Source organism: Petromyzon marinus, chromosome 25 (assembly GCF_048934315.1).
Source record: "Petromyzon marinus isolate PM22_M1 ecotype Great Lakes invasive population chromosome 25, UKy_Petmar_22M1.pri1.0, whole genome shotgun sequence".
Lineage (NCBI taxonomy): Eukaryota > Metazoa > Chordata > Hyperoartia > Petromyzontiformes > Petromyzontidae > Petromyzon > Petromyzon marinus.
The window spans coordinates 8457680-8567510 of NC_133691.1; the positions used below are offsets into that span (position 1 = coordinate 8457680).

At 45.7% G+C, this 109831-nt stretch overlaps 2 protein-coding genes across 8 annotated transcripts; one reads left to right on the forward strand and one right to left on the reverse strand.

Annotated features, from left to right (window-relative positions):
* Positions 1 to 8208: 8208 nt before the first annotated feature.
* On the forward strand, positions 8209 to 64550 carry LOC116945775 (engulfment and cell motility protein 1-like). 3 transcript variants are annotated; one of them, XM_076069677.1, is made up of 20 exons: positions 8209 to 8658; positions 12710 to 12750; positions 13900 to 13972; positions 14744 to 14794; positions 15833 to 16005; positions 19225 to 19327; positions 21220 to 21371; positions 26019 to 26097; positions 32451 to 32498; positions 33232 to 33354; positions 35279 to 35410; positions 36661 to 36765; positions 38691 to 38799; positions 41839 to 41975; positions 51299 to 51468; positions 52144 to 52256; positions 53186 to 53293; positions 53882 to 53955; positions 54677 to 54754; positions 55538 to 64550. In XM_076069677.1, the coding sequence occupies exons 1-20, from the start codon at positions 8581 to 8583 to the stop codon at positions 55736 to 55738; spliced, it is 2148 nt and encodes a 715-aa protein (XP_075925792.1). In that variant the 5' UTR covers positions 8209 to 8580; the 3' UTR covers positions 55739 to 64550. The 3 variants fall into 3 exon arrangements, with proteins under 3 accessions (XP_075925792.1, XP_075925793.1, XP_075925794.1); XM_076069678.1 differs by having other exon boundaries at positions 53189 to 53293; XM_076069679.1 differs by lacking the exon at positions 55538 to 64550 and adding an exon at positions 55336 to 55486.
* Positions 64551 to 65832: 1282 nt separating this feature from the next.
* On the reverse strand, positions 65833 to 85880 carry LOC116945756 (uncharacterized). 5 transcript variants are annotated; one of them, XM_076069674.1, is made up of 10 exons: positions 85654 to 85880; positions 81680 to 81781; positions 79882 to 80019; positions 79049 to 79406; positions 78272 to 78501; positions 77225 to 77593; positions 75905 to 76126; positions 74651 to 74854; positions 73008 to 73225; positions 65833 to 71781 (listed from the first exon to the last, which is right to left on the reverse strand). In XM_076069674.1, exons 1-10 carry the CDS (start codon positions 85825 to 85827, stop codon positions 71613 to 71615), a joined length of 2184 nt encoding a protein of 727 aa, XP_075925789.1. In that variant the 5' UTR covers positions 85828 to 85880; the 3' UTR covers positions 65833 to 71612. The 5 variants fall into 5 exon arrangements, 4 of the variants coding, with proteins under 4 accessions (XP_075925789.1, XP_075925788.1, XP_032816169.2 ...); XM_076069673.1 differs by having other exon boundaries at positions 79882 to 80022; positions 85654 to 85878; XM_032960278.2 differs by having other exon boundaries at positions 79882 to 80022; positions 85133 to 85757.
* Between the last annotated feature and the right edge of the window lie 23951 nt (positions 85881 to 109831).

Below are 109831 nucleotides of genomic sequence, written 5' to 3' on the forward strand. Positions count from 1 at the left end.
AAAATATAAAACAATACAATTATCACGTTTTGACTGCAACACAAGCAATCATCATCTGGTGATGATAGCTTGTGTTGCAGTCGAAACGTCGTGAGAATTTTATTGTTTTATATTTTTTATTATTTTATTGTTTCGCTTCTACGTGGTGACTTTACCGAAAAAGCCAAGAATATGAATCCCTGCAGTCACGAAAGCTTTAAATAAAAAACGATCACACTTGTTGACTCAAGAAAGCCTGCCTCACTGAGTCTCGTGTCTCTTATTCAGGAGGGTCCTGCCAAGTGGTTGTCCTACAGACATATACTCACCCCTCTCATAGAAATGTGGAATTTTCACCACTGGCTCAGGGCTCTAAACAGACGATGGAGCACCACCTCTAATGCTCATTTGAGCAGGAAGTCACTTTGCCGTGATGTTTGGCTCGTTCATTAGTACTGTACTCTCAGGATAATTGCGTTTTTATATGCGGTTGTTTTACTGGTCATGCATTGCTCATTAAGGAAAATGTGCTTAGTTCGTGGATGCAATGCTTTGTTTGAAATGCCTACGTTAAAGGTATTGTGTGCCATTGCTTTCGGTGTGCCACTGAATATTTGCTTTGAGCAGGCTTTGTATGATAGTGCTGTCGCCAAAACAACGTAAGAAGTCTACTTCTCTCGAATGGCTGACGTAGATGCAGAGCAACAACTGCAGTTTCTCATTCAGGTGGTTAAGCCAGCAGATAACCGCGTGAGGAGCAGCGGGGTGTATGGCTCTGGAGTCTCCTTCGTATTTGCGGATCGGAGCATTGTTGAACGGTCTGTTTTGGCTGACCACAGTCCTGCACACTGGAGAGTTTTTAATATTCCATTTGTGCATCGGGTGTCCGCATCTGCCATGGTTTGTGCAGTGGAATGCAGTTTCGGGTGGACCATGTTTTGGGATTTTCTGCGTTAGGTCTTTCACAATGAGAAGTTAAAATAAGGAAGCATCATGAAAAATGAACAAGCATGACTAGATTGTAAAATAAACTGCACCAGATCCACTCCAATTTATGTGAATTTCTGGTTTGGTGGTGGGTGAGCGCAGTAAGTGTGCACATGTGAATCGACACTTCAAGTTCTGTTGATTCTGGTATGGTTCTTCGAACACGACAGCAACACGTGTACCATCTATAAATACGAGCCTTAGGACATTGGTTCTATGCGAAAGTTATGTGTAGACCGTAATGTTAGGTTATGCAGTGTTTCATATTCTTGGTTCTTTCGGTAAAGTCACGTAGAAGGGAAACAATAAAATAATAAAAATATAAAACAATAAAATTCTCACGACGTTTCGACTGCAACACAAGCAATCATTATCATCACACCTGATGATGTGTTGCAGTTGAAACGTCGTGAGAATTTTATTGTTTTATATTTTTATTATTTTATTGTTTCGTTTCTATGTGACTTTACCGAAAGAACCAAGAATATGAATCCCTGCAGTCACGAAAGCTTTAAACCAAAATTATGCAGTGTTGTCAAACGCTACTACTGTGTGCTTCTATACTCTGTTCAGTTTCGGTTTATTTTGAAGTACCCTGTGAGCCAAGAAGCTCTTAAATCAGGTTTCATCAACAACAACAACACCACCGCTTCTCTGACACTCAATAAGTCACAGTCAAATAATTCAATAATAAACAATAACAGATGAGAGAAATAAAAAAATAGCTAGCAAATCATAATCCCAATATAAACAAATATGTAAAAGGAAAAATTAAGTTAAATATAGATTATCATCGGGAGGTCATTGGCTAGAGCGGTGACGGTGGTCAATGTTTGTTGTGAATTTTCATTGCGTGCCGGGCTCGCATTGCCCACTTGCTGACAACTGTACGCTGCTTCTCTGACTCGGCAAAGGATTTCCTGAATATGAAAACAAGGTGTCAGCATTACTGGAATATGCACTCCGCTGTGTTGAAAGGAATGCCTTCGGAGCCATTATGTGTCGGGCCCGTACGTGTTTGGGAGGTCTCGGCAGGCCATTTCATTGCCCGGCAACAAGTTTAACAACCCTGGGTTTGGGCTGAAACTTGTTTTTAATCGTGATGCTCAGACTGCATTTTCACAAGGGAACTACACACAACCTTTGCCATTTCATACTGTATTATCTGGCTTAACTTAGGGCCACGAATAAGGAAGCATCATGAAAAGCAAATGTCACTCTTTTGGGGGTGAATATACCGTGCTGCACATCGTAGAAACGTCTCTTTATTCACAGCTAGTATAGGTGTTTATCGTGTTTTCTACAGGAACTCCAAGTTGGTCGATAAATAGTTCAATAACATTTTTTTGTAAATTAAGGCCGAAGTTACTCATTGATGCATGAGTCAGAGACTTCCATCATATCTTATTCAAATGTAACACTCTTCATGCATTATGTCCAAGACATTACTTTATACTTTTGGTAGTGTTTTACCTATGTGGCATTTAATATGCTGGGTTTAGCAGCACATTTAGGAGCTGGCAGTATGAGCAATTGAGTTGATGACCAGCTTGTCTGGATTTTGTAGTTATCCTCTTGTATGCGTGGGTTTTCCCGAGGAACTTTAGTTTTTACCCACTTGCAACATACTGAGCACACTGTTGAAAAGGTCATATGTAGTAATGTTTTCTGATAAAAAAATAGAAGTACTATATTGTATACAATATGAATGATTTAATATTGCTCACTGCTTTAAACATAACCGAAGCAATGTGTCTGTGTTGACCCCCTATTGACATGAACAAATGTCAACTCCCCCCTGAGAAATGAATAATAATGCACATGCACGGGTACAAAGAAAAACAAAGATCCCCGTATCGCCTTAACAGGCTGTTGGGGCAAGTGCTGTTAGCGAGCACCTATGAAGGCCAGAACGGCACACGTGGGGGTTGGTGGCCAACACCACGCCCGGCCGCCTTTGTCTCCCTAGTGGCAATGTTTACACATCGCACCAGGTACTCATTTGAGGCTGAGTCGACCTAGGGGAGGCCCAGGACCGATTCAGATAATCGTCACTGGTGTTGGCCGTGAGCGGGAATCGAACCCGGGTCGCCAGGTTTGCAGCACAGCGCGCTAACCGCTACACTATCGCTCTCATACAAAACAAAGATCCCCCATATAGCCTTAACAGACTGTAGGGGCAAGTGCTGTTAGCGAGCACCTATGAAGGCCGGAACGGCACACGTGGGGGTTGGTGGCCAACACCACGCCCGGCCGCCTTTGTCTCCCTAGTGGCGATGTTTACACATCGCACCAGGTACTCATTTGAGGCTGAGTCGACCTAGGGGAGGCCCGGGACCGGTTCACATAATCGTCACTGGTGTCGGCCGTGAGCGGGAATCGAACCCGGGTCGCCAGGTTCATAGCGCAGCGCGCTTACCGCTACACTATCGCTCCCCTCTCGTACACACACTCGTAGACATACACACAGGCACACTTATACACAATGTATGATGAACTTTCACACCGTATGTAGCCAACCGCGCTCATCGGATGCAAGCACACACATGCAGAAACATGCAGAAAGACGCATACATTAAACATAAACGCACACATATTATTGGTTCTTTCGGTAAAGTCACATAGAAGGGAAACAATCAAATAAAAATATAAAACAATAAAATTCTCACGACGTTTAAACTGAAACACAAGCAATCATCATCAGGTTTTCACACCTGATGATGATTGCTTGTGTTGCAGTTGAAACATCATCAGGTTTTCACACCTGATGATGATTGCTTGTGTTGCAGTCGAAACGTCTTGAGAATTTTATTGTTTTATATTTTTATTATTTTATTGTCTCACTTCTACGTGACTTTACCGAAAGAACCAAGAATATGAATCCCTGCAGTCACGAAAGCTTTAAATAAAAAAAATAAACGCACACGTTTAAAAACAAACCCCACATTCGTGCACACACCCACAACAACACACGAACATAGACCCCCCTACACGATTATACCCATAAACATAAGGAGACATGGTGAGACGCAGAGATAAATATTTGGGGAGAAAGATATATGGGGAAAGATACACTGAGAGATAAACTTATTGAGAGTCACAAGGAGAAGGGGGACTTGGAGACAGACTATGGGGAGAGATATGGGCAGAGAGTTATGTCGAGAGTGACATGCAGAGAGGGCAATAGACATTGGGAGAGAAATATGGAGAGCCACGAGGAAGGATGTGGAAGCGGTGCAATGTGAAATGAGGTCTCGAAAGGTCAGCATCTCAATGCAATTTAGCAAGTCACAAGAATCATTGGTGCAGGTTCGTGGGGCAGTGCAGATTTTTTTTTACGGAATAAGTTCGTGATGGAAAATAATATACCATTAATAATATGCCCCCCCCCCCTCTTCCTGGATTGCCAGAAACATTGGAACTTTTTTTCTAAGAAACACTGATGGTGCAACTGTAAGCGTTTTGTTCTAAATAAATATTACTTCGGCCTGTTAAATTCTGCCTACACCTAACACTTTGCGGAATGCATCCACTCTTGTCCAATCTCGGAAACCAAGCAGGCTTGTGCTTGGATAGTTATTGGATGCATGCCAGGCTGTTAAATAGGCAGCTTATTGGGGTCGTGCTACATTGTGGCCAGCATGGGGCTTTGCTTGTGCTTGTGGAATTTGATTAATCTCTAATTTATGTAGATTTTTGCTAAATTATTTTCTGCATGGGTTTTATTTTAACGTCCGTTTTTCACTTCAGTAGTTTTCCTTCCACGTATGTCTTCATGCCGAAGCAAAAATTAGAAACGCTCAAGTAACAAAGCTATTTTTTTTGGAACCTCTCTGCAGACTTTGAAATAAAACACGCGACGGCGGGGGTTGTTCCACATGAAATGAGCACCACCTCTGCCATGACCCTCTGTGAATTTAATTTAATTTGGGAAGGATTTAAGCCGAGGCGGGGAAATCCTTTAACTCAAAACGACATCTGTTGTGGTCAGTTATTTTGTGTAGTGCAACAGCGAATTGAACGAAGGTTAAAACATAGGCACTTTTCATGAAATAGCCGTAATGTATTATCCTGCAACAACTGACCTAATTCACTTTTAGAGAGTTGATCCTGCTGTAATTCATAAGCCTTGGTAATTGTACATTTAAATTATGTTAGACCGGTGGTTACAAGTTACGTGAGACGTAAGGTTTTTACATTGCTCGGGATCAGAACTCAGGTGGCTCGCGTGAGACTGAGACATTGTTGAGATGGAGAGACGCAGATAGATGTGGGGGGGGGGGGAGATGTGTGTGGGCGACATACAGGTGAGGTGGTGAGATACAGGTGGTTGGGGAGAGGTGCAGGTAAAATAAGGCGGTGGTGAGGGTACGTTGAGTTCGCCTCACAATAATTTATAATCCGCGGCCGACATACTGCGTTATAATAGTAACAAGAGTGCAGTGTGTTGAATTCGGGACAATAGTGTTATCTTTCGTTATTTTGCTTTCTGATATATGTAGTTTGTATTTTATGGCTATATATCACCAGCGTTTAATGCAAAGCAGACATTTGGTGCATCCTAGGCAAGTATACGTTATAGTCTCTGTATATTTCCTATAGCCCTGAGTGTTACTTAACAGATTTTGAGGATGGCCATCTTTTTTTTTTACCATTTTACCATCGGCATGTTCCATTGTAAGGGGACATGCATGTACCTATGTTTAACTTCTTTCTTGGTTTAAATGTGCATCTGGCCTGTGGCGGCTGCGCTTGCCAGACAACTCGTGGTGTACTTTTGAGTACACTTCACTGTGAGCAAGGTCGGGATGTAGTTTTTTGTATGGCGATGTGTCCCTGAGGAGTACAGTGTTAGCCTTTCCTGTGCACTTGTCAAAGTACAGCCATGAAAGGGAAGGAAATTATGCTCAGCCAAGAGTGGTTGAATTGCTTCCTTTTCAACCATTTTGACAAATCGTCATTTTAATTTGCCGCAATTGCATTTATAGTTGTATTTGAGCGAAGTGGTCTGTGCTGCACTAAATAAATACGTATAATTAGCGGTAATTTTAAGGATTAAATCAGCTCTTGGAGATAAATCTGCATGGGCTGAGATGAAATACTCGGGCCAGTGCAGTGTCTCAGACATAGTAATTGGCCTTCATGCACCTATCATTCAAAATGTCTTTAATGCTCTGCTTATGGTTGCATACCAAACCTTTCCTTACCATCAGACGAGCATTGACAAAAGGTGAAGAAATCAAAGTGGACAGAAAGGACAAACGTTGATGACCACATCATTGACATTCCTGAACTCCGGTGTTTCTACGCTCGATCCACAAAGGTTTTGAATTGTAGGAGAAAACGTGAATGTGAAAACAAACATGTTTTTATTTCTCATTCTGTCTCATGCAGACTCGCTTGCCCCATTGTTCTCAACTCAACATTTGCATATGTTTTCATAATAATAGCATTCATTGTACCGTACATCGTTGCTTTCGGCGTATTAAAATTTTAAATAGGTTTTACCCTTTCTGGCAATAAAACAGGCGTTAAATGTTCAAACACCAAATAGATCACTTTTTGCAAGGAATCAAGTCTGCGTGAACCACACGTAATTGTGGTGAACGTGCAAACAAAACATGCTCTGATGATATGTATTGTATATTAAACTGATTGGACTACACTAGGAGACAGCTTTCTTTATGGCCTTGTCTCACCAGTGTCAGACCAGAGAACACCAAAAGGCGAACATTACAAAAGCCAATGCACGTATCAGAGCGTTTATAGCTTGTGGCGCTATTTGCATTTACAATTTTACAACTGTGTGAGCGGTGGCACATTGGTTAACACACTTCGCCTGTGCGCTCCCCCATCTGCGTTCACAGCAAAAAGGACTTGGGTTCGATTTCGGAATTGGGTGCGTTTCTGTATGGCGTTTGTATGTACGCAAACAGTTCTGCGTCTTCTGCCCCCTTGCAAAAATAACACACAATATTACTGGTATTGGCCAAACATCCCAATGCTGAAAATGACCTAAAAATACTCATATTGGTATGGCATGTGGCAACGTTGCCCCCAACTGCAAAAACTTAGCAGGACCCGCCTAATAACGACATGGGACTCAATTTGGCTTTTATGGGTAAACAAGGATGATAATAATATCAACAAACAGGGACTCCTCTACTTACGAACGAGTTAGGTTCCAGAGGTCCGTTCATAAGTCGATTTGTTCGTAAGTCCAACTTTACTCCTGTCGATTCCAAACACGTTGTACGGCATATGCACTGAACACGGGGAATGGCTTTAGAAGTTATATAATCTCTTATAGATGTATATGCCACTGGTTCTTCATGTTCTGCAGATGTAGATGCCACCACCTTGACGGAAAGTTGGGGGGCTGAGAAGTAATGAGGCATCATTGCATTGGGAAGACAAAGGGGGGATGGCGAGGGGCTGGAGCCAGGAGATCGATCGAATCCCCCGCACCACCGACGACTTCCGAAACGTCCATGCAGTGTAGCAGCGGAGTCCCAGCCGGGTCCGTGACAAAGAAGAACGCGCTGCCTCGGCCCCGCTCACTTGCCTAACTTGTCCAGACAAGTCCATGAACGTGGGGGTAGATTACACTTGTAATTGTAAACTTTTTGTGGCCAACTTTATGCTCGTGGACTGCTTTATTATAAAACTCAAACGACTGAGATTGAGTGAGTGCACAAATGTATCGTTTATTTAAAAAAAAAGCCTGTTTCCTCTAAGTTTAAATGCCAAATGCACGGGTTGCATTTTGCATTTGCATAATGGACATTTCTGTTCGGGATTCTCAAACCGAGCAGTACACTACACCACTTGTGTCAGGGATGGCCTCAAAACAATTACATAAAAGAACTACGTACAAAGTCACTGCAATAGGCCTCTTTGAGATGAGACGGCATGTGCTTTCATGTGCCGACGAACAGTGTTCCTCACATGGCAATAAAACCAATATACGTAACCCTTAGACCTGGAACCTGAAAAAATAAGGAACAATGCAAATGTAATCCGATTTTTTCATTTTTTGTACAGTAATTGGTTACCAGGCTGATGCTGTAACCTAACCTACACTTGAGATCCCAGCGTAAGAATGTGTGGCTGTCTGGATTCAATGCCAAATTCGTCTGCAATGGTATCAGCTTCCTGAGGCCACCCGTTCACCTCTGAAATGCAAGGTTTCTTCATTCGCTTCGCGTCTTTCTCTGTTACTAACCTTCCCCCCCCTCCTCCACCCCACTCGTTTCTCTCTTTGCAGTGTGAAAAGGACCATCTGGCTCAAAAAATTGCCTGAGAGCATAAACTTTTTTTGGCAAGACAACCATTCCCTATTTCAGCCAGCTCGTGGAGGGAGAGAAACGGGGAGGGAAAGGAAGGCGGGGGTGGGGGGGGTGTGCGGGGAAAGAAAAGCAAGGGGCAGAGTGAGGCGGGACACACAGACGCAGCTGGCCATTCAAACAAAGCTCGGAATTTTGATGGTGTGTGCGAAGACAAGGAGGGGAGAGAAAGGGCAGTCTCAGCAGAGGCATCCTTGGGGGTGCAGCACAACGCCGAGGCGAGTCGGTGGCTTGGGAGAGAGCGTGGGGAGAGGCCCGGGGAACGACGATGCCGCCTCCTCAAGACATCGTAAAGGTGGCCATTGAGAGGCCGGGTGCCTTTGCGCAGCTCATTGAGTTGGACCAGGTGAGCGCTCCCTCACTCTCCCTTTTGGGAACCCACGTCTTTTGCGCACCCGCCACAGCTTTTTCTTGCAGGATGTTCGTGGAATGATTATCAATGGTGCGGTGCGTACGAGCCTGCTGGTGTTTTTGTGAGCGCATGCATTGCCCCCCCCCCCCCCCCCCCCACATGTATACTTTGAGAAGTTTTTGTGTTCATGCGTGACAATGTTTGTGAGTGTCGGGAGTGAGTGCACTTGTGCACGCTTTGGCCAGTAACCCCCGCCTTCCCCTGTGCATGCTGAGACCAGTGCACCTGTGTGCAAGCCTCGAGAGAAGTGTAATTTTGGCGTTATACTGAGATTGTGTGGCTGAATGCTGTTGGCCTGTGGTTCGTCGCCTGTTGTCGGTTACTGCCAAAGAAAAGGACGGCTGATTACACATCCACAAATACAGGACTGTTCATTTATGTTCTCCCACAGTAAAACAAATTAAATACGTGTCATTGAATAAAAAGCAGCAATGGGGAAAAATGAACTGCTTTTAAAATATTGATAACAGATGAACAAACAGCAATGGAATGGAAACCAAGGGATGGATAAACGTATTGAAGAAACAGCCAAAGGGGATTTGAACGAGTAAAGCCAGGACACATGCAAGCATGAGATGTGAAGTGGTGGTACTGTGGCTAGCACGCTTGTACTGTGATGACTTGAGTTTGATTCCTAGCCATGGCCACCGTAAGTAGTGAATGATATATTAGCTGGGCGGTGGTGGTGCATGCTCATAGTCCAGCATAGTGGAGGTGAGAATTGATGGATCACACAAATGTTGTGAAACTACCTTTCAATAGACGTAGAAGTGCCATCCCCTGGCTTTCCAGGAGAAGGCAGTACAAAGTGTGGACTAATCTCCATCTGTCCTATCTATAAGGGACGGAGCGATGTCTCACACTCATATGTTGTTTTCTGGATGCCCTGGTTTCCTTCTGCGTGTAAACACTCAACAACTGGCTGAAAGCATCTTAATATATAGAGGACCATAGAGCTTGGGCATTTGTTGGCGCCAGCTCACTGCGTGGCTGCATTTCTCGCTTGTCTCTGGTTCCTTATCACATCTCTAAGTCGTTATCTCGTTTGAAGAGCGAGAAAACACTGTGCAGCACGTTACAAGGTAAAACAAATGTTATATTAGAATGAGTCCTGTCCTGTCCCCCCCTACTATTCACCAACATGGACTGACCAACGTGGTATGGTTAAAATGGTTAAAGAAAACCCACACTCATGTGGCATTGCCTTTATCCAATGGTGGATTACATTTTTTATTACACAATATTCCTATTTCGATTTAAAGCTTTCGTGACTGCAGGGATTAATTTTCTTGGTTCTTTCGGTAAAGTCACGTAGAATGGAAATAAAATAATAAAAATAAAACATAATAAAATAAAATTATAACGACGTTTCGGCCACAACAAAAGTAGCCTTCTTCAGGTGAAGGAACAGAACTGTCGGGACGACAGCGCTTCAATGAACGCTGCTAAGATTCGCAGCGTCGTTTAAGCTAGGCGGGAGAAGTAAAGCGCCTTGACAAAGTAGTTTACATATCAAACAGGAGAATTTAGCATTGAAATAGCTATGTTAAAGTGTTGGATCAGCAGGGTGTTAAAGTCAGAAATTAGCATGTAACTGGGAGATTAGCATGATGTTAATGTGAGGGATTAGCATGTGACTGGTCACGGAAATAGCTATGTTAAAGTCAGAGTTTACATATCAACAGAGACATTTAGTATATGGACTCTTAAGGACTGCAACTACCCAACTATCATACAATAAACCGATGTGAAAAAAACTATGTATAAACTACATCAATATAATAAATGTACTCAATATATTCTTCAATAAGTTGAGCTATTAACATAAAGTAACTGGGTATACACTACACTATATAATGACTGCCATATAGTAAACTAATAAAAAAACTAAAATATAAACTACATCAATGTTATCAATAAACTCTATATACTCTGCAATCAGCTGAGCTACTAGCAATAAGTCGTTATACATTACAATGCCATATGGCGAAAAAATGGGTGGTGTTTTTTTTTCAACATTAGCACCACGGAAAGCGACGAGCTTTGTTCAGACGGACGAGTCCATCGATGCTCGGAACGGAGGAGGGAGGTGAAACAGCCACGATGCGCTGCTCTGTCCTGTGTTGCGTTACAACTATATTATAAACTAGACTGCTATACATTGCAATGTTTTACCTTCCAATCTAAACTACATTGTATAATATCGTATACGATATTATACAACGTAGTTTTATGGTATTCATTATATTGTTTAGTGTATACCCAGTTACTTTATGTTAATAGCTCAACTTATTGAAGAATATATTGTGTACATTTATTATATTGATGTAGTTTATACTTCGTTTTTTCACATCGGTTTATTGTATGATAGTTGGGTAGTTGCAGTCCTTAAGCGTCCATATACTAAATGTCTCTGTTGATATGTAAACTTTGACTTTAACATAGCTATTTCCGTGACCAGTCACATGCTAATCCCTCACATTAACATCATGCTAATCTCCCAGTTACATGCTAATTTCTGACTTTAACACCCTGCTGATCTAACACTTTAACACAGCTATTTCAATGCTAAATTCTCCTGTTTGATATGTAAACTCCTTTGTCTAGGTGCTTTACTTCTCCCACCTAGCTTAAAAGACGCTGCGAATCTTAGCAGCGTTCATTGAAGCGCTGTCGTCCCGACAGTTCTGTTCCTTCACCTGCAGAAGGCTACTTGTGTTGTGGCCGAAACGTCGTGAGAATTGTATTTTATTATGTTTTATTTTTATTATTTTATTTCCATTTTACGTGACTTTACCAAAAGAACCAAGAAGAAGAATATTCCTATTGGTAATGGATCCTCCATTACCAATGACAGCCATAGTTTACCCCTATATCATCCTATTTACAGAATGGCCTTTTAGGACATTTAGACAGTGCTAATGGGAAACATTACAGCCCACAAATTGGGTGAAAACCCTCCATCTGTGTTGTATAAATGTAGCTGCGTTTGAAACTTTGAAGCATCTGGGTCCATCATGAAACTGACATATCAGCTGTTGCTTGTTTCCGAAGCATCATTGAAGGATTCGTTCATATCACATTTCATAATTGTCAAATTTGTCATGCTCTCACCCCTGAGCGAAAGTGATGCACGTCACTCCTTGTCTTGTTGCATGTGCTGTTCCTCTGGTGTATCGTAGCAGTCTATACCTTTGTATAGATTTGCTGTAGAGAATAGCAAGGAGAGGGAGTTGCGCAACCTCTCGCTGTGAAATGTTTCAATGGTGTTGCCAAACAAATGGAAATCATTCCATTGAAAGCAATAATACTACTAATCAGTGGTTCAATATGCCTGTTTTCTATAGATACTCAATAGCCCACATTTTCAGTGATTTCCTTAAATAATTTATATTGATTCACATAAGACACGTGTTTTCACAGGAGTTTTAATTATGGCCTCATAAAATTCGAACGGTACTTTTTTAAGTGTCTGCATTCAAATGCATCTGGAGATTCTGTTTAAGAGTAGCAAATACAAATTAGGAAGAGAGCTAATGGATGGGTGAGAGGAGCTAATGGGCATTGGTACAATAGAGAGGCAGTCGGTCATCAACGGAGGAAAAAAAGAGGTAGACTTGAGCCAGGCCTTGAAGGAGGTACACAGGGATAGTTTCGTGACGGCAGACGAGAATAAGCAATAAATATAGAATTGAAGCTTTTGTGACTGCATAAATTGCTATACTCATTGGTGACTTTACCGAAAAAACCAATGAGAATAAGCAATGTTTAATTGAGTGTCGGATAACTGGGATTTGATAGGGATGCCTTCGTTGATGGGAGTGAACATGAATAGATCTGAATGAGATGGTGGAGGTCAGTGAGTAATGCCATGTAATAACGTTTTGCTGGTGATTTTCCACCATTGTGTAACTCCAACAACAGCTTCTGGTGTTTACTGCTGGCATATGTTCATTTCTTAATTTGTGGTGTTTACTTCTTGCAGAAAAAGCCTCTTTCTGCAGTGATCAAGGACATCTGCTATGGGTAAGCAGTTCTGACATTTGAAAAATGATGCTGATTGTGTCGTCATGTTTGATATATATATTTGCCTTCTAAAATATATTTGCAGACTTAGTGGATCCCTGTGGAGTTGCACTGTTCAGAGGGTGCTCTGCATTCTACGCGAAATGGCAAAGTGTCAGCATAGTTTTTTTTCGTTAAAAGCTTTTCCAGAATAAGAAATGTCACTTGGTTTAATATGAATTGTGTAAAGTATAAAAACCCCATGCTGGCACAATTGGATAGCTCAGAAGAAGAATTTTTCTATACCCACGTCAAAGTTAATGGTTTGGAATTCTGCATTAGCTGGATTACTTGGTTTTGAGCACAGTTACTAATGACTTAACTTATAGTAGTATGGCATTGTATTATATTACACGGTTCTTAAGAAATTAAATTGGATTTGTTAATACTGGCAACCCACATTTCCTTTGGACATGTTCGTCCATCTGCCGTTACCAGCCAGCCAACAAAACTTGTAATCTTTTATAGTGCGCCGTCCCTCCCCACCTTTCTCTTGCCTTCAAGCATGCCTGGAAGACGGTGTTTAGGCTCACTGAGGCTTTCCTGGATAAATAAAAGATGATTATTGTTTTAAGTTAGCGTGACCGATCTTAAATAATTTGCCGACAGAAAGGCACTTCCGCTGTGTTGTTGCGTTGGAGTTCAGAGGCATTTTCCACCATGTTCACGCCCAATGACGTAACAGCTGGACAGGTGGAGACGTGTTCTCTGGGTAAATATGCATGTGGCTGTGGAAAAAAACAGAACAGTGCGTGTCAGGGATATGTTCTCAATATTCAGATGCATATGAAAAATATGGCCTTGATAAAAACGTTAGGACGATAACTTTTTTTTACACTGATAGAATGTTTAATACTGTACATCACGTCCGTGCTTTTCGTTGTGTTACGTGGCATCGGGTAACGTCACCTTTGTTAGCATGAAGACACACATAATTATCACGTGATGTAAATGTTCTGAAAATCCACTTTTTTTAAGAAACAACTCATTCTTTGCATCACGTGCATGACTATAAGGGTGCCCGATACAGCATTCTTGCTCTCGGCTAATGCTCCATTGCAGGGTTATCTGTCACGAGTTATCGCATTGCGATCTTATTATTTCACGCAGATGGAATATAAGCGACTCCGAAAACTACGCTCTGCATTATACAGATGGGAACCAGATGTACATTACTGAAAAGGTAACGCCGGTGATCCTGGCCCATGCATTAAATGGGCTCTAGTGGCTCCCTATAGGCCTCTTCGTCTCTGGAGCCACTGTGCACTGGGTTCACTTGTCTGACCTTCCGGTCCCTTCTTTCATGGCTAGGGCTGCTTCCTGTAGAAGGCACTGCGGCCAGCTGTTTTCCATTTTACAGAACAAATATTGAGAAAGTTATTAAATAAATAACCGTTGCCCGCATCGCCAACGCGCCACTCCGCAACCCCATATTTTCCTGGTGTTCATAAGTTGTACAAGTAATGCTTGCACTGTATTAGGCTTGTGTAGAGTAGCTTGTACTGTATCCTGCCCTGTGTTACTCTTCAGCAAAGATTAGATTATACCTTACAATGCACTCCTATCAGCGCAATGATATTTTGGTAGCAATATGATGAGGGAATACAATTAAAGTACTTTACTGCTTAATATAGCTTCCATTTATCTCTACTATTCATGCTAATGCAACTGCAGAACTGAGTAATGAAACAAAGATGGACAGATGAATATGCGGGCAAACTTGAAATAGCAACGAGATGAGGGAGCATTTGTGACTTTTTTTAGAAAAAGATCAAGAGATCACACAGCGTAGATTGTTTGTAAGATTGATGTTAATTGTGTGTGCTGGCTGGCTGCGGGATGTGAAGCATTGCAGATTTCAACTCTTTACATTTCAGTGCATAAAATAACGATCTTTGAAGAGCCACGTTTTCTGGAAGTGATTTATTATTATCTGTTTTGTGATTTGGTGCAGAATCGAAACGAAATAAAGAATGGAGCCATCTTGAAGTTGACAGACTCGGCAGTAAGTTTGATTATTTTGTGATTAGAATAATTAATCTGCAATTAGGTATGTTGTTTACTTGGAACATATCTAAGATGTATTTGTTTTTACTTAGTTATATATTTTTCTGTGAACATTTTAAAATGCTTTGATAATTTGGGGCGAAGATTTTTGCGCGCAGTGCGAGGTAAATGTATGTGCAGTTGCGCATGCAAATGTTCCGATAGCTACCAATGGTGCACGTTTATAATATTGGCAGATCGCGCATGGTGGGGTAAAGTGTGGGTACTCCCACCTCTTCAAAGACATCTGCCCAGAATGGCAGCATAAGCTGAATACCGTTTCAGAATCAGAATATTATATACTGGAGGAATCTGATGAGCTAAGCTGTTTTTCGCAGATTTTTAGAAAGTGGCGAGAGCAAGTAATTGCAGGGCTTTACCTCTGTCATTGGTGCGTCTTATGCTTTGACCCATGTACAAAGTACTTTTGTAATCAAAGACGGCACTGGCTTCTGCCCAGGCTTTTGGATTCTTTATTGTGGCCACCCAGGCAGGCTCAGTGGGATTGTTGGGCTCGTAATCCAGTTAATTCCTTACATTTACTTGCAGAGCTTGCATGTACTGCACTCAGTACATTTACGCAGACCCACACACACACACACACAACTCCTTTACAATCTCTTAATGGGCACAGAACCAAATGGACATGTACCTTCTGTGTTGCTCATACAAATGCATTTCCTGCAGGTGCCATATGCTGTTTGATGTGTCCGCGGCTGTATGTTTATACCTTAATTGTACGCGTACCTCTAAGCACATGTATTTTATTGCGTTCCTGGTGATTCGTCTTTTATCCTACGTGTGCGTTTACCTTGTCATTCTTGAGCTCACTCGTGTGCCTACCGACGTGATTAGCTCGTGTGTGTGTTGTGTGTGTTGTGTGTTGTGTGCGCGCTGGCGTTTGTCTACAATTCCTGCTTAACGTTTCTCGCCAACTTTCGCGGCGCCTGCCGGTGCGCGCCTGTCTCACGGTGCGTTTGTGCGCTCGCCCGTGCAGTCTAAAACCGCTCAGCTGCTGGTGGAACGGATCCGATCAACCCGGCCGGACGACCGACTGGACGCACTTAAGACGTTGGCCCGCCTCTCTGTGGACGTCACCTTTGCCTCCGAGTTCATCAAGCTGGACGGGATCGGACTGTTGACGCGCAGCGTGGAAACTGGCACCACCGAGTAAGCCGCGACCCCAAACCCTTCTCTGCGCTGCTTCGCGGAACCATTTTGGTCGTCTTTGTGCAAGCAAACCGTTCTCAGTCCTGCCAAGGAGGTTTGGTAGTTGTGCCAAGGACCCACGGGTTAGATTTAGCAAATTTGTTTTGTGGCTTTAACTGCGACTTTTGAACTTGACACGTAGGTCGTCACAGCCATGGGTTAGGCCACGTAATGATCAAATGTGTGATTAAGTTGCCCCCGCCACCTGTCCATAGCCAAACAAATTAATTGTATGCACCAATTAGTATATTTTCTGTTCACTGGAAAGTTCAAGAACAATCCTCGCAACCAAACTGACTGATGGTTGCTGATTGATTGTTCCTATTAATGTTTAAGTAGGCAGCAGTAAGGCCTGGTTCATTAATCTCGGATGTCCTGTGTTACTATATTAGCTTAATTTCTGAGAAAATTTGTTCCCAGTAACAATGTCATGTCCTTCTCTTAAAAAATGGCCTTGCAGAAATGTATAAACAAGGAAGTGGGTGTTGAGACAAGATACTGTGCTTAAAATATAACGTTTGCCTTGATAACAAATATATATTTCCGAGTTATCAAGGTCAAGATGTACTTTTAAGCAAATTACCTTGGTGAAATGAGAGAGTGAAACACCTCCAACACATACAAGTCATGTGTTTCCAGCTTTCCTTCCGATGCATACGTCTCTATCGCGTGTACTGCCGAGCATTTCTGAGTGTGCAGTTGACGCAAAGGGAAGTGAAAGGAAAGGCCGTATTCCCCATGTTGTTGTTCCTTGTGGTCAGCAGGATCACCCAATTAGTCATTTCCAGTAAACCTTTATCGAGTGTAATTTCTAAATATGTAGGCTGTAAAATTTTGACTTAACTTTCGTGACTGCAGGAATTCATATTCTTTGTTTATTTCGGTAAAATCACGTAGATAGAAAAATAATCACAAAAAAGAAAGTGAATACAAATGATAAAAAACACACTTATGTAGACTGTAGCCTGGTTCTTAATCTGAGTGTACTGGCAGTCTATAATGTAGACTGTAGCCTGGTTTTGATATAAAGCTTTCGTGACTGCAGGGATTCATATTCTTGGTTCTTTCGGTAAAGTCACGTAGAAGGGAAACAATAATAAAAAATAAATATATATAAATATATAAAATTTACTTATTTATTTTTATTTTATTGTTTCCCTTCTACGTGCGTTTACCGAAAGAACCAAGAATATGTAGCCTGGTTATTACATTTGGTGAGTACTGGCAATCTATAATGTAGACTGTAGCAATGGTTATTAAGCTGGGTGAGCATACTGGCAGTCTATAATGTAGACTGTAGCCTGATTTAAAGCTTTCGTGACTACAGGGATTCATATTCTTGGTTCTTTCGGTAAAGTCACGTAGAAGGGAAACAATAAAATACAATAAAAAAATAAATATATATTGCATATTCATTTTTTATTATTTTATTGTTTCCCTTACCGAAAGAACCAAGAATATGTAGCCTGGTTATTACGTTTGGTGAGTGTACTGGCAGTCTATAATGTAGACTGTAGCAATGGTTATTAAGCTGGGTGAGCGTATTGGCAGTCTATAATGTAGACTGTAGCCTGGTTCTTAACCTGAGTGAGCGTACTGGCAGTCTATAATGTAGACTTATTCTTGGTATCTTTCGGAAATAAAAAAACAAACCACGACGTTTCGATCACAAGTGATCGTCTTCAGGAGGAAAGAGGGGGAAGGTCACCGAAGGCAACAGTTTTTAAAGGTTTCAAATAATGGTCGTGGCACAAGCGCTCCGACGGGGCAACGAAGTGGGCGGGGTATATGTGCCCCAGGGCTTGTGCCACGCCCATTTTTGAAACCTTTATAAACGGTTGAATTCCCCCTCTTTCCTCCAGAAGACGATCGCTTGTGATCGAAACGTCGTGGTTTTTTTTATTACCGAAAGAACCAAGAATAAGTCTACATTATAGACTGCCAGTATGCTCACTCAGGTTAAGAACCAGGCTACAGTCTACATTATAGACTGCCAATACGCTCACCAAAATTAAGAACCAGGCTACAGTCTACATTATAGTTTGCCAGTACACTCACCGAGGTTAAGCACTAGGCTATAGTCTACATTATAGACTGCCAGTACGCTCACCGAGGTTAAGAACCAGGCTACAGTCTACATTATAGACTGCCAGTACACTCACCGAGGTTAAAAAACAGGCTACAGTCTACATTATAGACTGCCAGTACACTCACCGAGGTTAAGAACTAGGCTATAGTCTACATTATAGACTGCCAGTACGCTCACCGAGGTTAAGAACCAGGCTACAGTCTACATTATAGACTACCAGTAGACTCACTCCGATAAAGAACCAGGCTACAGTCTACATTCGTGTTTTTCTAGTTTTTGAATTATTTTTTATTTATTTTATTTGTCAAATTTGTATTTTTCTATCTACGTGATTTTACCGAAAGAACCAAAGAATATATATATGGGTATATATTAAATTAAATCTCATCACCAAACTTTGTGAACATTTGCACCTAATTCGATTTAAATTTGTGAACAAGGCTTAAGACCCCAATGGGGCTCTGGTAGATTAAAAGTACAATATGTGCAATGTGGATTTACAAAGCATCTAAATGTAACATTTGAAGACGCTGTACAGAAAGATTGTAAGTATGTACTTTAGAGGGAGCAGTCAGTTATAGCCAGAGGGATAAAGGGAGGCCTTGAGCCTGGACTTGTACAAGGGCAGCCCGGACACCTTTCTGACAATAAAATAACAAGATTCATAATTAACCTCGCCATGTATTCAAAGACAATGGTCTTTCATCATACATGGAGAGTGGATTCTTATGGTTGGAGGTCATACTTTTTTTTATACTGCACTACCATGACATTGTTGAAGACGGTTGACGTTTTACTTTTAAGTTGTTTTCATTGATGCATATCGAGTATCATGCACATCCTTAAACAGTCAAAGTTGGATGTATAAATTGGTTTAAATAATATATCCATGCTCCTTGCGAGCCACGTTCGATGCAGTACTCGGCCTGCTGTACATTTCCCGCACCTCCGATGAGCAGGGTTGGCTACGTACGGTGCGAAAGCAGTTCATCTATACGTAAATACTTCAGTGGATTACCAGGCCATTATTATTGAGGAAAGAATGGTGGTTCTTGCATTAACAAAATCTTAATGCTTGTTTCTGACTGCAGTATTGGGGAGAACCTGGCCTATACCCTGACTGCATTTGTGGAATTGATGGATCACAGCATTATGTCCTGGGAATCCTTCACCCAGGGACCATTTGTTAAAAAGGTAAGGTATCTTTGGTCAATATTTCGACCACTATAAATATGTTGCGGGTGTTTATAACAAAACTGAGTCTTTGGGGTATTTTTTTTAGCATTGAGTAAATGCACCTTTTTTAGAAGGCTTTTGATTGTTAATGCAGTCCTAGTGAATTGTATTTTACACAATTGTGTTTAAAAAAAAAACTATAATTATAAACATTACTCGGACACAAATACTGCTCAAATGTCAAGAGGCCCTTTAGAAATTGATTGACCCATGTGATGAACAAGACGCATGAGCGCGTTTGCTTTTTCTCCCATTTATATTTAAATTTTGCTGTCATTTGCATTCGGAGCTAGCAGTGAACAGGGTCTCTTTCACCTTGTGTCTGGCAAGTACCCCAGAAGACGATGTCATGGAACTACCCCATAAGTCCGTGATATAAAAATGTATATCCACACAAGGTTGATTAAGACCATCTTTGTATGCTCCGCAAAAAAAAGTGCCGCACTGCAATCAACAGACTGCGTTTTTTAAACCTGATTTTATATCGAAATACTAATATACAAATATGTACGTAATGCAAAAAACTGAACGCATTCATGAATACCACTGCCTTTAAGGAGTATATAGTAGTTGATCTTTTCGACCTTGGACCTTCTTCATAGCACATAAAGAAGGGCCATTGCCAGAAGAAACAATGTTACCCAAAACATTACCTAATATATACCTTTCCTTTTAAGGCAGTGTTGTTGATGAATGCTGTTGAGTTTTTTTGTTATTTGTGCTTGTGCACTGCTGCCAAAAAAGTATCACCAAATATGTCCATATATATAAACCAGGCTTGCGGTAGGTTGTGGATGGAATCATTTTGAAGTTCCTACCTTCTGGTGGCGCACTGTACTCTTGTGTTGATTCAGCTGTTGGAGGCGCAATGATGTGCCGCGTGTTTGGCCGCGGGAAATTGGTTGGACGTGCGTGGCTGTGTGAAAGAAAGCGAGATGTGCTCAGCTGTCAAATAACGCCACTGTGTTTGTAGGAAATCTGTGAGCCTTGCGAGTCTCTCGTGAGGTGTTTTAGTGTGGCTTCGAAAATGATGGACCGTTTGTTCAGCTGCAGATAGACGACACATTTTTGGTCTCAATGGGAAGCAATGTGGAATTCTGGCTTACTATTACATTGTATAACAATAATATCCTTAGAAAGGAATGCTTTAACTCCTTTCATAAGAGTGCTGCTCTGCGAATGTTTGAACTATTACTTTTTTAAGAAAAGTAACGCCGAGAGAGAAACCCAACACATAAGAGCGGGAAACACTCATACGCTATACAAATTGAGCAGCCGTCTTAACTACTATTCTGCCTATTGCGTCCCTCTTGTAGCCCAGAGGGTAAGGCACATCATTCACATTATGGTACCTGCTCGATGGACAAACCCCTATGTCACTAGCTGTGGTTTACAGGTGTGCACCACAGTGCCCAGCTGGGAACAACTTTGAGAGGTGACGTATCTCATTTTAACGGGTGCTCACGAAGGGGTTCACAAATACAGTTATAGCGGAGAATTAGACTTACACGGCTGCCGTGGTGTAACGGTGAGCATTCTGGACTTAAATTCCCGCCTCCATCTCTCCAGCAGTGTAAACAAATTAATGTTCTGCAGTCTATCGGTAGGCCGTGTGTGGTGGGGTAAAGTGTGGGTATTCCCATCACTTCTACGATACACATCACCAGAAAATGGGAGCGTAAACAATCCCGGTCCTTGAGATCTACTCAGTTTCTCTGGCCATGGCACTAGCCAAAATGTATGCCGTTCAGTTTCATTGTGCTCCCTTGCTTTGCAGCACTTTGTCCCTGTGGTCTGTTAGGCTAAACAGACCCGTGTGTCCTCGCATGCTTTTCGTGATGCCACGCCAGGTGGTGTGCTTTGCTACCCGGTCGACAGCGGACGCCACCGTGCTGCAACGCTCGCTCGCGATCCTGGAGAGCATGATTCAGAGTGGGAACGCGCTGTCCCTGCACGTGGCCTCCGAGATCTCCATCCAGCAGCTGCAGCCACATCTCTCCGTGTGCGTACGCGTCCAAGCACGCACCCCCCCCCCCCACCACCCTCCAATCCCTTCACATCTCGTCTCCTCTACTTTGTGATGCATGCTATCAAGTAATGCATGTGGAGAAGCTGGAATTTTTTTTTGTATGACATTGGTTACTTTACAGGGAGCACAATTACACGGAGTCTAGGATTGCAGTTGCAAATGGACTGCACCAAATTGCTACTGTAACGAGAACACTGGAGTGGTTTTTTTTTTCCCGCACTGGCCCAATGCTGTTTTACCTCCCAATATCTCAGTTGAATCGCTGGCGTGTGTGGGGTACTGGTCGTTGCTTAATTGCTCGTCCTTTACTTAATTTCTCGAGAAAATCGACGTTATTCGTGCTGAACGTGGAGTGTTGAAGATGCACTGATGCAACCTTAGAGTGATTTCAAGCATCCGAGCACCAAACCTTGCCTCGAACAGGTGCAGAAGAATCGCTGAACAAAGCATTTCCTCCATGATGTAATTCGATTAGCTTTTGCAGATACAGAATTGGATTCTCAGCTCCTCAAAAATACATGCGAACAATGTTCAGGTAAACAATTATTATTATTATTATTGAAACATAGTCATATTCTACTTTCATATGTAACTTAATGCACTGTATTTAATCTTTATATGTTTTAGCAACGGTTTAGTGGGTACAAATTATATGAGGTCAGGGGTCAGCTCGCCTCACCCTCTCTCCAGGGACAAAAAAAAATCAGTTGTGTTTTGTGGAAAGTGACCGGTGAATTTCCTATGGAGAGAATGCCTGACTGCCCTCCCCGTGCGCGATGTGGAATGTCCACTGCTGCCAAACAGAGATTAGCACAACACAATACTCCGTTCTCTGTACGGTAAGTCCTCGCTTTAAAGCGCGTTACTACGCATTTTCGCTCCAACTCTGTTCTTCTGTGGGGGATCACTTTTCGCGCAATGCGGAACGCGCGCCCATATAACGTGGTTTCTGAGCGGCCCGATCACATTACGAGGCATGATAAAGTACGTGGCGGTGTACCCTCATCTCAGTTCTCCATCCCACAATGGGATGACTGGAGGCTGACCTTAGTGCAAATGAGATTCAAATTATCATTGTTTTTTTTGTTACTTATGCACTGTAATGTATACAGTAATTATTTGCTTAACGCGCCACTTTTTAGTAAGACGTGTACCGTGTTACATGAGGAATTACTGCACTTAAATGTAAAGCTTTCATCTGTATGGGTTAACGATTACGATTTTACCCATACTAAGCAGCGAGGTGGAGAATGTGGGTAACAAAGTTTAATTGTTTAACGGTACAGGTCAAAATACAGCTGTCAGTTAATCATCATCACAGGCCATGCTCAATTGTTGATTGCAATCTCTTCTTACATGATCTATTATCCTCTACATTAATTTTATTCATGTTATGATTAAACCATTAAATGATCAAAACCTATTCTAACGCTTAAAATACATGCATACGTTTCTGTGCCTGAGAGTATTTTTCTTCTTATATATTTCATGTAATTGGGTTGGGTCAACCTTAAAGCCACCTAATTATTCTACACTCACTCCAGAATTATAATTGTGTTGCATAAAATATCGACCTTGAGCTTGACAATTAATGATCACATCACATCGAGGGGTGAATATTTACAGCCAACACTCACTCCTCCTTCTCTGGTCTGTTCGCATGCCTCTTTTACACACTCTCTCCTTTGCGCCTACCATTGCATTAACAGTTTATAAGTCTTGTTCATTGGGCATTACGTTGAGTACGTAAAGGATAACATACCAGCACTGTTATTTACTGAACCCCCCTGGGCTGGTGTATGGTGCAGTGAGTTGGGGTTATAGAGCTGCCTGTAGCAGGTTTACACCACAGCCTTGGTGACCTTATCTTATATTGTGCCTTTGTCCAAGGCGCTTTGCAAGAGTCATGAGTGGTACAATTAGGCTAGCTATAAGTGATACTGTAAATATGGATGGGGTATGGGGGAGTGGGATTTTAGTGGGTACGGGAATTACGGGGCTACCTAGGGATGGAGGGACAGATGGGTCAGGGAGAAGAGGTGGGTCTTGAGAGAGGAGCTGAAACTAGACAGGGAGGAGGGTGCTTCTCGCTTAATGTGGAGGGGAAGTTTGTTCCAGTACAAGGGGGCAAGTAGGGAAAAGGAGCAGAAACAGGATTGTGCACAAGGAGAGGGGGGAAATCATTCGGTGTAGGAGAGATTGAGAGTGGAACGGGCGGGAGGGTCCATGATACGAGACAAGGGAAGCGAGGTACCGTCGGGCAAGGCCATAAAGAGACCTGGGACTTGTTGGCTGTAGATTACTCGCAGAGAATGACTCCTTCCTCCCCGCGCGTTTCCACCTCCCCTAAGCTGTCGCTGAGCTCTGTGATTTAATATGAGAGGGCATAAGCAAACTATGCTGAGCTCACATGAATTATAAGTTTCCCCTTAAGCCAGCGATGGGGTGGTCTGTTATAAATTATGTACGGTAGTTATAAATTGTGCAGTGAAATTCAAAAGTAATGCGTAAAGAAGCTCATCGAAACGTTTAATGGTTTTGGGTTTTATTTGTGGATAATGAGTAAGTGTGAAGTAGGGTGTATAATCGGAAGGGGGTTTTTTTTCTCAAAATACAGTGGTGCTGTAGTTATTAATACTGTCGTTCACAACACTGCATTATGCCTGATAGGATGGATGAATTGTCAGCATTTTTATAATGTTTTTTCTTGCGATGGAGATCAGTTTATAGAAGCGTGGTTGGTCACGTCTATATTTGTCTGGGTAATTAATTATTACGAAAAAGACAAATATCGATTTTCGTGATGTGTGACTTTTGCAGACTATAAAAAGCCATTTGGTTCAATGGAAACATACCACCCAAGCACACGAAAACTAAGGCCTTGACAAAAATCTATAGAAGTGATAAAAACCATTGATGAAGATGGAACAGCTGCACGAATTTCATAAATAAAGACACAAAATACAAATGGGACGATTAGTCGAGCGAGGAGATACGCTCTCACCAAGCCTATTCACAGCAACGTAAGGGAGGGATTTTCTAAAAATTGGATCGGAGATATGAAAGCAATAAAGTTCAGCGGTAAATGAGTATCCATCTCTGGTTGCTGTTGACGCGAGTCCTTGGGAAATTATTCCAGAATTTCACGAATAAAAAAGGCTGCGGAGTGGGTAAAGATAAACATGAGCAAAACATGTGTTTGTGTACACGCAAAATAATTGTTGGAGGGACGCAACTGGGAAACACAACAGATTGTACATATATATGTCTTTGGGACAATTACAGGAGGACCGGGATCATAATGACTAAATAAAGAGGTGAGATAGAGCTGGGTTGGCCACTTTTGAAAAAAATATATATTTTTAATGAAAGTAAGCGTACTAATGTGCCTAAAGAAGGCAATTTAATGCCAGTGCAATATCAAAACTGTTCCCAAGTTAAAAACAAAATACGTCTAATCTCCTGAATGCAGACACTGAATGTTAACTTCACGACAATTTGCTAAATCCTGGGTAAATAAAGCTTGAATGCATTGAAGTGGCTTTCCCATGAGAAAAATTACGTCAACATTGCTACGTTTTATCTTTTTGCGGAATGTAATTTTAGAGAAATACGTTGATATAAATATTTCAACATTTTTGGCTTCTCTCTGACACTTTTGTTCAAATCTGCTCTCAGTTATTTTTTATTAATGTTTCCTTTATGTTCACGCAATTTCCTGAGAGTGCTCTAACTCACATACAACACCGTCTTTGCTCATCCTTTGTAACTCTCCTAACATTGCCATTGCTGCCACTTGAGGTTTTATCACACAGAAGTGGTTATTGGTCTCCCTTGCAGCACTTTATTGAAAACTAAAAGAGGCAGGCTGGCTGGCTGGCTCGGGGAGCTTACCCCGTTGTCAGAGCTGAGCCAGTGTACAGCTGATATCCAGGGTTCGAAACCAGGCAGCCATACACATTAAAACCAGGTTTGCCAATATAGCGAGTTGGTACTCTCAGCCTAGATGTCAATGGCTGCACAACAACGTCATTGCATTCGTTTTTTTTCCACTCACTGTTGGTTTGATTGACACGTTTTGGACGCCCGTTGTAAGTTAAAAGTTCTCGAGCGTGGATAGAGAGGCTTATTTCACTAAGTTCAGAAGTAAATATAAAACGTTTTCTCCGAGGGCAGTCGAAGCCCCACCTGTCGTCCACCAGGCCACCAGCCCCCTCAAAAGCAAAACATTTGTGCGTAAGCGAATTTGCGGTCACGGTAAATGTATGTAAAGCTGAAAATGCTCACTTTCAGTACGCGTACAATTTGAGTTTTTTTGAAGGGTTTGTCTCTTTCTACGCCAGTATCGCTATCCCTTGCATGAGTTCCGATTACCAGTCAAGGCTAACATTGGCAAGTGATATCTGATGAACCGATCGTGTTTCCCTGCCTTCACTAGCCTGCACTGACCAGCAGGGTGAAGTATAATCAACCCCCGTGACAGAGACTGCACGGGGGGGGGAAGTCTTCATCCATCCGTGGATTGACAAAGAAGTACATCGTTTTAATCATTATAAATTATTAAAACTACGTGCAAATTATAATTTGTTGTAAATCTTTCCATTTATTTGTGTGTTGCAGGTCTAATCAGGAAATTCAGATATACACAATCGCTGTCATCAATGCCCTGTTCATGAAGGCGACTGCGGAGAAGAAAGTGGTAAGTGAAATAAATATGACTTATCAAAGTGTAATTTGTAGGATTATGTTGTGGCAGTAGCCAGTGAACGCACGTTCGGACGACAGATTGAGCCCAACCTTTCAGGGACGTTCAAGATTGCACCATGTTGTTCACAATAGTTTGCCATTGTGTGCCAGCGACTTGTGTGAAATTAGACTCCTGCTTTGACAGTCGAGCACCCTGAAGAGTAGATAGCCAGCTGATCTTAAGCCTCTGCCCTCTAGCCTCATTGCCACACAAATGCCCTTTTGTGTCAAAAGCCCAAGCTCTTGCCTGCGAGGTGCACTCGAGTGCATGGGCCTGTGCAGAGATGTGCCCCCACGGCCTCCCAAGCCTCCGCATGTCTCTGATATCTGCCGATGAGTAATGCACCGGGCTGCTTTGAAAGCGCGTGGCACAATGCGAAATGTGTGCTGAGCACAAGGGGCGGTCGTGTTGAGCTGGTCAGATGTTGCACACTCGCTGCCTTTGTTCCAGCAAGTCTGTGTCGCGGCGGCTGGCTATGGCCAGCGTTAAAATCAGAGCCGAGCGTGTGGGGCGGGCTCTTTTTACATTTCCCTCCCAAGGTAAACTTTTAAGCGCTTGATTGATGTGCAAGTGGCAAGACAATTTTTTGTCAATATTTGGCAAGAGAGAGAGAGAAGGCCAAATCACAGGAAATTGCCTTACCGCCAGCACACGCATCAGGGACTTGGGTTCGGTAATTTTGTGTTGTCAAATAGGCCTGAATAAGCGTGAACCTATTCCGTGACTGGCCTCCATTACCCTCGGTAGCCCTGCCGGTGGGGGTATCGCACAAGGCGATCTCACGCGTGGATCCTTCCAATCGCATTTGCAAGTCACTAAAAATAGAGGCTTGCACCATAAAGTACAGACAACAAGGAATAGGATTGTAAGCCTCGGTTATTTGAATATGCCTTACCTTATTATACAGTAGATCACCGATTATCCGGCAGCTTCGGGTGCCGGATTGTTTTTTTTAAATGCCAGATAATCACATCTTTATTTAAAATAGCTTATTTATGCACATTCCTGCAAAAATAACATTTTAGCTGTTGCGTGTATAGTTTTTTAAAATGTTTTAAATGTATTTACTGTATGAAATTGGCATTAATAAACATACAAAGAGACGCAAATATATATCCTAGTGTAAAAAGTTACTGTATTTACTGTACCATACTTAGCACTCTAATCTCGAAGACTTATGCATGGGGTGATGTACGTTGTACTCCGCTCTTGTTTCAACATGATTGAGTTTGACAATCACCAGACTGGTTACATCCTTTGAAACGGTTTTAGCGGTTTCGCCGGATCGGCCTGGGACTGTTGGAAGCAGCCGGATAATTGCGCGCTGGATAATCTATGACCAACTGTATATTTAAGTACATGACAACATTTTCAAGTTTCAACTGCAGTGAACTTATTTTGTCGAATAGCTTCTTGCTGTCTCTATTGTTTTGTCAATACACAAATTACCCCCTGATCCAGAGATTAATTACAAACTTCCAAATAATGAGAGTTATGGTGACAGTTTAGTTTTTAGTGTTAAAACACGAAACAGTGCTGGGGATCACGTATAACAGATAAGATTAGTTATTTTACTGCAAATAATGTCAGAAAAACTCTTCTTATCAGCAGTTTTTTTTCTCATTTGTAATGTAGTTTCTTGATTTCGACACGATAAGAAGAGCTAGAAATCATGTTGTCTATGAGATATTTACACTTTTCTGCATATTCGATGTGGCCCAAGGGGAAAAAAAACGCATAAAAGCCATTCAGGATTACCACCTACAAAATAGCCCTGCACATTAAGCAAACGTATAATAGACTTAACCAACATTACATGATAATTGTTTTCATTTTACCAGTAATCTTGACTTGTGCATAACCAATACATTTGCATTGTCAGTGGTGTAATATTTCACGCTTTTAAGGCCCAATTCCCCATTGGATGTAATCTTCAGTGGCTTCGAATGAGGCACGTGAACGGAGAAGTGCACTCATCACTGCAGTGGGAATTGCTCTGTTGAGCGAACCTAGCAGCACGTAGTAGCCCGTCAGCCTAACCTTGGAGGAACACTTCAGCTGTATTGAGGGGCATGTTGTACCCTTGGCACGCGGTATTAACTGCCCCCCCTCCCCCCCCCCACAGAATCTCCAGGAATGCACCGTTGTTTTGAGTGTTCTCCTTGGCTTGCTACACTGAGTGCATTTTGACCAATGTCATCACCATTTTGAACCCAGGAGACATGCCGACTGCCTTTCAAAACAAACCACCTCATTGTGCTAGTTTATATTGCTGGTGTGTCTGACTTTTTCCCATGCTGGGCATTCCCATGGGAAAAGAAACCTCAGCTTCTTTGGCCCAGCTGCGAAACATGACCAGTAGAGTGGGAGTTATGGGAAATGTCCCAGTGAAGAGGCGGTATGAATTTTTTCACCACTGTTATATGTTCCTCTGCTGCCTTCCTGTAAGTGGCTCAGAGTTACTACAAATACTTAACTTGCTGTGAATACCGAATAAGTAAAGAAAGGTTAACGTTCATATAAATGTGTTTCAATGATGTTTTTATTTCTACGGCAGTAACAATATCTTTTTTGTTACCGCCACACAAACGTTTTTTTGGAGGATTGGACGTTTTCCCGGGACTGAAAATGCCCTTGAGAAATGTCATCGTATTTAGGGTATATTCATCGACAACCTTATTGATATTGGAAGAGAGTATTTGTTGACTGACCTCATTTTAATAGTTTACCTTGTCTGCCAGCAATACACTCCGTATTTGCTGCGGATGAGTGGAATTGATCAAGAATCAGGCAGCGCATTTGAACTTTTGCGTTTTGTTACGAGTACCAAACCTAAGGAAAATAATTTTTAAGATCCAAAGCGAAAATCTATCTCTTTTTTTTCTTGCCAACAGAAAATATATTAAATAGTGTGTAGGTAATCTTGGGCTGTTAATATACATGGTGCACGACATTTGTATGTTTTTATGTACATTTAGTTACATAAATTATAAGCCTGTAACAATTCACCCTTGCAGAGATGCAATTAATTTTCGTGATTCGGTCAATATTTGATTTGAGGACCCATTAATTTTTCATCTCGTTTTTACCATCTCGTTTGTATTGTTCCTGATTTTTTTTATCAGTTTCGTTTTGTGTACATTTGTGTTCTCTTTTATGATAAATGTGAGTTTCACATGATATGCATAGATGGTAAATAACAATTTCTCTCACGCACACATCCTGCAGTTTAAATTTCGATTTAAAGCTTTCGTGACTGCAGGGCTTCATATTATTGGTTCTTTCGGTAAAGTCACGTAGAAGGGAAACAATATTATAAAAAAACAAAACATATGATGTAAAATTTTAAATAAAACATATGTTTCATTTTTTATTATTTCCCTTCTACGTGACTTTACCGAAAGAACCAAGAATATGAATCCTGCAGTCTGTGATGCAGCACAGCATATAGACTAGAGGTATGCAGTGCGCATACAGGCACTGAAATGTGACCAAGCACGTTCGTGCCAGATTCCTCCAGTTATAAGTAAATATTCCAACTTCTTTGGTTCTTTCGGTAAAGTCACGTAGAATGAGAATAAAATAATAAATTGATAAAATAAAATAACACAATAATATTCTCACGACGTTTCGGCCACAACACAAGCGGCCTTCATCAGGTGAAGGGAGCGAGACTGTCTGGTAGGACAGCGCTGTCCTAGGACAGCGCTGTCCTTATCAATTTATTATTTTATTCTCATTCTACGTGACTTTACCGAAAGAACCAAAGAAGATGAATCATTGCAGTCACGAAAGCTTTAAATCGAAATTTAAATATTCCAATTCTGGATCCCACGCGCTGCGAGCGCATGTAAAGTCAATGCGATGAGCTGGAGAGGTGCGCGCATTGACCCAGGTGGGAAACGGCTTTCCCAAGATAGCGGGGCCATTCCTTGCACTTTGGTTGCACACCGGCTCTGGAATGTGCAGTTCTTATACGTGAGCTGTCACGGCCCAAGCAACGCTGCTCTTGAATAAACGCGAAGACTAATAGGTATTTGTGTCTACAATAAACTGTGAAGTGAGATGGTTTACTTAAAACAGCTGGTCGCTATTTACTGAAAGCCGTTAGTGTTAAATAGCCTGACTAATGCGTCTTGGGTAAATCGGCAACTTTATTGCCATCAGGATTTATGCTTGAATTTGCTGTGCAAAGAAAATGATGTGAACAGAAATATATGAAAATGCTCAATAAAAATTGATCTGCACAATAGATGCAAGCGTTTATATCCACCCCTGTTCATTGTAGTGCATGTGAGATAATTGGGCTAATACAAAGCATAGTCGAATATTTTTGTTGTCATATAAAAACACTTATTTCAAGTTCAATTTTGCTCTAAAACTACACGGAGCTGTGCATTGGTGTTGGTAAAGTGGAGTGGTAGGTTTTGTAGCGGCTTGTGTAGGATTTTTTTTTATATTTCCTGGAAACACGTGAAGTGTCCTTGAATGGGCACATGGTTGGATGCACGGACATATTTCCCAAGGGCCAGTAATTGGTACCTATGGGCTTCTTTAAAAACACGCCAGCCTGAAGTAGGAGCTGCATGAATGCTTGCACCTAGAGCCACTTTCTGCAGATGGGATGTGAACGATATCCGAGTTAGATGGCACTGTGATAGTTATAAATGAACAGAGAACAGTGGCCATGGATATGTCAGTGTAGTTATAGTTGTGATGTTTAAGGGGCTGAAAGGAAGCTGCCAATGTCTCATCATCAAAATTTTATCTTTCATTGACCCGGTAGTTAGAAAAAAATACAGTAAGGATATTCAAGTGGCAACTTGACGTGGAGACTTGTGTTCAACATGTAACTGGGACATCGTAGAATACTATACCTGGTGAGTTGTGAATTAGGCTATGACACTACCCATGCCTGCGTGTGTGTTATGGGTAGCCTAATGACCACTTAAATTGCCCTGCACGTTCTCGCGAGGATAATTTGTTTTCCCAAGGTCTGTAGAGGAAGACAACACTTGGAAGATATCCTACAGCGGTTAACCAAATTGGGATTCTCATGAAGTAACAGCACAATGCAAGCGACCGGTCTTGCTGTTATAATGCAGAAGTTAGCAAAGTTGTACATCCGGCTCTATTTACATGGAGCAATGGGCCACCCATGGGGATTCAGCTGTCGTGTTAACTTGGGGTTGGTTAGGGCACAATCCATGACTACACACCATTGCTTTTCTTGCCCGAGAGACCCAGCGTCTACCCCGTGCTAGGAGAGAGGGGTTGTCTGCAGAATTCCCAGCAGAGCTGATAAGCTGCGGGCATGAGCAAAACTAAGATGTAGTCTCTGCCTCGGACTTAACAAATCCGAGGAAGCACTCCAGAGAGGAAATGCGCAGTCCTCATCATCGGTCAAATTTGTTATCTTTTTGGAACGTGAGATTGCACAGGGCACCGCAGAGGTCATGGGAAGCACCCCAAATGCAGGAAGGGTTTCCTCAGTTTGTTGTCAACATTAGGGGATGTGGGCAGTGTTTACCAAGAATTTACATCCATCTGCAATGCATGACAATCGCGCATCCAAGCACTGTTCAGGCCCAAGCTGCTTTAGCTTCCAGGTCTGGTGAGATCGGGCGCATTGCAAATCCTCAGCAAAATGTAATTCCCACTTGCACGTTTGACCGTCGCTGTTGCTTTAAAATATTGACGCTAAAGTTCCCGTGCGCCCGACGTTGTCTCCCTGCTCAAACGTGCGCTGGGCGGTGCTCACTTCCAATGGCAGCTATGAGCCGGTGGTGAACTTCCACATTCCCCGCACGGGAGCCAGTCTCTCCGAAGAGGCAACCTCTGTTTTGACCACTCACAGAGAGCGGTGCTTGTGTTAGGCCGCACGGAGGAGAGGATGGTGGGCTTTTCCCCAGCTTTGTTGGTTGACTTTGGTGCGAACGCCACGTGTCTATGAATCTGACCAGTCTCACTTTAAAACAACGAGTGCTGCAATCCCACAAAATAGTTTGCGTGTTGCAATTCCGGAGGGAATAAGATTCAACTAAACCCTCGCAACGATTTGAGGTTTCGACCTTAAAACGGAGCCTACCGCCATTTCCGTGAACTATCGTGGCTTTTAAAGATACTTGCCTTCGTAAAGATAAACCAAAGTTTGTTTATTGAATTGTAAATGTCACAAATACAATTGTTTTACATAATGCTAAACCTACATTGGGTGGGTGATTTGAAAGTATGGCATTGTCTTGAACAAATTGTGTATGAACTACCAATATGCTGGTAACACCGATGTTTTTTTCCATTCGCAGCAAATATTTAATTATTTTCAGAAGACTCTGAGACCCACGATTCTCAATGTAAGTAGACACGTTCAACTCCTGTTTTTATATAAAATCCTGGTTTTGTGATCTTCAAGCCTCGTTGTATGTGAATGTGGTCGTTAAGATCTCTAGCGGGGACCGGCGTAACGAGTTCGATTCCCACTCACGGCCAACACCAGTGACGATTATCTGAACTGGTCCTGGGCCTCCCATAGGTCGACTTAGTTACCTGGTGCGGTGTGTATGTATGTTGATCTTCTTTCGCACCGTATGTAGCCAACCGTGCTAATTGGAGGTGCAGGAACATTGAATCAGCATTGCCACTGGGGAGATAAAGGCAGCCAGGTGTGGTGTTGGCCACCCACCCCCTCGTGTGCCATGCCGGCTTTCATAGGTTCTCGCTAACTGTGCTTGCCCCAAAATTCTGTTAAGGCTATAAGGGGGATCTTTTGTCTTTTTTTGTCTAAGATGTCATGTGAGCCACATAACAACGCTTGTTGACCAATAGTGCTTGGGGGGGGGGGGGGGGGAAATAACACGCTGCCGCAGCAGTTTAAAGAAGGTTGTTGCTCCAAGACACAAATGCCATCACTTCCTTGTATTTTTGGCAGGGAGCGTGCGCTGATCTCCCTTTAAAAGTGCCGAGTGGCACGCACGTTGAAAGCATTCTTCTTGGCACGTGCATTAAGCTTTCATGAAACGCACGGTAAGTGCAGCGTTTGTTGGCTGCGAGCATCGATCACATGGTGTGTTTATGTGCGGAACGCAGACCGTGATCCGCAGCAACCGGTCCATCGGCACGGATATGGCGCACCAGCTGTACGTGCTGCAGACACTCTCACTAAACCTGTTGGAGGATCGCATGATGACCAAGCTGGACCCGCAGGACCAGGTCTCGCCCCGCCAGCCACCCCCCCCGCTCCAGCTGACCGACGCGCACCCCTTCGCACACGGCTCCCTGCATCCCTGCATCTCCCCCCCCCCCCCTACACACACACACACACACTCTCGCCGTGGTGCTGAACAAACCAGTCAGAGTCGAGTGCACACGTAAAGCAGAGCTCCGTTCTGTGGCTCCACGTGTAAATTATTCGATGAAAAATTAGTGCAGAGAGCTACTGGTTTTTCGGACCAATGTCCAGCGTCAGTTTTGGCCGTCTGGGTCTCGTCAGCAAAATCAGGCTTATTAAACAAATGCTGTTGGATCACCAGATGTTATTGGCAAGAGCACTCCACTGGGCTTGTAACGCCATCTTGCCCCACATCACCCGATTGGTTGAAGTCACTGGAATTGATTTCTGGTGGATCAGCAGTCTGCTCCAAATCTAGTCGGTGCGGACAGCCTTAGCATAAATCGTCAAATTCATATCGTCTGTGTATTTATTTGCTAGGGATCCACTGAAAGATATAACTTCATCAAATAGCTTTTGAATCTTGCTTTGTTATCAAACTATGCGATGTACGCAATGAATAACTTAATAGTATTGACAAATAATGCATAATCTTGTGACGGATGCATGAAGGTTGAACAGTGTAATAGACTCCCTGTGTGGAGTCTTTGGGTTCAGCCGAAGCGCCCAAAGGGCTCAAGATTGCCAAGCTGACGATGCAACCGTTCACATTCTGAGAGCAGCGAAAGTTCTTGAGTCCCTAATGCACAGACGGCGTGTTGATAGCCACATAGAGCAAAATTGTTCCCCCTTAATTACAAGTGGTAATGGTTACCCTTCTTAGGTAAGCGCTGAATGTAATACCTCTTGTCTATTCAACGTTCCCTTTCCAACAGCAGTTGAAACTCATGAAATGTTGGCAGGACTGTAGATGGAACTTGCAGCGATGAGGACCCCTAGTGGCCTTCACTATAATTTCAATGTTGATATAAACCACATTGAGACGGGTACATTGGCTAATACAGCCAGCACTCTTTTATGAAATGACATTGCTTTTCAGTTAAATTGTACCATTCTTTCACAAAAGAAACAGGAATGTGAATGTCCTATTGTGTGGAAATATTTTGCTTGAAATAAACCGAGCTCGGTGAATACACACCCATAACAAGGTCTTTACGAGCAGGGCAGTACCAAATTACACTGAAGGTCGATTTCAGAGAGTATCTGGGTTACGAAAATAAATTGAAAGCAGGTCTAACACAACGGTGCAACTGCAAAGCACAAAGGTATGAATTGCCGTAAATAATTGTAGATTTTTTTTTTTACTCTTTAAAGTGAAGCAATGTTAACACAGTTGAACGACGTTACAAACAAGTGAAAGTAAAAAAAAATAGTTATAAAAAATTATTTAAATAATTTTGCATTTAGATTGCCCAAACGATGAATCCCATATGAAAACATTGAGAGTTTAGGTTTCTACCAAATACGATCGAGATGCTTGATTGTTCGAACCTCGTGACGCACGACGGGTGAATGTGCATCTCAGAATTTCGTATTAACTCTCGGTACATGACCTAGGAATCTTGTGGAGTGTTGTTAAGTTGTGAGTGTGAATCTATATGTTTGTTAAAGATGATGCTGATTCCTTAGGAAACACTTTTAAGGATACACCTAGGCCAATGTATGTCTCTCCTTACTGATAGTGGAAGGTAGCCAGTTTTAATAAAACGGTAATAATGAACAATATATATACCTATTTTTACTTTGATCTATCATGTGTAAATTACAAAACCGATTACGCGCCAGGAAAGGTAGTTGGTTTTGTCCGTGTCTTGGTTTGCGCAGTGTTAACGGTTACTTGAAAGAAAATGGGCCATTACCTAACTCCACAAGGAGACGACTCATGTTGCCGTTTTATTTGTCCAGGTCCAACGGGATCTGCTGATGGAGCTGCGCAAGATCGCCTTCGACAGCGATGTGGATCAGACGAACAACAGTGGCTCCATCGACAAGAGGAAGTCCATGTTCACGCAGGATTACAAGAAGCTGGGCTTCTTGGTAAGTGCCGCTTATAGCCACGAGTCGCAAGCCGGCGTTCCTCCGTGCTCGAACGAGCAACGAGGTGACCCATGTCTCCCGTGATGCGCTGAGCCAGTGGTAGAGATTCAACACTAATCGATGACAGCTGTGGGAAAGTAGACATGCTCTCTGTGCCAGCACTTCCTTGTAAACCACAATAATAACTACTCGCACAGTCATTTACGAATCGCCACAATGACTGCTCACAGACTCCTTCATAAAACTTCACAAGTAATACAGAAAGACTCAGATATTAGCCACCACAGTTCGTACAGAAACAAGCTACTTTATAAACCTGCGCACTCCACTCCACAAACACACTGCATTTTAAAGGACCACAATAACATTAGCAGCAGGAACCATTATAAATACAATGGGATGGCTTCAGCCTCCTCCGCTTGTCTGGATAATTATCATAAGCTGGCATTATTAGCATATGAGTTATTTGCATTTGGTAATGGGAAATTGATTGCACATGTCAAATAAATCATTTGGCCTGTGCAATGGGAGTGAGTCTTTTGATCAACTGACTATTATAGACACTTTTTGTGGTTTATTCAAGTAATGTAATTTCCCTTGAAATATAAGGGGTGCCCTAGGACTTCCAGTGACATGGGGGTCTTCCGCAGCCTGTTTCCCGGCCCCGCATTGGATAATTAATAACGTCATTAAAATCCATGGTCTCTTGCCAACTGTTTAGTTTATTTTTCATTTATGTTATTAATATTTAAAGGCATTGGCCATTAGTTACCTTGAGATACAGTTCATTCTTATTTTGTGTTTTGTTTTTTTTTTGCTACTTCCATTTGGATTGTCTCTCTGACTTAGTGCACCATTTGCGACTTCTGAATGTAAAATGTTATCCTTCTGCAAGTGACGCAAAGCGGTCAGTCTGGTAGACCCGTTCTTCGACGCCGGTGGAGGAGTCCACGAGCGAAGTTGACGCGAGCTATAACGGTGGTCGTTGATAGCTGTAGAAGATTGACAATGAGGCGATTGCCCGCCGGCGAGCGAGGTGACTGGAGGCAGTCGGTGGGTGCTGGATCGTCAGTCGCCCTCTCACTGCTGCCCTACGTTGAATTATATCCGGTGCAAGGAGGCGGGAGAACTGGGTGCTCTGTCTCCCCACACGGGACAAGGGTTTTTCCAACCGGGGGCAAATGTGTGCGTCGTGTGGAAGCGATCACCGGACGCAAATCGCGTTGTTTGCCGCTCTCCTTCCCCTGCAGAACAGTGTGAACCCTGCGCTGGACTTCACGGCCACCCCCCCGGGCATCCTGGCGCTGGACTGCATGCTCTACTTTGCCAAGCAGCACCAGGACTCCTACATCAGAGTGAGTCCAGCTGTGAACACAGACATTGCTCCGCACGAGAGGGGGGGCGGGGGGGAGGAGGTGTACTGTTCGTGAGATTGCGCTGCACATGTTGCGGGACTTCTGCATGTTAACTATGCTTTTGAAGAACGTAAACGTATTCTGCATCTAAGTCATTGGTTACGCCATGATTGTCCATCGTTTTTTGCTTTGTGAATTTATGAGTCTTAGAGAAATGCGCTGCTGTCCTGTTATCATCCTTGTTTTTTCATTTTCCCCCGTTGTTATGCAAACCGCGTTTACCATCGCATCTGCATCGCATCTGGAGACTTTTAAGAAACATCCGTTCAGAACTCTCACAGTGAGCAGTATAGCTCATCGTGGCAGAGAAGGGCCTCAAAAATGACAACACATGACTACTTCCCCTGTCCCGTACATTGAATTCTTATCCAACAATGGATGCGGCATACCTTTTAAATGTCCTACAAATAGCGTTAGTGTTAGGCACTTGGAAATTAGTCTCATTTTTGTAATCTTAACGATGATATGTGTTTTTGAGAAAGCTTGCTGGGTGTCTGACGTGCCTTCATTAAATCCCGTAACGTGTTCTACAGCACGCATATGAGAATCCGAGCTTGGTGTGTCTGTCGCGACATCGCTGGATGTCGCTGTGTGTGTGGCCAGCCTGGCAAAGGCACGCCACACAATAATGTACCGTCAGCACGGGCTGACAGCAACCAGTGCAACCCTGCGCTGGGTGCAATGCCGGCCCTAGAGGACAGGGTGCTGGGAGGGTGCCGGCTTCGGGAACGGGGTTCCACGGGGCCATGGCACTCTGGTTGACCCCGGAGGACACGTGACCGGGGGCGTCTGCCCGGGGACCCCCAAAAGGGGGGCTGGGGGGACCACGTGTCCAGGAGAGATCCTCCTCGATGGTTCGAGAACGGGGTCGTGGCTAGGGGCGGAGCGTGCCCCACCACGGGGGATAAAAGCCGGTCTCCCAGTGGGACCGGCTGCTGTTGTTGTGATCCTGAAGAATCTATGTGCTACCCTCCGCCTGAAGACAAGAGCAACACGTGATCAGGACCCAGACTGGGGTCCGTTCGTCATAGCTACTCAGTAATGTTAGCATAGTTAGCCCGGTGGACCACCACCCTAGGTTAATATCTGGTAAAGGGGCAGTTACCCCTTTTTGTATATCGTGTTGATTAAATAAATGTGTTGCCTCTCAACTGTACATCTTAGTGTCCGTTTGAGCCCACTACATAGCTATGATGAAGTCGGGTGCATCGTAGCTTGTGCGTTGTTCTTTCTGCGCTTGTGAGAGTCCCTCCATGAACAGGCGTTTGTCCTCGAGGTGGCCAGATGGCTCAGAGGTCATAGTGCCGAGCTGGCATTGCTGAGATCCCTGGTTTCAATCTAGGCTGCCGCCTGTGAATTCATGGTGTTAGCCAGTCACCGAAGACTGACAATTTTTTTTTCTAAATTTGGCAAAAATTGCCGCACTAATAATTAAAAAGATTGCTCTGTCTGACATGTGACAGCCATCACTTTAAGGGTTGGTGGGAAAATGCTGACCCCTATTTGTGTGCAACAGAGACCACTTGAAGGGATCTCAGCAGTAGCATTGTGATATCTGATTCTTTTTTCTGTTCTTTAACACAACGGGTTTCACTGCTCTAATTTGATCCAAATGAACCGTCCCATAATATGCCACCGATAGTAAATCATGATTAAGTTGGGGAATAAGATTGAACATCTTCATAGTAGAGAGCATTCGTGTGGTGGCAACGGTGCCTTTGGCAACGTTGAAATCTTGATCTCGAAGGTGAAAAGAGAAAAAAAATCAAAAAGGAAATCTTGCGTTTCTTCCACTAAGACTGCTCGCAACCGCGGACCCTGTTGAAACCGTCGCCGTGTCTCTGTGCCGTCTGCCCGCGGAGCAGCTGGTGCTGGAAAACAGCTGCCGCGAGGACCGCCACGAGTGCCCGTTTGGCCGCAGCAGCATCGAGCTCACGCGCATCATGTGCGAGATCATGCGCATCCGCGAGCCCCGTGAGTACAGGCGTCGCGCCTCGCGCACGGACGTTCGTGCGTCAGTGTAGGAGCGTGCAGTCCTGTCCATGCGAGAGAGAGCGAGTGCTGATATAGTGACCGCGTAGACGCGAGTGTGCGTTTAACCACCAGACACGGTGAAAACGTTCACATATGCCATCATGACCTTCAGATGTCCCTGATTCGCACACTAAGTTCCGTCGACCAACATTTCACGGCTGGATCATTGAAGCGAAGGGCTGAAAATTACCCTGACGCCAGCCGGCCAACAGTGACCTTGATTGCCATTGAAATATATTACTTTGGAATTGGCCATATGATTCAATGGCGAAACTGGCCAAGATTCCAGTATTGCTGTGCAGGACCCGCCGGGCAGGCTCTGTGTGACCTGGCTTCCACATAGTTCCGCAGCTGTACCACTCCCAAGTTCCCACCAGAAGTTGTATAGGATTCTAAAAATGGCATTGCGCTTCCACGGCAGAAAATAAAAGAATCTCCCATCTGTCTCTACCTCTCAATGTGTGTTCATGCACACTGACCTTCTGATAGTCACTCCATCGAGTCCCTCACACTTTCCCATATGTTTTGTGTCCAGACATATATGTTTAAGGCAACAGACATCACAAAACCCATTGCATCTACAGCATTGTAGGATGCTGTTGGCATGAATGACGCTATACAAAATTTAAGTATTGTTATGATCTTGCTGCGTGTAATTGGTTTAAGGTTAATTATTTATGTCATAATATTCATGAATTTAAACTAGGCAACCTTCACGATAACCAGTCGTGGCAGAAATAATTAGTTTTTGTGAGATCTGGGGCTGTGGTTGTCGCCGTCACAATTTTGTCCTGCTGTATATCAAATATTCATGATTATTTACTCCTATTTGAGGCAGAGCAATACAACATTTTTGTGTGGCACCTCCCCGGGTGAACGTAAAGTCTCTGCTGGCTATGGCTATCATTGGTCTATAATTTACCACAACTGCATGAAATATTAAGCTGGCACTCTGTACAGCTTCCTCGGGCACTTTTTACATTTTACTCAATTTACAGCCAGAAAATCGAGCACCTCCTCAAATCGCTGTCACTTTTCTATCACTTCGCACTGCCGTGTTTAGATGACTGTGCCTGGAAAGAGCGATTCGTGCACATCTCCACATAAAATACTTAACAGAATGTGTCTGCGGTGATTCTTTCTCTCCTTAATTACCGCTTGTGCATTATTTAACAGCAATTCAGTAGCCACGGCCTAAATTAACCTGTCACTACAGTAGTTGGTTTACTGCAAATGGATTTTAAGCTATCTGGAGCCGTTATACTTTAGGCAGCAGCGTTGCTTTGAACATTCCTCAGGCTTGGCATGCGTAAAGTGGGCTTTCCTATTTAGGATGTGAATTTTGGAGCCTTCACTGCTATCGCTATATAAATCATATAATTATAAGCAGAACATAAATTTGGCCCAGCAGAGCATTTGAACGTGATAAATGTGCATTGCCTGATTGATGGAGAGTGTGTTCGTGCATTCATCGTGTTCTCTTGGGAGCTGGGCGCACAGTGTCTCGGGGTTCAGAGCGCTGAGCTGGCACCACAGATAACCTGGGTTCGAATCCAGGCACATACCCCGAAAGACACTGGGTTCTCCAGTTTAGCACGTTTGTTCTCTCATCTCTTATTCATTCCCACCTCCTTGCCATTAGAGCTACCCCAACATTCATCTTAATAATGAATTTTTTTTTACAAACCCTAAAATTGTTTTATTATTTTTGGAAGAAACAATTATAGTGCTTTATCAACAAACCTGCATTTTTGTTACACAGGTCTCAGCTGAATGCAAGACGTGGAGTCTCAATGGGCTCTCATCATGCCACGCTTAAATAGAATTTCACACAAAAACCAGCATGCCAATTTTGTCCAATATTCATCCCTTGAACAGCACCGTGAAGTCCTAGGATTATAAACACCTTCACAGGACTTAAAGGCCCAAGTCTGCACATATGCTGGCATATGTCCATTCAAGTCTACGCTCGATTTTATTAATACGTAGCAATGCAGCTAAGTGATACTTGCCTCACTGTCTACATGTGCAGCCCTTTTGTCAATCCACTGTTGGATGAGGACCTCCCCACGCTGATCAGTGGCAGTTGGTGATGGCAGGACCATACGTTTTGCTGCACTACTCCGTTGCCCACAGCATAGCCCCCACAGCACCCTATAACACCTTTTTATGACTGTTAGTTGCCCAGCCAAGCATCATCCAGGCTGAACCATGTCTTAGCTTCTGAGATGTTCCTAGGATATAATGCATTCCAGGTAATTTGGTCAAAACACTAACCCTTGTGTAAATCTACATATGCATATTTGGGTTGACTAGGCAATTCTTCTGGGGTAGATGAAACAAATTCCTCCTTGTTGGAAGCCAACAGCGATGACCCCGATGAATAGTCTCGCTCCCAACACAGCGATCTGGAATGTCCATCACTGGCTCCAGGGGTGCTCGTTTAAGTGGGAAGTGAATTTTATCGACTCTTAGTTGGCTTTCATCACGTCGGGATGTTTTGTGATTTTTTTGTACACGTGGTTAATTTATTGGGCAACAAACTCGGCATAAAAAGAACGGCGGTTTGCACTGGCTTTACGAGCCTGGTTTCTAAGGTGTTCTTGTTTGTCCTGGGGCCCGACATCAAACCAACGACCTGGAGCTACTAAAGGAGCCGTTACCACGGACGCTCGAAGGGCACATTTAGCGCCGCACGGTATCATACATGCGGGAGGAACCAGAGTAGCCAGAGAACGTCCACGCGTGCGAGAGAGTGGGCTAGCGAGGGGTTAGCACTCACTCCGCTTGCTGTACTGCCATATCCTGGCCTCCATAGTGCTGATTACAGGTGCATGTGTCTAGCTCTCGTGACCTCTACTTCACCTGATGGGTTATGTGCTCCCCGGACGTGGTTCTGACGGGGGTTCTGACGGGGTTGTGATGTTGTGGTAAAGAGTGGTTGTTTTTTTCCATAGAAGTCTGTGTCTCCCATTGCAGCATCGGAGACGGGCCAGGATTACTACCCCATGTACTTCACACACGACAACGCCTTCCAGGAGCTGTTCTGCGTGTGCGTGCAACTGCTCAACAAGACGTGGAAGGAGATGCGCGCCACCTTCGAAGATTTCGACAAGGTCAGACCATCGTGCCTACTGCATTCATGCTTTAGTCTCAACTGCGTGGCCACTTATAAAAGTAGCAAAGCTTGCAACACACCACAAATATGTTTGCAGTATCTGCTGCCTTGGGCCACCCTCGATGTCCTGCCTCAGCCCACGTGCACATCTTGAGTCACTGTGATTTCTCTAAGTAGTTGATTTTTCGGTATGTATGTGTAGTGACGCCTGATACGGTAGTCTTCAGTAAATAGGAGTATTTCCAGTATAAATGCAATTTTCCAAAAGCACTACAACCTGCTGTCGCTCGCATACACTGGGAATTGTCAATCACGACAACACACCTTATTGATGAAGTGTTGACCTTTGCAATATTGACATCAATTCAATCAGTAAATGGTGCTAATGTGATTGCTTACCAGGCAGGGGCCTTTCGGTGACAGAAAGGGATTTCCAGGATTTGCAAAAAGCACGCAATTCTCGACAAGCTTGTCCGCACATGGCTGTAACAATGCAGGTTGCGAACACGGATTGTTTGCTGATATTCTTAACCAGAAAGAATCATCCCGCCATCCTTGTGAAGAAGAAAGTTGTCAATGGGTATATACACGTGTTAGCATCTTTTATTTGCAACCGGAATCATTAAAACTTCTAATGCTTTGGGGACAAAAAACTCAAACATTTATGGAAACAGTTTTAAGGCATATTCTTGGTTCTTTCGGGAAAGTCACCACGTAGAAGGGAAACAATACAATAATAAAAATATAAAACAATAAAATTCTTGCGACGTTTCGACTGCAACACAAGCAATCATCATCAGGTGTGAAAACCACAGCAAGAAAATTTGAAAAAAGTGGCGGTTTTTTTTTTTACATTAGCCCGCGGAGAGTTTTAAGGCAGTTTGGACGAATAGGCCAAAATAGCCTGTATTCCGATGCTTCTCAACCGATGTGCCGCTCCACAGTCACAAGTGTGCCGTGGTATTTTTGGAATTTTGTTTGCGAGCCGGTACAGACAGACTCCACTCCAGTGAGTTTAACACGATCCGGCCCCCACCCCCGACCCTCTCATCTTCCTCCCTCCATTGGTCACTCATGCACAGGGCAGCGCAGCAAGAGTCAGACAGCCGTCAGCCCTCACTCCTCACCCCCAGCCCTCTCAACTTCCTTGGTTGCGCATGTGCCACTTGGGCAAAAAAAGTTGCACCCTGCAAGTTCTTGCCCACGCCACTGCTGGCCGAAGGGCCCTCAGCTCTAGAGGGCACTACGAGTTGAGGGTATTTGGCCTGCTCTTCCATATGTTTGACGAGGCGGGAGTACCCACACCTATCCCCACCACACGTGACCTGCCGATTCTCGAGCTGTGAATGTACCCATGTATACTGCCTGGTGGAATCAAACCAGTCCGGCATGCAAAACCATTAAAACGCGGCAGCATTCCTAATACAGTAAAACCTTGGATTGCGAGCATAATTCGTTCCGGAAACTTGTTTGTAATCCAAAGCACTCGTATATCAAAGCACTCGTATATCAGTTGTGATCACGTGACGCTCGGCAGACAAAGCGTATGCGTACTACTCGTATTGCAAGACCTCGCTCGTTTATCAAATTAATATTTATCGAAAATTTTTGCTCGTCTTGCAAAACACTCGCAGACCAAGTTTCTCGCAATCCAAGGTTTTACTGTACAAATAAATTACCAAACGGACAAATAATCCAGAAACGGAGATTTACATTATTTGTTACACGTGTCGCGAATATCAAGCAAGCTCAAGAGTGTGCCGTGGAATAAAAAAAAGTTGAGTGAGCAACCGTCCCAGAAGTTTGTTTTTTTAGTGGGGGGAGGCCGTTCTGTTAGCAGTGGCGTTACTAAACCATCTCAGGGTTGCACCTTTGACTCGGCATCAGTAAAATGAATTGGATAGACCCTTTTGATAAAAGACACTCGAAGTTTGATTAGAGATGGAATATAATCTCCATGATTAAATAAAATGGCAATTTAGGATCACGATTCCATTTACCAACCAATGTTATTTTACAAATTTACCAACCAAAACAGTGCATATCCGTCGTGTAATTAGAACACCAATAATGATAAAAACATTTGTGTGCAGTCTATGACTAAGCCAACGTCTATAAAACACCAAACTTTGGTTAAACTCCAGATAATTGTTTTAAATTCCAGAAGAAAGTTGTCTGCAAATAGCTTCACGAATTACATGCTGGCTCTCTCAGCATGCACAGCCAATGGAAGTATTTCCATTAACAGTAGAATTCATTTCAATCTTCCCCACAGATTTAAATCCACTGAGAGTTCTTAAAACAATTGCAGGTTATTTTGGGTGGAAGAGTGGCGCTATCGATGCTATTATGCTAGAAAATGGAATTACTGCAAAGAAAGGTTAGTCTTCACGGACGGGTGCCTGAGATTATTATGTGCAGGCTGCCTGATAAGCTCAATAAAGCAGCTCAGTCATGTACAAAATATTCGAAGCAACCTTGACATGACCACCAGACTCCCATATGTCTATAAATCTCACTTCAGACAGGTCCTGGTTAATGGTGCCTTGGCAGCAGTGTGTGTGTGTGCATACACACACGATCTTTCAGTACTGATAGATAGTTGTGACCTCTAGTGTTCAAAATTGTTTGGCATTTTGAAAGAAAAAAAAATCACATTGAAGTCAATTTATGTCAGCCAATAAATTCAGCGCATGAGCAGTAAATGCAGTGTCAATGTCGTAAAATATTTCCTCAATAGTGCCCGTGCTTCGAGCAGGCTGCAGAGTTGTGGGTCTCTCTGCACTTAATTCAAGCCAGCGAACCTAGCTCCATGCAGTTTAATTAAAAAGTTTCCAAAGTTTTCGTTGTCGTTTCCTCAAATTTTTATCTCGTTTATCGCCTGGATGTTTGGCCATTGATTTGATAGCTGTGATAGTCAGCCTATTAATATGGTCATTGCCAGTGTATTATCTGCTATAATTAATTACAAGTTTTGGCACTTTCTCTTTTAAATCAAAAGTGTCCTGTGGGATCAGTGCCTCCTTAGATGTAGAGGCAAAAGGGCAGACTGGGTACATGCGTCTGGGAATACGTTTTTAGAATGTTGCCTTTTATTCCAACATCTGTGGAACGTTTACATGTTCGTTAGCGTTAAGGTCAATTGTCTTCTCGCTCAAATGAGAATTGCGATGATGCTCACCTCTCTTGGTGGCCCCGAGCCAGTGGTCAAATCCCAGCATTCCCATGGGGAGTTCCAGTCTCTCTCCACGTGTCGACCGCTGTTGACTTTCCGCAGTGGGGGTACGTGTTTGGTTAACCCTTAAAAGGTTGATGTTGAGCTGGGTTAATCCCCAGCCAACCTACTTTTTACCCCCCATCCACTTAACCTCCTGTTTCCCACACATTTTCAGTCCTGTAGTTGTGAAAAGCAAAATAAAAATAAATGAAAACATTTTTATTTTTTACCAACGTGACTTTACCGAAAAAAGCCAAAGAGTATGAATCCTTGCAGTCATGAAAGCTTCAAATCTAGAATTGTGAAAAGCACTTTGGCAGGCCGGAGGGAAAACCCTAGGCTCTTATGAGTTGCGACACGTAACAAGGAAGTATTTTAACTTGTATGCCCGTCGTGTTTCTTGGTTTGTACCATGTTAAAACTGCCACCACTTGTGTGTTGCATTTCTAAGAGCGATTCGTGGCCCACTTGGACCAATTCACGAACCGAGCACGTGGCCTGAGCTCAGATTCTCGGGGGGCAGCCTGCGAGCTGTACATATGAAGCAATTGGCGGGACCCCGGGGTGGGAAAAAACGCGTAGCGACACGAGTCTTACCTTGCCGACAACACAACTAGTGTCAATCGATTGGCCTCGTCGAGAGCTACTCGGGGCACTAAGTTTCGTAAAAAGTTGAAAAATTACATAAACACGTAAAATTCACTGCGGGGGCGGGCTCGCCTTGGCAAAGAAGCCGAGGATCGACGACTGACCGGAGGGCGTCGTCGCCGCGCGCGACTGCGGCGGACGCCCCCGGGGCTTGCGTTTGGCCGGTGGGGTGGCGCCCATCGTGTCGATCGCCGCCTGCTGCTGCTGGCGCTTGTTGGCGCGAGTCTGGGCGGGCGGCGCGTTGCTGTCGGGATCACGAGTGGGCGGACTGAAAAATAATAATTATTATTGACCTGATTTTTGCGGGACCCCAGGGTCCCGCCAAATGATTCACATGTACCTTCAACTTTTTTTTGCGCCGTACATGGCCAACCGCGCCAATCGGACGAGCCGTACCCGTTGTGGTCACCCCCCATTAACCTCCCTGCTCGGGGCGCTCCCCCCACCTTCAGCCGAGCTGCCATCGGAAACGGCCTTGATACCACGGGGGTCAAACGTGGAATAAATGCGTACTGTTTGTTTGAAATCAAAAGAAGATAGACGGCTCCCTTCTGTGGGAATGTGGAATTGTTAACCGACCAGTGGCACAGGGTTGCCAATGGACACGAATCCTGCCCAATTGTTCAAATGACCATGGAGACACTGTGGCTTTGTTTTTTAACTTAAATATGAGCTCCAACCGGGACGTACTGCAGTTCCATGGAGACACGGTTGCTGTTGTCCTGTGCCATGGGTACCGTTTGCACTGTGGCTTTATAGACGCATACCCTGTTGAAAAGGTCGCTGCAAACTTTAATTTAAGTGGTGACGTAGTCTCAGAATGCTGCGAGTGCCCTTCTCTTCAACCCGGTGTTTGCCGAAAGAAATCTAAATGTTAGTACTCTGTGGTACATTTTCAGCCAATGGCATCATTGTACATTTCGCTCATTGGTTAATTTATTGGAATTGCACTTTTCTCAATCCACTTGTAAATACTGCATTTGTTTATCAGGCCATTCCATAGCTGTTTATAATATTTCCATACATTATCATTCCACTGACGAGATAAAGGCCTCCCTCACACTATATTGGTCATGAATAAATGTTTCTCTGTTTCGTCACACCGGTCGGTGTAGGTTGGTGAAGGAGTTCTGGACCAGAACCGATTCAAACAATCCCTCGCTACTAATGTTAGCTATGACTAGGAATTAAAATCCGGTCCCCAGGTTCATAGCAGTGCGCTAATCACTCTGCCACTGCTTTGACCCAAGATATTAGTTAATCAGTATGAAATCAAAATGTGTGCGAATATGCTAGCTGGTGACTATGAAATGTCAGGGTTCACCCTCCCACTCGAAGACCCCACCTCCTTCGTAGCGACCGACTCAATCGAAGAAACTGCTTAGCAACACACACATGGGGCCAACTCTTGTGGTGTCTCTGCCTGCACACCTGCATAGCACCGTCGAGCTGTGATTGTCCGAGTTGTATGGACAGGGCCACTGAGAAATTTCTAACGCTGTGCCAACTTGCCAAACACCCTTAATACATCAAGCAGCCGTGCAGTGGGGAGAGGATCAATCGGCTGCTTCTTGGCCACATCCAACTCGCTCGCGTTGCCTTTGTTGCTTGGATACGTGGGAAGATGAGCAATTTGACGAATGGATCAAGATGTCATCATGGCGGACGCTGTTTGAAGTCATTGCATCCCACTAACGCTCTACGCCCTCCCCATCGGATTCTGTAGCTGCTGCACCCAGCCAATCGCTTACAGAAGCGGCCATTAAATGATTCGCTCTTCGTGAGACAGCTCGCCTGTTAAGGAGTCGTAGAGGACACGTTGCGTTTGAGAGAAGACGTTGGCTGTTGCGTGTGAATGAATGAGGAGTCGGTCATTGGTTGCACGTATCGGGGTTGGGGTGGTGGGGGGGGAGCGCCCTGGGCCGGGGCGTTGGGCGTCCCCCCTTTTAAAGGCTCGCGCAGCTTCACCGTGCCGCCGTGGCGAGACTGCAGCACCTCCACAGGGGCTGGCCAGTGCAGTGGAGGAATAGCGAAACCGCTTGTTGTTGTCTTTAGTTTTTTGTCCTTACCCCCCCCCCCACACCTCCGATTAGCACGGTTGGCTACGTGCGGTGTGAAAGAAGTTCAACATACATACGTGCGTACGTATCTGTGCTTTTGCTTTGCTCTTCCTGGAATGGAAGTTGAGAGTGATGCTGTATTAACTTATTGTAAATCGTAAATTTGCACAATATTCGCAATTGCTTCGGCTAAGAGTGCGTGAACCGGCGGTGTGTACGTATTTATTTACGGGTTTGATATACATTGTATGAATGCATGGTACCGTGAACGTTATAGATTCAAGATGTTTGTGTACGTGTTACCACACGTTTGCTAAGAACGTGTCAATCGACATCCTGGACACTCTTGAAAATGAGACGTTACATCTCACAAATTTTTCCTTGTGAAAAGTTTGTTTTAATAAGTGAAATAAAATTATTAATTGTAAAACTGGTCAAAATCACACTCGGTATATTGCCGTCAGGATGGCAATGCCTGTTGTTATTCTCTCTCTGATGCGCATGCTTATGTTTATTGAATAGAAACAGTTGGCGTGCGGCGAAATGTCACGCTTGGAGGCACACGCTTGCCGGTTTGAGGCCCTCATAACACTTACGTGTGATGGGCTTCTTAAAGACCTGCGCTGACTACCACCTCACCACAATGCCAATTCACGGAAAGACTCGCCTTTTGTGTTACGCCTGCCAGCTCATCTGTCTCTTCTGGCAGTTGCAGAATCTGACTGTAAACCTCGTGTTGTGTGCGATGCAGATGTATGTATGTATGTTGAACTTCTTTCGCACCGTACATAGCCAACCGTGCTAATCAGAGGTGCGGATAATATATGGTGTAACGTTTATTTTATTCAGGTGACATTAATATTCTTTGATTCCTCGCAATTTTCACATGATTACAATATTAGTATTTTTTTTTATATATACAGCGTGTTTCTTTTCATTGTACATCAGGTAATTGAATATAGTGTTAAGTAGGATTAATTTAATAATAGAAATGCTGTAATAACAGTAATTTCTTACGGCTCTTTGTCAATCCACTGCTGGAGGGAAGACATCCCCAGGTGCCCGAGTGGTAGAGCAAAGCTGCGTTATGAGTTCAAATCCTGCTTGGGAGTCGAGTCAGCCCGTCATCCCACTGGATAGATAAAATAAGTACCACATTGTGGGAAAGTCAACCGTGGTTGTCCAATGGATGTAGATGTGTGGAATTTCCACTACTAGCTCAGGGCTGTAATCAGGAGCTTGACTTGACACGCAATGGCGAGACGATAATGTCGCTGTGGCAGAGTGCTCAGCTGACAGTGGAAAGATTCAAAATCAAATACCTGTTGGGGTGCTTCTCCAACCTATCATCCTTCCAGGGCCAATAAAATGACTACCACTTAGTGAGAAGACAGCACTGGTTTATCCTGTAGAGAAACTGTCCCTTTGGGAATGTAGAATTCCTTCCACTGGTTTCAGACCATCTAACACAGATGAGTATCAACACACATCCTCGTTTGAACGTGGTATACGCGTCGCGTTTCTGTTCGTTTCACTGATGACTATTACTGTCTTGCATTGTTTATTATCAAGATAATTATCAACTGGATAGAATTGGCATATTTTCTTTGCCGGCATTTGCCATGGCACATTCGACTCAATAAATCCTTTTTGATCCCCTGGTCTGTCCTCGCATGACACCACCTACGGTAATTGCTTGAACAAAGTACGAGGTGCTTCGTGAATTTTAAACATTCCCTTGTGATCGGTGGCTACAACAGAGAACGTGGCGTTTGTGTGATACCGCAGGGGTGCACATCGCATCGTTTAATACGTCACGTTTGATTCTGAAACGACCCTCGGGGCCAGCCGTCTATGTTTACATCACGTTCTTCTAATGCGCACCATACAACCAAGCATGGCAGCAACGCAAAGGTTTTGTATTTTCATCCGTAAAAATGTTTATAAATATAATTTCAACGCCATCACCTCTTCTGTACAATTAAGCACTCATTTTTTTAAATATCAATTTTGCAACTTATTGCCCTAAGGTTATACCTTTTGCATTTAGTCATGCCCTTCAGAGCTGTAATTGTGTTGAATATAGTACTAAACATCACATGTAAACAATAACAGATATGTCACTTAGATTGACAGATGCCCTCGTGCAAATTGTCAGTGCCGCTGTGATCCAGACGTCGCCGGTTCAATATCCTGGCGCTGCGGTCGAAACGATGGCGTCGTTTAACCTCCCATCCCTCTGCACCGAGCAGAATAAATAGTCGATCGGTAGGTCGCGTGTGGTGGGATATTAAGTGTGGTTACTCCCAGCCCTTCTACGTGACTTTACCGAAAGAACCAAGAATATAATAATTGTCCTTTCATTCCTGTTAAACAACAGTACATAATGAGTTATTTTATACGGTACTGCGTTCTGCGCTGAACAGGGCCCCATCAAGATGGAGTGCCCTTGCCAAGTAGCATTTCAGGAGCCAGTAGTGTTTTGAAAGATTAACTCTGCTGACTTAAGACACAAGCTTGACTGTCAACGAGACCCATAAGGTCAACACCAGTCCAGCGCTTTTCTTGCCGAAACAAATGCTGCTGAATAACATGACCCAGTCAAATAAATAGGTCGATCGACAGAAATATTTTATAAGGAGAGATGATGGAAAGTGATTTTTTTTAACCCATAATGCTCCACAACTGCACATGATAAGATTGTATACAATGCATGGGGACGTTCTTTGAGTCGTTTTTATTGGAATCTGCACTCTGATAGATTGCACAGATTTTATATGGATATTACTGCTTTTTTCCCACGTGTAAGCCCCGTCGCTGCTTTCCTGGATCAATAAATAATATAACTCTTTATTGTTATGTGGAAACGCTCGGTTTTAGCTTTTTACTTTTTGTTAATCTTTTAATGTGTGTATTGCCTGCTCGTGCGTTTTTAAACATTGTGTGTGGTCACTTCCTAATTATGGCAGCTCCAGATGTACTGCATGGGAGTCACGGTATACATTGCGTCTGATGGCAGCAGTTTGTGTTGGCGCTGAATGTCAATATCGAGGTCTGATAGCCACGAGAGGGCTTCAGGAGGGAGTTGGTGTAGCTTTGCTGTTCCTCGTCCTCCGTTGGAGGAGTGCAGACAACACTGGTTCACTATATGGGTCCATAGTTTGGGTTGCATGGCCACGATCACACTGCTGTTGCTTGTCCTTCATTTTCCATTTATGAAGGAGATCTGCACATCGGCCTGGTGATGTTCTGATGCGGTTGATCATTCCACCCGTGTCTTCGAGCAATATCAAAGCCACGAGGTGCGATGTTTGGGCGTCAAATGAGGTGTTTAATCTGGATTCGATAACACGTGATAATGAAGACGACGAGTGTGTGTGTATCATCCCTGCGTAGGTGCTGCAGGTGGTGCGTGAACAGATTGTGCGGTGTCTCCTAAACAAGCCCAACTCCATGGACCAGTTTCGCGTTCACCTCCATAACCTGGGCTACGCGGAGATCCTCAAGATCCGCCAGTCAGAGCGCATGAACCAGGAGGAGGGCGACTTCAAGGCCGCACCCATCATGTGAGGGCTCGTCCGCGTGTTCTTTTACACGCGGACGAACTAAAGCGCAGAGCGTTGAGGGGCGTGCTCGCTCCCACGCTGGAGCCGAGTTCCACTGTCCCTGTTCACGATGTACCATTTCCTGTCATTTGGTAATTCGTGTTACAGTTACCACATTGCTTGTATAACACCCCTCCCCCATCACTGGACAGGGGGTATATTTGGAGTAATAGCGAAGCACATAGGTGCTCACGGACATTACTTGTCCCAGTAGGCTGTTATGTTATGTATAGATGTTGAACTTCTTTCACACCGTACGTAGCCAATCGTGCTAATGGGAGGTTATAAGGGGATCAGCTGTCTTGGTGTGTGGGGTAATAATGCAGTGCGTTGCCGACTTTACTTCCCGTTCGATTCCCACTCACGGCCAACATCCGTGACAATTATTTGAACCAGTCCTGGGCCTCCCCTAGGTCGACTGAGCCTCAAATGAGTACCTGGTGCGGTGTGTAAAAACATTGCCACTGAGGAGACAGGCGGCCTTGCGTGGCGCTGGCCACCCCACCCCCCTCGTGTGACGTGTTCCGTCCTTCATCGGTGCTGCTCGCTAACGGCACTTGCCCCAACAGTCTGTTGATAATTAACGCGGGGGGGGGAGATCTTCGTCTTTATGTGCGTGTGCGCGTGCTCCCACAGAGAGCTGCGCGAGAAGATCCTGCCCGAGGTGCTGGAGCTCATCAAGCAGCAGCGCCTCAACCGACTGTGCGAGGGCACCACCTTCCGCAAGATCGGCAAGAACAGGCGGCAAGGTTCGATTCCGGCTTCGCCTCCGCGGTCTCGCGACCGCGTTCACCCAGCGCCGCTGCCGCGTGGCCTCGCTCGCCGCCGGCCCGGAAAGGCGCTCGGTCTCGGCGCATCTCATCCCCAGCAACCGTGCCCAGGTTGAGCCGGCGTAGCGCTTGGGATGGGGCGTTCCGCCGTGCATAACGGCGCGCGATAGGCTGCAGAACTAAATTTGGCGGACAGCGGAAGGCAGTGCGGCAACGTCCATTGTTGTGCCGTGTTGTGTTCCCGCATCTGTGCTCCCCACCTTCACCGGGCTGCTCTGACCAGCATGGTGAAGCATGGATAGGGTGTGGGGCGTCCCTCCTCCAGCAGTGGATTTCCACAGTGCTGCACGTGTACATTGTGGTAATAGTGTACGGCGGTGGTGACCATGCACGTGACCTGTCCTCCAGCACTGTGGAGGTGGTGAGGTTTGGTGGATCACACACATCACGTGTTGTATAACTCTCTTCCCGTGGGTATCAAGGTGCCATGCTCTGGCTTTCCAGGGAAGGTGGTACAACAAGAGGATTACTCTTCATCTATTCCCATCTGTATGTAATAGAGCGGTGTCTCCCTCAACAAACGTGGCTTTTCTCCATGTGCTCTAGTTTCCTCACACACGTATACTCATTACTTGACCGATAACACCTTAATATATATAAGGCCATAGAGCTCGGGGGGGGGGAATTTCGCGTCATCTCACCGCCTGGTTGCCTTCCCGCTTGTCCGTGGTTCCCTGCACCGCCGAGTCGTTAAGTCTCTACGAGAGCGTGTGAAGACTTGTGCACGTCACAAGTCTTAAATGTTTTGTCTCGCGATTATTGATTTCCGTTGCACCTTCTAGCGCTGTCGCCGAACTGTGCCGACGTTCCAATTGAACTCGATAACAATTGAGTGGTGCTTTCTCCAGCAGACAAGCTGTGGTACTGCCGGCTGTCGCCCAACCACAAGGTACTGCACTACGCGGACGTCGAGGAGGGCTCCAAAGCGCCGGCCATCGAGGCCCTACAGGAGAAGCGTAAGGCAGCACACACACACACACACAGGTCATCGCGAAGTGCACACACAGTGCAGCCTTGCTCAGCCAGTGCGCGCAGGCAACAAGTCGAGAAGACAACAAGGTTTCCCACTCGCATGAGCACGGGACTGTTTTGAAGCCTGAGGCAATTCAGGTCGGAGTTCTCAAGTAAGTGTACCGTACCTAGCCAAACCGTGCTAATGGGAGATGCGGGAAAATCGCAGGTGCGGGTTGAGTTGTTAAGTGTTGAGTTGACAGCGTTAGCCTGGCCACGAATGACTGCAAATAAAAAAAGGTGATACTAGTCTGGCATTTGCTGTATTGTGTGCCACCGTCAATTCCCACTGGGTTCTGCGTTTGTTTTTGCACGCTCGCACAGTTCACCGATGCGTTTTTTGGGTCGTACCGCGTGCTGTTTCGGCACGACGTCCGACGTTTCACTCCACCTGCTGGGAACCTTTTCCTGAAACTGAATTCAAAGCTATCGAGCGGGGCGGCTGTGAAAACCTACGCTGGGGTTCCTCGTGCCATGTATCGTCGTGACCCGTCCTTCCTCTCCCCACCTTGTGTTCCGCCTCCACCCGCCAGTGCCGATAGCGGACATCAAGATGGTGGTGACGGGAAAGGACTGTCCACACATGAAGGAAGTTCGCAAGAGCAAGGTGCCGTGCTTGTGCTCTCCACACCAACCTGCGTACGCGTTAACAGAGCGGTAATCGGCAGTGCTGCCAGGCTAAACGTCGAATTTTTATGGGTCGTTAAAATAATGAGCTCGAATTTTAACGGCGACTTAAAATTTCCGCGGAGACACGCAGTTGAATCACCGCTTGCCATCGAGCGAAACACGCGCCGCGTTTTTCCTATTTGAACGACACGCCACGACCTCATAATCTACTCTAGCTCAAGCCGAGTTCACTTGAAGTGACCGGTTATATTGACACGAAATCACCACTGTCACCAGAGTTTATTCACTCTTCCTACGTGGCGCATAATTGTCCTGTGACCGACGGGTGCAATGTGTCATGAGAGGACCGGGGCACCAGCTTTCCCCCGCCGACTGACACGGCGATGCTGGATCTTAGTTTCCGAGTCTGCTCACGGGCTCGGGTGCTTGCTGTGACGGATAAATGTTGCGTGTGGGCCGTTTTCAAGTGGTGGGCCTCGTGTGGTCACGAGCCGACGGTCCGTGGCCCCGTGGTCTCCCCCCCCCCCCCCCCACCACCCGTGTTTTGATGGTCTGCATCACGAGCTGCACGTGGTTTTGTAGAGACGTCTTGTTATCGCCATCAAATATTGACCGTGCGATGGAGTCACTGCGGCATTGTTAACGACGACGCATCGCGGCGGCGTGGATGTTGGGATGTGGTGGTGGGCGGCTCGCAGGATGTGATGGACCTGGCCTTTTCCATTCTCTACGATCCCGACGAGTCTTTGAACTTCATCGCCAAGAGCCCGGATGAGGTGGGTCCGGACACGCGCACCAGCCTGTTGCATTGTGGATGCGTGTTTGTATTGTGTTGTTGTCGGCGATCAAGGTGTGTGAATATGAAGTATGTCGTCGTGTGCAACTAAACGTGTGCCTCTGCACATGCATGCTTGTATGAAAGCGTCGGCACTCGCATGATCGTTTATATGCGTGAATTTGTATTTATGTTGTTGGTGATTAAGGATTCATACTCTTTGGTTCTTTCGGTAAAGTCACGTAGGTAAAAAAAATAAAACTAAATCAACGACGTTTCGGACGCAACACAAGCGTGTTGCAGTCACGAAAACTTCAAATCTAGAATGATTAAGGGTTATTTTCCTAATGGAGAGGTTAGCCCTGCCAATGTACGCGTAAAGCCATTTTGTCAATCCACCGCTGGATGAGGTTCTGCACGCGCCGTGCAGGTCACGGAGGTCACTTGACTGCACTGCTCCACACACCGCTGAGCGCTGGTTGGGGAAAGGGAACATGGATACGGCTGTATCGAAGTACAGCACAGCGATGTGTTTCGCTTCATTTCCCCCTGCTCCTCAACGTAGCCCTGTGGCTCTCTCAGCCCTCTCCGTAGGAATATGAGACCTTGCCACCGCTGTATCCGAGCCACCAACTGAGATGAGCACCACTCTGGGCTCATTCGCGTAGGGAGGCGCCGAACTTTTAGTTCGTCTACTCAACCGTGGCTTTGTGTGGATTGCCACCGCCCGCGCGGCGCCTGGCGGCGTTTGTAAGCGTTCGCCGTCATCCGTGTGCGACGACAGTACTGCGTGTGGACGGACGGGCTCAACGCGCTGCTGGGCCGCGAGATGGTGAGCAAAGCGACATGCAGCGACCTGGAGGTGTTGCTCAACATGGAGATGAAGCTGCGGCTGCTGGACCTCGAGAACATTCAAATTCCCGAGACGGCGCCCATCGTGCCCGTCCCGCCCAGCAACTACGACTTCACCTACGACTTCAGCTGAACGCCGAACTCTCTCGCCTCAACCACAACGTCGGCTGATCGCTGACCTCTCACATCACCTGCGGCTTCAGCTACGACTTCAGTTGAGTGCCGATCTCTCAGCACATCCCGAGCCAGCACAGCCTGGACCCCGCACAGCCCATGCGCGGCCAATCGTGATGCCGCTGACCAAGCCGTGGCCCTCGGCTCTGTCTGCCACAATCACACCACCTCCTAACCTGGATCGCGGTGCCAGGGCTAACCCAGTGTTGGACAAATTTGGTCTGATCTTTTAGTCCTTGGACCATGCCTTACCTTACCCAAGTCTAACTTAAAGGAGGTTGCAACCCAACAAAAAAAACTGCAGTTATTTTGTTTATACGTATGTATGCCTTGTGTCCTAGAGGCGCGTTAATAAGAATTTGTTTTCGTGGTAATGCGACTTTCGGATGCACTGCCACAACGCCTTGTGTTGACATCACTGGGGTGTGGTTGCATTAAACCACGAATGCCTCGTGGAGGGCCCGAGTGTCTCGAGCGGACAGCAGGGAAACCGTGCTCCCTACGACTCGCTTTAAACATTGTGACTGCTGTTGTTTTTTTGTCTTGCATCTTCCTTTAAACTGGCCACATAGCCCAGCCGTGATCCACGTACGCTTCTCCTGAGTGTATTACCACTAGTTCTAGAATGTTACATCCAGAACAGGACATAAAAATGGCTCCACCCAATCTGGGTTTAGAATATCTTGAAGGCCGAGGCTCTAAATCCAAACCCATTTGGCCAAACGAGGAGACGGGGGGGGGAGGGGGGGGGCAGGTTCTGTGCTGCAACTGCTGGTTCCGACCTTCACTCCCCGTGAAGGGCAGAGCTGTTCGCAGCTCTTCAGCTCCCTTTTACCCCACACTCGTAAAGCATGGGAGAGCGATGATTTCAAGATCAGTCTGAACCTGTTTCATTGGCATTGTACATAGTATGAGATACATTGTCTCATTCTTGGGCAGCCTAAACCTTGAAGCTAGTTGATAAGATGCTCATGAATTGCTTATTATTGGCAAGGAAAAGCCTTCAAAGTACCGTTTGGTATTGTATCTCCATATCACTGTGAAAGTGCAATTATGCCTCACCAATGGGTGCGTGCATCCACATATCAATACTTGTGGCTTGATCGGTCAGCAATCATGCTGAGGTTAAGTAATAATTAATCAAAGTAATGCAAACGTGAACACGTACATTTTGACTGGCTTATCATTAGGTATACATTTCCTGATGGATACCAGCTTGTCAAAACATTACTGTTATATTAAGTTTTTAACTCCTTAAATTAATACAACAAATAAAACGTTTCACTGCACCCGTGTTTTAAATTAAACTACATGAGCATGAATTTTTATGTCTTACAAAATAAGATATTTCCTCCTGACTATTTAACTGCATGTTAAATCGGATACAGACACACGTGGCAAATAGCCATTGGTCTTGTGTGTCCCTGGCATTTTGTAGCAACGTATTAAACCTGCATAACAGGTGTTAAAGGCTCCAGCTATACATGGTGAGCATCAGAGGGCAATGCATCTAATTTTTGTTTTGTCAAACTTGCTGTATTCACATCTGTATGTATGTATGAAAGAGTTTGTGCTTTCGACGTTCTGCACTTGTTCTGCACATGGTGTGCACTCAAACATACTCTTTTGCACAGGAATGGCAGCCGGTAGATGGCAGCAGACCTTTAAGCATAGACTCCAGGGTTCATGCCTGGCGTTTTCGGACCAATGACAACGCGAGAGTGAGACTACGAGGTGCCCCTGTGGCTGCGGCGTCCGCGGTCATCTCAGTCATGCAACCCATGGCACCGGCAGGTTCTGTACCGTGACCTCCTGCCAGCGAGCCTTCGATACTTCACGTGGCCTCAACCTGGCCTGGCACAAGCGCCGTGGTGATGGTCTCCGCCGCCTCGTGGCGAATGGCGGCTGTTATTTGTGCGCCATTTGCACTCGGGCCTACCGTGGAGCTGCTCCAGCTCCAGGCTCCACCGGCTGGCGGAGTCTGGTTGTTCTTAATTGGACTCTCGATGCAGTAGAGACTCCAGGTTACAATTGGTTTTGTAAATCTGATTATAATGAGGTACGGTGTAACATTTTAATCTCGGAATTCCGTAGCACTCCAGTCGTGTATTTTTTTTTTTTTATATAGGATGATAATTTTGCCTAAAAGAGCCATGCTGCAAAACATGGATGATTGCACATGGGCTGTGGACCGGCAGCCTCGGGTTTTCTTCTGTAAAAAAAAAAAACTACGTTGGTAAAACATCTTGTCTTTCCATTATTGATTCACGTCATTAATTTATCTTTGGAGCTTGTGCACGATAATCATAACCGGTGGCAAAATATGAAATCAGGCCTGTGACCTCGGGCTCCCGCCTCTCTCACATACCAAATCAGGGCATATTTCTTAGTCAGCCATATCTCGGTACAAATCAATCCCAGGCCTACACGAACACACATGCCAATTTTCAGACTCTTGGTTAAACCTGGGACAGGGGGCTGTCTTGTGAGACACTCGTGGCGGGTCGAGGGCTTGCGTTGCGGACCACTGAACTCCATAAAGTATGAGCTGGCTTGCGATAATGATAATTATTGAAGGCTGTCAGAAATCTCTTTTTCCGTGGGGTGGACTCTTTATCAGTGATGGCTCGATATTTCGGAGTAGCACCTGCCTGAGCTCAAGTGTATGCTCCCTGATTTAAAGCTTTCGTGACTGCAGGGATTCATATTCTTGGTTCTTTCGGTAAAATCACGTAGAAGGGAAACAATAAAATAATAAAAATATAAAACAATAAAATCGCTGTCCGTGGTACTAACGTTAAGAAAAAAACGCCACTTTTTTCAAATTTTCTTGATGTGGTTTTCACACCTGATGATGATTGCATGTGTTGCAGTCGAAACGTGAGAATTTTATTGTTTTATTATTTTATTGTTTCCCTTCTACGTGACTTTACTGAAAGAACCATGAATATGTATGCTCCCTGTTGCCACTTTATAATCTGCTGCATACAGAATGCCGTGTATATAGGCATAGCCTCTGAACGTTATCTTAAGTGTGTGCTTTCAGCTAGGAAAGTTGTGTAGGTGTATTAGGGCATTGCTTTTTCACATTTTGCTACACTGGCATTTCCGCTGTTAAGTTTGGCCAACAAATGTGTAGATTCCTGTCGTCAATGCAAATACAAGTGCTGCAAAATTTTGTCAGCGAGCTTGTAACAGCAAATCCGTTAAATACGTAGGCTTTCGCGACCAATATTATCCATTATAGAGATTTTTTGGTTAGATCGTTTAAATATCAATGTGTCGTTAAACCTGTTAATTGTAAATGTTGTGGGTTTACTCTCCAACACACCAGAGTGCTGTACCAGCAACGAACCTGCATGTTGTGTTTACGTGACAAACCTTACTAATTGACTGTGTCAGGTGGTAGCGGGTTTCACAACACATATTTATGCGATCTAACCCAAAAACCTATTATGGATTAGCAAAGCAAGCTCAAATGAAACAGGTACTGAATAGTTATCATACCGGTAGTGTAAACGGGTGAGGGCGTGACTCGCACACAGCAATGATATCAATGTGAAGTGGCACTAATTGGGGGCGCAGTTTGATTATGAGGTTGCCTACTCTCACTTCACGCCGGGCTTGTGTGACGTGCAAAGCGCACTGTTGCGGTTGGAACGTGTCCTGCTGTGGATGACCACACGTTGCGAAGTTTTGTGAATATATCACATCCTGTTCGACTTGTGAGTTCACCGGAAGGGGCTATATGCCACTGTGACGATAATGAGAAATTATTGTTTTAATTTAAATATAACTGATGCAATCTATGGTGTGACACAAGCCAGTGGCTAGTTGTTGCGAGGGGTCAGCGTTCTCCGTCACTGCTTGCAGCACGTAGTTGTCTGCCACACGTGTTTTGTTCAGAGCAGGGGTTCTCAATGGTTTTGTGTTTTTATGCCCCCAACCGCCAGTAAAGCCTCGTGCGCCGCACTCCACCCAGGGTACTAACGGCACAATACACACAGAGCTTACGTGCCCCCACACCGCTAGACAATGAGCCATTCGCGAGGCATTGGTTTCACGTCGTGTGTTCAGTGTGTTTTGTGATCCCAACGCCGGTATTCATGCGGCAGCCTGTGCCCAACCCGGAGGTTGAGAATCGCTGGTTTAGACCAATCCACGAATGAAATAATCTGCTCACGAGGAGCCCATGAAATGGTTGCCGTCTTCCTCTTTAAAGCTGCTGTATTTCTCTTGAGTGGAAAGCACAATTCTGGGTGTTTTATGCGATGAATGGTAAGAAATGTGTCACTGATTTCAATTTTCAAAACGTGACCCGACTCTTTAAAAAAACATTTTTGCTCGAGAATTGTGCTTGTAAGTTGGCAATTTACCATTTGGGTTTCCAAAAATGTAAGATGTCATTTTAATATTTTCAAATGTAAGCTACAAACTGTTGTTGTTGTTTGACAATTTAGAAGTGCAAGGATGTTGCGTTTTCACGCACCTAGTGCCAGTTTTGCTTATTTAAAAAAATGGCATTGGAAATTGAAACGTTTTTTTAATCTTCTTTGGTTCTTTCAGTAAAGTTACGTAGAATGAGAATGAAGTAATAAAATAACACAATAAAATTCTCGCAAGCGCGTTGTGGCCGAAACGTCGTGAGAATTTTATTGTGTTACTTTATTATTTTATTCTCATTCTACGTGACTTTACCGAAAGAACCAAAGAAGATGAATCCTTGCAGTCACGAAAGCTTTAAATCGAAGTTGTTTTATTTTATTTTACTTGGATCATACAGAATACTCGTGTAGGTTGTGAGTGATTGATGTTGTACTCTGCAGCTATTCACCCGATTACAATGCGAGTGATGCTGCAGCGGAAACCTCCAGAATCACATCTCGTCATGGGTTCTAATACTTGTATATTAATGTCACAGGGATTTCCTTCTCAAATGAACCCTGAGCCAGTGTGGGGTATTCCATTGGTGGAGAGTGTAGCTATCCATAGGACAGCCACTGTGTAATTCCCCACAGAGTGGTACTTGTTTTACCTACCCGGTGGGATGATGGGCCGAGTCAACTCCTAATCAGGATTTTATGTCGGAACCTTCCGATTGCGAGTCGCTCGCTCTGCCGTTGAGCCACCCGGCCAAACAACCGAGTTCAATGCCGCGAGTGATGCTACAGTGTTAGGAACCAAGTCCATTACTCATGTATACTGTAATGGTATCACTGCAATGTCTGTATTAACTTTGATATCCAGCCGCTGAACTTACTCTTGCAGTGGTGATCACCAGAACAAATGTATTTGTTAGGTTTTTATTTTCCAACAATATCTGCAAGTTTAGATACTTATGTTTTATTGTAAAAAGGGGTGATGTTTGGGAGTAACTGGGTATATATAAATGTTCGTTGGGATCTGGGTTTACTCGAACAGTAATAATAACATGTTTTCTACATTTCAACTCTTGTATCGGACCATAGAATGATACAAATTTGATCCACATTCTAATATGTTACTTCCTAAAATCTTGCACTGTGTCCCTGGGAATGCCACCTATAGATTTTGTTTAGCCTGTGAAATCTTTGCGTGCTCTTTATCTTTTAAAGATTTAAAAAATTCTGGGAACTGCTGAACTGAAATACAAATTTTAAATACGTTGCCAAGTGGCAAGATGACCTGAAATGTTCCGCTGTCGCGAACGTTGGTGCGATGACATGTGCGTCGGTGTCAGCTTTTTTTGTTTGTTATTTTTTGGCAGAGGAAGTTCCAATGGGTCCGTTGCCAGCAATGGGACAAATCACCGAAGTGGTGAAACGTTTTTTACCAATTCGTCTTGATGCGAATCTGGCCATTTACCGTTTATTCACAAAGCATATTGTTTGTGTACAAGTACCACCATTCGTACTGACCGCAACCATTTTCTGCACTGATTTTTAAAACTCCATTCAAGCTGTCACCGATGTTGCACGTCTTTACACTCATCTATATACTGTATTTTTTTTCAACCAAATTTTAAGTTGCAGTCTACTTTTAACGATGCATTTCAATCATCATAAAAATCTGTTCTTTTTGCTCACGTCACATCCATACATTTTTGTGAGAATCGATGATGTACAATTGGTGCACATTACATGCTAAAGTCACACTTGGGCTATTGGAGTGCACAAAACATACAAGAAATAACAAAAAAAAGTCCGTTCTTGAATTAAGCTGTGACGCTTAAACATGACGATTTGTTACACCGCTAGTAGGCGGTTGGGGCATCGCGTTACACGAATGGCGAACAGGCTCGCCAGTGCCCCTGCAGTGGCCGCCTGCATCAAGTACAACGCAGTCTGGGAGTTTGCCCCCTACGGTGGAGTGCCACGCGGTACGGCTAGTCTTGGATTTATAAAACTGCTCTGCCTTGGGACCACCATTAACACCATTAGTCTATGGGTGAGCACCAATATGTGAGCCAATGTATTATCTCCGTTACAACAGCATCACGTGCACACCAGTGGTGCTGTTTGGGGATGCTCATATCGGCTGAGAATCCTCCACGTGTTCTGACTTCCCAACTCTGCCATCCCCCTGATAAATTTGCATTTAATGTTCATGCTTTTTGCCAATACAACGATTGCCATTTTCCCAAACCGAGCTTCTGGAGAACATGCAGCAATGAAAATGTCTACATTTTTATCCTAAAATCTTGCATGCAACGTGTCGTTGGGAAAACACTGCATTTGCATGAGCACATGGCTTGCTTTTTTTACCCTTCTGCCAAATTTCAAATATTGCCACTCCAGGTGCAACCCAATGTGTTATCAATGTAAAGAGCATCCCATTGTATTGTCAATGGTGACGTTAATTGAAATGTGTGTTTCAATGGAACATAAGCAATATTAATACTGTATAATTTTGTTGATGATGATGATGGTGATAATTTTGCTGGTCTGCCAAACATCGAGGTGTCCCGAAACACTTTACTGTCATGCTGCCAATGCTTTTGTCGATGTAGGACAAACTTGCGTTCAATTATTTAGATATAATTAATTCACCTGTCCTGACGCAAGTGAAGAGCCTGGTGTGTGCTGCGGATGCTCTGTGCTTCGGCTGGAGTTAACCCAGAGTGGCCTTGCCTCCCCACGTGCTGCTCGTGTGTCCGCGCCGCGCTGTTCGAGTCCCCCGGTGTTGTCAACATTAACGAGAGACTGCTTGCCGTGGTCTCGTCACGTGACCCGCATTATGATATTAAACCGGTCGTCCTGTCCGAAGGGATAGTACGGCGCTGTTTACTGTGGTGGGCACGCATCATGTGTGATCCAGTGTTGCTGAGGTGAGGCTTGAGAATTGAAGATGTGTATACGTTCTCTGAGCCTGCCTGACCGTCCGGACTGCGAGGGTGGGCAGATGATGACAGCATGGAAAATAGGTTCCTGAACTTGTGCAGAGTTTTAGAGTTGTCTCTTTGTCGGCGTGGGTTTTCTCTAGGTTTCGTATCACTTGTAAAAATGATGTCAGTTTTACGATTTTTTTTGTGCCATTTACACAAATAATGTTTAAAACAGTGAATCACAATGAACAAACTGAAGTGTATTATAAATAAACTACTGTGCTTTTTAAAGAGCCCCATTCGAATTGTAAATACTTTGGACGTAATTTTTTTGACGAGTTATAAACATCAGAGTATCTGCTCAATCTGTAAGACACATTGTGTGATGTTGCTTGCATGATTTGCATGATGGTAGAAGCAAAAGAAAAGTTCTGAAAATGTGACCTTAATCACTTGGTCTTTTGACTCTAATTAGTGAATGTTCATCTGGTGCAAGTGGGAGGTGGGGATATCAGTCTGTGCCGTACACACTTTAACATATTTTTCTTTATACGGTGCATTGTTCACCACGAAATAAAACAAGTTCACCCGTGTGATACTGCACCTTTTATGAAACCTGAAATCATGCACGTGTGTAACTGTACGGTACAACAATTGTTTGTTTTTTAAGTATCCACGCTTATAGGGTGTTATTGAGGCCATAATTACCTGTCGAGACAAGGAATATACATATTCAACCGCTTCTTGGCTCTGAGAAAAGACAATTGTTTATCTTTAATAAATGAGAAAATGAAATGTCAGCTGTCGATGAAAACTGTACGGTTATATTTAATGGTGGCTTTGCTTATGCGGGCGGTTTGTACATCCCGTCCATTGAGGGATTCTGCTTCAGTACCTAAGATTTGCTTTCATAACTCAAGACTATTAAAGCTTGCACTTTCTTAGCCATTTCAATAATTTAACGTTTTACCATTTCAATCGTTTGTTTGACACGTGAAGGTATTGTCCGATTTTCATTTGGCAAACATCGTTTTTGAGCCTAGTTCAATTGGTTGCTCTTCCAAAGCAAAATTGTAAAAACAACCTTTTGCTAAGCTGGAAAGCAGTCCCGTTCTGTATTTTAAAATTATAACATTACACATGAAATACTTTCGTTCATTTGAGTTATACTTAATTTCTGCATGAATTCAATTTCCTATTGTTTGAAAATGTGAAATGTTGAAAGTCATTGGGTGCCCATCAGCATATGCGGTTCCGCTTAAAGCAAGGCCTGATAAGTATGTTGCATCTGCTGTTCGGGTACAGGCTGTGTACGTCACTGCGATGCTGTAAGGGATATTAATGCTTGCGTTCTTGAAGCCTCCACTGCTGCGTTGCTTTAGGTGCAGCTTGTTATGGAATCACACGTTACCTTAAACCCACAATTTAAGTGCAAGGTAATTTGTAAAATAAATTGTGAACAATGAAACATTTGGTTGCTGTTGTGTTTTTGGTTAATTGTGTTTTTTTGTTTGTTACCATGCATAGGCGAAGAAAACCATCCCTGTCAAGTGTGAGAATCTGGAGTATTGTGCACCCTCGAATAAATTGAACACGATGCATCCTTAGATTGTGCAGTCGGGATGTTGCTATACTAGTTGATGATGCTCTTAAGCCACCACGGGGCTGCATGCATCGCCCAGCGTGGGCACGGTTGGCCACCGACAGCCAGAGTTGGTGCCCCCACCCCCGTTGTCCAGCAGCTCCTCCAGCTATTGCACCCAGGGTGGCCGCGGTGGGGCCCTTCCGATCTGCACCGTGCTCGACGAATGGGTCGGCTGGGCATGGCATGCCGCTTGGTCGCCTCCTGACGTGGCCGGAGAGAGAGGCGGGCGTCGTCTTCGTGCGATGGTGTCGCATGGCGTCTCCGGTTCTCGCGTTGTGAGATTCATTTTTCATGAAGTTGTACTCCGCCGCACCCCCCCCCCCCCCCCCGAGTGTCCGGTGCTGGCACCCCTTCTCTGGAGGCGTCTCCAAATCATTACGTTCATTTGAACATCTGACAAATTGAGCATTTTCTGAAATTTCTGCTTGGATAATAAATAAATAAATGCCTCTGGGTATTTTAATGAAAACAAATAATTTGACTATAAACAAATGAGAAAAAAATTCTAAACTTGAATACGAATGCACATGAAACAACAAAAAGTGTTCAAAGCGGGAGCAGACAAGCAGCAAGGTAGCTTGTGGCTAGAGGACACCACTGGTCCACAGTCCCAGTGGAGTAACACAGTGGTGGTGGTGTCCCGTAGCCGACGAGACCCAAAGCAGATAGCGCACCGGTGAGGAACAACAGAGGCTGTTGGGAGTGAAAACCGTGGACCCTAAAGCCGACACGGCTCTCCCGCAACCACCTAAACCGCCAGCTTGTGCTCAACAGGGATTGTTCATCCTGACAAAAAGTGTGCTGGGGGCACCGTGGTGGCGAAATGTTAATTACCTCGCCCGGTATACAGGAGGTCGTGGGATCGATCCCGACTCCCAACGCCTGTATATTTGGAGTTTGCATGTTATTCCCGTGGTCACGTGGATTTTTTTTCCAGGTCCTCTGGGTTTTCCCTCCACATTTAGAAACATGCGTTTAAGAGTATTTGGCCGATTTAAATTCCCACATGATGAGCCTCTTGATTGTGGCTATCGCTTGTGGCCAGCTCACTTCTAAGCCTTACATAGCTCAGTGGATCTTACCTGGTAAAATAGAAAAAAAGTAGTTTATAGTTTAAAATATAGTTTATTGTTGGATTAAAAGCGCACACGACAATAGATGCAACCTCCATCACAAGTTACATTTGATATTTTAATAAGCAATCTTGAGGTAAAGTATATTGCCTTAGCAAATGACGGCAAGAAATAATATTACGATAAAAATTGATTACAACCTTCATCAACTAAAATGTAATGGCTATACAACAATGCAATTGAACCTCATGGCGGGACCCTGGGGTCCCATGAGCCCCCCCAACATTAAACTGCGTTGCGACGTCATTTCATGCCTGTTGCAGGCGAACGACACGGCAAATCTATTACTCTCGACGAGCTCTGCACGATGCGCTCGTCAGAGTTTCAAAGTTTTCTTTCTTCTGCGCATTCGTCCTCGCTGCTGAAGCTTGGACGACGCGACAAGAGGAGGATCCGCGCCAGGCGGGCCGCGGGGTTTATGCGCGCGGTGGGACGGAGTCGACAAAAATAAACCAGTTCATTACGTTTTTTTTATTTTAAAGCTTTCATGACTGCAGGCATTAATATTCCTTTCTAGATTTGAAGCTTTCGTGACTGCAAAGGATCCATACTCTATTCGGTAAAGTCACGTAGGTAAAAAAATATATATAAAACAAGTAAAAATCACGACGTTTCGGCCACAACGCAAGCGGCCTTCATCAGGCGAAGGGACCAGACTGAGCTTGGCTGTGTTTCACTCCAGCGCTGTCCTCGAGACAGTCTGGTCCCTTCACCTGATGAAGGCCACTTGTGTTGTGGCCGAAACGTCGTGATTTTTGTTGTTTTATTTTTTACCTACGTCACTTTACCGAATAGAACCAAGAATATAGTTCATTACGATTTTGACTTCCGCTTATTCGGGACCCCGGGGTCCCGCCATAAGGTTCACATTTTGACGATCAACTTCCCCCAAATCATCTTTGTGTTATTTTAGCAGCATAAATGAGGCAATTGTCCTTGGAAATCCATGCTCATTCATAATAACTTACACAAAGGCGTATGCTGGCACGAGTACGACTGCGCACCACTCTCTAAACAGCGTCACGTGAGCCACGTCAACGCGAGCCGCCCGACGTCGTCTTGTTACTGCGTTCGCTACGATGGGTGTGGAACAACAACAGCAACGACGACGTTCAGGAAAGCATCATCCCGCTTGCAATGCGCTGCAGATGTTAACGGTTAAATGTCAACTGGCTTCTACTTCACTGTCCACTGGGGAAATTTTGATTTAAAGCTTTCGCGACTGCAGGGGATTCATATTCTTGGTTCTTTCGGTAAAGTCACCACGTAGAAGAGAAACAATAAAATAGTAAAAATAAAATAATAATTTCCTTGTTATTTTTATTATTTTATTGTTATATAATTTTATTGTTATTTTTATTATTTTATTGTTATATAATTTTATTGTTATTTTTATTATTTTATTGCTATGTAATTTTATAAAAAATAATAATTTTATTGTTATTTTTATTATTTTATTGTTTCCCTTCTACGTGGTGACTTTACCGAAAGAACCAAGAATGTCCACTGGGGGTTTATTTGGGCAGGGGGTGGGGGGTGAGGATTATTGTTTGCTGCCCCCCCCCCCACTGCCAGTGACATTGTACAATGGTCATATAGTATTACTACACAAATATCGCCCACTGAGTAAGGCACATACAGCACACGTGCTTGCATAGCATAGTGGCATAACACAATCTGGATTCATTCCGCAAATAATTTATCCTCAACCTTGCGCAAAAACATGCGTGTGAATGTGTATATATGTATGAATGTGTGTGTATATGTGTGTGTGAATGTGTGTGTATGTGTGTATATGTGTGAATGTGTGTATATGTGTGTATGTGTAAATGTGTGTGTGTATATGTGTGAATGTGGCAAGGCAAGGCTGCGTTGGCTGGGTCATGTAGCCCGCATGCCCAGCCACCGCATGCCGAAACAGCTTTTGTTCGGCCGGATCGAGGGGGCTAAACGGGCGCGGCACGGGCTAGAGAAGAGATGGAGTGATGTGGTACAGGAGGACGTGGAGCTGAGTGGACTTGCCGATGACTGGTACCAGCGGTGTCAAGATCGGCCTCTGTGGAGGAGGCTCGTGAAGGACGCTGCTACTCTGCAGTTGGAGGCAGTCGCCCTCCAACAACAACGGAGGGCGGAGGAGCGACGCTCGCAACAACGAGCAGAGCGCCGGGTGGCTAAAGCACAGCAGGTTGGCATAGTAGGGGGCACAGGTGGTGCATCAGCCAGTCGTCTCAGTCAGTCGACCCGTGGCACCTGGGTCTGCCCCGTGACCTGCCAGCGGGTGTTCGACACTTCACGTGGCCTCAAGGTGCACATAGCCTGGCACAAGCGTCGTGGTGACGTCACCCCCACTTAGTGGAGAATGGCGGTTGTTGTTGTTGAATGTGTGTATGCGTGTGAATGTGTGTATGTGTGTATATGTGTGAGTGTGATTTTGGGGTACCTGACCCTCTGCTCACGATCATTAAGGACCTCCATGATGGTGAGCGGGCCCGGGTAAAGCTATGTGGCCGGGAGTCAGAGCCTTTCCCTGTACACCTTGGGGTGCGACAGGGATGTCCTCTGGCTCCCACATTATTTAACATCTATTTCGACCACGTAGTTCGTGAAGCCTTCAATAGCTGTACCGGGGAAATCTCCATATGGTACAGATATAATGGGAGGCTGATCGATGCCCGGGTGCGGTCAAGGGATGGCTCCCTATTGCTCAACCACGTTATGTATGCTGATGATTTGGTAATAGCTGCTCATTCAGAGGAGGAGTTGGAGACGCTGCTGCTGAGACTGGAGCGTGCCACTAAGAGATGGGGCCTTACCATCAGCCCCACCAAAACTAAGAACCTGCCTGGGTATTTTGTACCATCGGACACTCCACCCCCACAACTCCCAATCGGTGATTGGGCAGTTGTGGAGAGAGTGGAGAGTTTCCCATACCTGGGAAGTGTGCTTATGACCGGCACCAGTTTAACAGCAGAGGTCTCACTCCGAATCAGTCGAGCGGCAATATCTTTTCATCGGTTGCGTAACGCCGTGTGGAAGCTACCTGGTCTGTCGCTCCGCACTAAGCTTCAGGTCTTCTCGGCCACGGTCATTCCCTCCCTTCTCTACGCTTGCGAAACGTGGACCCCCCTAATGGAACATCTTCGCCGGTTAGAAACATTTAGGCTGGCCTGCCTACGATCCATCCTGGGTTTAACCAGACTGGATTGTGTGAGCTCACAAATCCTTGAAAGATCTGGGCAAGGTCCCATCGGTGAGCTAATCCGGCAGGCAAGGCTGCGATGGCTGGGTCATGTAGCCCGCATGCCGAAACAGCTTTTGTTCGGCCGGATCGAGGGGGCTAAAGGGGCGCGACACGGGCTAGAGAAGAGATGGAGTGATGTGGTACAGAAGAACGTGGAGCTGAGTGGACTTGCCGATGACTGGTACCAGCAGTGTCAAGATCGGCCTCTGTGGAGGAGGCTCGTGAAGGACGCTACTGAGCAGTTGGAGGTAGTCGCCCTCCAACAACAACGGAGGGCGGAGGAGCGACGCTCACAACAACGAGCGGAGCGCCGGGTGGCTAGAGCACAGCAGGTTGGCACAGTAGGGGGCACAGGTGGTGCATCAGCCAGTCATCTCAGTCAGTCGACCCGTGGCACCTGGGTCTGCCCCGTGACCTCCTGCCAGCGGGCGTTCGACACTCCACGTGGCCTCAAGGTGCACATGTCCTGGCACAAGCGTCGTGGTGACGTCACCGCCACTTAGTGGCGAATGGCGGGTTCGATTCCCGCTCACGGTCAACACCAGTGGCGATTATGTGAACCGGTCCTGGGCCTCCCCTAGGTCGACTCATCCTCAAATGAGTACCTGGTAAACATCGTCACTGGGGAGACAAAGGCGTGGTGCTGGGCACACACCCCCTCGTGTTCCGTTCCGTCCTTCATAGGTGCTCGCTAACAGCACTTGCCCCAACAGTCTGTTAAGGCTATACGGGGATCTTTGTTATTTGTTTGTGTGCACACGTGACACGCGGTTAGCCGTGTGCTTTACATTGATCAGTGTCTTTGTCTATAAATATCGTTTAGACATTTACCAATGTACGGGGCGATCCATTTACAGACACCCCAATAAAACAAGAGGGAGACTTACCAAGGTAAAAAATAACTGAATGCGTGACAGTAGTCGACCATTCCAACACTTTTGAGCGAGTCATCTGGATAACGCTTGGAGCGTTTGTACGTGCAAAGCAAACCTCTGTGCGTTTTTAAATATATATTCTTTTACAGCCTACATTAATTTTTCTCGCGATGGGTTTTTCTTGTCATTTGCAGATTTTAATTACATTGTGAGCTGTCGAATGGCACTGCACACTTCAAGTAATTACAGTGCATTCTGCTGAGCTTTTCGTTGCACTGTACTCATGTGCTCCCAGCCTTCACCAACATGCACTGACCAGCGTGGAGAAGTATGGTCAAATAACCACAAAAACCCGCACTGTGTGGCAAGGCCCTCATCCAGCAGTGGACTGAAAAAGGGCCACCACGTGATTATGATTATATTATGCCGTCCTTGAAAAACATCCTTGGCGTCTTGCGGTTGCTCTGGAAAACTAAAACCTGAACCCCACTGTGGCCGCAGGGCTGCAACATCATAGGCAGGATTGATGGGGCACACGCCATGTGATCTACGTCATCACAATATGAACACCTAACTTGTGCATAGTTGGAACAATAATTGCGACCCGCATAGTGAATAAGATGCCCACACAATTACAATTCAACCTACCCTCAAAGCTCAGGAGATAATCAAATTAACCAAGAATCTCACATACCCCAGCAGAGTTTTGGTGCCTTGTGTTTAACATTCAGACAAGGAGGCGGATGCCAGAAAAATCAGCCCTTGCTGAACTCTAAGGGTTGTGCATCCGTAAATAAATGCCTTTACCGCTATGAAGAGTTTACATTTTTTTGAATGCGTTAAAGGAAGACGTGACCTATCAAACATTGTGTGATTTTTTTTTATTAATTAAAACTACGTTTATCAGTGGCAAAGCAGCACTTTATCAATAAACATTGTGTGATTTTTTTTATTAATTAAAACTACGTTTATCAGTGACAAAGCAGCACTTTACAAGTTCTTGTGTAAAATCCTTTCAGGTCACCTTGGGGCCCTCACCCAACTGGCTCCTTGAACCTTCCCGCTGTGCGTCATGATGCAGCTGTAGCGTCACCATAGTATGCCGTGTCACATGCCCATGACATCCAGTTCCTTCTTCTCACGAGTGAAGCTTTAAACTCGTGACACGGCCTCGGTGCGGTGCATCTACAAAATAATAAATTAAACTTTTCTTTGCGTCTTCCTTCAAGCTCATTCCAGTTATTTATTCACAAGGGGTAGATAAAATCGCGCTAATAAACCACAGCAGACCCTCCTCGTCATCTGCTCCAGGCTCATTTATCAGATGAGTTGTACAAAGCTAAGCCTCGTTTACTCACCGGGGCGAGGGGGCGAGGGTCTGTGCCCACAGTCGTCATTGAGTCATACTCCGAAGGTATGCTGCGCACGAAGTAATGACGACGATCACTGTTTCAAACAATGCTCGGCTCCAATGTCTGCCCGTGTTCACCAAACGGACACTGGACGTGGGGAGCGAGTGGGAAGCGTGTCGATTACGGAAGCGCCGCTTGGTCCTGGAAATTAGCGAGCCGTACCCAGCCAGCTCACCCCAGCCAGCTCACCCCGAGACCGCACCGGCCCTCCCCGTCGCCCGCGATTAGAGGGCGTAGGCGAGGTCCTGCCCATTGGCGCTCCGCATGTGCACGTCGCCGAGCTCCGGAAGCGCGGCCTGCAGCCGCTCGACGGCCTCTAGCGTGATTCGGCTGCACCGCGACACGTCCAGCGAGCGAAGCCATGGGCAGCTCCCGGCCAGGGCGTCCAGGACGCTGCGGGGAAGAGGGGGGGGGGAGGGGCACACGCGCCGGCGCGATTCGTCGCACGACTCGCCGCACGACTCGCTCATTGCTACCGCGGTGCGACGGTTCAGCACGGCGGGCTGGATACAACCTCTGAGCGGCTCCGGTAAGATTTGGATGAAGCGAAACGTACTAGATTGTCGACTGCTTGCAGCTGCTCAGTGCAATGTCAGAGTCTGCAATACGAACGATGTAAGCCACGTTTCATAGTTGGAGACAAAGTCTGGGAAATGTAAAATTTAAAGGCATGAAACCTTGGCCTGATGTTCCATATACAGTATTACGATTAAAAAAAAAACCTTTACAGTTAGTGAAAATTTGACTGTATAGGCAGCATTCTGGACGAGACACCCAGCACACAGTTCAAGGCTATGAGGCGAGCTGTGGAAGCAGTACAGAAAGTAGGCTGTTGTTGACTCATTTGCGTGGAGGTTTCAATGTTAGCCTTTCCTTTGACTTGGTTTTAAGAGGTATTCTCCTTTCACCCCACATGGAAACACTCAATTAGTTAAATTTCTCAAGTCAGATCCTCTTATAGAATTGTCTTGAGACTCCCAGACACTTTAATTCACTAACAATGGCATGATTACAAGCTTCGGTAATGCCACAGTGGATCTGGCCGTGTGGTGCTACAGAAAAGCGCTCAACTCGGAATCGGGAAGATGCCAATTCAAATCTCGTTTGGGGGTTGACCGCTAATCATTTAACCACGGATAAAATAGGTACCACTTTGTGGGAAGTGAGGGGCTAGTCCAGCGGTCGGCAACCAAAACAACAAGAGCCATTTTTGTTTCAAATTCAATATTTCAAGAGCCGCGATGCATGTGAATATGAGATAGTCCATAATAAATAACGTCACAAAACAGTCCTTAAGGCGGCAGTCTTAGCAGGTCGCCGACCCCCGGACTCGCCACCACAAACCGGATTGTAGCGTCGCTCGGGCGCGCAGTGGCAAAGAAATACGAGCCGGCCCGGAGGCACGGGTTAACCCCCGGAGGCACGGGTTAACCCCCGGAGGCACGGGTTAACCCCCGGAGGCACGGGTTAACCCCCGGAGGCACGGGTTAACCCCCGGAGGCACGGGTTAACCCCCGGAGGCACGGGTTAACCCCGCGGAGGCACGGGTTAACCCCCGGAGGCACGGGTTAACCCCCGGAGGCTCGTGTGAACGCGCGGGCGCGGAGTCGCGACGATACCTGTCGGAGACCTGCTCGCAGCGGGACAGGTCGAGGTGGCGCAGCCGGCGAAGCAGCGGGGCTGCCGCGGCCAGGCCCCCGTCGCTGAGGCGGTAGCAGCCGGCGAGCGACAGGCGCTCCAGGGAGGGGCAGCCGCGGCTCAGCGCGAGCAGCGCCGCGTCGGACAGCTCGCACAGGTGGGACACGTGCAGACAGCGCAGCTCCGGGAACCGCAGCACCTGCGCGCCACCCGCCGCCACGCGCGTCACCAGCGCAGCCGCGCCCGTGGGCCCAGACTTGTTTCACTATCTTTTTTTTTTTTTTTTTTTTTTTTTTTTTTTTTTTTTTTTTACACGGTAAGGTCTGCTGAGCTCTTTATCAGAAGCAGCCCAGCTGCCACAAATGACAGCTCAACGAAGTGGCTTGTCACGTATCGCGACTAAATACTCTCAACGCACGTCGGTTCCAAAGGTATGTATGTCGAATCATTTCGCACCGTACGTAGCCAACCGTGCTAATCAGAGGTGCGGGGGAAGTATAACAAGTGTGCAGGGAAAAAACCGGAGCTACCCGGTGAAAAATCCACACGACCACGGGGAAAGAGACATGCTGCAAACTCCAAATATGCAGGTGTCAGGGTCGGGATCGAACCCACGACCTCCTGCATACCAGGCGAGAGAGAGAGTTAACATCTCGCCACCGTGGCAGAATCAAGGTGAAGATCGAGGTTGCCGCCATGGCAAAAGCCGTGGATGCCGCCACACCGCGAAACGCAAATCAACAACGAGTGGAGGCGACACGCTGCGGTCTGTGCAACCTCGGTTTGAAGTTTTATTCACGAATGACGCGAAGCGCCAGTGACATCACTCCCACACATTGCAATTAGGCATGTGAAGAAGGTTCGCCTCCTAATCCGGGTATGTGGTGAATTTTAAAGTCGCTGTTCGGGGTAAAGAATCAAATATTATTTATTGCAGTGTCGTTTAATTTTTTTTTTTCTGCCACGTTTATAATCTTAGCACCGAAAGGTATATTCACACGATTTGCATATTAAACTATCAATTCTTATTCGCACCATTTGATGCACGTATCACGAGTGCACCGTTCATTTGTGGTGGAATAAATCAAGGAAGCGTGACGTGGCAGTTTTAACACAACACCCATGTGGCGATGACGTGAGGCCACGCGATGATGGAGCACCTGAAGTTAATGTTCAATGTATTTTTTTCCCTCTCATTACCTGAGCTTCACACGTATCAGCCTAGCTACATAACGACAAGAGACACTTGTCAACAAGAGAAATCTGTCTCTTGTTTGGTGGTTATCTGTTTCGCCTTGTCGTAGAAGTGGCCAAACAAGGTCAGGCAACCCGCCTGATGTCAAGCTCGCTTCGTTTGATCAGAAAGTCTTCCCCTCTTTCACAGGAAGCAAAGCTCACGTTGCAATGCGACGTGCTGACCGAGCGACCGGCAATCGCGGACTGCACGAGCTGCTGGAGAGAACCCCGTCACTCCATCCCGTCGCCCGCCAAGTTGACGCCGCCGCCGCCGCCGCCACCACCATCGTCGCTCGCGGGTTAACGCGTTGGCCGGCGATGACGGTCGCCCCAAATTTGACCCCGGGTCGATCGCAGCCTTCAGTCTGCGGGGCGGCGAGTCGCTCACCTGCGTGAGGCTGGCGTCCGTGACCCGGAAGCAGTTGGCGAGGTCGAGTTCGGCAAGCTGGGTGAGGGCGCTCAGCCGGGGCCCTACCTCGCCCGCCTCCACCTCCGCTGGCGACGGCGGCGCCAACCCTACCGGCCACACGGGCGGCGGGGAGAAGAAGCCGATGTTGCCAAACGAGCGGCTGAACTTGGGCCCGGACGAACTCTGTCAACGGTCACGCGCACAGGGCGGGGCTCATCAGCCGACGGTGACCGGTGCCAGTGCTGACCGAGGACAAACAAGAGGCAAAGATCCCCCCGTACAGCCTGCATGGGCTGTTGGGGCAAGTGGTTTTAGCAAGCACCTATGATGGCCGGCACGGTACACGAGGGTGTGGGTAACCAGCACTGCGCCCGGCCACCTTCGTCCTCCCAGTGGCGATGTTTACACCCCACACCAGGTACTCTCATTTGAGGCAGAGTCAACCGAGGGGAGACCCAGAACCGGTTCAGATAATCGTCACTGGTGGCCGTGAGCGGGAATCGAACTCGGGTCGCCAGGTTCAAAGCGCAGTGCCCGAACCAATGCACTACCGCTCCCCACACCTCGCTAGATAGAGGGGCTGATACGGATGGTACAATGGCCTTTAGAGTGTCTAGATTGATCTAGATGGCAATAAGTGACCTTAATGAAGCTGCATTGTGTTGGTACTTGCTTCCCGTGAAGTGTGACGTGAATTTTAAGAAAAAGTTTTGTTTCGCACCTCGAGCCACTCGTACGCAGTGCACGTAGCGCACGCTGATCACCACTAAACCACTTTTTGAGAAGCTATGATAAGCTAAAAGAGGTTGTCCCATAGACAGTGATCTCATACAGTGATAGAATATTACTCATGTAATACAGTGGCTTGGGTCAACCAACAGATGAGCTTCTCCCAACACTCATCCAAACAGGAAAGACACCACCTTTGGACCAATTCACGTGGTGCAGAATGGCACTTTTCATTTGATTTGACAAAAACAAGCAGACGTATCTATTATGGAAGTGCACTTCACCCATTTCACTGATTTGCGAATGTGGCACTTTGACCTTTGACATAAACAGCAGCAGCAGTGGATATGCATGTATGTTGAACTTCTTTCGCACCGTAAGTAGCCAACCGTGCTAAAGGGACGTGCGGGGTGGGTGGGAACAACAACCTAAACACAAAAAAAGCTGTTCTTAAAGAAATGAGTTTTCAATCTCGAGTGCCAGTCCACAGTGCGAGAGGGCTACCGTGTGGCTGCTGGGCAACAACGGCTGTAAGCAGGGCCTCTCTATGCCCAGCAGGCCCCAGTCGGTGAGCTCACGGCACCAGGCAAGACGCAGCACCCGCAGGGTGGCCAGGCTCGTGCTGATGGCGCGCACGCTGGCGTCCGTGACGGCCACGCACGACGAGAGGTCCAGCTCCCGCAGAGACGCACCCAGCGCAACCGCCAGTGACACCACGCTCGAGGCCTGCGTGCAGGACACACGGTGGCACGTGAGATGCACGCAGGACACAACAGTGGCACGTGAGATACACACGGGAATGGACATGGGACGCACAGGATACAAGGCACAAACCACGCAGATGTTTGCACTAAACTCCACTCTCACACTCAAAGCTGTTTTGAAGTTTTTGAAATTAGATTTCAATTTTTCAACATTTGCAATCCTACGATATGTACACGTGCACAACAATGCATCTGAAAACATTGTAAATGAAGACAGACTTGGATGACTTAAACAATTTTTAGTGCTGAGTGAATGCTATGATGGAGTAGAAATAACTAACTTACTGTACTTGTGAGAATCAAGACACTTGGACAGGTGAATATGGTCAATCAGGCAGGGGAAAACAGGAAAGCCTTAATCTGGGAATTAGAGAGCAGGATGGGGTGAGGCAGGTCGACAGCTATAATGAGATTCAGAACGTAGAGACAGCAGCAGGCGGGGACCAACCTGCCATGACAGTGGAGGGAGACCGTGTGATTTGACAGGGGACATGCTTGCTGGAGCAGAGGGCATAAAGGGGGACAACTAGATACAGCAAAGCCTTTACCACTCAAAATGGATTTTAAGGTCGCATCTCTGTAGCACGGTTGGCTATGTACGGCCCAGAATAAGTTCAACACGCATACATACATACGAAGAAGAAGACGAAGAAGACGAAGAAGACGAAGAAGATGACGAAGAAGAAGAAGAAGAAGAAGATGACGAAGAAGAAGAAGACGAAGAAGAAGAAGAAGACGAAGAAGAAGAAAAGAAGAAGAAGAAGAAGACGAAGAAGAAGAAAAGAAGAAGAATAAGAAGAAGACGAAGAAGAAGAAGAAGAAGAAGAAGAAGAAGAAGAAGAAGAAGAAGAAGACGAAGAAGAAGAAGACGAAGAAGAAGAAGAAGAAGAAAAGAAGAAGAAGAAGAAGAAGAAGAAGACGAAGAAGAAGAAAAGAAGAAGAAGAAGAAGAAGAAGACGAAGAAGAAGAAAAGAAGAAGAAGAAGAAGAAGACGAAGAAGAAGAAGACGAAGAAGAAGAAGAAGAAGAAGAAGAAGAGGACAACGTGAACTGTGTCGTACTGCGATATTGCAGTAGCGCAGGCTCAGCTCCTGCAGTGGCGCGAGCGCCGTTCCTTGGCCTCCTTCAGCCTCTGCCCTTAGCTGAGGCCTTTCCCCCGCCATCACGCTCGCTCCGTCCCGTTTGCAGCTGCCTTTGTCCCACAGGTCCTTGCCCGTCAGCTGGTGGCACTCCGGCACGGAGAGGGCTGTGAGGCGAGGCAGGCAGGCCAGGCCGGAGAGGCCCGCGTCTGTCAGGTGGCGTAGGTGGCCCATCCCGAGACGACGGAGGCCAGGAAGGCCCAGCGAGACGGCCAGGGCCGCTTTATCCGTGAGCAGCGTGCATCCGCTCACGTCCAACACCTCGAGGAACGGCTGTGCAGTTACAATGGCCTGCAGAGACACGCATGTGCACCGAGAAACTGAGTTACTACCTGTCCTGGTGTTTTGCCAGGATTAGCCTCTTCTCGAGGTGACGTGCCTCAATGAAGGCTAATTGAGTAATTGGTGTAAAATAAATTGTACGAGGTATGCTCGTACTCATTTCATGGAACTTGGAGAAGGGTGATGGCACAGGTCAAACCCTGACCAGCTTTTGAAATTGCATCGTTCCAACTGCGAGCCACACTCTTAAAATGGTGAAGCTAAGATTTTGAAGGCCCAGGCTTCAGGCTATGACGAAGGTAGGAATTTAGACAGGGAGCCCTATTTCTTGATTTTCACGAGGGGCCATGCAAACCGCGCTACGCCATTGGTTAGCCAGGAAATTAAATTCGCATGACTGTAATGCAGCAGTTGTGCTCAAGCCATCATTGAGAGGTTTGCCCATCAGATACAACAACGACAGCAGCAGCAGCGCCGATTTTGCTGTTGTTGTTGTTGCTGCTGCACCGGTCACAACTGTGGCCACGCCTGCCTCTCTCGTGCCGGCCACGAACCAATCCAGGCACCAGCGCTGACCCCCACCGCCACGCCCTCAGCAACGCCACTGTCGTTTACGGCATGCTACCAGGAAGATAAGCGTGACGCTGGCTTCTTGGGAAGGGCTTGGGCTCGTAGGAAATGGCGAACCTGCACCGCGGCGTCCGAGAGATCCTTGCAGTCACGCAGGAGGAAGGAGGTGAGGTGCAGCCCAGGGACGCCGACGATGGCGCAAGCAGTCTGCATCGTGAGCCCCAGGCCACTCAGGTCCAGGCCGGTGAGGGTGTCTGCGTGCTGCTGCAGGAACGACAGCAGGTTCCGCAGCAACAGCATGGCAGTAGAGTCTTGTGGCCTGCCACTTGGATCAGCGTCCTTCCTTCCTGCAATGCAGTAAGAGTGTTGTGATGTCATCGCTCACGATGCAATAAAAGGTGCAGCCCTGCATTACTTGCTCATGCCACTGCTGGCAGAAGGGCCTTCACGAGCGGAAGCTCCAGAGAGCCCCTCTGGAGTGTATTCGGCCTACTCTTCCATGCTAGCCAGACTTCGCGGAAGATGTGGGAAGACCCACACTTTACTCCACCACACACAACCTGCCGATTGACTAATTGTGGTGTGTCCATTTATACTTCTGGGTCCACAGAGGCTGGAGGATTAATAAACTTGCATTGTTTCAAATGGCGCTCCAGGTAATTGATCAAACCGGTGTGCAAATCAGAACATCACGAAAGCATCCTGATATGATACGATATGTTCTCTGAAGAAGCTCCCAGAACGTGGAGTGAGACATTGGACCTCATTGCACAGAACAAAGCAGTACAACCCAAAAAACGCACCGGAGAGCTCCATGACCGTTTAGGTTTGTAAGCACAAAAACGGTGCCCATTTTCTCCGCAGTTCGGTCATTCTTCTCATGGCACCTCTCACCATTGTGGCTGCTGTAGGGGTAGAAATCGAAGGTCATGTGGCACCCGGCGAGCGACAGGTGGCTCAGGTGCGGCGTGAGCGACACCAGGCGGTTGAACGTGCTGTCCGAGAGGTAGCGGAGCCCGGCGAGCGACAGCCGCTGCAGGTTCCGTAGACCCGGCCGGGCGAGCTCGCACTCCTCGGGGCGGCCCAACAGCATGCCCGGCATGAAGAGGCCATCGCAGCCCGTGAGGTCGAGGGAAAGCAGCCGCGGGCAGTGCTGCAGCACGGCCGGCAAGATCGCCTCCTGCAGCGCCGCTCCACGCAGCGCCAGCTGCTCCAGCGAAGGGCCCAGGCGACGGGCGGCGAGCTCGAGTGCCTGTTGGGTGGCGGGATTGCTTGGCGTGATATTCGAGGTTTAGCTCCACTTGCTGAGAGCTTCTTCTGAAACTGGCCATATGTACCGGCGTCACGGTCCAAACTTGCCAAATGTGCGCTCCGAGTCTCCGAGGTATTCGGGAGGGAATGTGGGACTCACTACTTCCACATTTCGCCCCAAAGTGCATTTTAACTGATTGTCTTTTAATTTGTTATTTCAATGTTTTGATACCGCCTTGAGTAGGGGTGATATTTCATTTCAAATAAAACCTTAAACCTTTAAAATGTAATAAGCTCCCCCAACAAATCACTCAACCTGGAGCCACATAGCCATTGTCGCCCCCTACTACGAAACCACTGCAGACTTAAGCCTGTGAAACATACCGCCTTCACGTTAGCTTCGGGGCGATGACAATGGCGTGACTACAAATGTACCCAAGATGGTGAGAGCCAGCAGCCGTGGCGGGCGGCGTCACCTGGCGGGCCGCGTGCGATCCGTCCGTGCAGGTGAGCACCGCGCTTACGCTGGCGCGCGACGGCATGCCGCTCGCGCTCCACGCGTCGGCCCAGCCCAGCTCGCCACCGCACCCCACCGCCAGGTTGTACACCACATCCTTCTGGGGTAGAAGGGTGCGACGGGGAAGGAAATGGGTAAAATGTGTTCTCGTGCTCCATTGCTTCGTGTGTACAATGTCATGTGAGCCTACTGAATGAAAACAGTGATCTGCCACGGCCGAGGTGTTGGTCCTACCGTGTTTCAGGTCTGCTTTGTGTTCACGGATGCGGTCCGAGACATGTCGTTTGTTTTCTCCAATGTAACTACTACCACAGAGGCAACTTAGTTTGTAGACGCCAGGGTACTGTATGTCCGGAATCACATCTTTTACAGACGGAACCAGATCACGGATTTTATGTAATGTGTTGAATCGGATGTCCTAATAAAAAAGAGACCTGATGGTTCAATGAGCCACTCTGTCTGCAGGAAAGCTACTGATACGGATGCTTACCTGAAACCGGATTCCCACCACCATCCATCCCAGAAGAATTCCCTCACCAAGACTCTGCACCATAGAGCCCAATGCATATCCGACCAGGAACACATAGCCAGTGAACTCAAGCACGTACACCAAGCTCTTAAGGCTAATGGTTACTCCGACTACACAATCCGCAAAGCTATCACTCCAACCATGAAGAAGGACCCTCTTGAGGAGCCATTAAAAACCATCACTTTACCCTACATTGCGGGGATCACAAAAAAGATCTCCAAAATCTTGAATAAACACAAGATCCAGGTCCGATTCAACACATTACATAAAATCCGTGATCTGGTTCCATCTATAAAAGATGTGATTCCGGACATACAGTACCCTGGCGTCTACAAACTAAGTTGCCTCTGTGGTAGTAGTTACATTGGAGAAAACAAACGACATGTCTCGGACCGCATCCGTGAACACAAAGCAGACCTAAAACACGGTAGGACCAACACCTCAACCGTGGCAGATCACTGTTATAATTCAGTAGGCTCACATGACATTGACTTCTCCAAGACAGAGGTTATCTGCAAGCCATCTGGCTACCATGAGAGATTCGTTCATGAGGCCATTCACATATACAAACACAGAGACAATTTCAACCGAGAAGATGGATTCCGGTTTAGCAATCATTGGAAGGATTTGATAAACCATTTCGGGTCTTAATTGATTGTTCACGCTTACGGTGGCTTTCAGACCGCATCCATTATTTTCGTCTCCCCCCTCCTCTTTTCCGAACATAGATGGACTCTAAATTTTGATTTAAAGCTTTCGTGACTGCAGTAATTCATATTCTTAGTTTTTTCGGTAAAGTCACGTTGAAGAGAAACAACAAAATAACAAAATATATATAATGATGACCGTTTGAGTTATGGTCGAAACGTCGTGAGAATTTTTTATTGTTTTATATATATTTTGTTATTTTGTTGTTTCTCTTCAACGTGACTTTACCGAAAAAACTAAGAATATAGATGGACTCGTCCATCTGAATAACTGCCAAATCGCTCTCCGTGGTGCTAACGTTAAAAAAACCGCCACTTTTTTCAAATTTTTCTTGCTGTGGTTTTCACACCTGATGATGATTGCTTGTGTTGCAGTCGAAACGTTGTGAGAATTTCATTGTTTTATATTTTTATTATTGTATTGTTTCCCTTCTACGTGACTTTACCGAAAGAACCAAAGAAAAACAAACTGAGTGTTTACCCATCAGTGTGGGCCCTAGCGGCTCAGAGCGAGATGGTACCTGTAGCGTGTGGTCCAAGGAGGACTGGTACCAAGCCTTGTTAACCAGCGATGCCTCTCGCCTCTCCGCCACTGACAGAAGACTCATGATCCGAGTTATCACCTGTGAGAGATGTGCATCATGCAATTCAGCAATGTACATTATGGTGGCAGGAACTGAATTGTACCGAGATCTACTTCCGGTATTGTATTGAAATTGATTACAGTAAACTGCGCATTCTTTGGAGACCTAGGTTGTCGGAGAAATAGTGAGCGTCAAGGTTTGTGTAAGATACAAACTTCATGCATCTAAGCATGTGACCCTAAGGGGAGACTCGTCTTCATACCAAAGTGTGTTTTGTAAACATCACTGTGTACACAACATAGGAATAATATACTACGTAATGGTTTACACCAAGCATGGGCATAAGGGTTCTTGTAAGCAACTTGTGTCGAGACAAGGGTTGCAATGAAGGGTCATTGCCCTAAATTGTAAAATATATTTAAAACGTATATTATGTTTTTTTTAAGACAGTGTTATTGACAAATGTTTTGGGTGTTTTTGCTATTTGTGGTTGAGCACCACTGCCAACGCAGTATCACTAACTAATTAGTTTAAGGGTAGAAACAGTTTAATAGAGGTGGCACAGTGGTGCACACACTGTGCTGTGAAGCTGGCAGTGTTGCCACCTTTCTCACAGACCAACCCAAGGCATGTCTCAGTCGGCCTAGGTCTCATACCTGTCAACCCATATGGTTTACCCGTATTCTTGTCCAGGGAAATTTAGTTTTCAGGCCCATATGGAGTACAGTCGTTTCAATACGGGCAATTTTGTTTGTCTATTTGTTTGTGTTTCTCCCTTGTGATGGGACTTTGTAGGATGAACGTTGAGATTTATAACGGCACGGGGTGATCAATAAGGTCTGAATTGGTCTGAAATAAGGTAGGGTGCTGATCAGGGCTTGACAGGGATGAGGTCTATCACAACTGTCTAGTACAGTATATTATAAAAAATAATTGCAAGCCACTACCACCACATCTCAGTCGAAATCAATCCCTCCCACCCAAATATAGATGCCAATTCATAATAGAAGGGGGGTTTTTAGGGTTAGATCACATAAATATATAAATGTGTCGTTAAAACCCACCACCACCCGACACAGCAAAGGGTTGTCACGTGGTGTGACATTCAAATGATGTAGCTTGGCTCTCCAACACACTGGTGTGCTGTACCAGTGACGAATTGCCATGTTCTGTTTACGTGACAACCCTTACTAGTTGGCTGTGTCGGGTGGTGGCGGGTTTTAACGACACAACATTCATATATTTACGCGATCTAACCCAAAAAAACAACCTCTATTATGGATGATATTGGTCGCGAAAGTCTACTTGTACTGTATATAGATGCCAATTCCCAAACAATCTGGATCAAACCCGGACAGGTGCCAACCTTAGAACCCCATCATCTGAGTTTTATTCCTGGCCATGGCTAACACCAGTGACAAGTGACATCTGAACCATTTCTGGACCCCCTGCTTCACCAACTCGCACTAATCAGCGTGAGATATTGTCAAACAACGGCCACAACCGACATGGCGTGAAGGAGGCCTTCATGCAGCGGAAACAGTTTCGAGGCGGTGGAAATTTCGCAAGTGTGCACATCCTAGCACAGCAGCGGCTTTTGGCTAGCCATCGAAGACCGGTCGGTCACTGCATCGCGTGCTTTTGGATGAGTTTCTGCGGCCGTCTGGAATGCTCTTCCTTCCGATGTTAGGAAGCCACCGAAGCTGTCCACTTTTAAATCTCGATTGAAAACTAATTTCTTTGATAACAGCTTTTTGTGTTTAGTTTGTTGCCCTTCCCTCGCACATCCGATTTGCACGGTTGTCTACGTACGGTGCGAAAGAAGTTCAACATACATACACATACATCACGCCCAGCGGTCTTTCAATCAGTCACTGCCCCTCCCCCCCCAAACGTCAGCAGGGCAATAAAATATTTCCTGTTTGCACCCGTCACGTGTAGGAAGGCCACCTGTTCATACCCCAGTGATTCTTACTGGGCACCTTTTACTCCTTCACCTGATGGCTGGTGGAACCAGAGCTGTTGGCGAGTAGGGGCAGCGGTTTAGGATCAATGTCCATTTCGTGGAACTATATGTGTTGCAATGTCACCGCGCTTGTCAGTTCGGGTTGGTAAGCAGACCTGTCAAAAAGGTGATAACTACTTAGAGTGAAAATGCGATTAGGGTTCACTATAGCAACCTACTACCACTATTGCATCACAATGGCCTTTATAATATTGGGCAAAAACATTAAATATACAGTACTTTACGAAAGAAGTCCTGTCGAAATCAGACAGTCAAATGCAAAAGGAAGTGTGACACCATTAACTACAATGACTGGTTCTCTTAGACATCTTAAGTATGTTCCCGCAGTTTGTCGCTTAACAGTCCTGTACAGTCACGACCGGAGAAGACTGGGTCGTAAAAAACATGAAAAGTCCCTTTGAAGTCAAAATACACCTCTAAAGATAACGAACAACGCCTCTACTAGTTTCCAAAGGTTGCATTATCCCCTTATGAAGCCCCTCAAATGTTCAAGACCTTCACGTGTAATCTGCTAACACGTGCACACTTTTAATTAACAATTCGATGCAAAATGTTTTCGCTGTATTGTATGAGCGAATGTTGTACTGTACACATTTTTGCAAAAGCTGATAACATCACATGCTAGTTTCACTGTGAGTGTTATTTTATGGGCTATTTAATCCAAAATACAACCGACGTTTCGAGCAATGACCCGATTTCCATCACAATTCATCTGGTCGTTTGGCCTGGATGTTAGAGATGAAGAGCTCAGCAGATGAAGGGCTTTAAATCACCGCTCAACAAACATTAAATGCCGTCCAACTCTCTTGTGAAGACTGAGCTCGCGATAGACATTCCACATTCCTATGGCAAGGAAAGGTGTCTCCCGAGGACAACTGCTGACTGATAACTTACCTCCACCGAGAACAGTCTACAGCGCAGTCTCGTCAGGTTCCACTATTACGATTTGCTTTTGACGTAACTTGTCTTTTTCAGTTTTTATACAATAACCCAGAAACGTAATAGTTAACGCTGCCCAATGGGACGTACACAATTGGCTAACGTTTCAGGAAAAGCCCCTTCTTCAGGGTGGAGAACGAGCAGAGAGAATTGGTGTGACTATGGTACAGGAGTCGGGCCCTGAGCCACATTTGCTGCAGTGCCAGTGGGAGAAAAAAAACCAACAGAGGAACATTTGAAGGTGACATCAGCCAGTTTTAAATTGACGTGAATGGTCTTCCATTGGCAACCATTAGCAAAAGAACAGAAAAAAAACCAAATACATAGACATTCCCACATCGGTTAAGACTCATAACATGTATAAAATCCTGACAAGATAGATTGCATAAATAATGTCTGGTGCAGCAAAGTTAATAATACTTTACCTCGACGGGCAGATCAGGGCTTGACATCTCCAGATGAAGACGCTGCGCCAGGTACGGAATCTCTCTATGTCACGCTCATTTAGTCACTCACCCACTCATTCATCCAACACAACCCTCCCACTCCGCTCCTTCAACCCCAAACACTTACTCATTCACCCACCGACTCGCACGTTCTTCAACAACAGCAACAACAGCGACACAGCCGGCTACGTCAACACGGGGCTTTGTGCCAGGCTCGGTGCACCCTGAGGCCGTCACGTGAAGTGTGGAGGGGGCTCGCTGCTGTCGCTGCTGCCGCTGCTGCTGGCAGGACGAGGTCCCGGGAAGAGGCACCCCGGGACGGTGTCAACATGACGAGCGTGACCGACACGACTCACTCATCCGCTCACCCGCTCACCCACCCACCCAGCCACTCGCTCACTCACCCACTCACCCAGCCACTCGCCCACTCACCCACTCACTCACCCAGCCACTCACCCACTCGCTCGCTCACCTACCCACTCACCCAGCCACTCACTCACCCACTCTGAAAGGAGAGGCACCGTGCTGCTGCTGCTGCTTCTGTGTGCACTGCTGCGTGGTTGGGTGGTGGTGGTGGCAGGAGGAGGAGGAGGCAGGAGGAGGAGGAGGAGGGCCTCTCTCTCTCTCACCCGCCCAGGCGCAGTTCCGCTGCCCGGCCCCTCCTCGGCCGCCATGCTGCGCAGGGAGCGGTGAAACCGGCCCCAGTAAACAATACTGCGGTGATTCATATTCTTGGTTCTTTCCGTAAAGTCACGTAGAAGGGAAGCAATAAAATAATAAAAATATACTTTTTATAAAAAATATACTTTTATTATTTTATTAATAATAAAAAGCAAAATATATTTATTTATTATTTTATTGCTATTATTTTCATAATAATAACATATATTTTTATTATTTTAATAATAAAGTATATTATTTATTATTTTATTGTTATTATTATTTTATTGTTTCCCTTCTACGTGGTGACTACCGAAAGAACCAAGAATATGAATCCCTGCAGTCACGAAAGCTTTAAATCAAAAGATACTGCGGTGCTTAAGGGGCCGTTCATAAATGACGTCACGCGATTTTGGACGATTTTTGACCCCCCTCCCCCTCGTCACACGTCGTCACAATAAAGTCAGACCCCCCTCAAATATGACGTCACAAAGCTCTGCCCCCCCCCCCCCGCCAAAAAAACATATTTCCATTTTGAAAATAAAACATGCTTCAAATCGCTTTAAACTATTGTCATTGTAGTGCGCATTTAATGTGGCGCTGCACTCTGATGTTGTAGGAGAAAACATTTATTAAAAAGGAGGCGTTGGAAAGCTTAAATTTAGCATAAAATTCACTTGAAAATATTGAACGTCTAACTAAAACTGCAGATGTTCAGAATATTAGAATTATAACTATAAAACATACTTGAAACATCGTAGTAGAACGAAGCAAAATGGAGAGTACAATTATAACAATCACATTCATTTCTCAGAATGAAAAGCCCGGGTAGAATCATTAGAATCAAAATGTTTAATAACAATCATTCAAAAAATGTACAAAATGTATGCTTCTCCATTCCCCCATGGAGAAGCAAAATGCTGCTTCATGGAATAAATAAAAGGTGACCTGAGTCAATTTAAATAATAAAATAGTTCATCATGAAATTCAATCAAAATTAGTGTTATTATAACAATTCTATTTAATTTTTGATTTAAAGCTTTCGTGACTGCAGGGATTCATATTCTTGGTTCTTTCGGTAAAGTCACGTAGAAGGGAAACAATAAAATAATAAAAATATAAAATAAAATTCTCACGACGTTTCGACTGCAACACAAGCAATCATCATCAGGTGTGAAAACCTGATGACGTTTCGACTGCAACACAAGCAATCATCATCAGGTGTGAAAATCTGATGATGATTGCTTGTGTTGCAGTCGAAACGTCGTGAGAATTTTATTGTTTTATATTTTTATTATTTTATTGTTTCCCTTCTACGTGACTTTACAGAAAGAACCAATAATATAATTCTATTTAATTAATATATCTTTTAAGTTGCGCATTTTGATGTGACGTCACATTTCTCAAACTCCCTCTCACCCCCTCGTCACACATCGTCACAAATGTCTGACCGCCCCCCCCCCCCCCCCTCGGTGCGTGACGTCATTTATGGACGGCCCCTTAAGCTACGTTTAGCTTCACCAGGCGAGGTAATATAGCTCAGCGAAGCTGGCATTAGTAAACTCCACCGTACAAAATGTAACCAGGTCAAGGACCGCTGAGTCGATGCGGCTCCTTTTTCAGAAGCGACCCCGACCACAAATGTGACAAGCTCAACGAAGTGGCTTATCATATAGCAGCCAAATACTATTAAACGCACGTTGATTATGCAAACTCTAAAATATACAGCAGGCGTAAAGGGGGTTGAGGATTGGGATCGAACCCCACGACCTCCTGCATGCCAGGCGAGGGAGTTAACATCTCGCCACGTTGGTATGTGATTGGGACCGCTGCATACCTCTCAACCCATACGGTTTAGGGGCCGTCCATAAATGACGTCACACGATTTTGGACGATTTTTAACCCCCCCCTCCCTCGTCACACGGCGTCACAAAAAGTTAGACCCCCCCCTCAAATATGACGTCACAAAGCTCTGCCCCCCCCCCCCCCAAAACCATATTTCCATTTTGAAAATAAAACATGCTTCAAATCGCTTTAAACTATTGTCATTGTAGTGCCTATTTAATGTGGCGCTCTGATGTTGTAGGAGTGTTGTTATAACAATTCTATATTTTTGGTACTTTCAGGAAAAGTCACGTAGAAGGGAAAGAGCCAATAATATGAATCCCTGCAGTCACGAAAGCTTTAAATCAAAATTTAATTCTATATTTATTTAAGGTTGCGCATTTTGATGTGACGTCACATTTCTCACCCCCCCCCCCCCCCTCGTCACACATCGTCACAATGTCTGACCACCCCCCCCCCTAGGTGCGTGACGTCATTTATGGACGGCCCCTTAGCCCCTATTCTTGTTACCGGGAAATCGAGTTTGCAGGTTCATACGGTATGCAGCCGTTTCAATACGGGCAAAACACAATGTGTTTGTCTATTTGTTTGTGTTTCTCCCTTGTGATGATGGGACTTTGTAGGATGCACGTTGAGATTTATAAGGACACGGGGGTGAACAATAAGGCCTGAATTGGTCTGTAATAAGGTACGGCACTGATAAGGGGTTGACAGCTTTGGCGTTGGGTCCAACGTTCCATGTCGACTGGGAACTGGACTTGTTATTTGTGCAGATATGCATATAAAGGAGGCGCCAAGTGTGCTTATTTATTGTTCCTTATATTATCCACAATGACGCGAATGCTTGGTGTTACGTCTTGTATAATGCTGTGTCAAACTAAGACTCATCTAACACACAGAGTTCCTAACGAATTGGCATGTGACGAACCTTGCAAAGTGGCTGTGCCGGGTGGTGGCGGGTTTAACCACACATTTATATTTACGCGATCTAACCCAACACAAAATAAGCAATATTTACATTTTTAAAATAAAAAACCACGCTTTAATGAAATGTACTAGTAATGTAGGAACTCCACGACTCCAGTAAGTGGCCCCGAAGCTTGCCATGACCGTGGACAATTAGACCCAAGCCGAAACATAACATATAAAAATACTGTTTAAAAATATAGATTTATTTTTATTTTTATGATAGAATATAGTATTGTCATCAGTATTACATAAGTATACCAAGTTTGCAGTCGACATCACATTGGGAAGTGGGTTAAAATTGAGTTACAAGATTTGAGGATACAACAACAAAGTTGATAAAAAGCGCGTCGTAATAATGAGTTAATAAAAAGCGTGTAATAATAATGAGTAAATAAAAAGCGTGTAATAATGAGTTAATAAAAAGCGTGTAGTAATAATGAGTTAATAAAAAGCGTGTAGTGATGAGTTAATAAAAAGCGTGTAGTAATAATGAGTTAATAAAAAGCGTGTAGTAATAATGAGTTAATAAAAAGCGTGTAATAATAATGAGTTAATAAAAGGCGTGTAATAATGAGTTAATAAAAAGCGTGTAGTAATAATGAGTTAATAAAAAGCGTGTAGTAATAATGAGTTAATAAAAAGCGTGTAGTAATAATGAGTTAATAAAAAGCGTGTAGTAATAATGAGTTAATAAAAAGCGTGTAGTAATAATAGTTAATAAAAAGCGTGTAGTAATAATGATTTAATAAAAAGCGTGTAGTAATAATGAGTTAATAAAAAGCGTGTAGTAATAATGATTTAATAAAAAGCGTGTAATAATAAAAAGCGTGTAGTAGTAGTATTAATAATAATGAAAAGGCAGGGAAGTGGACAAAGGGAAACTCCCTCTGAGCTGGCAACGACCTCCACCGCTGCCCTCGCCGCACATCCGGCCTCGTCCACGTTGTTCTCGTCTCGCCGCGTGAGTTAAAAGCCGCTCGCATCGCTGCGTTCACTCTCTACCCCCCTCTCTATCCCCTTTCTATATCCCCTCTCTCTACCCCCCCTCTCTATACCCCCTCTCTATCCCCTCTCTCTACCCCCTCTCTCTACCCCCTCTCTCTACACCCCTCTATCCCTTCTCTACCCCCTCTCTCTACCCCCCTTCTCTCTACTCCATCCCCTCTCTCTATCCCCCCCTCTCTACCCCCCTCTATCCCCTCTCTACCCCTCTCTCTACCCCCCTCTATCCCCTCTCTACCCCCTCTCTACCCCCTCTCTCTACCCCCCCTCTCTCTATCCCCCCCCCCTCTCTCTATCCCCCCTCTCTCTATCCCCCCTCTATCCCCTCTCTCTACCCCCTCTATCCCCTCTCTACCCCCTCTCTCTACCCCCTCTCTACCCCCCCTCTCTCCCCTCTCTATCCCCCCTCTACCCCATCTCTCCCCTCTCTCTACCGCCTCTCTCTCTACCCGCTCCCCCCGCGGTGTTTGCGCTCGAGATTCTCATTCGATTCCTCTCTCGTCTCTTTCACGTCTCTCTCTCTCACGTCTCTCTTTTTTTTACGATCAGAAGAAACAAGAAGATGCTCGGTGTAGTCGGCACTTTGCTCCGTTCATCATTTCGTTTTTTTTTATGCTTTGCTTTATGTAACCCCCCCTTTTAAATGAAAGACCCAAAAATGTTTTTCTTTCCCCTTCCCTCTCTCTCTACCCCCCTCTCTGCCCCCCTCTCTCTCTACCCCCCTCTCTGCCTGTCCTCTCTCTCTACCCCCTCTCCGCCCCCCCTCTCTCTCTGCCCCCTCTCTTCATACTCCATTTGGCTCTCTCTCGCTCTCTCTTTTTTCTTTATAACTACGACAAGTGCTGCACCTGCACGCAGCCCTTCCCACAGTCAAACGGGTAGCTTAGATCTGCATGCAGAGCTCTCCGTCATCTGCCACCGAGCACACGGCCTCCTCCAGCGCCCACTGCTCCTTGAAGGCCGGCACGGCGTGGGTCAGCCGCGCGTGGCGGAACTTCAGCCACACCCTGGCTCCGACCTGAGCGCGGAAGATGCCCAGGCTGCTGGCTGGACGTTGCCCCTCCAGGGCCACCTTCCTCGCCCTGTATATGGCGAGCTTGGCGTAGCCGAAGAGCACGTTGACCAGCCCCTGAAGATGTTGGGGTCCGTCGCCCTTCGGGTATCCAAAGATGAGGACCGTCGGGGAGAAGTGGAGGCTGAACCTTAGGAGGATGTTTCTCAGGACCTTGAACAGCGAGTCCAGGCTCTTGCACTCCACGTATTGGTGCGCCACCGTCTCCACTTTACCGCAGAACCGGCACTCCGGGGACGTGTCGGTGAAGCACGCCAGAGAGACGGTGGTGACGGTGCCGTGGGCGATGCTCCAGCTGAGGTCGCCGATGCGGTTGTACGTCGGTCTGCAGTAGAGTTGCCTCCAGCGAGGCCTCTCCGGAGAGACGCAGGGCAGGGCTTTCCTCCAGGCATGGTCCTTGTGGCTCCTCAGGGTGTCCTGTTGGTAGAACCGGACCATGTAGGAGTAGAGCACCTTCCTCTTTACATTTGCGAAGGCCAACTCCGGTAGGTCTTCTAGCCGGCACAGGTTGTGATCCGCCTTCGTTTGTCGGCATTGGCGATGCAGTGGCACGACTGAGAGGTCCGGTGGAGGGGGATCGAGAGGGGCCTCGTCATCCCCAACGCCGATGGGGGGCGTTCTCCCCGCTGCTGCTGAGAAGGCCCCCTTGGCTTCGGCCAGGATCCGGGCAGCCACCCGGAGCGACTGCAGCCCTGTCTTTGCGGCCACGTCTGCTGGTCCGAGCCACCGGCCCCGTGTTTCAGGCTCCACTAGATCTCCCATCCTGGTGAGACGCGCGTTGGCGAGGCGCCTCTCCATGCCAGGGGTGGTGGTGGTGGATGGCAGCTTTGTCTGCGGGTTCCTGAGGATCGGTTCGAAGACCAGATCCTCGGCCGATCGTGGTTGGTTCAGCCTCCTGGCGGCGAGGGAGCTCCATGTCTGCAGGACGCTTCTGTAGAAGGGTGGCAGCTGTCCCAGTGGGAGGCCCTGCAGGTCCATGTAGAATAGTTGCTTGGAGCACTGCAGACCCCCCAGCTGTTTCAGGAGGAAGGAGGCTGTGACGCTCCAGGCCGGTGCAGGGGCAGCGTGCAGGAACCTTTGCGCTGCCTGCAGTCGGAAGGTGGCCAGCTGACTCAGCACGCACACCAGCCCGTGACCGCCCTCGTCCAGTGGCAGGGCCAGGACCCCAGCCACGACCCGGTGTCCTCCACCCGACCAGAAGAAGTCGAGGACTCGCTTCTGAAGTGCGTTGACGAAGCTCATGGGGGGGTGCAGGGAGAAGAGTCGTTGCTACAGCATGGACGTCACCAGCTGGTTCACCACCAACGTCTTTGTCCTGAAGGTGAGGAACTTGCACAGGCGACTCCAGGTGGCCAGCCGCTCCTTCACCTTCTCCTCCAGCTCGACCCAGTTCCTCTGCGGTGGTTCCTCCTCTGGTCCGAGGAACACTCCCAGGTGGTGCAGCGATGTTGTGCTCCAATTGATGGCTTTTGCCTTCTCGGGACACTCGGTCATGTCCCACGCTCCAACCAGCAGGCCGCTGCACTTTTACCAGTTCATTTTTGATGAGGAGGCTTTCGAAAAGACCTCCTGGCACTCATGCAGCAGGGCGACATCAGCCAGGGAGCGCAGGATAAGGAGGACGTCGTCGGCGTATGCCGTCAGGACCAACTTGACGCTTGGTTCCCTCAGCACCAGGCCGCTGAGTCTCCGCCTTATGAGATTCAGGAAAGGCTCTAATGCCAGGGCATAAAGTTGGCCCGACAATGGGCATCCCTGTCTCACTCCTCGCTCGAATTTGACCGGGGCAGTGAGGGCGCCGTTGATCTTGACCATGCACTCCGCCTTGGTGTAGAGTAGGCGGATCGTTCGGACTAAGGCATCCCCAAAACCCAAGGTCTTGAGGGTTCCCAGCAGGTACTTGTGGTCCACTCTCTCAAAAGCCTTTTCCTGGTCAAGAGCCAGAAACGCGATTGGGATGCCCAACCTCTGGGACACCGCGATGAGGTCCCTGACCAGGAAGATGCCGTCGTGGATGGTTCGTCCGGGATGGTGTAGGACTGGTCCCCGTGTGCGACTTGTGCAATCACCCCTTTCAGTCGCAGGGAGAGAGCCTTCGTCAATATTTTGTAGTCTATGTTCAGGAGGGAGACCGGACGCCAGTTTTGTAGGTGCCTCAGGTCTCCATTCTTGGGAAGCAGAGTGAGCACCGCCCTCCTCCAAGACTGAGGCATCACCCCAGTGACTGAGGCTTCCTCCAGCACCTCTCTGTAGTCCTCCCGCAGGGATGGCCAACAAGCGGCGTAAAACTCCCCTGTTAGGCCGTCTAACCCTGAGGATTTATTTGGGGCCAGTCCTCTTACAGCTGCGTCAAGGTCAGTCCTGGTGAGCTTTTGCTCTAGCAGCTCTTTCCCGTCTTCCCCCAGGGTGGGTAGACCACTCCATGCCTCCGCCTGGGCCGGTTCCGATGTTTCTTCACGGGAGAACAGGCTGCCGTAGAAGTCTCTGATGATGGTCGACTTCTGCTGGAGTTCGTGCACCAGGACACCGTCACCATCAAAGAGGCACTCCATGGATTTGCGTCTCCCATTCTGCCTCCCGAGGGAGTAGAAAAAGCGGGGATCCTGTGTCAAGGTCCGTGATGAGCTTCACCCGGGATCGCACAAACGCTCCCCTCGTCTGCTCCTCCTGTAGCCCTTTGAGACGCTCCCTATTCTCCTCGTATTCTTGGAGAAGAGCAGGGTCGCTGTCCTCGGCGAGGCGACCCTCCAAATTGAGGACTCGGGCTTCCATGTCGGTGATGTCCACGTTCTTCAGTCTGGTGCTCCCCCAGGTGTATTGTTGGCACAACAACCTGGTGTGCACTTTGCCCATATCCCACCACTGGGTCAGAGAGTCGAACTGCGTTTTGGTTTTTCACCACTCTTCCCAGAAGTCCTCGAACATTTCTAAGAAGGTGCCATCCTCCAGCAGTGAGTTGTTAAAATGCCAGTGGGATGCGCCCTCACGGGCCCTCTCCAGCCTGACATGGAGCACGATGAGGTTGTGGTCTCTCTCTCGTCTCCCACCTCGTCTCTCTCGTCTCTCTCTCGTCTCTCTCTCGTCTCTCTCACGTCTCTCTCTCGTCTCTCGTCTCTCTCTCGTCTCTTTCGTCTCTCTCACGTCTCTCTCACCTCGTCTCTCTCACTTGCCTCTCTCGTCTCTCTCTCTCTCACGTGTCTCTCACGTCTCGTCTCTCTCACGTCTCTCTCTCTCTCTCGTCTCTCACGTCTTTCTCTCACGTCTCTCTCACGTCTCTCTTTTTTTACGATCAGAAGAAACAAGAAGATGCTCGGTGTAGTCGGCACTTTGCTCCGTTCATCATTTCGGTTTTTTTAATGCTTTGCTTTATGTAACTCCCCCCCCCCCTTTTAAATGAAAGACCCAACATTTTTTTTCTTTTTTTCTCCTTTCCCTTTCTCTCTACCCCCCTCTCTGCCTCTCCTCTCTCTCTACCCCCTCTCCGCCCCCCCTCTCTCTCTGCCCCCTCTCTTCCTACTCCATTTGGCTCTCTCTCACGCTCTCTTTTTTCTTTATAACTACGACAAGTGCTGCACCTGCACACAGCCCTTCCCACAGTCATACGGCCTCCGACGGGTAGCTTCGATCTGCATGCAGAGCTCTCCGTCATCTGCCACTGAGCACACGGCCTCCTCCAGTGCCCACTGCTCCTTGAAGGCCGGCACAGCGTGGGTCAGCCGCGCATGGCGGTCTCTCTCTCACGTCTCTCTCTCACGTCTCTCTCTCGTCTCTCTCTCGTCTCACCTCTCTCACGTCTCTCTCGTCTCTCTCGTCTCTCTCGTCTCTCTCTCTCTCTCGTCTCTCTCTCATGTCTCTCTCACGTCTCTCTCACGTCTCTGTCTCGTCTCTCTCACGTCTCTCTCTCACGTCTCTCTCTCGTCTCTCATGTCTCACGTCTCTCTCACGTCTCACGTCTCGTCTCTCACGTCTCTCTCACGTCTCTCTCGTCTCTCACGTCTCTCTCTCACGTCTCTCTCTCACGTCTCTCTCGTCTCTCTCGTCTCTCACGTCTCTCTCTCACGTCTCTCTCTCTCACGTCTCTCTCTCTCTCGTCTCTCTCTCACGTCTCTCTCACGTCTCTCTCTCACGTCTCCCCCCCCCCCCTAACCCCCTCTTGACGCCGCTTCTTCACCAGTTGCCACCCACTGGGTCACAGTCGCCGTGCAGTCCACGACGCCCCCCCCCCCCCCCCCGGCGCGTCGTCTTTGTGTTGTGGGGTTGACGCGCTGCGAACCCGGCCCACCCGAGTTCGATTCCAAGCATCGCGGCCACAACACCCCGAGTTGTCCAACATCTTGAGCCGGTCCGTCCACTCGGCACCGGGGGAGATACAAAGGCGGCCCGGGCGTTGTGTTGGCCACCCACTCGCCTTGGATGTGCCCGTGCCGGCCTTCGGAGGTGTTTGCTCGCTGACAACCACCTGCCCCCCCTGCCCCCCCCCAAAAAAAAAATCTGTTAAGGATCTTTGTGTCATCATCAGCATCAGCCATGGTCAATCCTCTGCTGAATGAATACAGGCTACGAGAAATACAATGGGTACATAGGCAAAGGTTATGGTGGCCATCGTCACTCGCCACTGACGCCAGCCGTGGCAGGGGATCGAACTCTGTTTGCCGGCTGTCGGGTCGAAGCGCAGTCCGTGGAACCGCTGTGGGCCACCGCTCCCACCTCCTATTCTGTACATGCAGTGGGAAATGTGACGTGCCCATCAAGTGTAGCTGGGCTGACAGGGGAGGTATTTAGTGGTGCCCTGTGTGAGTAGTGAGACGGAGTGCTGGTTGCCAGCCCACGAATTTCCTGGTGGCTACCTAATGCGTTTTTTTTATCGCCCCCGCCATAGTAATGTGGAATTTCACGGAACTGGCTCAGGCGATGTGCACCTTTTCCAAGCTCATGGGATGGGTAATGTAACCTTTATTGTAACACCGACTAATGCACATAACAACGTGTGCATACAGTTATCTTCTGGCTTTTTGGCACAACTATGGACACTGGCAACAGCTTTGGGGAGGGCCTTTATCGAACAGTGGATTGATCATCGCTGATGATTGCGGCGACTGACAGAATAACTCTTGTGAATGGCTCCTTCACTGTATGGCAAATGGGTTTCACTGACATTTGTACCGTGGTGTTTTGTTAGAATTTGAGCCGCTCCAATGACACTCTTTACAAATGTACGCGTGCAAAGATCCTGCAGTTGTCAGTAACTGAATACAGCATAATTTATACATGGAAGTACATACATCATCATCGATTGAGGCCTCTCTCCATGCTGCTGTAATTCCTCACGGGTCTACATACCTGTCAACCCCTTATCAGTGCCTATCTTATTACAGAGCAATTCAGACCTTATTGGTCATCCCGTGACCTTATACATCTCAAAGTTCATCCTTTAAAGTCCTGTCACAAGGGAGAAACACAAACAAATAAGACAAAAAAACATGTTTTGCCCGTATTTAAACGGCTGTATGCCGTATGGACCTGAAAACTCAATTTCCCTGTAGAAGAATATGGGTAAACCGTATGGGGTGTCGACTTCATTGCTACAATCCATCTCACTCCTGTAGTACATGAGCTGATGTCATTGCTTCGTCACCAACCATGGTGGTCATCCTCTGGGACATGTGCCCTCCTTTGACAGTCATTCCATCACCAGTCTTACCTTGCTAAGGCCCACACATTTTTCTTGACAGTCAATACAATCTCTGATTTCGATGGTTCATGAATCGTCCTCATTTTACTGGTCGTAATTCCGATTAGGGGCCGTCCATAAATGACGTCACCCATTTATGGGGGGGTCGGGGGTCAGACATTTGTGACGATGTGTGACGAGGTGGGGGGGGGCGGTTTGAGAAATGTGACGTCACATCAAAATGCGCAACTTTAAATAAATATAGACAACACGTTCTACTTAATTAAATAGACTTTTTAATAAATGTTTTCTCCTACAACATCAGAGTGCAGCGCCACGTTAAATACGCACTACAATTACAATAGTTTAAAGCGATTTGAAGCATGTTTTATGGTTTTGGGGGGTGGGCAGAGCTTTGTGACGTCATATTTGAGGGGGGGTTCTGACTTTTTGTGACGCCGTGTGACGAAAGGGTGGGGGGGGGGGTCAAAAATCGCGTGACGTCATTTATGGACGGCCCCCTAAACGCATCTCTCCTTGTTTGCTCACTTTTCAGATCTTTTCCCCCTTTGTGAGTGTCCATGTTTGTTTATCCCACCATAGTTGTAACTATGTACTGATTAAAACACATGTTGAGGGAAATTAGTTCAACTTTTCTAAAAGGCCTCCGGCTTGTTTGCCCCCTTATTTCATCGATTTGGTGCGATGTTTTCAGTCGTGCCCCGTTACTTTTCAACGTTGCCTTGAGGCGCGTGGACGGAGCGTTGCATGCACGCAATTACTTAGGCTGCATGCAGATGCGAACACGAATACTGTACGTATGTGGGGGAAATAGCACATAGAGCAACTTTAGGATACATGGGGCACTTCATTTTTGAGCATCTGAGAACCACACTGATAACCCTAAGACTCTTACGGTTATTTGTCGCTGCCCATGGGTTACGGAGCCAGAATAAAGCAGCTTTTTGCCCCTTTTCCCACAGCATATTAAGTGCTGCATAGCAGCTGGTCGGAAGATAATTACAGCAATGTACCTTGTGGAAACTTGTTGTTGCAACTACAGTGCTTTGTGTTCAATACCTACAAGCACACGACAATGTCAACAACACCATTCGTAATGTGTAGTCAAGGGATCCATGAAAGCTTGCTGACTGAACCGGTGCATCCAGCTTGTGCCACTTTATACAAGTGTAACCAAATGTGTCCCCGTGTCTGTATGTGTTTTTCTATTGCTCAAACAGCACGGCATATGAATCGATGGCAGAGTACACGGTGGCAGACGCACAGTCCCTCCTAACGCTGAGTGCAGCCTTCTTAGAGCCCGTGCCAGTCACCATCTCCATGCCTATGAGAATCACCAAGCAGTTTCCCGTGCCACTGGACCCAGCCAGCCACCACGACCCACCCTGCCCCGGTGATGTGCCCTGCGCCTCGGAGGAAGAGGTGGAGGAGGAGAACGATGGGGTAGAGGTACACCTGGAAATGGTATCGTCCTCGGATCAGCTGGATCCCAAGTCGCACTTCAGCTTCCATGACATCCTGCACTTCTTGCAAATGTCAGAGTTCCCGGAGCATATCTTGCACAACAAGAACAAGAAGAGAGCCCTGCGCAAGTGTGCCAACAAGTTTGTGTTGGAAGGTATGTGCCTGCTGGTCAGTGGACAGTTGTTGCCAAGGCAATGTTAAGCCCATGGGACATTTTTACAGTGTTGTGATCTGTCGACCGAACAGTGCCATTTCGTTGAAACAACCTGCCTGCATGCTGCTGGTGGATTACAGGCTTGTGCCACCAGATCAGAAAACAATCTGGAGTGAGAAATACAAATTAGCCTAACAGAAATGGAGTAAGAAAAACTTGAGTACACACGTGTCTTGATTTTAAAAAAAAGTCAGTCTGGCAGAATGTACTGCATTCTTCTTAGGTTGGTCTAAAACATTATACACGTCCCTTATTAAGGTTGGTGGGTGCAGCCCTGCGTTTTCTTGCTCATGCCACTGCTGGCACATGGATCTCCACCCTAGAGACCTCGAGAGAGCCTCTCTTGAGGGTACTTTGCCTTACTCTAACATGCGGGCCCAGACGTATTGGCTACCGGGGCACGGAGGGGCGTCGTGTACCCACACTTTGCCTACCGCACGCCAACTGCTGATCAACCGAGTCATTTATGAGTAATACAGTACTTATCTGCCCTTTATCTAGCCACACAATGTTGATTGTGGCGGGGGGGGGGGTGTTTGCCCATACTTTAAAATGGTTAATGGGGACTGGTGTGAAGCGGGGGCCAAGATTGGTTCAGCTGTCACTTGCCGCTGATGTTATTCATGGCCAGGGATCCAACATGGATGATGACTGTGTTCAAAGCAATAATCACCACGGCTGTACCACTGCTCCACCCCAGTATTGCGTGAAGGTACTTTAATATTTTACTTTAGTCTTGATCATACAACTAATAGGCATAATCTAAAGAGTCATACAACATGTTAGCCTTTGAAGGTTTTAATCTTTCTTGATACAGGACTGCGTTTCAACTTCTTCAGTCAGATCAATGAGGTTGATAAATATTCGTGATATTTTAAACATGCAGCTTGCGCATACCCACATATTTAGAAAGCCACTACAGGCACAGAATTCACATTCCACTTGTAAATCTTTGTTTAACCAATTGCACACAAGCAATGTGGACTCCTGCATTAGCCCCACGGAGTTGAACAGTCTCAATCACCCACTGACTGCCCAAAAAAAACCTTTATTACATTTGGCTTCCCATTTGGTTCCACAAATGCAATGTAGATTTAAAATGTAGTTTTGACTGTTGTGCACGGGACATTCCTCTCGGTGACACAACCGGCGTAAAAGTGCTGCCACCTACTGTATGGCCCTGAGGTCACTCAGAGGTAGCTTTGTGATGTACAATCCCATGGGCCATTCATTAACATGAAGGGTCACACTGCTTTGTTAGAGATATGCGAATGGACATACTTCCTCTCAACGAGTGAAACTGATGGCACCGTCGGAATAACATTTGGGAAATAGACAAAAATATATAAGGGTACGCTTGAAAGCAGGGCACCCTGCTAGGTTTGCATGCAGCCTTTACTCATGGTTGCTTATCTGCCATGGCTGACTGCTTATGGTTGCTGTCTGCCACGGCCAGGGAAGGTGTTGTACTACGTGGGGCGAAAGAGGGAGCGGCGGCGGATGGTGGTGATGGACGAGGATGAGAAGAGAAACATCTTGATGAGTGTGCATGGTGCAGGCCACTTTGGTCAGAAGAAAACCATCCTGAAGCTGGAGGCGGACTACTACTGGCTGGGCATGATCAGTGACGTCAAAAATCTGGTGCGTGTCATGCGGGGAGGTGGATGTGTGGTGGCACGGGAAAATAAAAATACAGTAAAACCTTGGATTGCGAGCATAATTCGTTCTGGAAACGTGTTTGTAATCCAAAGCACTTCTATATCAAAGCGAATTTCCCCATAAGAAATAATAGAAACTCAGATGATTCGTTCCACAACCCAAAAATATTCATGTAAAAATGATTAATACAAAATACCTTTTTATATTTTTCTTATTTAAATTTAATATAAAGTAATCAAATGTATTAATAAATTTAATCGTGGCTGGTGTGAGGGAGGTTTTACTGTATGCTAATTGCTGTACAGTGAAAACGAGTGTTTAGTGTCTCAGTAGCCATTGCAAACTAGTTACTGAATCTGTACTGGAATTGCCTTTGGTCAGTCCACCTAAAATGAGTGACTTGAGTGGAGTGTCGACATCAGTCTTGGATACATGATGTGTTGTTTTCACCGACAGTAGTCGATGCTAACAGCAGTTGGTTGATCAGTGCCAGATCAGCGCTGTGCCAGCTGAGCGCTATGACCTTTAACCTGCCCATCCAGCTTGCCAGTCAACCCTCATTTCAAGCAATTGGGGCTATTGCGACCAGCTATAAACCAAGCTCTGCACCTTCGCGTGCATTGTTAAAGTTTGTGTGCCATTAGCACACCTCGTCTACTGCAAGCTCGTCGCTTGATAGCTGCAGAACAATATATTATGAATGTATTGTAAATGACGTTCACCTCAGCAGCCTCCTATTTACGTATTAAAATAATATCAAAATGAACCTCTGTATAATTGTATGAAAATATCACGATGGCGGCTTTAATTTGTTTGCGCGTGTATTTATGTGCCATGGCCAAAGTCCATTGCAGGTGATATCTTAAACGGACTTCACCTTAAATGACTTATCTGGAATTGTGTATCAACAGCACTGAAGAGGCAAACTTAATTGTGTGCTGTGGCTGGGCCTCGTGAGTGCTCGCCAAGAGCGCACGCTCACACGATCGGCAAGGCTAAGCTGAGGCCCTTGCTGTGTGCGTGGGACACGGCAGATCGCCTCCTGCGGGGTTTGCCGCAACAAGGGCAGCCGACGGGTGGCCATGCCTTCCATGAAGCTGCTCAAGGCGTCGGGTCCCTGGGAGGTGCTGGGCCTCGACGTGCTGGGCCCGCTGCCCGTCACGAGCCGTGCCAATCGATACCTGCTGTTGCTCATCGACTACTTCAGCAAGTGGGCCGAGGCGGTGCCCCTCATCGAGAAGTCTCAGGAGCACGTGGCGTCTGCGCTGACTGTCGTCTTCTGCAGGTGAAGGAAACCTGCTGCCATGACGGAAATGTTTTGCCTGCATTAGGGGGACCGCGCACATTAGTCTTTTCACGTGGCACGTGACACATTTGTGTTACACACTCGCTCCTGTGGAGTGCATTGGTGAAGGTTGTTAGAGGCGTAGCCCTGCAATTTATTGTTCTCGCCACTGCTGGCAGAAGGGCCTTCACTCGAATAAGCTTTAGAGATAGTTGATCTCTTCCATGCTGGCCAGATAATATCCACACTTTACCCCACCACACGTGACCTGCCTATTCACTAACCGTGGTGCACCCATTCATACTGATGGGTGGACAGAGGCGAGTGGATTAAAAAAGCTTGTCCATTGTTTCAACTAGTGGCCTCTGGTCTACAAGTTCAGTATGCTCACCATTGCACCATGGCAAAGCTATAATATGTTGGTCTCTGACCTAATCACCTGGAATATCGCTGATCTCATAAGATCTCAGAAGCTAAGCGGGGCTGTGCCTGGACATTGCATGGATGAGCAACTGTCATCCATAACTGGTCTTATACGCTGCAAGGTTACATGGTGGACAACAGATGGCAGTGTGGCAAAATCCATTACATGTCTGATGATATCGCAATGAGATTTGATTTTAAAATATGGACTGGTGGCACTGTGGCAGAATGCTTGATTCGCAGTCGAAGAGTCGCAAACTCAATTCCCAATTCGGGGCTGACTTATCGCATCATTGCTACGGTGTCCATACAATAAATGCCATATTGTAGGTCGTCAGCAGTTACTGGATTTCCAGTGCACTTATTGAAATAATTGCTGTTAAGTAAAAAAAAAGTTTATAAGCTTTTTTATCAGATAGATACAAAGACACGTTGTACCGCCTAGAAAAAAAACGGATCCCTAATCAATAGCAGGACAAATTTATTTAAAATAAGTGCATTCTGGATGCATTTATTGAGACACTTGAGAAACACATCTCTATGTATGGAGTAATTGTTCATACTTTTAACTGGAGACCCGGTGGACGATAATTATCCAATAGAGAGATTGGCCCTAACATAAGAATGTGGGAATTTTCACCACTGGTTGCAGACCCCCAAGGAAGATGAGCACTGTCCTTTGCTTTTTTTATGAGGACCTGTTCTCATTTGAACTTACGTTGTTGTTATTTCTTTTAACAGCAGACAACAGTCTAAAAATTTTCCTGGAAATGTATGAGTCCAGCTTAATATACACTCGGCTAAATAAGTGTTGCCAATAAACAAAGCAGTTTATTGCAGCCATCATTTGAGGTGTGGTACTGCTATATCCCAGGCACTGGAATAACTGCTGCTCTCTTACAGGTATGGCTTTCCCAGGAAGGTGTTCTCATCCTTAGGAAAGGAATTTGTCACTCAGGTAAATAAAGTAACGTTTTCCCCATTCAAAATTCACTACTGCGGAGACTTTAAATGTCTGCATAGGGTAGATGCATCTTGTGTGTGTGAAGCTGTTTGCCTTGTAATTATCTATTGCCATGTAGTGTATGTCCTTTTAAATACAACATAAGAAGTGGTGCATTTCACACACACTGCAAAAGTATTGGTCCACGATTAGACACTGTTATATAGGGACACATACCTAGATACTCATATGTTTGCCATTAGTGTCTGCAGCAGCCATTGCCATACATTCACATGCACGACAATTTGTACTTTATGTACAGCAAGTCTCTACACTGCCCCCTCAATGACTTCCCACTGAGGTAGCTTTGTGGTTCGGGGAGCCAATACGATGTCGGAGCACTGAGCCAGCACTGCTGATATCCTAGGTTTGAATTTCAGCAACCACCCATAATTAACCCAGGTTCTCTAGTATAGTGAGTTGATGGTCAACTCTGGTCGTGACTATACAAAAAAAGTCTTTAAAATACATATACAGTATATTGGATTCTATTTCTTGAAAATTGTAAAAACATTTGGTTTGATTGCCACTTCAGTAGTACTTTGAGCAGAGCATATCAACGGTGTTCCCCTAGTGTGGGTTAAGAGGCCTATTGAAGAAATTCAAGAAGTCCTGTGGTTGTCAGATGTCGTGTTTCATGGCTGGTTTTAACACAAGGTGGTGCACTACTCTGCAATAATTTTGTTTGGAACTGTCTTTGTCTCATGACCTGACGTTGATGGCACAAATTTCTTGAAATTATGAAAAATAATAATTTTCAGCCCTTTTATTAAACCACTGCTGGATGATGAAGGCCTGCCATGTTCGTGGTTATGGGGGTGTTTGACCATGGTACGAATTAGGAAGGATGCCCAGGACCAGTTCCGATATATCTCGCCACAGTTGTTTGACACGACAGGGAATTGAATTCTGGTCATTGGATTTATACCACACCGCTCTACCTACTACATGATATAGAACTTGGAGGAAATTCCTTCCCACTAGTCTCACGCTGCTACTAGTCAATCTCACGCCACCAGCTGGTTCAGTTGCATGCCTTGTCCATCGCCATACTTGATAATAGTAGTAATGTGTGAGACAGACACTACAACCCAATATTTTATTTTAAAGCAATGTCTAATAATTTTGGTAATGTAATTGGGGATAACAGAAAAAGTAACTAAAGCGCAATATAGCGACAAATTGACCCTACTTTTATTAGTGTCGCCTGCACAGAGGTTATACTCCGAGACCAAATGATTGTTTTTTTAATTTGTCTATTTCTTTTATGGTTTTCTATTGATGTAGAAGTAAATGTTGTAACAATGCCTTATTTTCTCTTCTGGCTGGTTGAAGGGGATCATTGTCCTTTTAAAAAAAAGTTTTTGAAAATCTAGAAGATTTTCTTTCCACCAAAGTACATTTTACATTTGCCCTAGAGAATCATATTCACCAGCTATGGCAGCACGGCCTCCCAGCCTTGCACTCCATGCCTTACACACGCGTGCTTTTTCACTGTCATTGACGAGTAACCCCATATCCAAACCGATATCTCCTTGTGTGAGCATTTACATTATGAGACCTCCTTTGCCAGTAACAAGATATAAGAATAGGTTTTATCCTTTTAACTGGCACAAAAACTGACACCTTTATTCAAGGCATCATGTTTGCAATAACCACAACACAAGCAGTCAAAATGCAAACAAAAAAGACAACTCTGATAATAATATGCACTGTCCTTGAATTTGATTGGTCCACACCCGAGACAGCTTTAGGCTCTAAGAAAAGCTGTCTCGGGTGTGGACCAATCAAATTCAAGGACAGTGCATGTTATTATCAGAGTTGTCTTTTTTGTTTGCATTTTGACTGCTTGTGTTGTGGTTATTGCAAACATGATGCCTTGAATAAAGGTGTCAGTTTTTGTGCCATTTAAAAGGGTAAAACCTATTCCTATTCCTTGTGAGGTTAATGGATGCCTGGGCGGCCGGTTCTCGATGTGTGGCGGAGTGGTGATGTCACACCCGTGGGCCAGCGGGCTGCACAAGGCGACAAACCAGGCGCTCAAGGGCTGTGTGAACCTGGTGGCCAGCCAGCACCCATCCGACTGGGAGAGCCGCGTGGAGCAGAGCCTGTTTGAGTACCGCGTTGGAAAGCACAGCACCACGCAGTACTCGCCGTTCTACTTGATGTTCGGCCGGGAGGCTCGGCTGCCCACACAGGTCTGCGCTAAGCACTTCTTTTTTGTTACTCTTACAAACACAAAAAAAGTGTTACCTGCTGAGATCGATGTGTTAAGGTACAAGTTTATTCTGGTTAACCAGGTGAGAAATCGGTAGATCTGGATATTCTCATTTGCAAGAGTGATTTGGGGCATGAGTGGGTGATGGTCGATGCGTATAATGATTCCAATTGAGCCATTTTATCTGCTCTTTGGTCTCCTTTTGTTGACCCGTTTCCTAAATTAATACTTTTACTGTACTGTCTACTTTTCGCCCATCACTCTTTCAATCTTCTTTTCCGTTCTCGTTTCTCTTTCCTCTGCCGTGCTTTTCCTGCCTCGGCGACACGATACATTATTTTGTTTCCTGCCTTAGATCACAACTGGGTTCTTCTACTAATCCTATCGTTCTTAACGGACGTGGCGATCCTTTGTATCCTGGTTCTGTCTTTCTACGTTGGCAGTGTTGAAAATATTAACAAGGGTTACATGGATGATTCCTTCAGATTGAACATCTCTTTGTGCAAGGGTGTACAAAATGACACATACATAGCAAACAATGACACATACATAGCAAACAATGACACGTATCTCATGCCGTTGAGAATTTCTTACGACCGGGTGTCCCAGTTCCTAGCTTGAGTAAACATCGGTGCTTGTGGCATCTTGTTTGTTTGTCCTGCAGAGTGAAGTGGAGGAGGGGGAATTGGAGCCAGCCCCACCTATCATCAGGGAAGTGCACGCCTACAAGGAGTCTCCAGTGCAGGCCAGCACTCTGCTCCACGCCATGGTAGCATAACCCACGTAGCAAAGCACATACATTTTGCTAATGAGCTGTAATGACTGCCATGATACTGCCCAGAACTTGATACGAAGGATCTAATGATGAATCAATTCATAATTAAAAGTTGACATGCATTTATTTGTGAATAACACTAAGCGCAGTTATATATTTTTCTTTGCTACAGGTTCTTGCCAATGTGGAAGCCACTCCACACTCTTTCAAGTAAAGTGTATTCGAGATATTGGACATGTTTCAAAATGCCACCAGTTCTTGTTTGCAGTCATTAGTATACTTTGCTGCCTGTTGGGGTTATGGTCCATTGTACAGGGCCACCAAAAGGTTTTTGGAGGCCCCTGGCAAAATGCCACATGAGACTCCCCCTGAGGGCTCCTTGATATTGAGGCCCAGGGTAAACTGTCTCTCATTGCTACGGCACTGCGTTTGTAAGTAGAAACCAGAATGAAGGAGCAAAGGAGGCTTACAAGACCATGAATGTATGTTAAAATAATGCTTCTATTAGGCTTTCTTTCAAGCCACAAGTCTTTACACAGGGCCTGTATGAAGTTTTCATTTGTACGTATAGAAGACATTGCCATTTTCTTAATGCCTCTTTTCAGAATCTATCTCAACGGTGAAATCAAAATGGCCTGTTTCAAGAATTCCTGGAAGAGAAATTCCTGCAAGAGAGTCATAGATTTACAAAAGGATTCTACAGCAAATGTACTGGCCACACATTTTCAGTGGGCCTACTCAAGCTGAGGTCAGCCCTCCAACTGTGCATAATTGTGAACTTCAACTTAACATGAGTGGATGGAACACTCATGGACTTGTGAAGGAGCTTGTGGGTCACAGATGGTATTCTACAGTTTAGACACACACCAGCTCTATAAAATACCAAACGGCCAATATGTGAAATATAAGAATTGGGTTTACCCTTTCTGGCCAATAAAACAGGTGTTAAGATGTTAAAATACCAAACAGAAGCCTTTTGCGAGGAATTATGTCTGCATTAACCACACATACTTGTGGTGAACATGCAAACAAAAACATGCTCTGGTAATTTTTGATTTAAAGCTTTCGTGACTGCAGTAATTCATATTCTTAGTTCTTTCGGTAAAGTCACGTTGTTTCCCTTCAACATGACTTTACCGAAAGAACTAAGAATATGCTCTGGTAATGTTTTTGTTTGCATGTTCACTGGCAAGAAAGGTCCCAAGATCATGTGAAATATTTACAGAACATTTATGGTGTTGTACCCCCCTCTAAAGGTCCTTCACCGTACCATTGGCAGGGACATTTGTGGATGGGTGGTTAGAGGAAGCCCATATAATCCTGAAATTAAAAGCCTTATTCTAAGGCTTAATTTAGCCAAATATTAACTGTGATCGTAAGTGGGCCGTTCATAGTGAGGTGTCCTGGCTATTTGTGCTTGGATTATCACAGCTGTTATGCAGCTGGGCAATATTCAGGCAATGTCTTGAAAATGATCAACATTGGGATGCCACGTTTTGCTATAGGTTGATGACTAAATGGAAGACCTAAATCGAGATGGTGCAGTACTATAACGGCAGACCCTGGAGGTCTACCGACAACTATGCTACATCTTGGGGATCTCACAAGAAAATTATTGCCAATTGTATTTCCATCCGCAGCAGTGGCTGCAACGACCTCTTGACTATTCTTAAATATTTCACTCTCGTTATGATTAATAGTCCATTTTGACATGTCTACGTTTATTGTCAGATTTAGGCAAATTATAGCGTCTCGTCGTGATTTTTTTCGGTTAAATGAAGCAGCGTAGTGTAGTGTTGTTTTATGTGTAGGTTTATACCTTACTCCAATCGAGAGACCCATGATATGATACAATAAAGTAACATTAAAAGTTGTAAAAAGTTCGGGGAAAGCAGTCGCACACTTTGACTTAATGTCAGAGTGATTTGGAGCATGAGTGCGCCAATAGGGAGCGATGGTTGACACGTATACTCGCTCAAAACATCAGTGTGCCAGTAGCATTAAGTGTACAGTGACCAATCTTTGGTTCTTTCGGTAAAGTCACATATAAAAAAATAATAGCATACGACATTTCGATTGCAACACAAGCAATCATCATCAGGTAAAAATGAAAGAGAAAACAAGCCTAGTAAACTTAGAAATATAATGCAATACAACACAGAGAGTCGGCTAGCAACACAACAGTCAACACCCTACATGGTTGATTACGTTCTTCCAAAGATTGCTAAATTTGAGAGAGAGACAAAAAACAGACACGGAGACACATAGACAGACACATAAGCAGAGAGATAACACATAGGCACACAGAGAGCGATAACACAGAGACACACAGAGAGATAACACAGAGACACGCAGTGAGAGACACATAGGCACACAAAGAGAGACACACACATAGGCACACAGAGCAACAACGCCTCTGTGTCGAGGCCTTAAATAGAGATAGAGGGGGGCAGAGAGAGAGAGGGGGGGGTAAAGAAATTAGCATGTCAATGAGAGATTTGGAGCTTTCGTGACTGCAGGAAATGATCGAGCAACAACACGAGGACACAGAGAGAGAGAGAAAACACAAGTCTGTATGTACAGTGACCAATTATGAAAGCGAGTATCTTGTTTAATACTTACAAGGCAGTAACAGAAACACGGGTGGTTACTCATAGATAACTCATGTACTACAGCAATGATCACACTACAGCAAGTCGTGAAAATAATTAGCTATTTTGTTTTTTCATGGTGACGTATATCAAGAAAATCCAGCGTGCAAAATGAACGACGTCTAAACGCTCTCTTCACAAAAGTGGCCTTCGTCTCTCACATCTGCAATGGTGTCAAAACGATCTCTGCATTCACAGGAGATGTGTTTATGCACGTCCCCTTAACAAGTGCCGTATTAAGCCGAGACCTGGTCCAGTTTGCGTACATTTGTCAAGTGCAAACATTTTGAGCTATCGTGGGCATGAACTCGTGTGAATAGTGTTAAAGTATGAAAATATACATATCCTGGAATTGTACGTGTGTAAGTACAACCGTATTAATAATATTAGACATCTTATTTTGGTAACTGTCAACTGCGAGGCAACTAATTGCCTTGAGTGGTTGCTTGCTTCGACAATGTTGATGATGTAACGCACAATCGCATCCAAATAATTTATTCCAAGCTGTACGAATAGTTATGCAAGAATATTGCACTGTTTTGCTCTGTTATACAAACCCACATGTGATTGACATTTGTATATGACATCACTTTTTATCGTTCTCTGAAGCAGGAACTTTATATTCTATTTGTACTGTGTATATATTTTTTTATGTTTAGGGTTGTCAAAGTCAGCTGTGTTTTATGTGAGCAACAGTTTTAAATTATATTTTGAGATGTTGAATTCAAACTCGTGTAATACCTTCCAGGTTTTCTTGAGATTCACACTTATTGTAGATGACAATTTCAAGTTTCACTTTTGGGATTTACATTTTTTTAAAATCAAGATCGTGCAAAATTAAACCTCGCTTGTCCCTTTCCCTAAGGTGTAGGTTAGTTTTCTGTGACCCTGTTGCTCACAAGCCCCGTTGCTTATAAAAGTCTGATGCATAAGGTGTTGCAGGACAAAGATGCAGAGGCTGAACGTGGTAAATGTCAGCACGATTGTAAATAAATCTTCAGCTTACAAGCTGTGCCCAATGGGCGAAATGGATTCCTTTAGTTTGACTGGTGTCACAACCCACGTCGAGTCGGAGTTGGTCAACGACTTATAATGCCTTTCAGTCTTAACTTTCCTTTCACAGCACAATTGCCTGCCGGACAAAAAAAACAAAGCTAAAATGTATCCTACAGTGAAAGGAAAGAGCTCATGCTTACTCTTGGATGTGCCACTGGCTGAATTTCTATGTATGATGTCATCACATTAAAATAAATGTGTAGATAATGTGTTTCATTACATGGTTGTTTTAATGAAATAAACGTAACATATTAGCATTTGTCTTATGCTGCCTTCTGATCTACAGTACTGTACCATTAAGTAGTGGCAGAGTGATTGCTACACTGCTCAATGAGCTCCACAATCTTAGTTCGATTCCCAGCCACAACTAAACACGAGTGGTAACTGGTGATTCCTATCTGACCTGGCCCCCTGCTCCCCCTTCAACAACACGATAGCATTGCAGTGTGGTGATATACTGTTGTGTTTTTTTTACTTAACAGGAGGAACACACAGTTGGCAGTTTTAGACGTAATTATAGTTTACATTTCTGCACACAGCACACATTTAAAAACATTTTTTCCACAGCACACGTTTTTTTACGGCCTTTCGGCAGCATTGGGTTCAACACAAAACTGGACCGGTTTTGACATTCGGTGCCTCGTCGAGTGAGTCCCAATTGCCTATCCTGTAGTGTCGACATCTTTCAGT

Excerpts from the sequence above, each read along its gene's own strand:
- LOC116945775 (XM_076069677.1), top strand. The coding sequence starts at position 8,581 with ATGCCGCCTCCTCAAGACATCGTAAAGGTGGCCATTGAGAGGCCGGGT. Across the intron at positions 38,800-41,838 it reads CATGCGCATCCGCGAGCCCC|CATCGGAGACGGGCCAGGAT; the intron begins GTGAGTACAGGC and ends CTCCCATTGCAG. Across the intron at positions 53,294-53,881 it reads CGAGGCCCTACAGGAGAAGC|TGCCGATAGCGGACATCAAG; the intron begins GTAAGGCAGCAC and ends TCCACCCGCCAG.
- LOC116945756 (XM_076069673.1), bottom strand. The coding sequence starts at position 85,827 with ATGGCGGCCGAGGAGGGGCCGGGCAGCGGAACTGCGCCTGGGCGGGTG. Across the intron at positions 76,127-77,224 it reads TGCGCTACTGCAATATCGCA|GCCTCGAGCGTGGTGTCACT; the intron begins GTACGACACAGT and ends TCCTGCACGCAG. Across the intron at positions 73,226-74,650 it reads CGGACGCCAGCCTCACGCAG|GTGCTGCGGTTCCCGGAGCT; the intron begins GTGAGCGACTCG and ends GGTGGCGCGCAG.